Source organism: Cyprinodon tularosa, unplaced genomic scaffold (genome assembly GCF_016077235.1).
Source record: "Cyprinodon tularosa strain WSP-4 unplaced genomic scaffold, ASM1607723v1 ctg540, whole genome shotgun sequence".
Classification (NCBI taxonomy): Eukaryota; Metazoa; Chordata; class Actinopteri; order Cyprinodontiformes; family Cyprinodontidae; genus Cyprinodon; species Cyprinodon tularosa.
The window spans coordinates 1055415-1183763 of NW_024039275.1; the positions used below are offsets into that span (position 1 = coordinate 1055415).

Genomic DNA, 128349 nt, shown 5'->3' on the forward strand with positions numbered 1-128349 from the left:
AGTAGTACAAGACAGCAAACATTTGAACAAGGACACCCTGCTCAGATGAGACTCTAAGACTGTACATCCTGTTGAACATACAGTGAACATGTTTATCCGTGGTGGTAGCTACATTTTGTTCTTCAGGTGAGACAGGAAAGCAGATAGATGGAGATAAATCACAACAGAAATCACAAAAGAAAACTATTTTGTGACAGATCATTACCCTAGAAGTGCAACACGCCAGTGCTTTAAAACTCTGCCTTTCTCAAATTATTCATGACTTATTTGTTCTAAAAATTAATCTTCATCAGTGATCTTCATCAGTGATCCATTTATCCTTTTACCCTTTTAGGGTAAATGGATCACAAAATTTATATCATACAACTTGCCATATGACATCTACATAATATCCCCAGTAACTCTAAATATAAAAACAAAATCTCTCCCCTATTATTAGGACCGTTTTATAGATGTCTCAAGATTATTCATGGCTTGTCAACAACCAGACACTGTGTAGAAGAAGAAAACAATCACATCTTTTTTTAAAGACCATGTAATATTGAAATTTATTGAAAGACATCAGATGATGATGTCTTTCAATAAACAGAAAAGATAAAGCAAAACGTTCCCCACCAGCTGTTAAGCATGGTGGTGGAGAATCAGCCACATATTATAGTAGTTGAGCTGACATCAACTTTTCTGTAAATACTTTTAGAACTAAGAATGAATATGTCTGACAGCTGAAGCTTGGCTTGGATAACAAATAATGCTACCCAGAAACAATCACAACCACAGCCTGGCTTCCTCGAACAACTGGAAATGAAATAGAAAAAGGTGCTTCTACCAACAACAAGTGAGAAACCGTTATGATAAGCAGAGAGGTTGTTTGTCCATACATATACGGACAAACAAGCACTGCTGTCATCAGCAGTAAACAGCTCTGCAGTAAAGCGGCCCTGCAGACTGCGGAAATTCAAAACGGCCTTTAGCTGGGGACTCTCAGGCAGGATTTCCATGAGAACAAGGAGAAACAAAGGTAAGTTACACAAAGAGAACTGTCACATGAAACTAGGTAACATCATTACCCATCAGGCAGATAATGACGGTCTGCCATTTCTTTATAACCAGAGGAGTGATTGAGAGGTCCATCTAACGCCTTGCAGGTGCAGCTACACCCACTGCAGGTAACACCACAAATAAATGAATTTATTTATGGTGTTAATTCACCGCCTATAAATTCTTGAGATTTTCAAGTCATCAGTTCAAAACCTGCAGCTCGGACGCACTTGGCCTGTGCAGTAAAACAAAGATGTGAATAACAAAAGAGGTTTTGGTATGGCCTAGTCAAAGTCCTACCTTAGATCCGACTTTGACAAGATGATTTTTTTTGTGACCTGAAACGGTTTGTTCCTTGAAAACACACCAGATAGGCTATATTACAAATGTCTGACAATATTAAGGATGCTTTTGTTGCACCAGCATTTATATTTTTATAAAACGTTGGATTAAAAAAGATGGTGTTAAATGATGCTCTCATTTTTTTTATCTGGGTATGCAGCTGGTCTGCTCTCTGCCAAAGAATATGCATGTTGCCCCCCCCCCTTCCATAAAGCAGACCACGGTATGGTGAAACTGTGACATATCCCAGTGGTGAAATTCAGAGTTGAAAACCAGGTCAGACTCTGCTCCACTTGGCTGTAAAATCTCAGCCGTTCTCTGGTGTCACCAGTCATTCAAAATGTCACTGCCTATTTCTGGCTTTTTGCAATGTGACACAGTATTGGACACGTCAATAAATTGGACTGCAATTAAAAAAAAAATAGTCCTGATGGCAATCGGATGAACTACACCATCAAAAATTTTAATCTCAATCAGCAACTTTTATTTATTTTTTTGCTTAAAATAAGTGCTTTTTTTCTTGAATTAAGGAGTCAATTTGCCAATGGAACAAGACAAAAATAAGAAAAAAAAAACAATTTATTGTCTTATTTCAAGTGCATAATATCTAGGTATCTTATTTTAAGAGTAAAAATTCTCATTCCTTTGGCAGGTCATCTTATTTATCTGCTCAAATTAAGGGTAAATCCACTTAATTAAAGTTATTTTTACTCATTTTTAGATTTCTTTTTTTCTTTTTTTTGCAGTGTATGAATAACCTGTAAAAAAACATTTTTTTCCCCCCTGAGCTCTAATGGATTAAGAAAAAAAAGAAAAAAAAAGACCAGGCGCACTTTCTACGCTCCGTGTCAGTCACTCTGCGAGGCAGGAAAGTATAGAGGGAGGCATCCATAATACAAATACATCAGCAGCGGCTGCAGTGCAAGAAGTGGCAGGATGGGAACTGCTGCCAGACACATTACAAGGAGCTCTAATGAGGGAGCTTACACTCTCAGCCCCTCCTCCTCCTCCTCTCCGCCACCGAGGAGGAACGCTAGACGGGAATTAATTGTGAGGGCGATGGTGGCGAGCGAGCTGAGGAGCAGGTCATTACTGCGCGCCTCCTCCTAAAGCGCCGCGGGCAGAGCATGGAGCGCCACGCTGCTCCCACAATTCCCATGATCCCACAGGAGGAGGAGATTGGGGGAGGATGGATATCGGGGGAATGAAGGGGACAGAGAGAAAGGGTGGGGAGGAAAAACATCCTGCATGGATGGGGAGAAAGAGAGCATCCTCTTTGTTGGAACCAAAACCTGCATAAAAAAATACATATATAAGAATTTATCTTTCATTCTTATTATTCTAATTGTTTTATATCGTTCTAATTTTGCACAGTGATTTGTTCCCTTTTTCATTTTTTACCTTATAATAAAGCGAAACCCACACAAAAAAACATTAAAAGTTGTAAATACACGTGGTTCAGATTGAGGGCAGGTGTGGAAAGATAATAGCATTTTGTGATTCCTGTTTTTATCGAGGTAACCATCACAAAGGTCTGCACATGGTGTAATAGGCTAGCTGGCTCTTTGTGAGGACTGTCGCCAAAGCTGTGAGATTAAAATGAACCCATTGGGCACATTGCCCTCTAGTGGCTGTTTCGATCTCTGCGGCTTCAGTTGCAAGATGTAATCCCACCAGTTGATATTAGAGAGTAAAACAAATATATTTTTGAAATGTCTAGTATATTTTTATAGGTACAGATTGGGACTTTTTTTTAAAAAGCCAATACCGCAAAATTAAAGCAACATATTTCGAGACATTGTTCAAATAAAGTCTTGCAAATGTGATGTGCATTTTCAGTCAGCTTATTTTCTCTGATACATTCAGTGGTGTCAAAAGTACACACATGTGTTACTTTAGTAGAAGTTCAGATACTACAGTTTAAAAACTTCAACTTGACCTCTTTACTCAAGTAAAAGTGAAAAAGTATGTGCGCCGAAAACTACTTAAAGTATAAAAGTATAAAGTAACCTTTAAAAAAAAACAGTCAGGTGCCACTATATGAACTGAAAGCTCAATTTTTCATTTCGAAAATTTCTTTGAGATAGGGTCAAGGATGAGGTCTTGTTGGTCTCCATCTTCAGATACGCTCTCGCCTGTGTCCGACCTTTCAGACATTTCAACATCTTTTTCTGAATCCAACATTGTAGCATGGCATAGTCAATTCAGGTTTGCAGTTTGAAGAACCCCTGCTTGCTTCTGATGATTTCCTTTAGCTAACCAATGAGTGTTTGCGTTATATGACACATCCAGTTACACTGGTTTTCACTAGATGTGGATGGTGCCAATGATCTGCATTGGATGGCGCACCTGACGTGAAATTAATATTTATAAACATTAAACCGAAGCCAAGAGTAACGAGTAATGTTAGTTTTAAAAATGTAAGGAAAGGAAAGTACAGATAATTGTGTGAAAATGTAATGAGTAAAAGTCAGAAGTAGGAGGAAAAATAAGTAACGGAGTAAAGTATAGATACTTAAAAAGTGTACTTAATTAGAGTAAGGAAGTATTTGTACTTCATCACTTGACACCTCTGGATACATTTAATAAGATCCATGACAAACGGCTGCCTCAGATGTCACCTTTGCATTTAAAAACAGCTGATTTTGTGGAGGCATTAGAGCTCTGTTAGAAGAACCAGACAGGTCAAGGGTAGAAAACAGAAAAAGAGTGAAGTAGGATCAGCTTAAAAGGTTCTGAGAAACGCTCATTAACATTTCGAAATAAAAAAGAAAAAGCCTTGAGGTGGCAAGTAGCAGGTTGTGTGTTTGATTCTGCCTTCGATATGAAGACGTGGTTGAAGAAGCCTGAATGATTGGCTGCAAGTTTGAACATTTGCTAGACTGAATGAATGAGTGTTGGAATAAAATACATCCTGTTTTACAATCTGTTAACCTTTGGTGGCTGACCGCCAAAGAGGAAACCTGCAGCATATTTTGCAGACTTTAAAAATATGGTAAACCAATTTGTTAACCTGGCAAGGCAAAGAAATGGAGAAGCTTAGTTATACTGTGACATTAATACACAGGGCAACTCAAAAGGCTTTCAAAAAAAAAGTAAAGGGAAATATTGAGCAAGAAATCTTTCATTTGTGAAAACATAAACAAATACGAAACCATACTTTTCATCCTTAATCTCATCCTTTAGTCATTCCTCGATCAAGCAAACTTGGATCAACTGGAGAAACCTTTTGCATTGTATCTTTTACTTCTACTTAAGTTAAAATATGATAACGTATCACTGCTCTTACTTGAGTAAAATTTCTGACTACTCCATCCATTGTAGGTAACTTTGCTTAATGAACAAGTGTGTCTAAAACAAATATGCACCATCGAGAGAGACACTGTCTTCTTTCTTATTGGTTAAATATTATTTTTAATCTGGCGAGTCTGCCTTAGACAAACTTTATTGTCATTTTGTATACACCAAGTGTATACAAAACAAAATGACGTTGCTTACAGCTTCCAACAGTGAAATGAAGTGAATGCAGTGATCATCATGTAAACAGTACAGGAGAAGGAAAACCACTAAAAAAAAATAAAAAATAATAATGGTGCAAAAGGGCATTAATATGGAGAGTTTAGCCCAGTGCAAAATAAATATGGTGCAAAATGCAGTATAGTATGAGTTGTGTCCTATTTAAAAGGATTATAAAAGTTTCAAGGTAAAAAAAACAAACAATATATACCAGGTTTCCAGCTTAGACTTTGGCTCAAGATGCTATGGTCAGTCTTTGAAACAGTGTTATTACTTTTATTTCTTAAAATTAAAAATAGCATCTAATAGGTGCCGTTCTTATGGTTGCCATGCAAAAGGCACACAAACCAAGAAATAATAGTAGACAAACAATGAAAAACATTTAAAAAATGTACCCATCATCTAATTTGAAGGTCTGTTTTACTTGATTGTGTTTTGAGAGTCTCTCAAATAATACTTCATGATATATATTAAATAATTGGTTGTTGTTGTTGGCACTTTAACAAATAAATCACCTTGATTTTTTATTTCCTCCCAACATACTGAAACAACCATGACAGTATCTAGTGTGGACTTGATGGCAGCAAAAAGCCAGTTTAAACACCTGCGTTATGAAATGCAATTAAAAAACAGCAGATGGCGCTATGTACTCACCTCTAGTACTGATGCAAGCATGAGTACTACAGTAGATATGCCATGAGTTTGCTTAGAACAGGGGTGGGCAATTCCAGTTTCTGAGGGTCAGTATCCTGCAACTTTTAAATCCACCCTGAATCAAATGGCTGAGTTACCTCCTCAGCATGCAGTTAGTTGCTCCAGAGTCCTAGTAATCATTTAATTACCAGATTCAGGTGTGTCCAACCAAAGGCACATCTAAAAGTTGCAGGATACCGGCCCTCTAGAATTGCCCATAGATAGATAGATAGATAGATAGAGAGAGAGAGAGAGAGAGAGAGAGAGAGAGAGAGAGAGAGAGACACCCTAATCACAATCCTCATCGCCATCCAGGGGACCAATGCATCTCACCTGGTCAGCCATACCAAAAATGACCCTAACGACTCCCCATTACTAAGGGGTTGACCGATTTTTTCTGTTCAATTTTCAAGCCATAACAAGGCTTTGTTGGGCTACTCTATAAAGCTTGGAACTCAACGCTAATCCGCACATTTCTAATTAAAAAAGCTTCCTGAGGTTTCTGGATACAGAATAAATAAAAACAAATCTTCTATTCTTTTAATGAATGTAAATGAAAGAACCAACCCATCTTCAGATGTCTTGGAGTTTAAAATATTTAACGATTTTAAATATTTAGGGGTAAAAATTTTCTCAGATCTTGATCAGGTTGTTGCGACCAACTATAAACATATATTGAACGAAGAAGATAGTTCATTTGAAAGATGGATGCCACTACCAGTATCTATGATTGGAAGAATAAATATAATAAAAATTGAATATATTGCCAAAGGTACTTTATGTATTTAAGAATGTTGCTCTTCCACCTCCTCCTGAATTCTTCCCACAAATTAAGAAAAAGATTTTACATTTCTTATGGAACAATAAGAAGTCCAGACTCCGTTTGTCTCTACTATATCTCCCTTTTGACCAAGGAGGCCTGAAGTGCCCGAATTTCCACTTGTATTACTATGCTGTGCAGTTGAGGTCTATGATGTTCTATTACAGTAATCATTCTACACATTGGATTGATATGGAAACTCAAGATTTAAATTTAACTCTCCCTTCATATCTCTATTCAAATTCAATATCAAAGCTTCTTAAATATACTAAAAATCAATTTCTTAAAAATATAATAAGAGTATGGAGAGATGTAAAAAGACTTTTAAATTAAACAAATTGTCTGTCTTTGTTCACCTGTTTGAATCTATTTGGAACTCCTTCATTAATTATGTTAAGACTCTGAATATCTCATAAAAAGGTGCAAATGATTGAAGAACAAGTGAACCGCAGTTCCCAAAGACAATTTAATTTTCATTATAGGAGCCTAAGCATGAAATGTGATCAGTCGCATTGGAATAAATGTGTGAGGTAATTTGTTTTCTGTATTTTATTTTGAATTGAACAGTAATGTAACTATGCTGGGATTATATTCTGTATATTGTTCAAGATGTTTGTTTAAATTGCTAAAATTTAAATAAATATATTTTGGGGGGGGGGGGGGGGGGGGGGGGGGGGGGGGGGGGAAGATTCCTGGATGGGAAACGAAACATCTTCAACCTTGGAAAATAAAGTCCAGTGGTTTTTTTTTTTTCTTTTTCAACCTTTGTTTGGATTGACCAGTAAGACAGGTATTGACAGGCCTATTGATGTCTGCATCATTTATATATGGGGATTTAATTGCATGGTTGTGCCATAGAAAACAGCAGAGAAGTTTTAAAATGCCCCACAACATCCCCCCCAGGCAGGTTAGAGTCTGTGCTATCAGGGCATCTCAGCTGCAAAAGTCCAGATAAGCTAACTGAAAGGCAGTTGCTGTTTCTGTTGAACAGTTGGGCAACAAGCTAATTTCCTCCAAAACTGACATGTTGCAAAAAAAAAAAAAACAACAGCTTTTTCATGCCCTTTCAACAAACTTCAGTCTACGGGTATTAAAAATTATTATTTACAAATACAAAATTAAATAATTTGCTATAGTTTGGTATTCATATTTCAAAATTAATGAGTTGTAGAACCATAGTTTGACACAGTAAGGACATTTACGGTATTGCTCTACTAGTTTTGCATACCTAGAGTCTGAAAATACAGCATATTTTTATTTGCTAACTGAAATCCAAAACATTCCATTGTAGCCCTGACTATAAGAGTGTATTGTTTCCCCTCCTGAAAGATTACTAGTTATTTCTTCAGCCTCAAATTCTCATATGTCTTCCTCCAGAACTCTCCTGTATTTAGCCAAAATTCTCTGCTTTCCATCAACTACAACCTTCCCTTCCTATGAGAAAAGCCTCTCCTCAAGCATTGTGTTGTTGCACATCGGAAGCTTCACATTTAACAAAACTTTGCAATGTTAACCTTCAGTGCAGAGGTTGCATTTTGGCATTTGTTATTTAGTACAATGTAAAGAAGGACTTGACCATCTGGTGATGTTGAGGCCAACAGAAAGGTGGAAAAATCTTTAGGACTATATGGAAATTTGTGTATTCTTCTAAGCTGGACATCAAAATGTCCACTTTTATAACATAATCTAGCAAAGTCTTGATGGATACATTCCCTTCCATTAGTCACCTGGAAGGATCCAGGACACAATTTAAACCTAATACTGTCTAGCATAAAAAAGAGAGTGGCAAGAGTTATGGAGGAAAAATTCATATCTGCTAAATGTTGTTCAACAGCAGTCTGTTGAAAATTACTTTCCAGAACATGGATTTAGCAGAAATGTTCTCTGAATTCAGGTTTCTTCTTAGCCAAGTTAATCAAAGCAATGTAGAAGTTTCAGTTCTTTGCTTTGAGCTCGCCTAAAATCCCTCGTTATTTATTACAGCCAGGTGCAGAAGATTAAAATACATAACCCAGAAGCTTAGCTTTGCTAATGAAGCTCCTCCTGACTTTACAATAGAACATAACATATTTCCATTTTTTGTACATAATTAAGTAATGTGCCATTAAGGTTTACAAAACTCTTTTGATATTTGTTTTTATTTCTGATTTCTGATTAGGAAATGGTAATAGCTGAAGAAAATAATTGCAAGAATTAAAGTAAATATGACTTTTGTTTTCTATTTACAGAATCATATTGTTGAAAGGGTTTGGCCAGATGTCAATAACAGGGTAAACTACCCCCTGAAAAGTGCTCTTATTGACCTTGTGGACCAGGAGGAACTTGACATGGAAGACAACTTGACGAAATACTGTGTGTCTACACTTACATGTCAGGTTGCAGATATTGGACTCAGCCGGATGGTGCAATCCTGGAATGCACACAGGATCCAAGGTTAGCGTAATGGATTGAACACTTCCTTTCAAGCCTCCATGTATATGTGTGAATTATATACGTAAATATTTAAATTCTTTCTGTCTGATAGGAGGGATTTATATTCCTAATGGTATTTAACAAAAACTTATCACTTGTTGATTTGTCTTTCTGTTAAATTATTTTAGGCAAGGGTATTCCAAATCATCTTGCCCTTGGTGGATGCGCAAAGAAACTATCAGCAGATTTTTTTGCCAGAGGCCGCTGAAGCTGCTGAAGATTACTATCAGGAAGTGGGGTCATCACTGACACAAGTCTCCCATTTCGGGAGAAATCCTTTCTCCACAATTCAGCAACAAACATCAGCTGAAAATGAATTTGCACAGCAATACCCAGACATTTCTGAACTCTTTGACAACGCTGTGAACAACGAACCAATCCGTTTTAAAAACGGAATTAGGGACCTCATTAATATTGTGAGAAGGTATATGTAGGAAGCTCTGTGTGATCTGTTCCAGCTGAAGATTAAGCTCCTGTAAAACATTTATGTTCTAGATCTTGCTTGCTCACTTGTTATACAAATATATTTTTTGTTATCTATTATTATTTATGTTTTTGGAGGTTTGTTGTTTTGGTCTTGTTTTGCCTTGTTGTGCAACTTGTGACAGCTTTGCAGTGTTAAAGGTAGTTATTTGTCACCAGGTTCTGTTCTTATTTTACCTTTATGTCTAGCCTCTTCAAGACCATGCTAAATTTCAAATATGTGACAACACAATTTTAATTTAAAATATGACATTCTACAGCTTGAGTATTTGTTGTGCACAGGAATGTAATTACTGTGCACAAATAACTAACTAGTGTGCACAAGAAAGTACTTTTTTTTTCTCTCCAATGTTCTTTTAGGGGCTCAAAATCGAATTGTAAGTTTTTTTAAATAAAAATGTGGAAAGAAAAGCAGTGGCCTTGTTATAACACACCAAACCTCCTTGAGTTGTATATATACAGTATATATATATGTAATCAGTACAGACCAGGAGTTTGAACACACCTGCTCATTTAAAGAGTTTTCTTTATTTTCATGATTATAAGGATTTTAGATTCACACTGGAGGCATCACAACTATTAATTAACACATGTGGAATTATATACTTAAGAATAAAGAAAGAAACATCTGAATATATGTGTTATACTCTAGGTTCTTCAAAGTAGTCACATTTTGCTCTGATTACTGCTTTGAAGACAGTCTGCATTCTCTTGATGAGCTTCAAGATGTAGTCACCTGAAATGGTTTTCACTTCACAGGTGTCCACTGTCAGGTTTAATAAGTGGATTTCTTGCCTTATAAATGGGTTGGGACCCTCAGTTGTGTTGTGCAGAAGTCAGGTGGATACAGAGCTGATAGTTCTACTGAATAGACTGTTAGCTGCTTTTTTTATTGTCATAATACAAATTCTAAGTAAATAAAAAAAATTGGCCATCATTACTTTAAGAAATTAAGGCCAGTCAGTCTGAAAAATTGGGAAAACTTTGAAAGTGTCCACAAGTACAGTGGCAAAAACCATGAAGCACTACAAAGAAACTGGCTGACATGAGGACCGCCCCAGGAAAGGAAGACCTAGAGTCACCTCTGCTGCGGAGCATAAGTTCATCAGAGTCACCAGCTTCAGAAATCACAGGTAAACAGCACCTCAGATTAGAGAGCAGGTCAACGCCACACAGAGTTCTAGCAGCACATACATCTCTAGAATAACTGTTAAGAGGAGACTGTGTGAATCAGGCCTTCATGGTAAAATAGCTGCTAGGAAACCACTGCTAAGGACAGCCAACAAGCAGAAGAGACTTGATTAGGCTAAAGAACACAATGAATGGACATTAAACCTGAGGAAATCTGTGCTTTGGTCCGATGAGTCCAAATTTGAAATCTTTGGTTCCAACCATCGTGTCTTTTTATGACGGAGAAAAGGTGAACGGATGGAATCTACATGCCTGGTTCCCACCGTGAAGCAAGGAGGAGGAGGTGTGGGGGTGCTTTGCTGAGTTAGGGGATTTATTCAAACTTAAAGGCATACTGAACCAGCATGGCTACCACAGCATCTTGCAGCTACATGCTATTCAATCCGATTTGGTTTAGTTGGACCATCATTTATTTTTCAACAGAGTGATAGGGGGCTGCACCAGATGATCTGGCCTCCACAATCACCGGAACTGAACCCAATCAGGATGCTTTGGGGTGAGCTGGACCGCAGAGTGAAAGCAAAAGGTCAAACTAGTACATCTTGAAGCTCATCAAGAGAATGCAGAGTGTGTGCAAATCAGAATTTAGAGCAGAAAGTGGCTACTTTGAAGAACCTAGAATATAAGATATATTTGCAGTTTCGCACTTTTTTGATAATTATATAATTCCACATGTGTTAAAGCACAGTGAATTCAACATTCAAAGTGAAAAAAAATAAAATAAATATATATATATATATATATATATATATATATATATATATATATATATATATATATATATATATATATATATATATATATATTTATAGAGAGAGAGAGAGAGAGAGAGAGAGAGAGAGAGAGAGAGAGAGAGAGAGAGAGAGAGAGAGAGAGAGATCTATAATTTTTTCTACCTCACTCCTGTTTGTATTGGCTGTTTTCCCAGATATATCTCTAAAAAAATTCCAGATTTTTTACCGCCACAAAAATGAAGTTCCTCACACAGCACTCCGTTTCATAAATGTTCCATTTATTGACTATGAGTTTGTAAAATACGCTTGATACGCTGTGCAGATGATGCACAGCGACATCTGCTGGTCATTTAAAATACCTGTCGTGAGTGTCAAATTTACCATGTCTGTTCTCTCGCAGTTAAATCTCTCTGATGACTTTATTGCGAGTAAACCCTGTAGCTATAAAAAATATATATATTACATCTAAATATATGTATATATTTATATATGTATAAGACCTGCTTTAATTTCGAACACAAGCAAAAGCTACGATGAGGGCAGGAAATACAACGAAAGTTTCTCCATGCCATGCCTTTATTTTGAAGGGCACCGGACCGGCGGGCTTGAAAGCCACGCCCATTTCTGAAACCGAAAATTGACTGGTAACCTGTCGGTGAGCTCAAGTTTTTACTGATTTATACAAAACCAGCTAAGTTGCATAAAGGTACATTTGTGGTGAGAACTCGGTGATGAAAATATGTTTTAATTTTTGATGTCCCAGTAACCGTCTGTATCAGTTAGCTGTAGCTGTTAGCTGTAGCAGTTAAACAAATAATGGGATATTGCATTGCTAGGGTGGAAACAAGATTTTTTAAAAACTGTTAAAAAATTAAGACACAATAAACAGATATATTTACTTTACTCGTATATGTAATAAGACAAAACATTTTCCTGTTTTTGGTTAATTAGAATTGCTAAAATGATATAAATTTGCTGAATGCAGAATACTGCCACCATTTTTACATAAAAGTTGCTAATAATAGCTATTTAAAGTCTTATTTTTGGATTGGTTTAATGACATCATTGCTTTCTAAGTTAATTTTTAAGCTAATTTAGTAACTTTGGATGTTAGGAAATTGTTTAAAGGGGAAAATAAAACTCACTGCCTCACTGGGTAATAGAAAATAGCAGGTCAGACAATACTTGATGATGTTAAAAGATATTAATAAAAAGTTATACACACTTATAAACAAGAAGGCAATGGGGTCAGGTGTTTCAGATGTTGAACAGTTTTCTGAGCAAAATGTTTTTTTATAAAATCTCAGTCCCATAGAAACATTGGAAAAGTGTGAAAAGATGTGTGCTACTAATGTGGTCCAGTTCCAACAAATCATTGTGAGAGTCTTTTGAAGATATTTAAAAACTTAACTTTGCTTTTGAGCAAAATGTGAATATTTCTCACCTTTTTAAACAATAGATACTGATGAGTTTTCTGCACCATTAAAAATAGTTTATATTTTATTACACATGCACCTAAATGTAACAGACAGAAATTGGATTTTACAATTGGATATACACTAAAAATGTATTGTGTCAACAGACACAAGACAACATGTTCTGTATAATTTATTCTATCTTTTTTTTAATTTTTTTTATGCATTTTCAGAGTTAAACGGACAAGACAAAAAAGAGAAAAAATAAAATAAAATACAGCAAAACAAGTATAACAAAAACAAAAAAACGACAAAACAGTGTCAGCAAACTGAAGAACTGATAAGAGAATAATTATATTATTATTATATTAATAGAGCACATTAAAGCACGAGGCAGAGTCAGAGAGGACAACAAATAATTCTGCAGACATTGTATCAAGCAGATCAACATAAAACATGGGATATCAATAAAAACAGTACAATAAAGGATGACAGTATTGAGATAATAAATAATAAAAAAAGAATAAAAAAAAGAAAAGAGGTCCAGAAAAGAGTCATTTTAACCCATTATTTTGAATATGTCTATTAAAAGGACCCCACACATCTAGAAACTTATCTTGATTGTCTGACAAAGAGTATTGATTTTCTTCGAGATAGATACAGGACACCATATCATTGAGCCATTTTTTAAAGCATGGAGGTATAGAGGATTTCCATTCCCTCAGAATAACCCGTTTTGCAACCACCAAACCAAACATTAGAGCCTGCTGCAGAGACATAACCTGACAACAGCCAGATGCATGCTGGGCGGAGCGAGACATGCATCTGGCTGTTGTCAGGTTAGCAGAGACATGGGAAGAGTAACAGAGAATTTAGAGCAACCCAGAATTATCAAATGGTTTTCCGGATATAGAGCTTTGCCATAAGCGTTACTATAAAATTTGAATATTCTGTACCAAAAGTCCATAAGCGTAGGGCAAGAGCAAAACATATGACCTAAAGTCCCATTGTCTGATTTACATTTGTCACATATAGGAGAGACACTAGGAAACAGCTTATTAAGTTTGGTTTTAGAAAAGTGCAAACGATGGATAACCTTGAATTGAATAAGTTGCAATCTGGAGTTTAATATATTCTATCTTTTATCATATTTGCACCATATATATTTAATGCTCTGAACTTCCATATCAACACGCTTTTGCACCATGTTGTTTTTTTCCCCCTGTTCGTTTCACTGCTAAGCTGCTGCTCATACACCGTCTTAAAGCGGTACAACACTAAATTTTGACAAAATGACAATAAAAGTTATCTAAGTATTTAACAGCTGCGCATGTGTTGTTGCTTAATTATTGCCACCTAGTAGAGGAAAGGGAAGCTTTCAGAACCAGAAAACTTTACGTAAGGCTTTCTAAAGCTGCTATCTCGGTAGCCCTGCGACAGAGAGAGATACAGTAGTGTTATGTACGCTAGCTGCTGCAACAGTGTGTAATACAGGAACAGTTGGCAGGCAGATAGGGAGGGGGGGGGTCCAGAAGCCACCTGTGTGATGATGGTGAATCGAGGTGTTGTTAGAAGCAACCAAGGCTTCTGTTGTGTTGTTTAAAATGAACAGTCTCAAATGTTGCATACCAGCTGTCTAAGCATGGAGCGGCTGTATCTCACATTTGTTCTTTCACAGAGACACAAATCACATCTGTGGTGGAAGATGAAGTTACTTACTGCGGCTGCAAAGTGGTACGCCATCATTTATTTCAGCCAGTAAGTGGAAAGAGGATGCCCAAATTGAGTTAAAAGGTTATATTCATGCATTAACGAAGAAAAGCTGTAAATTTCTAAACAATTATAGATTTATTAAAACATGTTTTACTCACTGTTGTTTAAAATGTTAAATCATAGTTGATGAGGAGATTTAGAGTTATGCAGTTGGTTATTTACTTCCAATAATAGCCTAGTCTGGATCCATAAGCAGGAAATTTTTAATTAATTATTCAACTTTCATCTTTTACAAACCAGTCATTGCTTCACAACTGCTTGATTCTGATGTCTGCAACAAATACAAAGATTTATTCATTAGAGTAGGTCATGCAGGTACATGGTATTTAAACAGTGGTTGTCTAATTATAATTAAATATTTATATCAAGTAGAAATGTTAGGAAATGGAGATTAAAAGTATCTTGCTGACAGGGTCTAAGGAGACTGTATATATTTTCTTTAAAAAAGGAAAAGTGAAAGTTCTCTGTTAGTTCTTTGGGCTATATTAAAATATTCTTCTTACTGAATTGGGGTTAAACAGTTTATAATAAATGGACCTATACTATATAGTTTAAGTGTAGTTTTTCGACTGTGTCATAGTGCTATTTCTTCATCAAAAGCATTAGTAAAGTGGATTTTGCTTTATTTAATGCATGTCTGTGTATTTTTTTTAATGCTACTCTGAACAGCAGCAGCCCCTTCATGTCTGGGAAAGCGTGAGGTCACCCACTGTCCTGCATTGATCATGGGAGACGTTGCATCGCAATGAAGGCAAGTGTATTTCTAAATATCATGATAAATACAATCCCACCCCTACTAACAATCTTGGGAATGTTTCTCAGACCGATCTCTGAGAAGGGACAGAGCTTAAGTGAAATTAGCCGTGAATGTGTTTATCGAAATGCTACCAAAGCTATTTGAGCCTCAGGGGTTCAACAGGCAGTGGAAAAGCCCCCTAATCTTCCTGTCTGGGAAATCAGTGGCTCAGGCACATTATAACTTAATGGCACTTTTTTTTTAAGCATTGGTTGCATGTACGAATGTAAATGTCTCTGAGTTACAAAGAACATGCTAACTTTTAGTGGTGATTTTTAACATATGTAGTAAAGTCCTGAGTATTTGGAAAAACAGTCCAAGTTTGGATGGAGGGTTGTCAAACAGAGCCTGAGGCAAAAGTTAACCTTCAACAGGGATACACTAAACATGCTCTCAGAACTTCAGTAAAGCTGTTTAGATTAAAGCAGATCCATATGCTAAAACTAAATCCAATTGAGAATTTGTGGTAGAATAAAATAAATGCAATTTTTAATAGAGACAAAGGAAGCATCGAAGGTTTTGCCTCTTACTATTAATTAGTCAATTAGTTCACACTTGTGAGTGCCAGCAAATTGCTGATAAGATAGCAAACCTACAACTAACAGTTATTTTAAGAAGTTTATCACTCAGCACTCTTTTACTTTAAGGTTGGTTCAAAACTTTTTTTATTTTTATTCTTTCAGAGGAAGTAGGGTGGGTTACCATTCTCTGCCAGCAGGGGGTGTCCTCACCACCAGGCGCAGATTTTGTGGGATCACTTCAGGACTGTTTCTGAGGTATTGAAAGCTAAAATAGTGAAGTTAAAATGGCTTTAAATCGCTTTATTTATTTATTTTTGTTCTGGTGAGGTCATGGCAGGTGCAAAGTATTTCCAGTAGTGATACAGTTTATATTATCTTGTTTATCTTCCTAATCAAACTTTGGGATGATCAAAGAGCTTTTAACACGTTCACTTTTTTCCATGAAAATATGTTAAATGAGTTAAGTGAATGGAAATGGACCTCAGCCTGGATTAATGCTAGAGGAGGACAGACACATCCAGGAATCCAAATACCGGAACTAATCTTTACATCTTCTTTGGCATGTAACAACAGTAGGACATGATTAGCCTGGTCCAACCCTGCTGTGCAAAGAGGAGGAACTATGTCAATTACTAAAACTTCACTCAGACATGCCCACAGAAAGAGATTTTAAAGTAGGAGAAAAATTGAACAAACAAGGTGACCTAAAGAATGTGATTTCACTTAACATTTCAGTTTTTAAGCTATCACTACTGCTGTGTTGGATATGAATTGATTTGTGTTCACCCTGCTCCCCTATCTCTACCGCCCTGCATCGAAACCCCCGCTGGGGCCTGAACAAGTGGGCTGTGTGAGACCCCCACTAACGACTCTCCCTCTTCTTTTCAGATAACTGCAGGAGGAGGGGTAGCATCCAGTTGGTAGAAGCGGGGCTGGTCACTAATGTTGTGTATTGGCTCCAGCAGATTATACCTAGTTAGTACCCCACGTAAAGCTCTGTATGTGCAGATTGCCCCAGGTGAGATGTGTGCTGAGCCGTGAGTGATTGTGAGAGGGTGACGCTTTTCTCAGCTTCACGATGAGCCCTGCTGGCTCTTTTGGTAAGACCTCAAAAAACTTTCAGCCGGAGGTGTATCTAGTTGTAAATCAATCAATCACAAATCTGTCATCAGTGAAAGTCTCTACCTCATTAGAGCCAAATGATTCATGTCAAATCAAAGAGCTATTCAGTAAATGTTCATATTAATGTCATGAAGCTTATATACAATCAAAATGTTACATTTTATAGTCAGATAATATTGATCTTCTTTAAATTTAAGTAGAATTCACTGCTTTTAAAGTGTACTTAAAAGTAAATGAAGCATAATACAACTTATTTTTTATCAATTGTCTTTCACAGCTCTTTTAAAGTAAAAAGAAAGAACCTTTTTTTTTTAAGAGATTGAAGGAACACAGTAAGCTATTAAGAATGTATTAATCCAAAGATCCCCCAAACCTGAAGCCCAGAGTGTAACCTTGCCTACTGTAAATCAAACAGTGAGAACAGCTAACACGTCTAAGCATTTTAGGTGAGAAATCAGCCAAGTGACAAGTGTGCCTAAATTTTGATTGCCCTGGGTCACTGTGAGGTCAGCGCTCTGTGTTTACACATGAGGTGACGGCACACGCCTGCATTCCTTTGAAATGTGACAGGCTGAAGGCAAAGACAAGATTTACAAATTACAGTAGCTGTCAGAGGAAGCAGCCCATCAAGAAGCACTAATGCTTGTGTGACAAAAAGCTGTAATAACTATTAATTCTGGAGTGCTTCATACTGGATGACCTACAAAATTTGACTCTTATGATGTGTTGTAAGCAGGCAGTTAAACATCCATTTTAATGAACTTATTTTGAAAATAGGGATTCAGCGATCTTTTTGATTCCTGTTGGTGATGTAATCGTTGTAGACTGACCGTGATCCCGCTCCAATTTAGAGTACAGTGGAGGATCTTCGCGAATTTTGAAAGTTTACTTTCCAAAAGCAAATTGGCTATTTTTATACTATGTCAGACTGAAGTGAATATGATCAGAAGATCAGAATGATTGACAATTAGGAGGACCACTTATTTTGATGATCCACCCGGAAAAGAGAACATCCTCCACTTTACCTTTAATTACAATCAGGTGAAAGGTGCCAGATTGCTTTTTTTTTTCGCGTGCCACATTGTAAATTCTCTCAATGATCAGCATGGTGGCATATTTATTACAGAAGTCACACTGCAGCATGTTTATGTTTCATAGAAACACAACCATCTGAAATTCAACTTTTAATCATGGCTCATATGTAAATAATCGTTTGTAGTTGCGCTTATGACAACGGAGGAGGCAGGGAAAAAGTTCAAAGGTTTATTAGAATAAGCTGAACTGATTACTGCTGCTGGCTGGACTACAGGGAGGATGGAGGCGTCAGACTGACCCACCGGAGAAGGAGCAGAAGTGTCAGGCTGAACCACCGAAGAAGATGTGGCTCTCTTACCCCGGCGGCGATTCCTACGCCCGGAGGAGGCAGAAGGCAAAGGCGGACCAGCAGCTGCAGCAGATGGAGAATCAGGTCCGGAGGTAGGTGGAGAAAGTTTGAATGGTAGTTTTGAAAAAGCGTCCTGAATATTCCAGCTGATTAGGTTGACATATACGGCTTATTGTTATTGTTGATGTCTGGATATTTCTTGAGTTCGGTGGTAATTATATCAGCTGCAGATATCCGTTCACGGGGTGGTGTAATGGTGGAAAGATCATCTATGGACTGTTTGAAGAACCGGAGAATACGATTGAAGGAGTCTGAGGGTGTTTCCGCGGGGCTAGCTTGTTTGCCGCAGTGTTCTGTCATGATGGGTCGTGTTACTAGCCCAAATGCAGAACACACACGAAGGAGGCAGGGAAAAAGTTCAAAGGTTTATTAGAATAAGCTGATCAGAATGTCATCAGGTCCAGGGCTGGTCTAAGCTGGGTTCCTGCCTGGAGCTGAGTAGAGCAGCAGAGGAGATAGTCCAAGGAGGATTCTGAGGCTGGTGACTGACTAGGGGCTTGAGGCTTGAGGTTAGCAGGCCGTAGGAGGGAACCAGGAGGGTTTGGAGGCCGGCGGCAGGCTGAGGTCTGAGGCTTGAAGTTAGCAGCAGCAGCGTCTAGCTTCTGGCTAGTGAGCCTCAAACGTGCGTTTGGTTCCTAGCTCTTCCCTGAGAGCTGAGGGAGGAATCCAGACTGAGATCTTCAGGTTCAACTTCCTAGCTCTCCCCTGAGAGCTGAAGGAGGAATCCAGACTAAGACCTTCAGGTTTGGCTTCCTTGGGCAGGCAGGCAGGTTTCCAGACAAAGCTCATCCAGAGCTTCAGACTTCGATCAGGTTTCCTGTGAGCAAGAAGACAGAGGCAGGTTAGAATCTGGTTTCTCTCTTGAGAACTACTAAGATTCTTTCAAGTAACAGAGGCTCAGGTTCGCTAACCAAACTTAGTCAACACTGCGGCGTTGAAGACAGGTCTGGTCGCTGCTTAAGTAGGAAAGGTCTCCTGATGGGCTGACGAGCTTCAGGTGTGCTGGAGGGCTCCAGCCCAGGAGACCCACAGCGCACTCTGCTGGAGACAGATGGTAACTCTTCAGATCCCAACAGTAACCCCAGTCCTAACAGAAAAACAACATGAAACAGAGGAGGATCCTCGGCGCCCTCTGGTGGCAAGCCTGAGGATCCCAACAGAATGTTCTGGCCTGCACTAGTTTATTGAATTTAAAGATAGGTGCAACAGACGTTATTTATTATCTTATGGATCAATGTTGTTATGTGACAGGAAATACTGACTGAACATATTGTTGTTTTTCAGTTGTAGCCTGAGGAAACAGGGAGATGGAAGAAACTTACCAGCCGAGGCAACCAGTGGAAGTCCTGCAGCGGGGATGAGAGGTACTGTCACAAAGCACATATAGCGGTGGCAGGGGCAGCTTTACTCACCTGCGGAAGGAACTTAGACTCAAATTTGTTTTCTTACGACAGAAGCTCTGGCTCAAAAACAAAAACACTTTTTACACAGTTATAACCATATATTTACTAATTATGTGTAAAAATGAACCTTTTCCTCTCTGACATTTAATCAGATGAACTGTTTCCTTTTTTTTTAGGTCATTTAGGATTAACATATGTGTTTTCTTGCAGGTTAAAATGCCAATAAAGATCATATTAAACTATCTTCAGATTCAGAGGTTTACATTACTTTCTACTATTTGGTAGAATTACCTTTTAAACTGTTTAAATTAGCTTTAACATTTAGGTTTTTTTCTCTTCACTGGCATTAGTTTGGGCTGGTGTTGCTGAGTCGGGTTTATGTGATGCATTTCTTGCCCACACTGTTTCTGTTCAGCCCACACTTTTTTTTTTTAGAAGACCTGAGATCAGGGCTCTGTGACAATCACTCCAGAACATTTGATTTGTTGTCCCCAAGTCACTTTGGAATGTATTTTCCTTTATGCTCAGTGTCATTATCTATTAGGGAAATCCATTTGTGACCAAGATTCACATTTCTGGCTGATGTCTTAAGTTGTTGCTGTATAAATTATACTAAGCTGCTTGTATTGGCAGCTACTTATATAACATTTGGGACGAATGATACAACTAAATATATCCATATTCCTTATGTTAAACCAAAGATAAAGAGTTATTACATCATTATATAGCAGATAAAGCCACTGAACCATTATTTAATGTTTAATATCAAGTAGAACTTGTAAAATTACACTGTGCCTTGAACGTATATTAAAATAAAACAATATTTCAATCTTCTTATTTTATATAAATATAACAAATGTGTGATGATTGTGTGAAAATTAAGATTTGGAAGAGGACATATTTTGGTATTTCTAACACCCCTAAAACAGGAAGTGTTTCATCCGGTTTTAATGTCAGATGTAAAAAAAAAAAAAAAAGAGTCTTGTGAGTGTTTTGATAAACTCTAGGTAAATAACTGGATTTAACTGTATCTCCACCTCTGCTGGGACTCTTCTGGATCTATTAGACATTTCTGTCCTGTTTTAATGGGGTGTTTAATTAGTGAACTAGCTTCATTATTGGGATGGCATAAAACAGCTTGTTTTTAACAGAGATATCTCATGATCTGAGCTCAACCCTATTTTTGTATGAGTAATAATCAGCAGTCCAAAGAGGAAGTGTTCATTCCATCTGTGCAGGATCTGTGCTGGAGTCCAGACTTGACTCCTCCTTCCTCTCTGCCTCTCACCCTCCCCCATCCTGTGTAAAAACAAATCTCCTTTTCTGCTCTGAAAGTATTGAGTCAACAAATGTCACCACAGCTAGACGGGGGCTTCTGAGTAGGAGGAGGGGTCTCCTTTTCTTAAGACCGAAGCACGGCAAAAAGTGGATCATTTCCAGAGAAGACACACCTGTTAGTTTGGATTCTAATGGTTAAATTAAAGTGTTATTTAGCCATTTTGGGGTCAAATGTGTGATAACCTTCAGCTCTAAGTGAAACCTGACACATCTTTATAGATATAGAAAAGCTATGCGTAAAGGTTCAGTTGATGCATGCTTGAAGGAGATATATATCTCTCTCAAGCCCACGTGGCCGGTGTCAACAGGAGGAGGAAGATCTTCAGCAGAGGAATGAGGTAAACTGTGCTTCTTGCACATAAGCAGCAGAGTTTCTCTAAAAATGAGCCAACGGTGTTCCAAAATAAGATGGCTATTTTTGATCATAACTTTAAAACAGGTCTTTTACACAAAATGGAAAGTCTCTAAACCTAACTGAAAAAAGAAAAGGACCAAATTTCAAAATAGGCATTGAGAAAGGGAGGGAAAACCCCTGAGTCACCCTGAGTTAACTTCCTGTCTTATTAAAAGGAAGAGGTGGTGGCAGCTTCTGCTCTGCCTCAGTCAGACAGTTGGGACCCATGCAATATTGAACACAAAGTACACTAGTTAGGGTAGTGGAGTCCTGCCTTCTGCACAGAAATCCACTCCAGTGCTTCAGGGTAGCCATCATAGTGTTCACTATTGTGTACGGCTGAGGGAGGAAGAAAAAAAGAGGGAGCTGAGGGGGGGGGGGACCTGTCTCTTTGTGTGAGAAGGACTCAGCAGGAAAGTGTTTTTTTTTATGAATTTGTCTTTTTGGAGGTTGTTTCTACAGGGAGGCTATTCCCCTTGAGCTGCAGCAGGATCTTCTCCACTTTTATCCGTGCCTAAGCTGCCTTACTCTAGACTGACCCACAAGTATGCTCCTCCGGCCGGCAAAACAGCAACACCCGGACTTCTCCTGATGATGAGAGCCAACGTCAGACTTGTTTCCATGAATATTGATGTGGAGCAGAAACTGTTTCATAGAACAGAAGAAGGCAAGATGGCTGCCCTTTAGGATTTGTTAAAGAGGCAATCCAGACGATTTGCTGGAATCTCTACAAAGTGGAGGGACATAAAAAGAAGGTAAGAACAGGCTCAGTTTGTTACTCCTCTGTTGGCCCTTTTACCTCTCAAACCTCATAAGTACTTTTCTTTCATGCTTTGGGCAGGTGAGACAGAGCAGATGTCCCCCAGTGTAAAAAAAAAGAAAAAAAAGAAAAAGCCAACATAATAAGGGGATATTAGATAAAGCTACTTTAACATGGCTGACAATTTTCTTTCTGGTTTTGCTAGTTGAACAAAAGAACTCCTGTCTTTTTTTCCTTGCTGTGCTTATTTTAAATGGTTCATACAAATGCTGTGCAGCTTGTTAAGGAGTTTTCCCTTCAGGCATAATTTAAATACCACTGCTATGTCCTTGCCTTCTCATCATGTCTAATACATTTTAAAAAAAAGAATTATTGTTTGTAAATATTAGAATTTTTAGAATAGATTCAGCATTAGATTTTGAAATATTTAAGATTATACAGATTAAAGATTGATTTTATTATATCATCTATCTAAATACTGGTTCATATTTGCTGCTGTGTGTTCAGTAGCATTATGAATAGTAAAGTATGAGTCCAACCTGGACTCATCCAGCACTGGAGGGGTAGCGTCTGCAGCAGAGCCCAAATAGCTCCTGGCTTTGTGTGTGTGAGTGTGTGTGTGTGTCTCTGGGTGATTCAGCTTTGGTTGCTTTCACCACCTAATGACACACACACATTCACACAAAGGCAAATCCCAAGGAGAGGAAAAAACAGAGGAGAAATGTGGTGGTAGGCAGGAGAACATGGTCAGAAAGCTCAGAATAAAATTAAACTCAAACTTTCAACAGAATCAACTGAAGCTGAACACCAATGTTCTGTTTGGAGCATGTTTGTTCTAGGGCTACAACTAAAGATTAATTTGCTAATTGATTAATCTTTCTTATTATTTTTTCAATTAATCGATAATAATCTGAAAGCCAAAGGTTCCTTAAAGAAGTCTTTTTGCTAAATTCAACCAGGTGAGACTAAAAGTTATCCCACTTTAGTACTTCTGGATAGAGAATATTGACAGATGAAAAAGATTTTTATTTAAAATGCAAAATGTTCACATATGTATTTTACAATCTCGGTATAATTACTGTTCTAAGTGGGTTGCTCTGTCAGCTAAAGGAACGTTTCACAGTATCTATGCTCCAGTTATCCATTAATCGATGTCTAAATTTGTTGACAATATTTTAATAATCGATTAATCCGATTAATTGGTTCAGCCCTAGCTTGTACAAAAAACAATTTTTTCAAAAGAAAATGAAAAGCAAGAACTACACCTTAAATACATCAATGCTGAATAAAATGGAAGGCATTTGTGCAAAAAGGCCAGTACTATGGGTTATTAAATAGGAACATGACTGTTGGTTTATTTGAGTTGTAACGATAAATGAAAATAGCAATCACTGAGCCAATCGTCTGCATTTACTAAAACCAAGCAAAACACCACTCAGTCTTGTTATTATGGGAAAGATTTGAACAAAATAGTGTGGTGCTTTTAATGTTAGAATAACCGATGGATCCCATTATTGCACTTCGGTAAGAATGTAGAAACCTTAGAAAAATATATTGTTTTTTAACCATAAATTGTTCACATTATACAGTAATAAGAATTAGTGTTTATTCAATATCAGGTAGATGGGGGAAGCCCTTTCTTCTGTACTTAAGTGTAGATCTGATATTATAGTACGTAAATAATTTGTTTTTTTGTTATCTTTTTCTAATATGAATATTATACTGGAGAAACACAGACATTTTGATAATGGTATTACATAGTGATGCACAATATATATCTACATTTACATCCGTAGTGGCTAATGTTGGTCATTTTTTTGTAGCCTATATTGGTATTGGTCCCATAAGTAACATTTGTAACAGCCGATATATATATATATATTTTATATATATATATATATATATATATATATATATATATATATATATATATATATATATATATATATATATATATATATATATGTATATATATATATATATATATACATATATATATATATATATATATATATATATATATATATATATGTATATATATATATATATATATATATATATATTATATTAATTCAGCAGGGGTAGGGTACCAGTCATTCAGCATTTGCTTAATCATACGACAGTGATCTGGATGCAGCAAAGGATTGTGGGTGTTTATCTGAAGCAGAGAAGCAATATCAGTGCTGTAGTCAGCTTTAGGATATAATATCCGTAATCACCTGCCATAACAGCAACGTTATTATCATTATCGGCCCACATTTTTATCAGTTCATTTATCAGTTAATTTATGTAATGAACAAATGTCATGAAGATATGATCAGTACAATAACAATGGCCTATCCACTAGAATCAATACACAATAGGGATGGGACGATTTATGAAAACCGTCAGAACCGTTCGGTTCGACTGTCTCGGTTGGGTTCGCGTGTGTTTCGTTCGGTTCATGTGCTGCTCCTTTTTCTCATAGGCAAAGCGTTTACACTCCAGAGCAGAAGGTGGCGGTACTGCGACCAAAGCCAACCACCAGTAGTAAACAAGAAGAAGAAGAAGCGAAGCAGCTTAGCCGGCTGTAGCAGGGAAAAAAATCAGTTGTTGTGGAGAATTGTGTCGGAATGGCGAGTTGGAAAGAACAGGAGTTGGAAGACGCGCCAGCAGCACTTTATAGGTCTGCTGTATGGGAGCGCTTTGCATTTAGAGTGACCTACGATGGCGGCGGAAAGAAAGTTGTGGATAAAAGTGCAACACGTTTTGTTTACGCTAACAGCAACATGGCTTGCATAGGTTTCAAAAGACTCTACAGAATGGCTTTTTAAATGTATGTATCAAGTAAAGGAAGATAATAATTGACAAAAATCTTATGGTTATTGAGGTTATTATTTACTTTTATTGCCACACTTTCCCAGTTCTTTAAGTATCCCATGTCTCCTTGTTAGTAAATATCTAATTGGTTGTTAGTTTAGTCTTTCAGATTCAAAAACAGCTTCTTTAAGATTAACATCTAATTGGGTCATTTGAATAAAAATGGTCTCCTAATGGGTTTGTATATTGGGCTTGTGTATTCTACTGCTTGCAGTCGTAATTTAGCTGCAGTTCAGCCTTAGGTCACAAAGACAACAAAAAACACGTCTGTAAGGTGGATGACCTTTAATGTAACCCAACAGCACAGGCTCTCTGTGGGAGCAGCAGAGTACTTCCCATCTGTATTTTGTACGGTTTTCCATGAAAGATCTTTGAGATGCTCTTGGATTTGAAGAAGAGGAAAGGGCATTGAGTTCAAAACGGCGTCAGCTGCTTATTGTTTCTAAACTTTTATGAGAGCAGTTGATAACATTGTATTACCTCTTCTCTTCATGTGCCCTTTGCCTCTTAAATCCTTTTCTGTTGCTATCAAAGCAAAAAAATAAAAAATAAATAAATGTACCATATACCACAAAAGTATAACGGTGAGCAAGTGCTCCTCTTGTGCACATTCTTTTTGGTGAATCTCACCAAATCCAGAGAGCAGGCTATGTTTTTACTAAGCAGACATGGTGATGTAATTGACTACTATTCTTAAGTGAGTTCAGATGATGTGTTTTTGTACCTAAGTACACAATAAAACAACAATGCTCCCCTCTTATCCCATAACAATATTACAGATGATGTCTCTTCGAAGAGTCCAACAATGGTTCTTATCTGCCACATTGTTGGAAAACAGCAGCATCAGTAATTGTAATTTTCCGGTTTTCAGCTGGACTGAACGTGCAGTTTACAAATGCCAATCATGACTTAAAAAACATTTGAACTGGAATTTTTACAACAGGAATTTTCATTGGTCTCTGCACGCCTGCTTTGACATAAATAGCTGAGAGGGCAGCGCCATTAATAGGGTTACAGGGGGCTGAGTGGGGGAAGGGCCACATAGATCAATCACATGCACAGAGCTTCTCTCATCTATCCACACCTACAGATAAAGCCGCGCGGTTGGATAGCTTCTTCGTCATGGCAGTAAGCCCCATTTAAGTCACTCCTGGGGCAAAGACAATATCACCTTTGGGGAAGAATGTCCAGTTGCCATAGCGCAGTACAACAATGCTGTTTGCCTACAATACCCAAGCCTTTGCCCAAGCCCTCACCTCTGACCTTGTTCCGTCCAGCCCACGTATCATTTTTCCTTCCTGGGGAGGGGGCAGTGGTTAAAGCACAAACTACAGAAACATGCCTGGTTTTGGAGGGTTAGACATTTTGAAAAGCACTGCTTATAGATGGTAAGACAAAATGGCGATTACAAAGAGTTGTATTGATTGCTGCAATATTGATTTCTCAGTTGTCTGCTAGTGGAGGGTTTGTTTTCCATGGATAGCAAGAGAATAACAGGAAACTACAATCTCTCCTCTTTAGACCTTTGCACAAAATTGAACATAAACAGTGCAGAGATGTAGGGCAGTCTGAGTCTCTACAAACTAAACTAGAAAAAAAGGCTTTCTCTGACCACCCTGTGCCTCAGATATACCCTTAGAATAAAAAAATAACCTAATATACTTGTTGTTCCATAGAGATACAAGTCGCTGCAGTTTCATTAATATACCATAGGGTTAAGGATATGTCAAAATATCTCCAACCCATATTTAAGAAAAGGTTTAACTTCTGCCTGGCATTAATCTACCTTTTTAAAGCAGCAGCAATGCAGCAGGTCTTTAACTCTGTCCATAAGAACAGATACTAAAGGCTAGCCTGTAATTGTCGCACCACATGACTCATGAATATACACTATGTTCTTCCTCTTCTATAATGTCCTGCGCTGCTAGCTTAGCCAAAGCGTAAATATGGGGCGAGAATGATAATGCCCTGTTTTGGGAGTTCGTGGGCAGCAGGGAGTGTTGCTGGCCCTGTGAGCGTGTATTGATGTCAGGGTTTACCTCAGGGGTGAGACAGCCCGGGCAGCGACTCAAATCCCTCTGCCACGTGAGGATACGCACATGGCTTTTCTGTTTACTAACAGTATCCTTGGCATTCCGCTGAGAGGGAAGCAAGCGAGGTGTTACGTAATCGCAATAAAGCAAATAGCATCCCTTCCTGCTTCTCGCCAAACCAATCCTCCTGTGCTTAAAATCAGCTTCGGCTGCTGCTTTCGCCGCTTTAAGCCACGAAAAGCTAAGACCCGCAGTTACAGCCAACAGGTCTCTTCTCACATCCCACATGGGTGCCACTCAAGGCCTTATTAACAGCAGCAGTTTAGGAGCTTAATAAGCCCCTTCCTATGTTGTTATAGATTTATTCTGAAGGATGATTTTTTTTTTTTTTTTATCAAAACTATAATTTCAGGCCAAAATAAGAGAAAGCAGTTGGCCATAAGACGTTTTTCCCTCATGATACCCTGTTTTACCTTAATTATCAGTCTATTAAGAAAGTTTGCTTGTATTGGCTCTTTAGGGATATTTACAAATTTTATAAAGAATAAAAGATGGATCAATAAATTGGAATAGACCTAAAAGTCTCCTGACATTTTAAACAAGTTCCCCATGAGTTGTAGTTATTATTGTAAGTGGATTAGCATAACAATGTTAAAAAATGTCTCCCCTTTATCAATTCTTTGGTAAGACTTGATATCATGAGATGAATCACCTCATATCAGGGCTGAAACTAAATCTTAGAAGCCACTTTTTATTTAATTTACATTTCTATGCAAAATGTGATAACGTAACATAATCTTACTTAGTTCTTTAAAAGTAAAAACAAAAAAAGAATATATTTTGTTCCTAATCGCTTCCATTTTTTACCCAACAATTAAATATCTATTTGTCTTGATAGCTTCATGGAGTTAAAAATTAGTTAAAATCCCACTTAATTCCATTTTGTTTTTCTGAAACCTTTTTATTCTGTTTCCACAGAATGTATTCTGAGCTGCATTTTGGCCATTTGTCTCTTTAAACTCCAGCAAGGAGAAAACACCAGCAACTCTTAGACTATTAGGAAGAAACTTTATTAGCAGGCCAACGTGTTTCAGCTTGTGGCCGTTGGCCAGAAATGTTGGTTTCAGAAGAAAACTGTTCCTAATAATTCAAAAGTTGCTGAGATTTTCAATTAATCAGTTCATTGACCCTTTTTGTTCATCTTTAGAGTTGGTAAAATTGTGCTATAATGTTTTTGAACTCTTAAATACATTATAACCAAAGTAACTAAAGATTACCTGCTACTGGTATATATTCATTATTGGAGTCACACAACATTTCCTGACAGTAGGCTACACATAGATAACAAATGCATTAAATCATTATTCTGCCATTTGCGTGTCATTTCCTTCAATTTTGTTAATGAAAAAAACACATATCTTACCCATTATAAGCATTGCATATTAGTTAACTTCTCTGATTAGTTATTCTTTTCATTGCATGTTAACTATTTTTTTTTGTTGTTTTTGTTTTAAAACCTTCCAGTTTATTTTGAGTTGGACCTTTTAACATACCAGTTATGTCTGACAAACTAGGAACTATAGCAAACTAAAAAAAACTCAAAGTGACGTCTACCATTTCTCATAAAAAACTTGGAGCGCAATCTAAACTTCATGTTTCTCCTTTGCTTGCAAAAGTTTGGTGATTTCATCATCAGCTTTACAATTGGAACACCAGAGTCCTTTGCTATTGAGTTTACTGCAGTCTAGCCAAAGTTTAGGCTCAATGCTGCCCCCAATGGATCAGTTGTAGACAATGAAAGCTGCTTGGCTCAAATTTCAAATTGCACTACTGTGGCTGGTAAATTGAGGATTGTTTTGCCATCAAATTTCAGATGCACCTGTATTGATTTAAGTAGCTGGGGCTGATTTCAACATCAGCTTTAAAAAATTTTCCACCCAAAAAAACTTTGAAAGCATTAAAAGTTTGATCCATAAGGTTTCTTAGCTTTTTACTGAATGGTGATGATTGGTGTACTGCATAATAAAATGGTTTAATGGTATAAATAATTTGTTGGTAGACATTGTGGCTTAAAGCCCCCCTACAGCAGGAGCCCAGACAGCTGGTCTAAAATGTCCTTTAAAAGCGTAACTTACCAGACGCCTTGAATGACATCACCAGCCACCTCTTAGGACTTTGCTATAAGGTTTCATTATGTGCAAGTGGGGCAGCTGCTGCCTTTCTCTACACCTGCAGGTGGAACAGAGATGGGGCTGTATTGGTGTGTATAATATGATGGTGTGTGATAGCAAATAAATACTGCTGTACTCAGGGTCTAACAGCCCTCATACTTACATCCTCAATCACAATAACAACCGTCACTCAGAGGATTTGTGATTTCTGTTCAATGAGAGTCACGTGTCTCTTGCTGACTGGAGGAAAAGATGGGGGCTTAGCAACAGCAGCTTAGGTTGGGTTGCTTAGATGCCAATGGCAGAAACATGGCTGCGCTCTTATCACACATAAACACGTAGTGATGCACATTTTTGTAACACTTATTTCATTTATTTTACAACTGCACACTTAAACCCCAACTTCTTCTGCAGAAAGTTAAAATGCGAGGGGCAAGAGCAAATTTAGCTTTATGAGTTTGCTGCACTACCGGCAAGGTCAATGCAGAAAGCACATGTGCACACAACCTATTCCTGCAGTTAGCCTGGGCAGCGTAATGTTTAGACCAGATGGGCTTTGAAGTGCTCATAAGGTATAAGGTTGCCGCGGCCACCGTGCATTCAGAAAGGAATTAACTTTACCCAGTGCACAGCTCATCAAGATGGTCAGATATATTGACTTTTGTGTAGACAAAAGGGTGTTTCGGGGGAGGGGTAATGCAGTTTGGAGGGAAAAGCTGAGCACTGCGAGTGACTGGGGTCAGGGCAGTGGGTTTGTACGCTCAGGAGCTCATTTCTTAAGTCTCCATGTGATGCAGCTTGAAGGCACAAAGAGGGTTTAGAGTCTCTGTGTGAGCTTCACTCCAGGAGTCTCCATACCAGGCAGGTTGCACTCTCAGATTGTAGCAACAGAACAGGAGAAAGACCCAAAGGTTTAAATTAAAGATGAACTGCACTCATTCCATCCTGTTAAACATTTGAAATACTTTTGAAACAAAGGTAAAGGGTTAGAAAAACTATTCTGCTTATGCTCAATTTAAAAAATCTTGCCAAAAAAAGATATACCAAGACAATTATACCACTACATATCTATTAATAAACATAAATATCTAGTTTATACAGTTTGTAATCTGGATTTGAGTTCTTTGTTACGCTGAGTCCATCAGAGAATTTTTAGCAAACACACACACACAGCTGCACATAACCAGCGTGACGTTTTGCAAACAAGTCATAGTTTTCTTGGAAAACTGGTTAAACACGTTGCGTCAGAAATGTACAGAGGTGGGGTTTATCCCCAGCAGAGGCAGAGAAACAGTTGGGTTACTCACAGCGGAGAACACTTAGACATGTTTTTTTCTTCTGTTAGACGCTGGTTTTGAAATGTTGCACAACACTAAGTGAGTCATCTGGCTAAAAACCGAGATTTGACACATTTATTTAAGAGGTATATGTCATACTGGCAAACTTTGTGATATTTGCAGAAATTTGACTGAGTTCTCAGAAGTTGATATGCATTTAGGTTAGGTGCCAACAGCAAAAAAAGTGTTATCACATCCACCTTGCACTTCAAAAAGCAGCAAAACTGTTCAAAGCCAGCCGCAAATCCCTCGCCTGTTATCTAAAAGAGCTCTGTGGTTTTTTATGGGTAAATATATTAATAGTAAGGGAACACAGTTTTACCACAACCCTTTGAGTAATACACTAATATGTACATTATAAAATAAAGTGTTGGACAACACAACAAAGCCTGCTTTCATCATGATTGTAATAGTTATATATTTTTTAATTCTTTTACAAATTGAATTTGACCCTAAAAGGCATTCCAACCATCAATCAACACGCTCTACCCTTTTTAACTATTGATTTGAACCCAGTGCTCTACCCCATGTTTGTCCCGGTGCTGGACAACATGTACAGGAGTTTGTTGTTGTAATGGATTGTTCTGATAGCAGTGAGTGTAATCTATACACTGAAACTCTTTTGATTCTTTCATGAGCTCCAGAAGTCACGTGCTGGTTTAGATTAGGAGGAAATGCCTTTCCAATCTCCTTTTTACTAAACATCTGCTTTTACAAAATAACTATTAAGGCAGTGAAGAGACACAAACTTTAATATTTAGTCCTTAAAGTCGATATTAGACAATTCAGCTGAAGACAATAAAATAAACAACACATACAAAATCAACTAAAGACTAGAACTACTTAATGTAATAACATTATCCTTTAAAAGTCAGGTAATAGATGCTTTTGAATTAGTTCTTAGTTGCCTTAAATGTTTCTTTGCTAATATTTGTCTTATTGGCTTCTTTATTTCTTTTATCTGAGAAATGCAAAAATCTTTAGTTTCTCACATCAACAGGAAACATTAACTTCGTCGACAAAACCATTGGTCTTGTTGATAGCATCACCCGTAATTTAACTCGTAGTTAGGTGAGGCTTTTGTAAAGTTTACAGTTTGCAAGCTAGGAGTAGGAACAGTGGTGATTTCTCATTGAATACTAGGGAGGCTAAACTACTTCCCCTATAAATTTCATAAAGTTATCTGTAAAATATGCATTATTAAACTTCATAAATGTAGTATTTAAAATGAATTAAATGTGCGCTAAAATGCACCTGATTTCATGAGTATGTTAGCATTAATAAGCTGTTGAACCCCCTCTCGGATACAATCTCCCCTCCGCTCTGGAGTCTCTATGCAGAATCCTTGTTGAGAATTGAGAATCGGTCTATTGAGGTAAGCAGCAAGAAAATAGAAACCTGATTGGATAAAATGCCAAAATAAATAACTTCCAAGGAGGCTAAACCTTTTAGGGGGCTTATAGAGCAGTGCAAGCTCGTGAAGCCGGCTGCTTGATGCTGATTGGCCAACATAGTTAAGGATTTCCTACTGAGAGTGGCCGGACAGCGAGAAGGTTTTCCTCATGAGTCAAGAGGGAAAAGGGATCGTGCAGTCATCACAGTCATCTTGTTCAGAACTCTCACCTTGTTTTCTGGAGTTTAGGACAACAGGACAAATAAGTAAATGAGCACAACATCCATGTTTTTTTTTAACTGTGCTGTTTAGATTAAACTGTTGGGTTGGGTTGGGTAGTTATTACTCTCTCATTACAAGAGTCCAAGAAAAACTGCAGGGAACAAATTTCTTTTGTCATCTTTTATGTTAGTTTACTGATGTAAACTAAATAAGTGGTGTATTTTTTGTCAGTTTAAGGTTAGTATACTAACCATTTGGGTGTTAAACCAGTTAGGACATCCCAATAGAGCAGGGGAACTGCTTGTTCCGGTGGTTGTGAATTACATCGTCCTGAGAGCAACAAGTCACCTGGTAGGGTAAATAATTGGCGAGAGTGTTGCCATGGCCATGCCCTGTCTCTGCCCAAGCCCATGCAATCTTTTTTATTTATTTAGGGGGTTTCTGTTACACTGCATAGAGGCTCCCAGCATATGTCCCTTCTGTATGGGACTTTGCTGCACTTTTCACTTCTGTCCCATTGCCCTACAAATTGAAACAGGGGTCAAATTTTGAAATGTGAGACAAATAAATTCAACAGGAGAGCAGGGCTGCAGCCATTGTCGCTGCGGAAGCCATTAGTTAAAGGAATAGTACACCCAAAACATGATTAGCATTCATTTTCTACTCACCCCCATGCTGAACAACACTCTGGAGTACTTTTTTGATATCTCAAATGCATCTGGAGATCTGGGAGGCTTCTTGCTGTCTGCTGACATTCAAATAATGGAGGTCTATGGTGCCCGAGACAGAAAGGTCCATACAAGTCCACAAAAAACGTGTCAATATTCCTCCATACTGCTCGTCCAATGTATTCCAAGTGTCATGAGTGGGTAGCAACGAAAGAAAAATGTCTGAGGACTTCAGTGTTGAGGAAGAGCATGAGTTCTTTGCCAAACTGAATGCGCACTTTCATCTGGTTTGGTCTGCCGCGGTTTCCGTAGCGTCGTGAACGCGCTTTCAGGAAATCCTATACACTACTGTTTATGCTCTAAAAACATTCTAAATGACTTCGTTTCGAGTAAATTCTGGATGCTACCCACTCAGGACACCTGGAATACATTGGACGAGCAGTATGGAGGAATATTGAAACGTTTTTTGTGGACTTTTATGGACCTTTCTGCCTCGGGCGCTGGGCACCTCCATTATTTGAATGTCAGCAGACAGCAAGAAGCCTCCCAGATCTCCAGTTGCATTTGAGATATCAAAAAAGTACTCCAGAGTGTTGTTCAGCATGGGGGTGAGTAGAAAATGAAGGCTAATCATGTTTTGGGTGTACTATTCCTTTAAATACAAACCTGTGCACGATGCTGTTAAAACAAGTAAAGGATTTTAATATCTACCAAATAGGATGGAAACTACGTCTAAAGAAAAGAAAACACAGCCACAACAAAGACGGTTTATAACTGGGTGAGGCCAATGAAATGTGATTGTCAAAAAGCATTTACAGAGTGGAGAGCGATAAGCAACACATATCTCACATTGTCCCTCGTAAGTATCCTTGGTGTTCTAAATTTATTTTATTTTTGAAAGATCTCAATTTCACCTTGTTTTATGTTCTGCTAAACCTGCCACCAAATTATTGCATAAGTCCAAGGGCAGGGATCTACCTCGGTCGGACCTAAGCAAGCAAGTTGCAGGGAATCATATCTACAGTAAGTACTGTGACTTGATACAATTAACATTTTCTCTCAGATGGGACGCCTGGTGTGTTCAGACCTTATATAGCAAATGAAAATGATAAAATTCAGTAGATAATTTTTTACTTTAATAATGAACGTATTATTTTAGCATCAGTTGGAATGGTGTAATAAGAGCTGGATTGTTCCTTATATTTTGTATTTTTAAAAATGGTGGCATCTTGACCCTATTTGTTTTTATTAAGCTTAGCTTTCTATCCTGAAGGTCATGTCATATTTTTTGCAACTTGATCTATTTATGATAGACTGTGTATTTCGTCATTGTAGTCTATATTGGCTGAGCACTCTGTGTAGATTGTATGAAAGCTTTTCGTATGAAAAGTGACAAAGAGCTGCAGGAGCTCTGGGACTGCAGGAGGAACCTCCCCATTTTGGCCACATCTGTGTTGCATTACACATAAGGAACAATGTCAATTGTAAAGGATCCCTTCCTCATATGGAGGGGCAGGAGGCTCTCCAGGGAAGAAATTGCAAACAGAAGTTTATGTCCTCTTTGTCTCTGCCAGAGTCTATGACTTGTTGTCAGACTCGAATAAAAGAAGCACTATGAAACCGTTCTTTACTTTGAACATGGTCATCATTTTTTTTAAACATGTTACTTGCCCATCTTAGGTTGGTTTTTAAGGAAGTTAAATCTAACTGCAGAGCTTGCCTAGTTTTGGTCAGCTATTTAGTTTGGGGAAGACAGAACAGGAAGGACATACAGGTCTGTTGCTCCTGGCTAACAAGTGCAGCAACTATGGTTTATGTCACCATCCACGGTTTAGGGCACATACTGCCTCAAAAGATAACCGAGGTGCACTACAGAGAACTGCCCCTGATTCTTGTGCAATCCAAAGACAGACCCATCCCCCACATAGCAAGCTTTGCAGCAGCCTCTGTTGTTATTAATGGAAGTCACGTGTGTAACTGAACATCCAGCTTCTGAAGTCCAGGCAATAACCTTTACATGCATCTGCTTCTGAGTGGAAACAAACACAAAAAAGCTCAATTCTAGAGGGAAAAAAAACAGCATAAATTTAACATTAAAACATGTGTTGTAGTTGTAAATCAGGAGACATATGCAACAAAAATCTTTTTAGCAATAAATGCTTTCATATGGATAGTCTAAAATTCCTGCATCTGCTATCCCATTAACTTCATTAAACACCAAATGCACATTTGTAAAAACAAGGGTTTCACATCATTGTCTATCATTAAGAACCAATCTACAAGCCAGCAAATGAGTAAAAGATGATATTTGTTTAATCACTACAACATTTAACATATAAACCAAACCATAGGGTTCTCCCTGCTGAACTGTTTCTGGCTTGTAGCATGCAAAAGAAAAGAATATTTTTCTTTGACCCAGCACCTAACTGAAGTGTTCTTGCTCCTTGAATGCTTTAAGACTTTTTCTTCAGACCTTGATGGGATTTTATGTTGCAAACCAACAGATAAATGGAAAACAATTCACAAACAAAAGTCACAGTTGTTTTATGGTCATTTTTATTCAGTGTCCTCTGAGTCTGTTCTTTGTTTAAACCACCTTTTACTGCAAACTAGTGCTTTAAGAGTCAGGGCAGTTCTTAATCAGTTTTACACTTCTACTGAAGAAAGTTTCAGTCTGTTATGCTTTGCTGTGTAACTCAAGGTGTGTCAGATTTGCACAGAGCCTTTTTGATGATTCTCAATGGAATTCATGTCTGGACTTTGACTGGACCATTCTAACTCATGAATATGTACTGATCTAAACCAGCCCACTATACCCCTGGTTTTGCTCTTGTTTACTCAATCATGTTTTTTGGTGAGAACAGAAGTTTTTTTCTACAGTTGGTCAACAGAGCATCTTAAAACAAAACCATTTGAAAAACCAGTTCCTGAGTGTACCATTTATTAAACAGCTCAGTCTCTGTTTTCCTCTAAAATAAAGAACCAGATTTGTGTATTTGGAAGCCTTGGCAAATGTAATGCAATCAGTAGAAAGTAAGCAGGAACAGTTTGAATGGATTCACATGTTGTTGAGGTTCAAAAAGCATACCAACTAGTCCTGCGGTAGGGAAATTACATTTTTAAACTTTTATACTAATGTCTTTGCATGGAGATCATATTAAAATGTCATGTCGGTGTGTTAGCAGAAACAATCAATGGATCACTCTCCTTAAAGTCCTACTGAGGCTACCGTATCAAGCCTTTTGCACCTTCAAACCTGTTTTTTTTTTTATCCAGGATGACTTTATAATCTATACTTATTTTCCCACTAACACTGCAGAATGACCAGAATGCCCCCAATTTTCTTTAATCCCCCAAACAAATCCTAATTTATTTCAAGTTTTTACTGACCTGTTTGAAGTTTCTTTTGGCCTTTGTGATGCAGTTTATTCGCCAATGCTCTCTAACAAACACCTGCTGGGTTTATGCTGAAAATAAATAATTGTTGCCTAGACTAGTCTTAGGCCCCGTCCACACGAAGTCAAAACAAACACGAAACGCTAATATTTTCCAGAACGTTTGTCGTAAAGACGGAGACGTAAAATAAATGTGATCGTCCACACGAATGTATGAAAACGCTGCAAAATGTATGCCAGGCCTGTAAGCGGTGCTGTGGTGCCAAAGCAAAAATAGGCGACGAAATGTTGGGCATGCGCACTAATATTTATACACGGTTGCCCTGCGGGTCCATTTTCGTGGTTAAGTCAAATTTAGGTGCTGAACTATGTCGTCGATATTGCTCTGTTCTTCCTGGAGATATTCCAGAAGAAGAAGATTCTGTTGTAAGCCCGACAGCAGGGTGAGTAGCATTAGCAGCAACCATTCAACACAGTACGGCGCCATTGTTGTTGTGATACTGTGTCGCGCATGCGTGTTTAGAGGCGACGCTATGACGCATGCGTGTAAAAAAAAAAATGCGGTTAGAGCTTAAAGATGGAAACGCAAAAACGGCGTATCAAAATCTTCCCACTCTGAAGGCTGAATAAAAAAAAGATCGTTTACAGACCCCCGAAACGCCGGCTTTGTATGGATGAGAGGCTGGTTTGGTGAAAAAACTGTGCGTTTAGGCCAGGGTTTGACTTTGTGTGGACGGGGCCTAAGTTGTGTTTCAGTAGACTTTTTAGGAAAATCAAACATTCAGAAGAAATGCTTAAATTACTTTTGTGGTCACCATCACATTAAAATTAATCACATTGCCTTTGTCATTTTTCCACAAAAACTGATCTAATTTTACTTTCACAAAGCATTCCAGGAATTAAACACGAACCAAAATAAATGATCCTGTTTAGAGTTTTTTTTTTCTTTTACAAATTGTGTCCCAGTTTCTTCAATGACTTTTCAGAAATTCATTTTTCACCTTATAGGTCAGCTTTGCTTAAAGAATAACTGAAGTGTAGCACCATCCCAGTCCAAAGGGGACTTGCGCACACAGGAATCTTTTGTGTCTTCCCCAGGGCGTCATATGGTGTGAGTAGTAGAGAATAACAGGAGACAGCAGATGTAAAACCAGGCTTGTGAGGGGCACACAGCATGTGTGCCATGTGACATGAATCACAAGTGTAAGTTGCCTGATCAAAAGACCCTGTGTACTGTATAAACCATAAAAGGACAAATGTCCAATCCAGCCTGGTAAGCATTGACCATCAGTAACAAAACAGTCTGTTAGCATGTTGGTTTAAGCTACGCTGTTTGAAATTCTCCATTGGTTTTTAATGGATCCTCTTCTTCTAAAACCTCCTCCTAGTGCGGTCAGACTCCCCCCCTTTGTGCACAACTAAGCTATACATCATGAGCTGTCATCTTACAATCTGCCTACCATGCAATAATCAAGTGCTTCATTAAAACAGGCACAAAGAGTTCTCCTTTCTTTGGCAATATTTTAGACTACGATCATTTGTTCCGATCTTTGCCCACATCTTTGCAAACCAAGAACTAATCAGGCTGATCTTAATCTTAAAATCAAGAAAGATTGTCTGGAGTTTATCTGCTTTTTTTTTTTTTTGAAACAGTCGACTAGATTGTAGGATGGTAGCAATTCTGTCAGAGGTCATTAGGTTTATGGAGCAGCAGCTAGAGCTCACTGTTTACCACACGGACACTAAAGCACTGCTCTCTGAGTCAGCTGACCTAATTACACAAGCAAAGAGCTGCTGAGGATTAAATATCACTACTATCTCTATCAAAAGTAAAAATAAAAGAGGAATTTTTGGCTTAATATTATAAAAATGTGCTCACTTTTCTCATGTTTTTTTCTTATGATTATTTACATCATTGTCATTACCTTTCACAAGCCTAATTATTGTTTGCTGATGTAATGTTTTAAAATAATTTTAATTTTTTAGGTAAATGATAGTATTTTATCATTTGAATTTAGTGTGTATTTGCAGATGAAATCACTAGAGTTTTAAACAAGCCTTTTTTTTACACAAGAAATTTTACAGGTTTAAAAACGTCTAATACACTAAGCACTTAGCGATATGTAGTCTTTAGACTTTGTGCGTGTTTCATTTTCCTTATCTCTTAAACAGGAAAATACAACCAGGCCCTCTCACCAAAGGAAATGTGTACTTAACATTATGGCCTATTCTTAGCACTATTGAGCAAAACACTTGTGAGTTGGCCAGTATGCATTTGATTTACAAGTGTGCCCAACGCCTCCCTTTCTCTCTGTCTGCTGCAGCAAAATTTGTTTTCTATTTCTTACCTTGGAGGAAGGGTTTTAATCAATACCTGTGAGTATGGTGTGATCGAAATACATATTATTTTGTACTCCATGATGAAAGACTAAAAGATGGAAGGGAAAATAGAAAAAACTGAAAAATATATAATTTCCACCTTAAACAGACATAATCAGCTGTATCAGGATATTTTGTGTTTTACATGTTATTTGCTGAACTATTATAGAGTTGGCATCATCTCTTTAAAAGCTTCAGACCCCAAATTTGCATGAAAAATTAATATCTTTTTTGTTTTTGTTAACATTTCTTCCATTTTTTGATATATCCAAAAAGTCTCTCTTCTTTGCTGTAAAAATATCTTAAATATGGCTGCCTAAAGGTCTGAACTTGAATATGCAGAGACCTGAGACTCCAAGCAGCTGTTGTGGTGATGAATGTCACATGGGGCTGCCAAGTCACAGCAAACAGTTTACATTCGCTGTGTCGGCTCTCAAATTTCCCAAGCTCTTTTCCTGGGAGGATAATTATTTAATTCCAAGGAAAATTGAACAGCAGAAATGAGAATTAATGTGAAAATTATAAAATGTTACTGCACATATTGGGTAATGTAATTAATAAAAAACAGGAAATTTGTTTTTTTTTATATAGCTGACTACTAACAAGACAAGTCAGTGCTGTACATGTACATAAAAAAAGAAGCATAGTAGGAAAAGAACATCACATAAATGTACATAAATGTAAATGTATTTAAAGTAACTTGGGGTTTCAGCTCTTTTAGAGTTTTCTGAGAGTTCCAGATTAGTGGAGCATATTTTCCAAAATTATTTTAAATCTTAATAATGAAAAATTTTAACTAATTGATTGAATTGATTATTTGCCAAGTTTTATGCTGAGATATTAGTTCTTTAATCCTGCAGATGGTCTTTAGTTGATAGCTGGCTGACATTGTTAGTGCCTTTATGTGTCTCTGGAGGAGGAGTCCATCACTAGACCATGATTTTAAGCATGATTGGTGGATTCTAGCTGTATTTGCTTAAGCTGTGTGCTAGATCTTAACGGTCTTCTTTTGGTCCAAAATTATAAAATTATAACTACAGCTTTGTCAAGATTTAGTGGAAGGATATTTTGGCACATATTGATTTGTTTCTAAGCATTTGCCCAGGGCAGGAATGGGTTTATAGTCATTAACTTATATCAAAATGCATAGCTGTGTGTTGTCTGCATGTTGATGTTGAATCAGAGTGACTCTTATACCCTTTTTCCACTGACAGAAAAACCCATTTAAACCCGGGAATAATTATCACTTTAGTTTGATGCACAGTTCTTATATAATAGAGGGCAGTGTTAGTTGAAAATCAACGTTTCCTTTTCTTGTGTTTTGTCTTTAGTACAATAACTCTGGACTATTTGAGTCTGATGCAGAAGCTGTCAATAGTCACTGCTGTCACCCTCTGGTTTAATTGGGAATTGCTTGTTCAGCAAAATATCCGTATCTCACAACATTTGAGAATCTTTCAAATATTCTTGTATCCATATCATGATCTAGATTATAACAAAAATTAAATGGATGTTCCTTAACACAAGGGACACCTGCTTTTGCGCGTGCTGTTGTGTAAATGAAATAGACAAGAGATGGTAATTATTGGCAATTAGTAAGAGACACTCAATAAAGGAGTGGTTCTGCAGGTACGGACTTGAGACCACTTCCCAGTACCTATGCTTTCTGGCTGATATTTTGGGCCCTTTTGAATGTTGGTGGTGCTTTTGCACTCATTGTAGCATGAGACTGACTAAAACCCACACAAGTGGCTCATGTAGTGCAGCTCATCCAGGATGGCACAAAGCTTTGGCAAGAACGTTTGCTGTGTTGGTCAGCGCAGTTTCCAAAAGCTGAAGGCACTACCAGGAGACAGGCTATTACATCAGGAGGCGTGGAGGAGGCAACAGACACAGACACAATAATGGAAAATAAAGAAATATATACAAGTCACTACCTGTGTCTTGAGAACAGCAACAATTGATGATTCGTAGAAAAACACTGAGCAAGAAACTTAGTTGGCACAAAAAATCACTTAGTGAGCAGATAACAGCATAATAATTTCAACCTTTATTCGTGGGACTTTCAAATTATAAGAGGGTGAAATTATAAGCTTGTAAGCTGTTTGAAAGTGATGTTCTAAAAAGCTAAAACCTTTCAAACAGCTACAAGTTTGGAAACTCTTCCCCACTAGCTTTGAGTTAAAAAGGCAAACTCAAAAACTGAATTTATTTGTTTTTGCAAGCTTTTTTTTCTTAGAGTTGCCCTTTCCTAGATGACTGAGAATCTTTGACCATCACTGTGCTGTGTGACTGTTGCTACGGCTTTAAAAAACCTGAAACAGCTTATAGCATGGTTGATTATTGTCTAGGTTAGATATTAGACTGAAAGGGAGGAAAGAAATTACTGGCAGCATAAGTAGAGAAAACCCTTAGGTGTAATTATAGGGTGGAGGTAAAGTCAGTGGGAGAGGGAGAGAAAAACAATGGCATAGTAACAAAGAAACTGAGTTCTGGAGCTGGAATGAGTTCAGTTTTAGAGTCATAGTTCAAAATGCAGCTTAGTTTTTATTGCTTCTCAACTATTAGAAAACCAAAATAGATCAAAGCACATATGACCTTTAGGAAGCATCCACTGCTGTCACTTCAGCATTAAATCTCCAGCTCAGTTTACTACACTACTAGTGAAAAAAATAGTCTGTCAGTTCTGGACATATGAAGCACTGCCATAAATTTAGGTTTAAATCACTGCATGATTGCTGTCTGTGTTTGTATATCTGTATAGAGTGGGACAGACGCACACACAGCTGGGATTTCTTGGCTTTGTTCTGGGTTTGCAAAGATTTCTTTTTTTTTTTTTTTTTTTTTTGCTCTATGGGTGTATCCAAGTGTGACGAGCTGCTTGGGCTTTGGTTTTTAGTAAACTATGGTGCGTCCTGGGGAACGGAGCTGCAGCATTCACATCCTAGCAGAGTTGCTGATTAACAGACTGAAAACAAAGGGAGATTCACACGGGGCTGGGAAGCAGAATCCTTTTAAATCTGCACTCCAGTAGATGCTGTTTATAAAACAGTATTTTTATTCATTTTTTTCATTTGATGTTGTTTACATAATGCAAAGTAAATTATTGTAAGGGGTTATCTAATTAGTTACATCCCAGAATGTTGTTTTAAATCCACAATTGCACTGTTGTGTTTTATTTATTAATGAGGCTTTGTAGTGCTGCTAACAGGCAGCCTACTCACCCTCTGATGACAACTGTGGGAGCTCTTCAGATCCTCTTGTAACAGCTTGTCTAGTTGGAGGAAGATTTAGCACTCAGACTCCAGAGGTCCTGATAGCTGCTAATGTCCTGGAGGAGTGATTGACACAGAGGAGCAGATCATCATGTCGACTAGTTGGCCATTCCTGCTGCAGCTTGTTCTGATGTACTTTTACTGTTCTAGTATAGGTGGTATAGCAGGCCAAAACTCCTGTTTAGTAAGTTCCTCCATTCTAATTCCCAACCAAGTTGGCACAGTTGTATATTGTGGTGTATTAAATACAGGAACATGTTGCTAGGTTTTACTTCTATATGTCAGTGAGAAATTATATTTTAAATGTTTTTGTTTTGCTATCCAATATGCTTTCGAAATGTTGCACTGTGAACCTTTTGAAGTGTTTAGTCTAGACTTAAGATGGTTTATTCATAATGTATCAGGGTTCTTCAAAGACTAAGTGTAGTCTGGTAGAAGAATCAGGTTTAATTTCAGCCTCATCATGTCCGTAAAAGCATGGGGAAAAACAGTTTGCAAAAATGTAATTTTTTTGTTGCTGTTTTCTCTTTAGGATTGTTCACATTCTTCCTTTCCTCTGATAACCCTAGTCTTCTGTTCTTCTTTCTTTCTCTACATCCTTTTTCCCCCACGTGTTAATTTTGCTTTTGTTAGTTTTCCTTTGTCTTCTTCATTAACTTATTTCCTTTCGTGTTCTTCCTTTGATTTTGACTTATTTTAAAAGCATGAACACATTACTGAGAATAACATGCTCTACTAAACACAGGATTAAATTATCTGTTTGACCAATGAGAAACCTTTAGTTACTTCACCGAACTATTTAGTTAGAAGTTTTACAGTTTTATCCTCTGCTTAGTGGCTTATTAGTTCGGTGTCACAAGCAAGACTTCTTCTCAAAATAGGTTTTTTGTGGAAACAAGTGATATCTATACAAAAGCTGTAGTGAATATTATTTGCTTCGCTTGAATATGGCCAAATATATTCCAAAATAACCTTTTCATAATTTTTTGTATCTACCCTGCAGGTGGGACAGAGGGCAGGCTGGTGTATGGGCTCTGAGAAGGCCAGATGGAAACAGAAGAGGCCAAACATGAGGCGGAAGAAAGTCTGATGCTTGGACCATTGGGAACACCTCATCATCGTTCTCGCAAATTCCAGAATGGAGCCCGGTGTTCACAGGAGGAGTCTCTGCAGTTCGGCAATGGTGAGAGCTGGATGACCGGCGTGGTGCACTACGAGCCCAGCAAAGCAGCTGGCTCCATGAAGAGATACAGGGAGAACTGCAACGCTCCTGCCTCCGAACAAGCACCCTTCCCCTCCGGGTTCTACAAGATGAACGGAGATCTAATGAACAGAGACTTGAAGCGTGGATTTCCTGAGCAGTCCTCGCCGGTCCACCAGCTGAAGAAAATGAAAACAGATGTTGAAATGAAAGAAAACGGTGACTCAACCTATAATTTGGTGAAAACTGAGTCAAAGAAAACTGAAATAGAACACAGTTCTGGTCAGACTAATATTAATTTTGATATTAGGAACTGTCACATATCTAATGGAGATATTTTTAGTCTACAACGTAATAAGCCTGGTCCAAATGGTGCTGTATCTAATTCCTCAACCATAGAAAGCACTCCAGGTGATCTGTTGGAGAAAACCCTGTCTCAGTATTATCCTGAGCAAGTGTCCATCGCACCGCAAGCATCTGGATCACAGCTGGATACTGTCAATGACTCATTAGCCACACACTCGGATGATGAAGGTGCCCAACCCCCTCCTCTAACCTCTGGCTTGTCAGAGTCGCAGCAGCCGCTGGAAGCATCTGCAGAGGGCAGGAATAGCTACAACTCTGGCAACTATTTAGTAAATGGATCTTCCAATGACTTTGGACTTAACCATCATCAGCAACAGCCTTCATCCTGCCCTGGTCAGGAAATGGCTCTGGGGGCACAACAACATCCCAATGGGGGACAGTGTTTTCAAGATATTGCAAACCTTCAGGGTACATACACAAAAACCCAACAGGTGTACAACCCAAGGTCTTTTCTGAACCACAGTCATTCCTTGCAGACATCAGAGTCAGGCGGATACGGATCCCATCTTAACTCTAGTGTAGACGAGAACAGACAGAGTGAAAAACTTGGAGCCGGTCTGCATCATGACACCAGCATGGGATTCCAGTACGGGACTCCAAATCAGAACTTCCAAGATAATACTGGGCAGCAGCATAGACCTGATAGCCACATGGGAACTGACCTCCAACAGCAAAATCATATGGGGTCATTAAACAGTATGAAGAACACACACCAACAGGGAGCCAATGTTTCGTGTTCCACACCCAGCCAAACAAATTGGATGGAAAGCAATCTCTCACATTCCCGTCAGCAGCTGACACAACGCCCGCCATCCGAAGCAAAAGAGCAAGGAATATGGAGGGACTTCCCTGCTAAGTCTCAGTCAGAACAGCAAACCGCCAGCCCCCAGGTTTATAACCAGACAGATGAGCCAGACCCAGCACAAAGATACAGGGACACACAGACACAAAGATTTTTCACAGATGGCAGCCAAGGGCCTAACAACTCCCAGCAAAGCCAGGACAACTGCCTACCTGCTCGAATGCAATGTGCTTCAGCTCAGCACAATGCTTCCCCGGAGTGGCAGCAGTCCAACTCAAAAGCGCCTCAGATGCAGCAACATCTTCTCCCGGAATCGTCTGAGAAGAAAACCTTTCCTCAGAATCAGCAATCCAACTGCTACCTCTCCCCAATGAAATCAGAGCACTTAAAGGAAGACAATGACTTGCAGGAGATCCTCTCTTCAGAGTTTGTGACAACACAGCAACAGCACTGTCATCTTCAACGCCCGCTGTCCCACCCACCACAGTTTGAAGCCCAGCAGCTAAAGTCCCCCACTTATAGACCTCGCAGCCAACCTCCATCAGGTCAGCACCAGCGTCAACCAAACCAGCCTTTCAGTAATAACCTTCAACACACTGACCAATCAGCATTTACCTTTAGTAACACTGAGATGCAACAACCGCAACATCAAAGACCTTGTCTCGTAAACTCAGGCAGCCAAAACCTCAAACACTTTCAATCACAGCAGCCTAACAACCACTGCAGTGAGCCCAACCAGGTGGACTTAGCCCAGACCTCCACACACTCACAACCTCACCTCCCACAGGCTCCGTTTAACCAGCAATCAGCAACACGGTTGTATCCCAAAGCTGAAGAGCAGGTGAGGGCTTCTTGTACTCAGTTTCAAACAGGACCTCGACTACCTCTGGGACCGCCGAGTCCCCATGTTGACTTTCAGAGCCATGCGGCCCTGCGTATGCATATATTACAAAAGCAGAAACGCCATGGCCCTCCTCACCACTCTCAAAACTCAGTCGATAACAAACAAAACCTGAGAGCCGTAAAAATAGAAAACGGGCCCAGGTTCGAGCTGGCTGCCTCACGGCAGCAAGAACGGCTGTTCCAGATCCGTGACGCACGGATCGGTGGGGTTGAAATCAAGCAGGAAAACGAACAAACCCTGTGTGTTCAAAATAAGAAGGGAGGGAGCATTCTCGCCTCGATGGAACAAAGTTTGATGCAGTACGAGCCCTCGAATCTCTTTGAAAAGAAGCCCCTTGTTGTCGGTTCATCAAATAACGTCAAGGTGGAATCGTCAGGTCCCGTCACCATCCTATCGACCAGCACGGATATGACCGGGGCAGACTTGTCAGCCACAGCGGCTTCATCCAATTCAGCACTGAAAAAAACATTGGACTCAACTCCCAAGAAGGACCAACTCCTGAAAAGTTTCATAGATTCCCCCATGAAGTTGTTAGACACCCCGGTAAAGAATCTTCTGGATACACCCATGAAAACCCAATACGAGATCCCATCATGTCACTGTGTTGGTGAGTCTTCTACTGTGGGGCATGAAATGTGCTCAATGGTTCAGGGTCTAAATCCTAACATATTATGCTTTATTGAATTTAGATCAAATCATTGAGAAGGATGAGGGCCCCTACTACACTCATTTGGGATCAGCACCTACTGTCGCTGGAATACGGGAGTTGATGGAGAAAAGGTGAAAGTTAAAGAATAGTTCAGTGTTTTAAAACTTCTGTTTGTTTGTATATTTATGTCTCAATTGTGTTTTGAAGGTCTGGTCTCGCTAGCCCAGCCATCAGGATCGAGAAAGTCATTTACACCGGCAAGGAGGGGAAAAGTACACAAGGATGCCCAATAGCAAAATGGGTCAGAACAGTTTTTATATTTCTTGGATGTTATTTACACTGAGAGAAATAAGCTGCCCTAAAGTAATTTAATATCACAGTAGTACTATAATCCCCCGTGTGGTTGTTCTGTTTCAGGTGATTCGACGATCCAGTGTAGAGGAAAAGGTACTGGTTCTGGTCCGTGAACGTACCGGTCACAGATGCGACACTGCCTGCATTATAATTGTAATCCTGGTCTGGGAGGGCATCCAGCCCAGTTTGGCTGACCACCTCTACCTCGAGCTGCGTGAAACTTTAATGAAACACGGAGCTCACACACAGAGACGCTGTGCTTTTAACGAGGAGTAAGTTACAGTTTGTTCCCAGAACTGCCTTACCGTTAAATTGTTGTAGTTTAAAAAATATATATGTTAAAAGGAAAACTGATATTTATAGACTGTAAAAAGAGGGGTATATTTTAAGCATTTATGTATGCTTCTGCTTACATCTAGAAAATCAAGTTTCTCAAGTAGGGACGATAATCCATAAGAACAATGACTTTTAATGCAGATATGTTATGCACTACATTATTGTTATTTGGCAGACTACTGACCGCTGTCCATGAGTCACACATCCTCTACAAAAGGTCAAATGTCAATAAGCTGGGTGCAAAAAGATGCAGGGATATTTACAACTTGAGAGGATTGTGATTAGAGGCTGGGAGTTTTAAAAACAGGTGGACTGAGCTGCTCACAACGGCATCCACAACATGGGCTGCAAATACTGTATTTCATCATCATTAATACTTTACCTAAGAAACTGGTTTGTTGGGCAATGTTCCATAGAACAGCAAGCCTTTTCTTTGCAAGTCAAGGTCCCAGAGTGTAGGAAGAGAGACGAGATGCAGAATCCATGTTTCTTGAGTTCCAGTGTGAGGATTTCACAGGCAGAGATGATTTGTGGAGCCAAATCATTTGTGTCCACCGTCAGCAAAAGTAAGCTAAGGAGTCCACCTGCTGCCGACAGGCTTTATGCAGATTGTGATTTTACTTTACGGCTAGAATAATCACACTGACAAATGTTTTTAAAAATTTGATAACCACTGTGGCTGACCGAAGCCCCACAAAGAAGCTATGGGGGATCATCAGGAGGATGAGCTAAAAGTCCACAGACTGGTTCAGCCGAGGGAAATATGTTTATTGAATGTTATGGGATATTCTGATCTATCGCATTTTTAGCTTTTTCATTGAAAAAAATAATAAATACCACTCACTTTTTGGTTGCTAAAAAAGCCTGTAAAACATAAATACCACGAATAGAGCTTGCTTAAGATGTACTCCCATCGTTTTGTTATTTTCTTGACTTTCACCAGCTTCTTTAACACAGACATGTGTTCCCTTTATGCTCTCAGGAGGACCTGCGCATGCCAGGGCTTTAACCCTGAAGCCAGTGGTGCGTCCTTCTCTTTTGGTTGCTCTTGGAGCATGTACTATAATGGCTGCAAGTTTGCCCGGAGCAAAATCCCAAGGAAGTTTAAGCTCCTAGGAGATGACGTCAGAGAGGTAGTTGATGCAAATTACACTGCCAGTCATGATTACTACCAGCCAAATGCAGCGGGTTTTAGATTGATGGTAAACTGCCTGTTTCTAGGAAGAAAACCTTGAGAAGAATTTTCAAAATCTGGCAACATTGCTGGCTCCGCTGTATAAAACGATGGCACCTGAGGCCTATGGAAACCAGGTGAGTATATGCCAGCCTCAAGAAACCTCAACACATCAATAACTTCCTATCTACTATGATGCTAATGCTATGATGCTGATATTATAACATATTATATTTGATTCTCAGATTAAATCAAGAGTATGCAGGATTGTTTTTATTTAAGACTATAATTTTTAAGTAATGATCCCAGTCATTCAGACGATTAACAAGCATTGTTAATGGAGATTTTGTAAAATGAAGGGATTTTTCAGAAATCTTTTTTTCTTCCTGTCTTTAGGTTGAACATGAGCACAGAGCTCCAGATTGTCGTTTGGGGCTGAAGGAGGGTCGGCCCTTCTCCGGAGTTACTGCATGTTTGGATTTTTGTGCCCACGCTCACAGAGACCTCCACAATATGCCGGGTGGAAGCACTGTGGTAAACAGAACCTAAGACACATCTTTATCTGTTTCCTGCTAAAGTATTCACACCCCTTTAATCATTTTTGTTATCACCACAAACCTTAATGGGAATTCCCTCAATGGGGGCTGGTCAGCAACGGACCAATCACTGACTGCAATTTGTCTCCAATTGAAACAGTTGGTACTTTGTGATAAATCTTTGCAAAAACTAAAAAAAGTTAACATTAGTGTTATGGGTGTTTAGTAGGTTAAATGCAGCTTTTATTGTTCCCAAAACTTGAAAGGAGTTTTTTAAAATATAGAGTCTTTTAATGTGATATCTACAGGACTGCGTGTCCATCTGTATGAAGGTAACTGCAAGCAAATCTTCAATTTTCTGTATTAATTACACAATAGACTTAATGGTGAGATTAGTTAATGCTATAGCTAGCTGTGCTTTGCGCTTGCAAATATATATGTTAAGCCTTTGTCCGCTTTGAATCAAAGCCAGCGTGACTTACCGATCATCATCCTGTCTTTGACAACAGAAGACTTTGAATTTAATGTTGATTTGTACCAAAAAGATCTAGAAAAAGTTTTAAAATAAAATGTATCAGAAATAAGTAGTCTAACTGCATTAAATCCTTTCTGGCATGTGCCTTTTTGTTTCCCTAGGTGTGTACCTTAACGAGGGAGGATAATCGAGAGATTGGAAAGATACCAGATGATGAGCAGCTTCATGTCTTGCCTCTTTATAAGGCTTCTAACACGGATGAGTTCGGCAGCGAGGAGGGCCAGCAGGAAAAAATGAAATCAGGGGCCATTCAAGTCCTCAGTGCCTTCCGTCGCCAGGTGCGCATGCTGGCAGAGCCTGCCAAGTCTTGTCGGCAGAAGAAGCTGGAAGCGAAAAGGGCAGCCGCCAACAAGAATGCCACGTTGGAAAGCTCCAATGATAAAGCTGAAAAGGCCCTTCTGGCCAAATCAAAGGCCAGCACTTATGAGAGTACTGGTCAGAGCGCTCCATTTACAGGTACTCATAATTGTTATAATTTAATCCAACAGGATAAGGATATTTTCACCAGTCCAAAGCAAGTTTGGTCAGTGTGGAAGGACTCCCCTTCTACCCTTTCAAAATAACCAGTATTTTGAAGGAAAAAAGGCCAATCCAGTGGCCAATAATCTGAAACATAATGTGACCAATGGGAACTGATCAGAGAACATTATCAAAAGAAGACAAGTAGAATATGAAGGCAATGTATGGACCGAGTATGGAGGCTTTAGACCAATGTTCCAGTATGATAGATGATGTGCCTTTTAAACATTTTGTAAGTTATACATACACTATATTGCCAAAAGTATTTGCTCACCTGCCTTGACTCACATATGAGCTTAAGTGACATCCCGTTCCTAATCCATAGGGTTCAATATGACGTCGGTCCACCCTTTGCAGCTAGAACAGCTTCAACTCTTCTGGGAAGGCTGTCCACAAGGTTTAGGAGTGTGTTTATGGGAATTTTTGACCATTCTTCCAGAAGCGCATTTGTGAGGTCGCACACTGATGTTGGACGAGAAGGCCTGGCTCTCAGTCTCCGCTCTAATTCATCCCAAAGGTGTTCTATCGGGTTGAGGTCAGGACTCTGTGCAGGCCAGTCAAGTTCATCCACACCAGACTCTGTCATCCATGTCTTTATGGACCTTGCTTTGTGCACTGGTGCACAGTCATGTTGGAAGAGGAAGGGGCCAGCTCCAAACTGTTCCCACAAAGTTGGGAGCATGGAATTGTCCAAAATGTCTTGGTATGCTGAAGCATTCAGAGTTCCTTTCACTGGAACTAAGGGGCCAAGCCCAGCTCCTGAAAAACAACCTCACACCATAATCCCCCCTCCACCAAACTTTACACTTGGCACAATGCAGTCAGACAAGTACCGTTCTCCTGGCAACCGCCAAACCCAGACCCGTCCATCAGATTGCCAGATGGAGAAGCGCGATTCGTCACTCCAGAGAACGCGTCTCCACTGCTCTAGAGTCCAGTGGCGGCGTGCTTTACACCACCGCATCCGACGCTTTGCATTGCACTTGGTGATGTATGGCTTGGATGCAGCTGCTCGACCATGGAAACCCATTCCATGAAGCTCTCTGCGCACTGTTCTTGAGCTAATCTGAAGGCCACATGAAGTTTGGAGGTCTGTAGTGATTGACTCTGCAGAAAGTTGGCGACCTCTTCGCACTATGCGCGTCAGCATCCGCTGACCCCGCTCCGTCAGTTTACGTGGCCTACCACTTCGTGGCTGAGTTGCTGTCGTTCCCAAACACTTCCATTTTCTTATAATACAGCTGACAGTTGACTGTGGAATATTTAGGAGCGAGGAAATTTCACGACTGGATTTGTTGCACAGGTGGCATCCTATCACAGTTCCACGCTGGAATTCACTGAGCTCCTGAGAGCGACCCATTCTTTCACAAATGTTTGTAAAAACAGTCTGCATGCCTAGGTGCTTGAATTTATACACCTGTGGCCATGGAAGTGATTGGAACACCTGATTCCAATAATTTGGATGGGTGAGCAAATACTTTTGGCAATATAGTGTATATATCTATATATATACATTTAACCAGAGATGGCAAAAGTACTCACTTTCCGTACTTGAGTAAAAGTACAGATACTTTTGTTAAAAAATACTCTGGTAAAAGTGGAAGTACTGATTAAACTTCTTTACTCAAGTAAAAGTAACAAAGTACAGGCTTGTAAATTTACTTAAAGTATAAAACTAAAAGTAGAAACCACTTTTTTCATGCCGTTGCCTACATTTTAAATGGATGTCTGCCAATAGGACTAGATCTCCGTTGTGTTCATTTTCCATCACCTCGTCGTCCATACTACTATGCTAACGCCACCGCCACCAAGCTGCAATGATTTGCCGCCAATGAATACCGCCGAATCTGTCGATTCATCTTGTAGTGGTGCGTCAAATGCAACGTAGATTCCCATCCAATTAGATTGAATTTGGTATTGATGACGTGAAAAATAATAACGGTAACTCCATTGAAATGATTCAAAACTAAAGTAACGAGCAAATTTTTAAAAATGTAAGGAGTAGAAAGTACAGATATTTGTGTAAAAACATAAGGAGTAGAAGTAAAAAGTTGCTATAAAAATAAGTAGTAAAGTAAAAATATCAGAAAAATCTACTTGAGTACAGTAACGAAGTATTTGTACTTCGTTACTTCCCATCTCTGCATTTAACACAATCAGAGCCTTATAATGACTGTTGATAGAAAACTGACAGGTTGGAGTACTAAGATCAAAGGAAAATCTGAAAGATGACAAGTAGTTCAACCTCTTACCTTAAACAATGATTTTCTTTAAGCCTTTATACAACTGAAGGCAGCTTCTCATGTCCCTGTCAGGGAGCCTCCTACACGTTTATCTTCTGTTCCCTTTTTCTCTTTAAGTCAGATAATTTCGGAGTGATGCGTTCAGTAGCAATATGGGCTTCAGATAAATATATGAATAAAGAAAGATTTATATGCAAATTTAAAATTATTTTATGGCTTATATTTCTAAAAGAAAATGAGCTATTTACATTCAACCGTATGTTTTGAAACTCAATTTGAGGTCTGATTACTATTTGGCCTGGTTTAAAAAAAAACAAAACAACAGAAAAAAAAACACTTAAAACACGTAAATTAACCTTAAATACTTCAAAAGGTTAAATGAAAACCAACAAAAGTCATTGATGTCTGTCTGAGAGTTGGTACAAGATTTCAAAGACTTTGAATCTCCATCAAACCCTAGAGGAATTCCCAAAGGTGAAAATAACATGGAATTTTGGTCAAATTTCCTAGAACAAAACTATTTCAAGCGTGAATCCAGACCTCATCCATTAGCATAGGTGTGCATCTATAATCCTGCTGCTTTCGCTCGGGGTCTCTGCCAAATTTGCAAAAACATTTAGTTCATCTTCTTAAACGTTTGGAGAAATATTCTCAATACTGACATTACTTAAAAAAATCAGTATGACAGTGATCAATAGCAAAACAAAAAATAAAAGGTTTATGAAGTGGCTTGGTCAAAGGCCCACTTAAATAATGCTGTGGCACCTCAAGAGATCATTAATGCTCTGAGTTAAAACAATTCTGTAATGATTAGTGGGACCAACTACCTACTTGTTTAAAAGACTTCTTATTCCTTCTTAACATAGGACCAGATTTATTCAGTTGTATTAAGAATTAACATTTTAAACTACTCTTTGCTATTTACTCTAGCTATGGATTTCAAACATTGATATCTTGTTGCAATAAAAAAAAAAACAGAAGTAGTTATAGGAACTTAAAGAAAATAATATGAAACAGATTTATTTCCCCACTGTAAAGTAGTTTTTAAAAATCTTTTTCTGGTCTTGTTTTTTAGGCATTGTCGGAGCCCCGCTTCAGTCAGGTCACCCATCATATCCCCTCGGTGCCATGCCTCAGCAAATTCAGCAGCCGCACCAGGGTGTGTTCCCCCCTTACCCTGCTTCGCCTAATACAGCTCTCCAAAGGTTCCCCAACAGTCCAGGATCTTTTCCAGGTTCTCCAAAGCCCAGGAGCATGTACTCTCCTCAGTCGTCAACCCCAGCCATGCCTTACCCTCCTTCATTTCCAAACTCTTACATGAACGGGCCTAATCGCCTACAGCCAGGTCCCCAATGTAATGGAGGAATGCCTGTCGAGGGTTTCCATCCGTTCTATCGCCAACAACAGCCAGCCATTTTCCCTGAGCAGCAGTGTGGTGCACAGCAACGCTTTGAGCTCAATTATCCAGCGAGGTACGGTCAGCCAGGCTTCCAGGTCAATGGTTACAGCACCATGCAACACCCTCAACCCATGAGACATTACGGTCCTTTTGGCCATAACAGAACCTCAGATGGCCGGTTTGACCCGCTATCAGGAGCTGCCTCTGTTAATGGTGCCGTGGATTATGCACTTGCTGTAGGGAAAGGAAACCCGTTTGGAGAATACCCAAATCCATACCTCCCTCAGAGCCCACACATCCCAGGCCAGGATTCCTTCCGTATGCAAATGCAGACAGAGATGGGCATGCCTAAACCACAAGTGCTTCCAGCTCAGCTCAGTGGCGGCTGTTTAAATGGCGAAGCACACATCAAGCAGGAGCCCGGAATGCCGCAGACACCCACGACCCCCAAAAAACCAGAGATGTGGTCGGACAACGAGCACAACTTTTTGGATCCAGAGATTGGTGGTGTGGCCGTAGCTCCCAGTCATGGCTCTGTCCTCATCGAGTGTGCGAAGCGGGAGCTGCACGCCACAACGCCGCTCAAAAATCCTGATCGTAACCACCCAACGCGGATCTCCTTGGTTTTCTACCAGCACAAGAACCTGAATGAGGCAAAGCACGGGCTGGCGATGTGGGAAGCTAAGATGGCAGAAAAGGCTCGAGAGAAGGAGGAGGAGGCTGAGAGGAACGGCGGGGAAGGAACTCCAAGCAAGAGCAGCAAGAAGGGCGGGAAGCGGGAGCATCTAGAGTCTTCAGAGACCACTGGGGAACCTCCATACAAACGCTTCATAAAGGCACTAATGGAAGGATCGTCATCATCATTCACAACCAATACTCACGTAATGACTACTCCGTATGCATTTACCAAGGTCACGGGACCTTACAGTCAGTTTGTGTAGAAGACAACGTCCAGGGAAGTTGAAGGTGCTAAAACACAATTCACACGGATCAAATCACTAACGGAAGCCTTGTGATGAATAAAAACACACTGTTTTTCTCAGTTCTTACAAAACCAAGCTTTACTAGGTGATCCTTGGGAGGACGTGGTAACTCTTGCAATATACCTGAAAAATCTGTGGTGCTTCAAGTCTAACACACAAGGATCTCTTTTCTGCTGGAAACAAAGTTTCATTTATGCTGGCTTTATTTTTCTTACAGAGTTTCTAATCTTTGCATAAAACACTGACTTTGTAAAGTCCAGAACTCCAGGGGCTGATAAGTCTACTAATCACCACTTTTTTTATTCAGATGCCTTCACACTAAAACCAGAATGCACTCTACAAGATATCCCCACGAACATCTCCATCATTTCTAGGAAGTCTGTGTTTCTTGGAGCACTTTTTTTTTAATCATTTGAATCTAATGTTTCAGACATCAGTACATAGAAAGATACCCTGGATATGCTCTATAAAAATATGTATAAAGGTGTAAATGAGAATATCATGAAAAATTTGATAAATTTTGTGTTTCAATGCAATTAAGGGAAGCCTATTTTAATCGATCTGTAACTTAAAGTAGGGTGCCATCAAAATGGTTCAACTGTAACTTAATAAATGCTGTCAGTAAGGAAGAACATAGGAAAAAGAAGCTGAATGCTACCATCATAGTTCCTTTAGCATAGGGAGCCCATGTTGAAAACATTATTTCCTCTTGTCTTTTGGTTTGTGTAATAGAGCTTCATCCACTCGTTAACTTTAACTTGTATTTTTTGTAGTTCTTTTTGGAAGGCTGGACTCGCATATCTGATGGGCATCATTCTTGTGTATTTCAGCTGCGTAATGATGCACATAAGGCGGAAGTCTGTCCAGATTCTGCACCCCCGGCCGTACTGCCTTTCCTAACCATGATAGAGTTCTTACTGTTAACCACAAAAAAAAAAAGGTGAAGGAATGAGAGCTAGGGGCTATTATTGGAATAATTCAGACAGAGCCTAATTGTTTATCTGTTAGTTTCAATGATCAAAGTTCACAGCTAATGACGCTCAGTCTCTTAAAACTACATGAAAAACAATATATAATTTTACACCCAAATCTGGGGCTTATTAAAAGTGGTTTGTTTGGGGTTCGATTAAATTATCTATGGTTGTTTGATTTTATCACAGCCTTCATTAGAACAGGTATTGGTACATTTGGCTGTGTGGAAAATAGCAACTCTATAAAGCTTGTCAGCATAGAGAAGAGTGCTGATGGCTGAGCTGAAGATAACATGGCTCTCAAATCACTGCTGCTCATGTTTACTTGTGAAGTATGATCTGATGAATGCCATATTACATAGTATTACATAGAACATCATTCTTTTTCTGCTCCCAAAGCCACAACGAAAGGTCTTTTTTTTTTTTTTTTTTTTTTTAGACATGCTTGAGGAAACTGGGGAACAATCAACGTATAAAACTCTGATTTATCTCATTGCATTTCAACTTTTACACCATCAAGTCAGAGATTAGAGGACAATCCAGTTACTGTGTGCATGTAACCAGGCTCACCGAAACTTTTTACTGCAGATACACGGATTCTGAAGGACGCATTTGTCCTTGTTATTAAACGAGCATCTGTTTTTATACTGTACTATTTCTTCCACTAAACTTTACATCAAAAATCTAAGATAAAATACTTCGGGAACCGTGCCAGTTAGAGATGGGTCAGTTATGTAATTTAAAAACTGATTTTAAATTATTTACTCTTAGGTTTGATTCTGGTAAAACCCTAAAAATGAATTGCAATGAGGTTTATTAGTGGGCTTATGCGATCTGCATAAAGTTTTATCCTTAGATAAACATTTGGGTTAGTGAGGCTTTTCATATATGCATTGATACAGTTATAGCCAGTATATGGCCAAACGACACAAAAATTATTTTTCAAATAGGTTTTATTCAGTAAAATATCAGCATTAGGTTTTAATGTTAATTTTATTTTTACAGTAACTAAACCCAAAATCCATCATACCTGGAGGTAATAAGCTGCTGTCACTATTTTACACCATGATGTGTACACCAGATTATATCCTATATTTCTTTAAGCAATCTCGTTTTATTGGTCTCAAGAGGGTGAATTTTATTTTTTAATGTTTGTCATCTCTAATAATTTTATATTTCATGAACACAAAAAAAATGCTTGAGCTATATCGCCTTTTGATTTATTCTATAGGGGTTTCACATCTTGAATAATTGAAATTAATTTGATTTTCCAACGATATTTGAATTCACAGAGATGCATCTGTAGCGAAATGTTGAACAGGTCATCCTATTGGTGCTTTTATCACTCTGATGTCACATACTGTATAACTTAGCCATTCATGTGATGCATTTTAAACAAAAAAAAAAAGTTAGAGGGTTAGCAGGTTTATTTTGTTGTTCATTGTGAGCGTTTTTTTATAATTGTTCCTTACTGTAGGTTCACCGAACATCCTGGTTTGTGAATATTGTAGTTTTTATGTCTGTGGTGCTCAGTAAATGTGCTTTTTATAATACACTGAGGAACACAAACAGGGTAGGCTCAGTGTCAGAGTGCAGCTGGCTTGCTGCTGGGATAGAACTAAGATTAAAAGGTGAAATTTGTACAGTAAATTAATTACCCATGTTGGATTTTTTTTTTTTTTTTTTTTTTTAGATATATGTTGTAAATTGTGCTGAGCGTCATTGTGTTTCTTTAGGTTCAACAAGGTGCTATTCGAACTGGTAGAAATGTACAATGTGAAATTTTTGGACGTAATGAGGAGGCTTTTAAATAATGTACAGTATAAACCTGTCATATACCTCAAAACTAGCTTGGCAATAGGATTATGACATATCTTTCATCATTTGTGGGCTACTGTTCACACTATGTGGAGACAAAAAGGCAAAACAAAGCTCCATAGTTTCTACTTTCAGTATGTTTTTAAAGTATTAGCCGAAGCTTAACATTACTGCAAATCAGGGACATTTTAAGTAATTATTTGAGCAGCATCAAGCCTTTTTTAACAGTAGGGGACTCTACAGCATTGTTTTTTTCTTGTGTGTGTAATAGATTTTACACAAATTTAAACGAAAAAGCATATCGTGCTAAAGGTTTTCTAAATTAACATATATGCACTGAATTGAAAAAAGGGAATATTGACGCAACATGTTTGCTTTTGCTCTCAAGCAAAACCAGAGCAGTGATTAAAGCTCCTGCATGGTTGTTAATTTAACCCCTTAATTATTTCTTCAACTTAATTGAAGATTGGTCGTGTTTTAGCTAAAACTCTCCCCATTTTTTTTTTGTATTGATTTCTTTTTAAGCACTTCATTTACTTTTCAGGAAAAGAAGTATGTAGTTAAAAAAAATGAAATGTTTTATTTAAACAAATTGTACATGTTTGAAAAAAATAAATTATGTTACATTGTACATAGCAAGAATTTGTATTGCAGGAGTACAACTCATTGAGATTCATGTAAGGCTCTTTTTGTTCTGTAAACTGACCCATGGCTCATCTTATATGAACTTTAAAATAAAATAAAAAAAATAAATAAATAAACTGGGGCCTTTCCAGGTGAATAAAATAATGGATTTCCCAGGAAGTTGTTTTTTTTTTTGTAAATACTTTAACAGCAGTGTTTACAGTCATAGAATAAGTATAGCTCAGTTGTTTAGATGCTCTAGTTTTCAATTGTTTTGTTTAATAAAATCATTCAATTTAAGTAAAATAAATAAAAATAGAAACATTGATTATCCTTGTACAGGACCCAGCTACAGTAGCAGGTTTTCGAGGAGAAAGCCGAGGCACCAGAAGCGGGTTTAAAGCATAGCCATACTTGAAGATGCTTCAGAGTGTTTCTGAGTGAGTCAACTTTACTTGAATGACTTTCCTGATTTAACCTGTTCATTTCATGTGCTGAACTCAGACAGGTTAAGACAGCAGTTTGTACACTCTTGGTCTTTCTGCATTTAGACACTAAAAAAAAAAAGAAAAAGAAAAAAAAGTGCTTTAAGTTCTTGTTAAGTTTGGTATGCTAAAAAAAATGAAATAAGGTTGGCTTGTTAATACTGTAAGTATTGTAATGTACTGGATGCAGTTTAATTGAAAGCTGTTAATTGTATCATTCCTGATGTTGCCGACATGTGGGTGTTTCTTTTTTTTTTTAATAAAACATATTTATTTAAAAGAACTGGATTAATTCCCCACACACACATAATGAAGGCCAATTTTAACAGAAGTACACCGAGGTCAGGTTTAGACATTTTTTTTATTTATCCAAAATTAGAAATGTGTTTTACTGTATACACAATGTCTGTAGCTGAAAAAGAAACCCAATATCTGTTGATTGTTGTCAGATCAAAGCATACATTAAATCAAAACAATCAAGTGCATAACCAACTTAGTGTACTGCTTAAAATATAAAAATCATTTGGCTCTGAAACATGACTGTCTTTGTTGGACCATATGTTCCCTTTTGATAATCTTAAATTAATTTGTCACATTATTCCGCTGCTGAAATGTATAAAAAAAATATATCCACCTGTTTGCATAATTAGTGGCAGGATTACTTAATTTCAACCAAGACTTTCCGATGTTTCCCACGATAAATTAAGGAGGTCATACGAAATGCCACTTGTCCACTGCCGGAGATACAGAGAGATTTAGGATCAAATCAGAAATTTAATGAGTTTAATAAATAAAACAAAGTTATACTTTGCTCACCTTCTGCAGAGACAGGATGTGCATTACCAAATGCAGGAGCCTGAAAAGGAAACCATGCTTATTAATTGTCTAAAGGCAGCTTAATATTCCACCAAGTTACATACAGATGTTATAAAAAAATATATGATTTAATCATCTTTTCAATGTTGGTGTACAAGTTTGTATTTTGTGGAATCCACATAGTAAAATAAATCATACAGGCATAAACAAACATAAACCTCGATAAATATCCCTCAGCAAGCTGCCTGCTGGATGTTGTCCATTTTTCCCACTAGAATGGTTTGAGTTTCCTGGTACCGACCAGACTCCTTTACTTTTCTTCTTAGATTTTCTATGGAATTAAGGTCAGGATCTTAATTCCATAATGTACCAATCTGTCCAAAACGATCACAATTAAAACAACAAAAACCGCTACAATTTTCAAATACAATACAGGAACCACAAAAGGAGGCTCAAAGCTTTCAAAATGGAAAAATGCTGCAACACCAGTGTTATTCTTCCCAGTGAAATTCTTTTTTTTAACCATCTTCCGCTTTATCCAGGACAGGGTCTTGGGGGCAGCAGTCTCAGCAGAGACTCCCAGACTTTGCTCTCCCCCAGCAGAGGCATTCCCAGGCTATTAGAGACATAGTCCCTCCAGCTTGTCTTGGGATGTCCCCGGATTCTCCTCCCACTGGGAGGTGCCTGAGGCGTCAAGGGGAATCTGAAAAAGATGTTCTAGCCACCTCAACTGACTCCTCTCGAGGAGAAGCAGCTTTACTCTGAGCTACTCCCAAATAACAGCTCCTAACCCAACTCTAAGGAAAGCCAATTTCATTTGCTTCTATCCAGGATCTTGTTCTTTCTGTCATGATCCAGATTTCATAACCATCAGTGAGGGTAGGAACATAGACCAACCGGTTTGATCGAGAGCTTCACCTTTTTGCTGAGCTCTCTTCACCACAGCCGACCATTAAAGCAGCAGCCACACCGATCCATCTATCAATCTCCCCTCACTCATGAACAGGACTAGAGCTGGGCGATATAGCTTAAAAATAAAATCTCAGTCTTTTTTCTTTTGTCATCTTGGAAGATTACGATTTTAATCAATCTTAATTTAAGTATTAAAAACTATGTGCCTGAATTTTAAACTAAATAAAATTAGTGTAAAAAAAGGAAACTTAAATATGCATAACATAAATCTTGTGCAAGTAACACAGTTGCTCACCCAACAAAATTTTTTGATTTTTTAATCAGTAATCAGGTGACAGAGGACAGCCCAGGCGGAGTCCAACATGCACTGAGAAAAGATTCAAATTAATGCCGAACCCTAGTAAAGGGCCCTCAACTCTGTACTCGTGGAGCACCCTTCCAGAGGGCACTGTGAGGGTCGCTGTTGTACGCTTTCTCCACGTTCACAAAACACATCTGGACCATCTAGGTGCACTCCCATGAAGTCTGCAGAGGGTGTGGAGCTGGTCCACTGTTCCACAGAAAACCACACTGCTCCTCCTGAAGCTGAGCCTCTCCACTACCCTGGCATAGACCTTCCTGGGGAGACTAAGAAATGTGATCCCTCTATAGCTGGAACACATTCTCCAATCTACCTTCTTGGGAGGGACACCGCCCCTCCAGTTTCCCAGTCCAGTGGCACTGTGCCCAACCACAAACTAATGTTGAAGATGCATGTCAGCCATGATAGCCCAACAACATCTACAGAGATAAAGTACTCAGGGTGGACCTCATCCATCTCCAAAGCCTTGACACTGTGGATTTCTTCTACCTCACCAACTTCAGTCTGGGTGAAGAACAAGTCCAGCTCCGAGCACCAGATGGAGGAAATCCTCAAAGTATTACTTCCACCGTCTGCCAATGTTCTCAGTCAAGGTTAGAACCCGCACTAAAAACTGTTAGCGAAGCACTGCTTCCCCCTCCAGCTGAAACCTGGAAACAGTTCCCTGCTCCAACAGAACAATGACCCCAAAACACAAACTGTTTGAATCGAACTGACAATAGACCCCTGCAACATCCCCAAACTCATATGATGACACCTATCAAAATAAAAAGAAAAACTTCTGTTTTTGGCAAATGGAGACCCATATAGTTTTTCTACAGCATGTAAGAAACATTTAGACCGATAATATTACAGAAGCGGATGTAAAGGTGTGTGTAATTCATTCAAGAGAATTGAACACGTGTTGTTTAATTATTCTCCCCTAGAAAAGAACTAATTAAAATGAGTAAAGCTTAAAATGATTTCTAACAGCTGCGGTAAGAAGGCTGAATGTAAGTTTTAAAGCCAAACAATCTGTGCAAAAAAAAATGAAGAAGTGGATTCTAGATCCTCACCGACTGAACGACAGCTCTGGCTTCTTCAGCGCTGAACTGGAAAGGGCTGCCACAGCAGGACATGTTCTTACTGGGGGAAAAAAAACACAGCAAAATGGCTCTAGACTGAAGTTCAGCTTTCCCACCCGCCTGATGGATGTACACATCGTCTGCGTTACCATTCGATCCCTCCAGCGTGCGTTTGCTTGTGCACAAGTGCCCTCCAGTGCTCATGGGTGGACTCGATTATCTCGACTGCAAAATCCTGTCACAAGGAGAAATCCATTTAAGCACATTCAGTTTGAGCTGATCTACCAGCTGTGCTCCATTTATTCAAATGAATTAATAACCTTGTCTTTGAATTCTTCATTAAATCCAAACTGGTTTTCAGGCTTTCCGTCGGGCACCTTGTATTTCCTAAACCACTCAACAGTAGCCTCCAAATGACCTGGTCGGCTCCGGCGAACGTCTTCTATACCTGAGTGGAGGAGAGAAAACATTTTCACATTTAGAAGCCAGGCGCTACCTTGGTTTCCATGAAACATAAGACTCGTCTGTCTATGTTTGAGATCAAACCTGTAAAGATTTCTAAGAATTAGCCTCGTGGAAAAAACAAACAAAAGCTCTTAACATCCACACCTTATGTTTAAAGAGTGCAGAATATCAACAAACCCATGTTGACGATAAAAACTAGAGGGGTAAAATCTAGTGAGATAATTAGGAAGAGTCACTAAAGCGGCAACTGACTATTTACAACTCAATATAAAACATACATAAAAATCCATACAAATAGATTAGAATATCACCAAAAATATAACTTCAGAAGGTTTGTTCAAAAGGTGACAGTTGTATATTTTAATTCAAGTATTAATTACTGATAACTAAAATCTTTCATTAGACCAATATAAATGATTATTACTACAGATTTATGTTTTTCCCTGAATGTTAATGCTGCATAACTGTGAGTGGTCAAGCAGACAGTTACTGACACCAAAGTTACTGCTGACTTATAGGACTGCTTCGAGTGCTGAAGCCAAGCATAAAGGGCAGAGACTTCTGCAACCGCACACATCAAATGTTGCTTGGGTCTGGTCGCGAACCAGTTGTGCTGGTTTGCTTCTGCACCATCTCTCCGGAATGTCTAGGGACGCACAGCAGTTTTTCCACCAAAGCGCAAGGGGGAGCCTATTCAAGAACTCGCAAGAACTTCGGGGGATAGTCAAGAGATCTTTGGCTGCGCCGGCAGGAGTGTTTATCTTCTAAAACAACAATGGCACTTCTGCAAGATATGACGGTCATGGAGATGGATCTGGAGTTGCTAGACATCGAAGAGGAACAGGTTCTGTTAATGGAGTTGGCAAAAAGATCGATTAACCTTTTGTCGTTTTGGTCCACTGTAGTTGTTCCTCGGTCTTTAAAAAAAGGCGCGCCCCGGCACCAAATCGAGAAGGACGGCCACACAGACAGCCGGAAAGGCATACCACCGACCAATCACAGCTGCTTTTTGACTGCGCACTTCCACTTGAGGTCTGTGTGGGTTTGCGACCGTCTGACACGTAGTCGGGATTTTTTTTTTGAGGTGCGCGACGACGGTTGCAGAACCTCTGCGCGGGGGGCGTGGTCGCACACAGAGACAGATTTGATGGCAGATGATAGAGGCTATGCATCAGAAGCATAAATTGGCCTTAACAATGAACATTTTAGTGAAAGGAAAAGAAATGTGGTAAGAATAATGTGCACAAGCAAATGTGATACCTTCAGCTCTGTAAGAGAACTTGTGAGGCAAAGCCTAAAAAATAGTTTGGGGGAGATTCACAGGGAATGAGCCTATTCTGGACTGAAAACTTAAAAAAGTCAGTGCTGACAAATAACTGATCAATCTTAATTAACCTAAAGATCTCAAAGAAACTATGAAGAATCATCAAGCTTAAGATGAGAGACACTAAACCCAACAACAAAGATGATCTGGAAGCTTCTATCAAAGCTGCTTGAGCTTCCTTTCAACATCATCTTTATGTTAGGCTGTTTACATGAAGTCATTCATGGTAAAGGACAACCAGCCAAGTACTGAGTACACCTACCTTACATCCAAACACTGTTCAGTACATTCACATCTCTACATTAGAAGTTGTTTTCTTATTTACACTATATTGCCAAAAGTATTTGCTCACCTGCCTTGACTCACATATGAGCTTAAGTGACATCCCGTTCCTAATCCATAGGGTTCAATATGACGTCGGTCCACCCTTTGCAGCTAGAACAGCTTCAACTCTTCTGGGAAGGCTGTCCACAAGGTTTAGGAGTGTGTTTATGGGAATTTTTGACCATTCTTCCAGAAGCGCATTTGTGAGGTCGCACACTGATGTTGGACGAGAAGGCCTGGCTCTCAGTCTCCGCTCTAATTCATCCCAAAGGTGTTCTATCGGGTTGAGGTCAGGACTCTGTGCAGGCCAGTCAAGTTCATCCACACCAGACTCTGTCATCCATGTCTTTATGGACCTTGCTTTGTGCACTGGTGCACAGTCATGTTGGAAGAGGAAGGGGCCAGCTCCAAACTGTTCCCACAAAGTTGGGAGCATGGAATTGTCCAAAATGTCTTGGTATGCTGAAGCATTCAGAGTTCCTTTCACTGGAACTAAGGGGCCAAGCCCAGCTCCTGAAAAACAACCTCACACCATAATCCCCCCTCCACCAAACTTTACACTTGGCACAATGCAGTCAGACAAGTACCGTTCTCCTGGCAACCGCCAAACCCAGACCCGTCCATCAGATTGCCAGATGGAGAAGCGCGATTCGTCACTCCAGAGAACGCGTCTCCACTGCTCTAGAGTCCAGTGGCGGCGTGCTTTACACCACCGCATCCGACGCTTTGCATTGCACTTGGTGATGTATGGCTTGGATGCAGCTGCTCGACCATGGAAACCCATTCCATGAAGCTCTCTGCGCACTGTTCTTGAGCTAATCTGAAGGCCACATGAAGTTTGGAGGTCTGTAGTGATTGACTCTGCAGAAAGTTGGCGACCTCTTCGCACTATGCGCGTCAGCATCCGCTGACCCCGCTCCGTCAGTTTACGTGGCCTACCACTTCGTGGCTGAGTTGCTGTCGTTCCCAAACACTTCCATTTTCTTATAATACAGCTGACAGTTGACTGTGGAATATTTAGGAGCGAGGAAATTTCACGACTGGATTTGTTGCACAGGTGGCATCCTATCACAGTTCCACGCTGGAATTCACTGAGCTCCTGAGAGCGACCCATTCTTTCACAAATGTTTGTAAAAACAGTCTGCATGCCTAGGTGCTTGAATTTATACACCTGTGGCCATGGAAGTGATTGGAACACCTGATTCCAATAATTTGGATGGGTGAGCAAATACTTTTGGCAATATAGTGTATCTTTAGTTTTCAACTGTTAAAACTAATTGGGTTTTTATTAGCTCCAAGCCATTAATAACAGAATAGTTTTCATTTCCTAAATGCTGCAAGACTCCAGTAAGTTTTCCTGTAAAGGTCAGAACACACCAGTTAAGGACTTTTTAATCTCCAAACCAATTTTTTGTCAAACTGACTGTGTATAGAGAGGCTCCAACTAGGCAGGATGGGCAGTTCGTACAGATCATTTTCACTCCCGCCTCTGTACTATACACAAATTACAACAATTTCCCACATCTCACTTGGACAGATTAAAAAAATAAAAAAACACCAGTGCATTCTATAAAGCAAAGCCCCAATTTGAGTCTGTGCAGTATCTCGAACCAGAGAAGATAGGGAATGTTCATATATTAAAAACATAATGAGATCTATGTCTAAGAAAAACAAAGCAATAAACTCTGTGGCATGGTTTATATGCAGACTGAGGCAGTGAAGTGATTCTCAGAGAGAGATCTGGGAAGTTTATCTTATTTTTTTTCATTAAAAGGTGAGAGAGATACACCTCACTTACCTGCTCTGTCTGCTGCTCGTTATTTGTTTTTCTGTGACGCTCATAGAGGATCGCTATTTTACTATATCTATTTTTTTCCTGCCCCCCCAAGGAGATTGATTAAGTATGGTTTCTGCCCATCTTTGTTTTTGTAAGACTTAAAGAGGAACACTATTTTATCCTCCTGAATTCCTATCATGGGTAAAGTATTGTATTTGTTAATGTTTCATTCATTGTTTTTGCATGAGTCCGCCCCGCTTGCTGTGTATGCTCTGTGCAACTCCAAAACTGACTGTTTCCCATGCGATTAACAGATTTGACTTTGAACACATTTATTTAAGGATTGCGGTGAAGGTTGTTGCTAACATATGTTTACGACACTCACAGTTGAGCTTCTCAGCATCTGGGTCGTTGGCATTGATGGCGATCACCTTCCAGTCCATCTCTCCCTCGTCTATCATTGCCAGGATGCCCAGAACCTTTACTTGGATCACCTGACCTGGAGAGCACACCTGAAGAACAGTTCAACGGGTTAGCGGTAGACATACAATCCAAATAACACACACGTCTTTGCATTTGTAAGTATTAACATCGACTACAGAGTAAACAGACATCTGCTTACCTGCGTGCCGATGTCACAGACATCAATGGGATCGTTGTCACCGCAGCAGTTTGTTTCTTTGTCCTTGTGGTTTGGGTCCTCCCAGGTCTTTATGGAAGAAGAATCCAAACACAAGTATGAACCCAGATGTTCTGACAATTATCAACAGCTAACAAAATACACAATGCTATGCAAAACAGCACCACGAAGTCAGCCACTATTACAACAAATATGTAAGAGATGGTTAAGGATGCAAATATCAGCAAATATCAGATAAAGAGAACATTTTGGACACCCAACATAAGTAAACAGAAGCATCCTTGAGTCTGCAGCCCTCCATGTGATTCTCCTGACCTGGGGGAGCGCTCCATAGTTCCAGATGTATCCTTTATGAGGAAATATGTTGGCAACATATCTGAGCTTTCCCTTCTTCACATCTTGTTTGATCGGATTCAGTGGCTCCTTCGTTGCAATCTGGAAAATAAGTTAATAATAAATATCTATAGTAATTAAATTCTTATTAGCGCTGCGCAAATAGTTTTAAACCTGATTACAAGATCAGTGTCTGCAATATATTGTGGTCAAAAAAATAAAATAACTGCTTAGAGGAAATATGTTTAGACTATAATACTGTTATAATAGTATAATCCAAAACTTGAATGGACTCTATACCAACAAGTTAGACAGATTAGAGTCAGTTTTTCACAGAAGATGGAGCAAAAACCAGGCTTTAATCTCTGGTAATCTACCCATGTCCAGATTTATAAATCCTGAAATGAGCATAAAAAGGACTTGTTTTGATTCAATAAATAAGAACTCCAAAAGAACCTATATGTTTACAATTTTTCTTTAAAAAAATTTCCATTGGGGCATTGACAAATTTGAAGGATATGATTAAATGCTGTTACTACAAGACGTTTAGTGTTATACAATTATATTTTTTTTATGGAGCTGGTTCCTGAGGAAGCCTAATTTAAATAAGTTTATTTTTCAGGAGTATTATTTGTGATTGTGGGGCTCTGATTGCTGTGGTAAGCAGAGCAGAGCCAAAGAGTTTACTGAGAAAGACAGCGAAGAAGTATTGTTTTTATTTTTAATCATCACTTTTATCATTATCTCGATAATATTACCCAATATGGTGATAGGATTTCAATGCATACTGCCCAGCCCAGGTGTTATGTACTATTAATGAAGTTAACGCCATAAAATATTCTGCTTTATTACGCTTTCTGTTCCCTTAATAAGAGGCAAAACAATCTGTGATCAAAGTAAGTATTATTCACTTTTATAACAATACAATAAAAAACCTCCATGCAAATGAACAAGGCAGCTTGTCACTTACTTCCATTTTAGCGTTCGACCACCGAGGCACCTCAACCACCATGTTGTACAGCACCTGGAAGTGAACAAGGCATGCTGAGGCATAGAATGCATGTATGCATAAAATGGCCATAGTGTATTTAGACCTGACAATACCTTCATCTCACTCTTAGGTTTTTTAGCCGGAACATCGTTATCCTATAGGAAGGAAACAATCTGTTTAAATGTTTGTTCTCAGCAGAAACTAAAAAAAAAAAAAAAACAGCTGTTAACCAGTTACCTTCTCTGACTCAGCTTTAAGAGGAATATCATGGAACGGTGAAATGTATTTCCCATCAGAGGTTTCTAGGAGGTGAGAAACACGTGTTGACCATCAGAAAAGGAAATCAGGGTACAGAAGTTGAATAAATAAAGATCAGCACAGCAAAGACGTAGTTAACAAAATAAAACATGTTTGGTGATTGTATGCTAGCTATTTTTTCCTCACAGATCTCGCAAAAAAACAGATAAACAGAAATCAAAACTTAAGGGACAGATTCAGCTAATAAAAGTGTATTTATTTCAATTCCTACACTTACATGTAGTCCACAGCAACATGCATAGCAGCATCAGTGAAACAGTCTTTTTCTGACTTTAATTATAGGTGGCAGTTTTCACAATTTCTGTCAATGAAACTAAAACACTGAGATTGACAGCTTTAATTTTCATTTAAAAATTGCTGTTCATTTTTTAATGCCGTTAGTAACATAGAAGGCACTTTTTTCCACCTAAAGAGTTAGAAACTTAGCGTCTCACTCGTGTTGAATGCTATGTAACTAAAAGTCAAGTTCCTCTATTTGGAAATAGCAGTTTTCAAAGTAGATGTTATAATGAAAATACAGTTAAAGGTACAGACTGGATATAGACAGTCAACCTTGTATTATAAGTCGACAAAGGAACCAAATAATTAATTTAAATGGCAATCTCTATGAGCAAGCAGATGATGTGTTGGCTTGGTGTTATTCAGTTAAATAAATGTGAAACATCTGTTTATTTCAAATCAAACTGACAAACGTATGGAAGAACAGTGATTGTTTTGTCTGTTTTTTATCAGTCTGACTGAAGAACTAGTTTTAGGTCGATACAATGTCAGAGTTTTTCGTCAGTTTTCATTACTAATCAGCGTTAATAAACATCCTGTTAAAACGTTTAATGAACATTTATTTATAGCTACCTATTCATTTTTAGCTACTTTATAAAAGCTTTTTAAAATGTTTTGCAGCACATCTCCTTGATAGGAAATCAAATATGTACTATATAGGCAAATGGATTTGTAGAAACGTTTTATAGCAATCTAATGAACAAGGTTTGAACTTTTAAATATTTGTACCTGATATAGATACTCAGTAGGTGAAGGTCAATAAGAGACAGTGTGGAATGTTCAGCACAGCCAATAAGATTATTAGGACAGAGCAAAGGAAGCTGGGAGATTTGTTTAGAAAAGGTACACAAAAAAATAAGGCCCAGACATTGTGGATCACCCAGTTCAAATCTTTGGTGGATTATTTAAGCTCTATATCGCCCTCTAGAGGGGGATATAGAGCAAATTTAAGAAATCTTTTTTACCAAACCACAACATTATTGTTTTGTTGTTTAATTCATTTTATTTTCTAACCCCTATGTAAGGTCAAATGAAATTTTTACATATGTGGACTATCAATATTATCACTAATTATCAGCATTTTTGATTAGCTACATCTCAGCTTATTTAAATTCAGGGGCAGAGCTAGATGGGGGCCAGAGGTGGCCATGACCACCTTTAGCCAGTCATTGGCCATCCCTACCATTTTACTCTCAGGGGGAATGTTCAGACTTATTAAACATTTACATTTTATATATATTAAAATTTACTAGACAACTAATACGCTGTGGTTAATTATGCACATCAAAATACTAACTTTTAAGTTTATATATTCAGAATTCATGCTCACTTCAGAACTAAATTTTGTGTTATATGTGGTAAAGAGAAAATGTTCTGCAAGTCATCTAGGAGTCTTCAGTGAAATCATAGATAAATAACTACTTTAATCATCCATCCATCCATCCATCCATTATCTGACACGCTTGTCCCAATTGGGGTCGTGAGGGGTGCTGGTGCCTATCTCCAGCTGTCAATGGGCGAGAGGCGGGGTACACCCTGGACAGGACGCCAAATACTTTAATCATTTAAAAATCCATTTAATTTAGATATTAGTACACGTAAATATTATTCTTATGCAGAACAATTTTTGATAAAACTATGTAAATAATGAAAATGGGAACAATGTTCGCCCCAGAAATTTTGTCCACTACCTTTTATTTAGACAGCACGGATGTTTAAATATATGCGTCTATTTGATAGCAAAGGCTGTAGGAAGGTAAAGCTTGTCTTTATTTAGAAAACATGAATGTTGTGCTTGTTCCTGTTGGAACAGTGTAGAATGACCCTAAGGTTCTGGTGCCTATCTGCTTTCTGCCACCCCTTAGTGTACATTGGTTTTTGACTGGCCACCCCTATTAAAATTTTCTGGCTACGCCTCTGTTTAAATGCGATATTTTCTCAGCATCCCGTCCAAATCTGCACAGGTGCCATTCGTTTATTAACTGCATGGTCATTAGAATACAGCCATAGGCAAAATAAAGTAAGAATAAGGAAATTAACGCTCAACATGAACCATTTGATATATTTTTCTGTTTGGTAGTTAGCAATTAAAATGCTTTAAATTATGCTTCTTAGTTTTACACACTCAGCTCTAAAGCTAAACGCCCACAAAGCACCATACCAGCGCCTGGAACATGTTCTAGTAACCATGGCGACCCAACAGACCAGGGCCGTTATGTATCCCCACTCTCTCTAAATATGCTGTTACTCATGGCTTCATTCATCATGGCGGAGGTGAAACTTACTAAAATAAATGCGGTAGTCTGGAGAATTTGGGTGTCCTCTCTCCTCCGTTTGATAGTGCATCATTTTTCTGGAATAATATAAACTGGTTACAGCCGCTGCTGTTCGTGTGACTCCTTTGTTGGTACAGGAAGCGGGAAAAGGGGAGAGAAGAGTCACCAAGCAGCCGAGCGAGGAGCGGAGCAGCTGTGGTCTCATTATAACCTGAACACTTTGCTTTGCTCTGTCGGTTCCGGTTTCCGCTTCTGCTCTTCCTCCCGGCAAGGAAACAAGATACCACTCCCGGTTGGATTTTCAAAGTAAAAAAAACAAGTTGCAAAAAATATATTTATATTTTCCTTTAAAATCACATTATTCGCCTCATTATTGGGTACACATGCCCAATTTCTTGTGATATAGTTCAGTGTATTAGGGTTGGGTTGTCCAAAATGTCTGATCGGAAATTGTTCCTTTAAGGACTCTACAAATAAAGCAATCTTACACATAGGATAATATTTTATGTCTAACTATTCCATTTAGAAATGCCATTTGTTAAGTCTATTGTTATTTATCCACAAACTTTTTTTTTCAAGCTTTTATTGCCATTACATTCCCACAAGAACAGAGCAATGAAATGAAATCTCTGCATTTAACCCATCTCCTTGGGGAGCAGTGGGCTGCCACAGGCAGCATCTCTGGGGAGCAGTGTGGGGTTAAGGGTCTTTTTTTGAGGGACCCAGAGTGGCACTCTGTGGGAGTGGGGCACAAACTCAGAACCACTGGATTCCCAGTACCCAGGGGTGCCTAAGTCCAGCCAAGAGCTACCATCCTGTACCTTTTAGATGCATCTCTTCTCTAGCACACCTATTTCTACAGCCTCAGACCCCACATTTAGCTTAGCAGAGGTGTGGTAACGTAGCCACTCATTTGATTCAGGTGTGTTAAAAATGGTTGCATTAAAAAATGCAGGATAGTAGCTCTTAAAGATTGGACTCGAGTACCCCTTCCCTAACCACCAGGCTGCTGTATTTTTTTTATACTGTTGAAAAACACTAAGCATCTGTTTTTTTTTAAGTATGTTTGGGCTAAGGTGTTGTAAGTTGATGTTTTTGACTAGTTATTCCCTGAAATTCCCTCTCTCATAGTGTTCTCTGTCAGAACCAAGATATATCACTGAAAAACTAAACGTTCCATTTTAAACTTAAAGTATAAATCAAGGCAATTTGAAATCAATTTTGAAAAGCATTTTCTAATCGCATGTTCTAGATTGAATTTTTTTAAGAGTACTTGTAAATAGTATGTATCAATCCACTATTAAATAATGGAACTTCAAAAGCTATCTTCAAATCCCATTTTTAAATTGAAATATTTTTTTTAATAAATCTGATTAGACACATTCCCTAATCATACATTAATCTAATCAAATGTTCTTCCATCCATCCATCCATCCATCCATCCATCCATCCATCCATCCATCCATCCATCCATCCATCCATCCATCCATCCATCCATCCATCCATCCATCCATCCATCCATCCATCTCCTTATACTTCCCAAAAAATCAAAGCGTAAATGTTAAAACAAGCATTAAGACAAGCTGCAAGTAGCATTAACTAAATGCTCCTTGATGTTTGGAACACATTTGCCTATCCATAACATGATCTGAACTCTCTTTGTATGTTAATAATGTTCAGTGCTTTAGCTGATTTTTATTTTCTGTTTCACATTTAGAGGACATTATATATGTTCACAAATATCGGAACATTCAAAATATTAACATTGAAACTGATCTTCATTCATCCTGCCTTGCCCAAAGGTTCTGTGGAGGTTAAATCATTAAGGAACCCTTCAAAAGACAAAGTTTCCTTTTTAAATTCTATGCAGCTAAATTTGCATTTAGGTGACCACTGAAGCCTCACCTCCATAAGACCTTTTTTGATTCTCAGCTTGACAAACAGCTTAAATTTTTCCTTCTGTGCTAATTTTAAACTCATGTTTTCTGACACAAATCTGCATTATAAATAATTTACATATCCAGCTTTTAAAAGCAATGCTTTGTTTTACTGCCATCTAGCTGTCACCTTTGCTACATTTACCATCCCAGAAGTAGAGTGTCTTTAAAAGCTCTAGTCTTGTTGAAAAATATATGGTTAAGGCATAATGTTTAACTTTACATTCTGTCTTACATATTTTCTTATTTTTACTGAATGTCAGGTTTAGTCTTGATGGTTTTGTCATCTTCTGGATTTTCTTTAGGTTTTAAATGTCATACTGGTCATCTGCACCAAGGATATTTTTTTTCTGTTTCTTATTTTAGTAAAAATATGTGAGTAAAAACAGATTTCACTGTCTTGCCCTGTTCCCTTAAAATCCGTCAATCTATAATTCCTGCCAATCAGCCTAGATTGCAGCTGTGTCCGTGTTATTTCCCCTTATACTGTTTTGATTTTATTGTCTTTCTATATGGCTGCATTTAGTTCTCTAGTAGTTAAATCATCTGGGCCTCTACCAACAGAAAATATATATAATGGTGTATTGCTGATATTCTTATTACTTACATCACTTTGAGTTTAATAAAGCCAATGGTGTAACAATGTGTTGAATTAAAGTTATTATTTACATTTGCTCAAATATGTCATCAAAAATATTAAAGTAACTTAAAAACATGATGACCGCAGCCAAAGATGCAATGATATTTAAAAGAGAAAGAGAACGTTGATCATGTGACCTGTATGTGTTGGCTTAGTGTGAACAAACTCAGCAGAATACATATTTATATCATTGGATTTACTGCATCTAAAATATCCTAATTATTATGTTTTGTTAGTTGTTAACTTGTTGCTTCCTGTTCTACATCTACACTTTGAAATCAACTGAAACAAAAACAGGCACAGAAAATGTAAAATCCAACATTAAGTCTTTTGTTGGGTCACAATCTAGATGAAGGATTTTATTAAGATGTGTAAATCTTTGCATATTGATCCACATCAAAGTATCCAACATCTAACTGAGCGACAATTTATGATCCCATAGGAACTTCAACAAAGATTCTGCTCCTGCCTTAATCGCCACCAAACCTACCCTTTTGTTCTTTGTTTCTTTTTGAGTGTTAATCTCCACAATACATCATGATCAAAGTCCACACATATATATACCTTGAACAAACACCCAACCCACTCACCTTGATGTGCCTCCTTTATAGTTGGTCTCTCTTCAAACAAATGACGAACACAGCTGCCAAATGTACCTCCCATAAAAGCTGTTGCATTAATATCTTCAGATGTATTTTAAAATGTCACCAATAGAGCTTTGACATATACCTGTGGATGAAGGTCACACACAGTCTACACTGGGCTAAAAGCTTAATAAGTCTGAAATATTTTTTCTTTAAACTATATGGTCAACTAAGAAACACAGTTTTTGTTTCCTGCAGTTGAATCACATGGTTTTTACAGTTTAACCAAGTTCAAGGAATATGCCACGTCTTCCAGCAAGTACAGCCAACTGCACTAAACAACAAGATGCTCTCCTAGCTCCCTCAGCACAAAGCAATTATTCTCTGCAAACAGATTATGCTGTATCCTCTCCTGCACGCTTCTTTACAGCGTCTGCATGGTTTATCTATACTAGTCCTTCCTGGAAACACAATACTACTCATGTTTCTTACTATTGTATTTGATTTGTCTGTGCTTTCCAAAGGTACAGAGGAGACATAAATCTTAACAGTTCATTGGTTATCTCTGCCAATGCTGAGTCACCCAAAATCAAAACTTAAGTGGATTAGACAAATTGGGCAGTGTTGATAATAACTCAGTCAGTTTCGCCAATCTCTCATAAACGTTATTGCATATCTGTCCTTTTTGTGTCAGCAGTGCATGAAGATAGGCTGCCTGTGGTCAATGCTGCTTTACCTTCACTTTACAACATGCCAGATACTGTAGAATTTAATAGTTTGATCTCCAAATTAACTCAAGATTTTTTTTGTTTTGCATTTGAGTCTGTTAAATTTAGAATATGAGACATTCATGTTTTAAAGAAATAGACACTAATTCAAAGTAACTATAATCTTGGGTGTTAACCAATATGATGATAAAATTTGGAAGAACAGAACCAGGGTAAATACAACAAGCTGCTTTTAAATTAATGCTTAATTATGAAAAAAAAAAAGTCCTATGTGGTAAAATAATTGCTACCTACCCTAATAAGGCTTTATTCTATTAGTGCTCCAAAACTTCTCTTTTTGGGGGTGGGGGTGTGTGTTTAGGGGTGGGGGAGTTGCATAGTTTCCTTTTTGTTACATCCCTGCAGGGCTGGATCAACCCTCAATAGATTCCTAAGGTGAATTTTATTTTTGGGGCCGTCTATTTCTGCCAGTAATATTGATTATTGCCATCACCAGTGCCAAAGTCAAAGTATGATTATTATTCTCCCTAAAATAAGATTCTCTTTGGGCATATATCAGATTTATAACACATCTACTACAACCCCATTACAGCTCCTAAAGGACTTTTTACGCTACCCTATTTGTATAAATAATTTACTGCTACTAAAAGTCACAAAATAAACTAGTATGCATATTATTTATAGTAAAAGTTTCTTGTGGTTTAGGCATTTTGGTTCCAACTTGAACAGGATTATACAAATTTAACCTTTCTCATTGGTAAATCATAATTCTTTTTCTAACTGCATTGTGACTCAGGTTATCAATTGGAGGTAATGAAATTTGTTCGGTTTTATTTAACATTAACTGTGGTAAAAAAGCAAAGCAAATGTTAGGTAGGGCGTGTGGTTTTTTCAAAGCACAGCAAAATAGGTTTGGTTGTTACTAGGGAGAAATCAACAGTAATGCTCTTTGGAGGGTGGGAATAAGGCATCACAAAGTGACAGGAAGTAATCTTTACCATCATTTGAGTCTTTAATGAGCTAAGTTCCAAACGGATAACTCAATAAGATTGCAAGATCGGCAGACATCTTGTATTTGGATGGCTTCCTAATTCAGCATACATTCAGGCCCTGGAAAGTTAAAGCAGAAAGATGCTGATAATATGTCGATGTTTAGGTAAAAAGGCAATAGGGATGCCACTTTAGATTTAATCATTGCTCACCGTTCAAGAAAGATATTCAACCAGAGTAGATTTATTAACAAAAGGTAGAAAGGTGAAGTTCCTTCAAGAGTCATTCTCATATTCATTTTGTCAAGAGATAAGTGGGGATAAGTGTTTTTTCAGATTAAAGAAAAGTGTGCATTCCATTTACCTCAGAGTGTAACAGAACATTTCAGTGCACTTTATGCTTACCACTACTGGCAAAACATGTGGAAATCCTGATTTTTTTTTTTTTATATTCCAGCAGGACTGCCTACACTGGCAAAAGTACCAATACCCAATATAGTCACCATGGTAACAGTGTACACAATATATTAGTAGCTGACCCAACCTGAACCTCATAGGGAACATGTGGAGTATTGTCAGAAAGAAGATAATAAAACAGATGAGCTAAAAGCCACTATCGAGGCAATCTGGACATCCATTACATTGCAGCAGAGCTACAGACTGACCACCTGCATGCTATGCTGCATTGATGCAGTACCTCATGGGAACCCCACAGCAAGTTATGAGGGCATGTAGAAAGTATGTAGTAAATGGTAATAATTTTTAACAGTGTATCATTTCTGTAAAAAAAAATCCTTTTATATTATATTTAGATAATCTAAGAAACTAAATGTATTCATGTGATTCCTACAGGTTTTTAACTGGTTTTGAAGCTGAATTCATCAAGTTTAACAGGAAAAAAATTATATTAAAGCATATCACTTTTCATATACCAAATCCTTGTTTCACAGTTTGAATGAAAATATTTGAGAAATAAACTTTGGAATGATGTTTGAACTTAGAGAGATGCTGTTTACAGTTAAAAGCAGAAAATGCTCTCCATTGTTGTTTAAATATGAAGCAGAATTTCATAATGTTTTATAGGCAGGTCATTTGCATGACTACCTTATTTAACTTCCTTATCAGTAGTTAGCTCCTTGTCAATAAGTGAGAGGTATTTATTTCGGTTCATTTTATTTTAGTGTAGGAGTGAGGAGATTACTGCTACAGTTTTTTTTTTCAAACCTTTTAAGTAAAGACAAAGTACATGATGTCCTTTTGGTGGGTAGATGCGATGGTCTAAAGGGAGGAAAGCCTAGCACAGTAAGGGCAGAGGTGTGGCCCTCATAGCAGGTAGGTGGGGAGGGAGGAGCTGTGCTACCTGTGTAGAGCAGACAGGCAGGACACTGAGAACAGTACACCTGTTGCACTTCCCAGGCAGGCTCTCTATTTAGCTGTTATCCTTTACCTACCTGAGGAAAGAGCAACCTGACAGGCTCACCATGGATCCCAGGGAGGCCGGAGGGGGTGAGAAGGACAAGGAAAGGGTGCAAAAGAGAAGAAACCGGCCTGTGTTCCTGCGGTACCTGGAGAGGAGGAAGACGGACACTATAGTGGCTGATGACACAGCCAAAGGTGATATCAACCTGGGGACACTGGTGAGGAGGAGTCAGTCTGACAAGACGGAGTACAACGCTAAACTTAAAGGTACAGCTGCTAATAATGTTCCCAGGTGACAAAACTATAGCAACTAAAGTGTCTCAGTGCAAACTTATAGCTGAAGAGATCATTTATACACAAAGAACAGGCTGTAAATGCAGCATCCATGGCTTAAGGTGGTTGAATTTCAGCACTGAAGGAGCCAATAAGAGTGCTCCACTCTGTACTGGGCACCTGTTGTGTTACTATGCTGAGAAAGATACTCCCTCAGGGATGAAGCCACATATGCAAACTGTGCCCCATTCCCGGGCACAGAGGAGTGGCTTTCCAAGTGTTCCGGACTGGCACACAAACAACACATTAGATTAGGACACTGGAAAAAAGAACATTTTGTTATTAATATAGTTTTAAACCATTAGGAGAGACATTCCCCAAGTGTTTTTTCTGCAAATTATAAAGAATACGATAAGGTTTCAAGGGAATTAAACTTTAAAAAGTGAAAAAAAGACTTGTTTGATTATATATATAATAATGATAATGGCATTACAACTGGTGAGAGGGGTCATTCATGGTGACATATATTTACACCTTAGCAAAAGAAAAAAAGGGAAAAGAAAAACTTGCTCCACCTGTCCTAGAGTGCAGTCAGCCGCTGGGAATGCTGCACTTCAGGCAAAATAACATCAGCTGTCAGCAGGGCTACAATCACACTGAATGAGCGCAGTGTGATTCTATGTGGGCTTTCCTGCCGCACTTGTTCCTCTGTTTCCTCTTCTGTGAACAATGCACACCACTAGACATTATATTCACTTACCATGTGTTTGAAAAAGGAAGGAAAAACTCTCCCTTCCTGAACAGATCATTTACACACACATTATGTCCCACAGGATATTTTCTATTAATTGCTATGAAATGACCCAGACCCTAAACCCTGTTAACACTTAACCTTAAGTCTAACTTTAATTCACACCTTAGTCCTAAATCATTCCCAACCCAAGAAAAGAACCCTTCCTTATGGGGAACAGGCCTTACAACAGATAACCCCCCCTAACACGAATATGCTGGCCTTATCAGCAGCAACTCTGTTTACCTGAAATAGACCCAACTTTCCTCTCCTTTTGCACCATTATCTGGTCTGCTTAATAGTTGGCAAGGTTGTCAAAAAAACACAGAGATGTTTTCAGTAACCATTAACCCGCCCTGTCAGATCCAGCTGATGTGCAGTATTACATATTGACAGGGGTATTACCAATGCAAATATTGACAGAACGATGACCTCACTAAAAGAGGAAACATGTGAGCTGCTGCTCTTAAAGTCCTTTCTCATGTGCCTGTCAAACAGGTTTGTCACCAGCAGCCATGGAGACATTACATCAGCGAGTCTAATCAGATACCGTCTCTGATATGAGCGATAGGACTCACCACTCAGGGTGGCATTACATGTTGGGGTGGCATGAATGTACAGAAAGGGAGGAACTATTAAATAGAAGTTGCATTCCAAACAGAAAAGCACATTTTCTCATAGTTATTTGTGTTTAATGTGTATTTATCTAAAAATAAGTGCTTAGGTATTCTGTCCAAAATCAGTTAATGTCTGATTTGTAAAATCCACCCCTACATTACAGGGCTGTTCCTCCATCTCTAAATATTTTGAATATCATTTCAACATTTGAAGTAAAAAACTCTGACACACCTGTAGATATAAAGCTTTATTTAATTTTGTTCATTTATACCTTTATGTGATCTTTTAGCTTTATTCTGCATGTCTTTCTGGTTCGCTTGGGTAGAAGCATGGTATGTTAATGAGGCCTATATCCTTAGCATCTCTTTAAAATGCCATGATATTCAAATAAAGTAGATCTTAATAAATCAATAGAGTTTCAAGAAAAAAACTGTGTTATTAAAGTGCTGGACTGATTTTAGTCGTTCATAATGTAAATAAAGGAGTATTTCTAATTAATTAATTTGATGTATGTTTTTACAATAAATAAATTAAAGATTAGTAGAATCAGTGTTTGAATAAAAGCCTCAAAATATTTTTTCGACTGCAAAAGTATATGAGACACAAAATGTGACCCCTTTTTATCTCTTAACCCTCCTCCGTCCACCTTTTGCCTGACTCGCCACCAAGATCACAAAATTGAGCAGGAGCGGGAGATGCCACTTTATTTACACCCCATCAAAAATTTAAAATGGCCCTCAAAACTGCAAGGAGAGTGCAGAAAATCTCAGAGAAAAAAAAAGCATTTTAAAAGTGGAAGCAGCTAAATGTCCCAACTTAGTATAACTGATTTGTGCAACAAGGGCGACTGAAGCAATACAAGGAAGTAGAAATACAGGAGGATGCAGATGAGGAGGTTATCATCTAGTGTTAGTGCAACATTGCTTTGCCAAAATGAGCTTTATAATAGGCAGAAGTATTATTACAATTAAATGTTATATCTACTTAAGTAACATTTTGAAAGAAAACAAAACGCCATTTATCAATATCATCTCTGGATTAAAAACCCAAGAAGGTTTATATATAGACGTTTACATTAAAAAGATATTGCCAAAAGTGTTGCTAGTCTTAGTTAAATATTTTTAGGCTACTTGACTCACCAATATTTAAACCAAAAATTCTACAGAGAGACAAAACTACATTGTTTTTTAAAATTTTGAATAATTTCTGTGGCTTTTTATTGTAATAGAAAAAGATTTTGCAGTGAGGAAGCACTGCTAATCATGAAATCAGTCAAGGGGGAAAAAAATGCAGAAGCCAATTTTTGGCAGTGACAGTGACCAATTTTTGGTCACTGTACAGCTCTGTGTTAGATATAGCAACAACAAAAAAAGCCCATACATACATATATATATATATATATATATATATATATATATATATATATATATATATATATATATATATATATATATATATATATATATATATATATATATATATATATATATATATATATATACGGTCAGGGGACTGATTTAATACAAATAAGTCTGGATGAGGACCGAGTTTTTTCAGCTAAAAAACAACTTTCATAATCTTACTGGTAAATAGATGGGCCTTTATCCTTTAAAAATACAACTTTAAAGTGTAACTCACTGAATGTGTAATAATCCCTTTTTTTAAGTCAATTTTAGCATTTTTTGTTTTCTTATTTTATTACTACGATTCAAAATCATAGGTTTCCTTTTGGTTTGTGGCAAAGACCTACATATCAATTTTCCTGCCAGTGCAACACAATACTCAGTGTTTTTTGTGTTCTTTCCGGACCATTCCATTGGATCCCTTTCTCCGCACCGTACAGTGAAAACCTCTGTCTACACTTTCATGGGGACTTCTGTGCTGGAAATCACACCAAACAGAGAAATACTCTTTTTAAAGGATGAATTTATAATGTCAGCAAAATCAATGAGTGTTTAACTTCTGTAGCATAAAAGTGAAGTTTAAATGGTCCCTTTTTTATCTGTTGTAAAACTGAACAGCCATATTTTACTTCCTTTCTCACAGATGCAGGTTTCCAGTTATGGGATCTTTTTCACAGACTGACACATGATACTTCTCAGGACTGTTGTAGAACTAGTTACTCAGTATGAGTTTGAGACCCAGATAGTTTAATCCAATCCAAGTCCAGTCAAAGAAATGTACATTTGGCCAATGAGAGTATATATAGAATATATGAGAGTAGTATATACACTTTTTTTTATTTTAAATAAATCTATGTAATGACAAAAAGTATGGGCAGAAACCTGTGCTATCACTAACTAAATTTACAAAATTTAACCCTGACCGAATCTATATTAATCTGTATTTGAAATAAAATTCGATTAATTTACATTTTAAATTGTATGTGAAAGTATATGCATTAATTGGACCATGAATTTCTTTAAATTGAGTTTCATTGTTTGAAATGGAATTAATTTGCTTTAAAAATATATTTTGTTTTGTCTATTTTTACTGTCAGCACTATAATTTAAATTGAGTTAAAAATTCTATTTTTTTGTATCACCTATCAGCAGCCTGTGTGTCCTACATTAGCTTACAAATCACAGAAGAGACTCAAAGCAGCTTTCCTTTTCATAAAGCCATGATTTTCATCTAAACCAGCAAACTGGGTAGAAGATCAAATGTTTTGTTAAAACTAGTCATCCTCTGTTTTAGTAGCAATATAAATCCAGCATTTATCTAAACTAAAATGAATCAGCTATTCTGTGCAACTGCAAATGACAGAGGAATTCAATTATTTCTGATTGACACCAGACAGAAAAAAAGGCTGAGAGTAATTCAGAACAGTGGAAGTAACACCAGCCACTGGCATATGGAGGACCAACTCTGCCATATTTAAAAATAAATACAAAAAAAGCTTAAGTTGCCCCCAACAATACAACAAACAAATACATGTCAGTAGAAGTGTGAATTACTTTTCCCCCACTAAACGAAAAAATTATTGAGGAGAAAAGCAGCTTCAGACCAGCCGAGCGTGTGGTAACGTGATCAGTACGCTTCTGTTCCAATTGACCCAGATTTATGCTGCGTGCTCCTGTTCTCCCCGAGTCCACACTTTCTTACTCGCGTTCTTATGAATTGAAAAAGGCCACTGACTTCAGACTCTCCTCTCCTCCTGTAGATTCGACCGATTCAGTAAAATGCTAACCAACCAACAGGCAGAAGTTGAACCTCTAAGACACACCCTTACTCATTTGCATAATTAGGCAGAAATGCATACAGAAATACAAAGGAAGAATAAAAATATTATCACATGCACGTAAATAAATACTTATAAAAAAAATTGGTTATAAATAAAGTTGAAGATTATAAAGGACAATAAATAAAGAAGGTTATTATTCCGAAGATGAATAAATAAAGAAGCTAATTAAAAGAGATATATACATTTATGTCTCACTGTATAATTTATTTCTATCCACATTTATTTTTTTATTGTGTTTTTGGGGGCAATTAATTGTATGCTTACCGGTATTTATTTACTGAGCATTTATTTATTTATGTATTTATTTTTAAATATGACAGAGTTGGTCCTCCATACTGGCATACCAAGTAAACCAAAAGAAAAATGCAGCTCACTGGATTGCAACATCCAAAAAAGGTGTTGTTTAAGCTATAAAAAAGTAGACCTTGGATGTAGCACTGGCCTATTTATTTAGAAATGGGACATACAGGAGAACCTAACGATCAGATATAACAATACAAAAATAAACAGATGTTAAAAAAAATCAGAAACGGGGGTTAACAAAAGCACATCTCAACTGTGGTGCCTTCTGGATCAAACCAAAACCTAATGTTTGTGACTGCAATGAGCAAAGGTGTGTTTGGAGAACATCCATCCAACTGATAAAGGCAATGGTGGATAGTTTACAATGTTAGGAGTGTGTCGCAGGGAATATATCTCTCAGAAGAAGGACTCCTTAAAAATATCTGCTTTTAGAAATTTAAAAAAAATCTGCCGGATTTAAAAGGAAAAACAGTTACAAGAGTATCGGCTTCGTCAAGAAAATTCCCAACCTCAAAATCAACGGTGGATACTTCAGCAGGTACAAGCTTAAAGTTTAGTTCTGATCCTTGCAACCAGTCTTCAAAAAATCACTTAACAAAAGAACTGCAGACTTCCTAAATAATAAAAAAAAGAAGAAAAAAAAGCACTTTTATTCGAGCCAAACTGCTAATATCAGTTATACAAATTTTTGTATTAAGCTGTACATGTACCCCAAAAATATTAACATCTGTATCCAGGTTTTGTTTTTACTTTTATTAAACATTAAGTTATTCATAGTTTTCCTGTAATGTTCCTACTTTATATGTTCTTGCTTAGTTAACGCTTAAAGCTTCTCTGTCTTTCAATTTTAATCTCATCAAGTAAATAAATGAATAAAGGCTTATTGTTTTTTTTTATTACAAGACAAGCATTCAAATATGGTGTGAAATAGCAGCACTTACATTTCGTGATATATGTCAAACTTTGGATGTGTAATGTCAAAGAGTTAACATGGCACAGTATAATGTAGTGTTAGATCAGATCTTTGTCTCTGCCATGCTTGCATTCATTACCTGGTGCTGCCTACTGGGTGCAACCTCATTATCCATCCTACTTTACACCAGCAGCCGGTCAAATAGGTCACTTGTGTCACATACTTTTCACTTTAAATAAGTGGAAATTCCAACACTTTAGATAATTAATTCAAATATTGATCGTTCTACACATCTGAACACTTTTTTGCGGAGTATGTACTAGTGTTACCTCATACAGTAGTAAGGCAGCCACACATGCATTATGAAAAGTGAATTATAACTGAAATCCATGATCAAATGTTACCAGCTGGTTGATATATGCAGAATAATTTTTTTTTAAAGCGTATTGGATTCTTCCAAAACTTAAAGAAGTTATTGGTAAAACTTTTTGCCGCTATGTGCCGTTAAAGACAAAAAGGGGTAATGTTGTGCACTCATGAGGGTTTGTGTGCTTGCACATTCAGGTTCACTTGGTGGGTTTTATTACTTTTTGTGGATTGTTATTTCAAACAATTTGAGAGGTGTGAGCAGATGGGATGTCTGAGATGTGCCAGGCAGCATTGCATCAGCAGGCTGATTAGTTTCGTAATCTGACACGATCCCTGCAGCCTGCTGTTTCCCTGCCTTTGCTGCTCTTCCCCTCTGAAGGAGGAAGCATCGATTTAGCAGTGAGGAAGCATCACTCTTCCTTAAGCAGACGTCCCTGCCTACCATGCAAAGTACAGAACAGCCTCAGACTGTGTAGGCAGCAGAGTTTCCTAACAAGAAATGTGTAATGAGTTTGACTGGTAGGTTTGAGTGAGACTCTGGTTTCCATTTGAAAAGAATTAAATCACAGTGAATGTTTTCACTCATGTGTCCAAATACTGGTTAAAATTCACAGGGTAATTTGAAGTTTTTGATTAAAGTAAAAGCGTTCTTGAAATTTCGAAATGACTAAAGGTACAAAATGGCAGTTTTGAATACACATCTGGTTCTCCTCAGCATATATCTCACATATTGATCTCACATTGGAGAAATTTACCTCTGCATTCAACCCATCCCCTTGCTGCCATCGAGGGACCCTGGGAGCAATCGGAGGTTAAGGGTTTTGCTCAGAAACCCAGAGTGGCAGTCTGTGGGAGAGGGGCTCAAACTCACAAGCTCAGGATTCCAAGCTCTATGCCCTAACCACAAGGCCATCACTCCCCATCATTTGTTTCATCCTGAGCTGATGTCATCTGAAATATCGTTGTGAAAACAATTTTTTTTTCCCCCTGCAGAGAAACTGATGCCACATAACCTGTCAGCTCTCCCCTCTCCGGTGCTGGACATTGAAGAGCTTAGGTCAAGGAAGATGAGCCGCAGGGAGAAAGTGATAAAGGAACTTGTGCAAACTGAAAAGGACTATCTCACCGACTTGGAGCTTTGCATCAGAGAAGTTGTCCAGCCTCTACGACTGTTACAGGTGAAATCAATGAAAATTTAATTTATATCTGATTTTTACGACAGTGATTATACCAAATAGTTTGTTAGCAAGTTGTTTTAACAAAAAAGAAATATACATATATGCCCATTACATTATACTGGATGCCCCCCTTTAAAATGTTTGTTATAAACAATGTTTAATATTTACCATGTGTAACATTTCTCAACCATACACCTTGGCCAGTAAAATAATATGCAGGTTTAGAATGATTGAAGGGATTTTACCAGAACCTTTTCTGATGTCTTCTGGGAAAGTTCTGTCATTTTTCCCCAGGAATCTTCCAATTAAAGACACAACACATGTTTAGTTCCCGCTATCATGTATACTGTTCTTTACACCACACTAATTTAATAATAATAATAAGAGTATTGTACAGATCAGGCTCTTTAATCTAATTCAACATGGGCTAACAGGATTAAAGCTCCTCTGACGTTCTTAAAACACTAGCAGGAAATGTTATGGTAACATCTGAGGGACAAAAAGAACTGCATCACTTTATAAAATCAGGTGTTTCTCATGTAATTTTTTCATGTGTGGCAGTTAATAAGGCTGACATTAACCTGTTTATTCACATTTTTTCATACAATTTGCTGGTTATTCTGTTCATTGATTGTTAAAACACAGTTACACCTGATTTATTATATCAGGAAAATGAATGCACATTAATTGAAACATAGATCTGAAAGCTGTACCCATGACAATATCAGTGTTTCCCAACCTTTTTGACTTGTGTACCCCTTTGGGCATGTTTTTTTTACGATGAGTATCCCTCTTAGTCAAATGTATTAATGATTGTCCAAAAGCGGAACATACATTTACTGTAATAAAGAAAATTTTAATTAATCTTTTAATTGGAGCATTTCATTTGTATAATTTTATATTTATATTTAAATATGTTCCCTGGAAGTTAGTAAGGAATCAAAATAAATACAAAAAAAAAACACATTATAAACCTGTATTTATAAAACTGGAGCTCCTCTGATTAACTCCTTTATAATCACATTTAAACTTGGTTAATTGAGAACAAAAATTACAGCCAGACTGACTTAATTAGTTTTACTTTGTCTTTATCAAAACACCTGAGCTGCTTTGATGAGCTGCGATACCTTATTGTGAGAAACAGCTGATCCTAGGCTGTTCTCTACATCCAGTCTGTTCCTCTGCTTGGTTTGAAGGTTTGTAAAAGCTGAAGGTGAACTCAAACATAAAAGCTGACTTTTTGGTTAATAAAAGCTTGTTTATTTTTTTTTATTGGGCCCCAGAACCCAAAATAGGTCCAAGCCTTTTTTGAAATAAAATATATTCATATATCCCTTGCAATGCACTAGAGGTATGCATACCCCTAGTGGGAAACACTAGAGTAGATCATTGGTAGCTAAAATTTCAAAAGGGAGCTGAATGTCTCTGCATGCTGCTGGCATATAATCAATGTTTGCAAATTCCCTACTTTAGTACCATTTGTAAGTATGAGTCATTTTAAAATTTGACCTTTCTGCAGAATACTGCAGCTCTGAATAATGTCATTACATTCCCATGTTGTTTGTCAGGTTGTGGATGTAGACAGACTCTTCACCAACATGGAAACGGTGTGTGAGGTGTCTGCAGCTCTTCTGCACAGACTACACGGGGCCATGTCTGACCCGGATCCAGAAGCAGTGGTCATAGGTGCCGTTATTATGGTCTATTATGGTTCCTTTTTTCATTTATTGTTAACTGTCGATGTAGTGGTAAAAGGAAAGTCTTTTTTTTTTCCTCTTTGCTTTAGGTGAAGTGTTTATCCAGGCAAAGGGAGCATTAGAGGATGTGTATAAGATTTACTGTTACCACCATGATGATGCCAATGTGTCACTGAAAGCCTACGAGAAGGAGGAACAAATAAAGCAACATTTTACTACATGTGTCTTAGCGCTGAAGTAAGGTTTTTTCTTTGTATTCAACAAATGATTTACATGGTAAAATAAAAAAATTTAATAAAATCAAACTTTAATCTGTAATCTTTCTATTTTTATTGCAGAAAAATCTATGACCAAGAGTAAGTTTTGTATTTCAGAAACGATTTCTAACCATCTTCCCTCTTCCGTCATTTGATGACCATTGATCCATAAACGCCTCTATGTTTCCACAGAGGAAAACCCAATTTGCTGGACATGGGCTCACTGCTGATCAAACCAGTCCAGAGGATCATGAAGTACCCATTGCTTCTGGGAGAACTATGGCAAGCCACTCCTGAAGACCACATCGACTACCTGCCTCTGCAGGAGGCGCTCACCGCCACCAAGATCATAAATGTTAACATCAACGAGTTCCGGAGGCGCAAAGACATAGGTGGGATTTTACTCACAACTGATTCATTATTTGCTTCCATTTCCTGTCTGTATAAAACACATTTTATTTTCCTGTCATACTTCAGTTATGAAATACAAGAGGTTAGAAAATGATGAAGGCACACTGAGGGGAAAACTAAACAAGATAAACATTCACTCCCTCCGTAAGAAAGGGGACAGGTTTGCCGGCTACCTCAAGATTCTTACTGGAGTGGAGCCACAGGTAACGAATCAATGCATTAATGAGAGATGATCAGGGTTAAGGGCTGAAGAAAGCAGAATATTTATTCACCTGGGACTTGTGTTTGCAGGTGAGAGATGAAGTGTTTGATAAGGAGGAGAAACTTTTCAGGAGTCTGGAGAAAGCTGTGAGGCAACTGGCCAAGAATGTGAACTGCTATGTGCAATATACTCAGGTGAGCACTGATCTGTGGAGAGTCCTTATTGAACGTGCTAGCCATAGTTATTTACACCCCATTATTTTTTTCTAAAAGCCTTAAACTACTAAATAACTCTGCAGCAGCATCTTACACTTGCTATAGGAGAGAAATCCAATATTATGATGTTGCATTTTTTTAAGCTTTAAGAATTTCAACCTCAATTATTTTTTTCTTTTGCTGGGATAAGAATATATGGCTAAACAAAACTCTAATTGGTTTATTCACTAAATTGAATGAGGTCCATTGTTTATATTGCTTCCACATAAAGTCAGGGAAGTGAAAAGATTGCAAAAGAAAACCTCCAAAGAGCCACTTTTTATCTTAGATAGGAGTTACATCTTGGGGATGAATACGTCTACATAGCAATGATTTCATGCTGTATGAATGCCAGCTGGACGGTTATGAGCAAGGCCAGCATGCTTTTTTGTACCATCACAAATAAACCAACATGCTACACTCTTCTGGCAATTTAACCTAATGAGAAACAAACCCCAGATAGTGTTTATTAGCACTCCTGCTGGGTTTGGAGTAAAACTAAAAACCACTCATTACTCTTTTTCAGTGATGCATTGAGCCTGTTTTACGATAAAAGACCCTGGAAAGCCTGGTAGATTGCATCAGGCATTCTAAAATACCTTAACTTTATTTACGTACAGTAAATAAATTTGGTCAACCAGAAAATTGAAGATTGGTTATTTTGTGTGTGTTCTGTAATTACAAAACTACTCAGATGTAGTTGACCAGTCACATAAACCAACGTGTTCCTCTGTCAGAGCTAAAGATACCAGAGCAGAGTTTAACTATCAAAGATGCATAATTCTTTTCACTAAAGCCCAGAGGGTTTTAGGAGCAAATTCCAGCTGAAGTTACAAATGTGAGTTAAAGCAAGTGCAGCTCCTAAACTATAAATTGGAAATACAATTGTTTTCATTTGTATGGCAGAAAGGCATTGATGAATATTTTTCAGGTGGAACCACTATTGTAAATGTCACCAAGTCTGATGTATAGGTGATTAAACAGAGAAAAAGTATTTAGCCTGGACATTTTTTTTTCAAAATAAACACTGAAAAACCCCATAAAACCCCATTTGAAACTCAGGATAAACCCTCAGACTTATAGATCCAAATCTTGACTAGAACTCAGGCATAGAAAGAAAGAAGAAAAAAGGTCCCTTCTAAAATATCTTCTATACAGTAAATGCTAGCCTTGATATTGACATATTTCTGTGGTCATGACATGATTTAAATATCCAATCAATGCCCTGACAGCATCTGCACATCTCTGCAGGAAATGGTGTCTGTAGCTGCCCAGAATGTGAAGGACATGGAAAACATCATAAAGGATCCGAGCAAAGCAGACACGAATGGCTTGTCACACAAGAATGGCAACGACCCTTATAAGCACTTTGTAAGTACGCCGTTTGTTGCCGTTTGCAAATGTGTGCTTTGTGGTTCCACTTTTATTCCCAAACTTCCCATTTGTGACCAGATCATGGCTTATAGTTCTCTTTTAGCTTTCTATCCTCTTTGCATCATACAGTTTACTCTCCCTGGCCCCAAATAGTTTGTCCGTCTCAATACTGTCCCTTAAAATGAGTTTACTTCTTTATTAAACAGTTGATCAAGCAGTCGGCAAAACGTTAATACTAACTAAATCTAAAAAAAGAAAAGCAACAGAATTATTAATTTGTGTGTTGGTATGTTTTATTATTGTTTTGTCCGCATACCAATCATATTATTTCAGATCTCTTTGTCCTGAGAACATTTTAGACATATTTCTGTATGTTCATATTGTGCTTTGGAAGCACAGCATAAAACAATCTATCACAATCATACAGTTTCTTGGTTTTTACATTGTGGAAAAGCTCCCTAAACAGAGCAGAAGGAGACTCAATGTTTATACTGTATATACAGCTGAAGTCAGAAGTTTACTGTATATACACTCATTGTTGGCACGAATATCACACCAACTGAGCTTTTATTGTTTTATTTGAACCGTTCATTTTTCCAGAGGGGAATGGTTATACAACACACCTGCAAGGATTTTATGAAAAACATAACATCTGGAATTTGTTGTTGTCATTAAGCCTCCACTCTTCCTGGCAAAAATGTCCTTCCTTGAACCGTTCCGAAAATGGCTTCAATACTGTTTATAATTATGAACAATTTATTGAATATGCTTATTTAAAGGGAACATAGAGGCCATTTTTACTACTAGTACTAATTATTATCCAACACAAATTATGCAATGCCATGGTACCTGGCGGCCCCACAGCCTGATTCTGCCACACTATTATGCTTGACACAGGATTGTTAAAATCAAAGGTCAAACAAAGACACCTCCAAACAAATCTTCTTGTTTTTTTCTACTGGACAGTTAAATCTTTCTCTTCTGACCATTATTGTTTCTGATATTGTATATAGTCTGTCTGTGCACAGCTGCTAGCTCAGGTTGAAGATGCCAATTTTTAGAGCAAGTGCTTCTTTCCACCTCAGAAGCGTCTCATTTCACTGGATGATAATTTTGCTTCACTTTAGACAGTGACTTCTAAACCATTTTCCTTTTAAGTTTTAGACTTTTGCTAGGTAGAAACACGTTTGAAAAGCTTGAATATTTGCCTGTAATAGTTTGAACTGCTGATGTAGGTGTTGGAACACCCAGAGCTGTGTAGAAATTGTAGTGAAATCCTTTTTCAAAGTGTTTTAAACACAAACCTCCTTTTTTTACTTTTCTCTTTGACTTTGTCAGTGTTTGGAAAATTGTTCAATCTAACAAGATTGAATTTTTTTTTTTTTTGTCTAATGAAGATCAAATGTCAGGAGCATCAGATCCTGATGTCTAACTTGAAATTTATAGACATTTGGGTTTTAAATTTAAAAGACACTCTAGAAAGGTCTTAATTATTATTGAAATTAGGAGGATACCTATTATTATGTCAGGCTCAGAACAAAAGGACCCAGTCTTCGAGGCGGAGACATAGTTAGGTTTAACAAAATGTTTATTTAAGATGGAACTGCAGTGAACTGTGTCCGTGTCTAAGGCAGAAACCTCTGCAGGGAGAGAACACAGGTTCGTGACCACGTTTATCTGGCGGAGGATGATAATAAATGTGTGAGTCAGTAAGTCCGAGCCCGGAGGATGAGGTTGGTTACATCCAGTCGGCTGCCAACTTGACGCAGCGGGTGCCGCCCAGAGACTCCCAGTCGCTGATGTCACGGAGGTTGGAGAACAGACAGGAGATCAGAAAAAAACGGACAATAGTAGGCAGGATAATCCAGAGGGCAAAGCCAAAGCCGGTGTCGAGAACATGCTTGGGAGTCAGATCCAGGAGTTCAGAAGTCCAAAGAGGAACCGAAGGGGAATCCAGGACAGTTTCAGGAATCAGCTCCAAGTTCGGTACAAAGGCAGAAATCCAGCAGGAGTCCGAGGCAAACAGATCAGAACAGAATCAGGCAATCAGAAACACGCGGGTACGCTAGAGAACTCTCACCACGGGTTCGAATAATCTGACACTGATGACTGGTGTGAAGGCTGGTTAAATAGAGACTGAAGCAGGTGGAACAGATAAAAGGTAATGAGTAACTGGGCAGAGCTAGGTAGGTGAATGAAATGAGTAATCAGGGCAGTCATCAGCGCCAAGATCATCACACATTATGCACCTCTAAGACCCTCGCATTAAAAAGAAAGACTGAAGTAACTTGAAATGTTTTGTACACAGTTTATCTTTCAAATCAGTGCAGCTGGTGTGATTTCACTTTGCTTTAGAAAAGAAAAGCTTAGATAAACCATTACATCATGTAAATGAATTAAACTTTGCGATGAATATGATTTAACAAAAAAATAAACATGTCAAGAAAATGTTCCCACTGATGTTACACTTTCTTTCCTAATTTCCCTCCCCCTTTAGAAAGGCCAACTGGAGCGATTGGTCCTGGCCCCCCTCACCTCCCTGCAGGGTATGTTCACAGCACCTCAGAAGCTCATCCAGAAGCGTTATGACAAACTGCTGGATTACTGCTGCCGCCTGGAGCGCTCCTCCTCTGTCTCGTCCTCTTCCTCATCGTCCACCTCTTCACCAGCATCAGATCCCCCTCCTGGTCCCGCCAAGAGGGACTATGAAGCCATCAATGCCTTACTAGTGGAGGAGCTGCAGAGGTTCAACATGGCAGCTTATATCATCTTGACAAACTGTGTGGTGTGTCTGGCAGCCCTGCTCAGAGGCCTGATGGGTAACGCGTTGGTTGGGGCTCCGGCTGTTCACCAGCTTCCTGTGAGAATAGCACACATCACACATATTATCTTATACAGTTTCAATCATTGAAAATCGATCCAAGCTTCTTTTTTCTGTTTTCTCCAGCCTCCACTGTCAAACATCACTGAAGTGCAGAACAGCATCATGGATGAACTGAACAATCTGATGTTTGTAAAGGACAATGCACAGAAGTTAATGGAGAGAAAAGTCAGCTTTGAGAGGCAACGAGACAAGAAAACAATGGTAAGACTGTAGAAATAACCGTATATTATTTTAAATATGTCATTTGTCTGTGCTGCCGATGAGCAGCTGGCCAATCAATTTAAGGCAGACACGTGTAATAGCTCCATTCTGTTACCTTGTACTACACTACTCTAAGAGCATTTCTCTTCTGAAACATGAGCAGGTTTAGGTGAGCATATTAAAAAGTCATTGAGGGAAAATTTCATATTAGCTTTAGTGGGGTTTATTTCTAAATTATACACACCAGCTTGAATAAATACACACACATGGGCTGAAACTTGTGCCGCTTCCTTCAGAAAGTTGGATCTGGGCGGATGTCTGACCTTTCATCTTATCAAAACTGACAGTTTATCTAATGTAATAGTCTCTTCAAGAAGCTGGCTTTGATACAAAGTCAATGCACTAAGGTCAGAGTTGTGGTTTAGACTTTGGGCAGGTGTGTTTTATCAACTCCAAACCTGTTTGATCCGTGTTGTTTGACCTCTGTTGGGGCATCAAACTGTGTTCAAAGAAAAAAAAAGATCAAGCTCTTCCTTTAAGGCTATGTCAAAGAATTTGGAGTTAGCCTTTTGTCTTATTTTGTACAGAATCACTGAATTGGCAGCATGATGCAACCACCACCACCATGTCTAGCAGTTGAAGACTTTCAGACATTTTGCTTTAGTGGGAACCCTCTTAAGTCCATGTTGAAGTAACACTTATATCAATGTGGGAATTGACAGGGATGTTCTGGCAGTTTTCAGGGTAGAGTAGATTTTACGGTGTAATGTATGATGTGGAAAACAGGTCATACATTTCAAAACAGATGCCTGATGTCATAATGAACTGGGATTAGCACGGTTCATAAATCAAACTCTTGAAAACCATGTTGGATCTTCAGCAGAGTTGAGCCTCTCCAATAAGAAAGTAGACCCCAAATATACCTGAAAACATTATTTTATTAGATAATTCAGGCTAATATTACGATTTTAAAAGCCCTTGACCTCAACCTTTGCCAAAAACATGGTGTGTTCTTAAAAGTCAGCTCTGTGCATGGAAACCAGAACTTTATGATGAATGAACTACAGCCTCATGTAGAAAACATCATAGTGCATTTAGACATGTTTATCTAGTTCTTAGTGGTTTGTGGTCCAAACATTTAATTGTTCCAAACCTGAAAAAAGAGCCTAGACCTCTTAATTCTTTCAACTATGTCAGGTATTAACTATCTGAAACACTCATTAAAACCGCCTAGACCTTTTTAAAGATAATATAATACAAACACATCTGGATTCGAACACTATGTGCCAGATATGACACATGATAATCAATAAAGTCGAGATATTGGAGTTATACCATATTTTTTTCAAAATCCTGTAATACCAGTTATCACATTATTCTTAGGAGCTTAACACTTTCAAAATATTAAGTGAGATGTTCGCTCATGATAAGTAGAAAAAAAGCATCAAATAGTTCACTCGGTAGCTCAGTGGCTCACATCTGATAGCATCTGATAGGAGTCAATTCAATTTCTTAAATTTGGCTGAAAATATATAAGCTTTTTTGTAAAAGTACTTTTAGATATAAGTTTTTTTTTTTTTATGTTTTGCCACATTAGAAACACAGACATTGATGACCAAAGTCTCCAATGCAATTATATTTTAGCTTCTATTATTTTGAAACCTCTTTATATAATCCAGTATAGCAAACTGTATGTAGAGGTCACCTTATTGATAAAGGAGATTAGAGAGTCGAAATGAGGTTTAAACTTTAACACAAGAGTGTGTGTTCAAAACTTCCACAAACAGATAAACATATCCTCCAAATAAGTCTTAGAATCTGAGGATCAGGAAGACATGTTGAAAAAGAAAAGGATTTTACTTGAATGAAACATAACCCAGGAAGAAAAAATGAACAGCAAATGAATATTCATACATAATCCGCCCAAATCAATTATAGGTAATTGATTTGGGGTCGGCCATGAGCGTATGAAAAGTTCAAACAGCTTCCCCCAGTTTAATTCTCCCTCATTCCCTGATTACTGAAAACACTGTGACGTATCACCATGCTACAAATACCCACCACAAATATTTACACCAGCACCTCTGTACTGTCTTCCAGGTGATGGAGGTGCAGCATCAAACAGAGGAACAGCGTGCCTGGCTTCTGGCAGAGTACCCGGCCAACCGCCTCTACCAGCTGAAGAGGAAGTGTAATGGCTGCCAGGAACAGGACCTGAGCCTGCTTGAGGGAGAGCTGGTGGCCCTGCTGGAGGATACAGACCCTTTAGGAAGCAGCAGCCGTTGGTTGGTCCACACCGGAGGCAAGTGTCTGCATACCAGGGAGAGGATTCTTGCTACAGAGACAACTCTATTAAAAAAAGAAAACAAAACAAAAAAACAGGTTGTGGTTTGTAAAGGTCTGGAATTTTTCTAGATGACAGAGGCTCTTTACTTTCTGACAAGTCAGCACACTAGAATTAGTCCCAGGAGCTGCTGCGGTGTCATGGTTCCTGGTGCCTCTAGAGCTGGTTACCTCACAACACAGCCAACTGCATAGCTTGTCTCCTCTTTCTGTCTCGCAGAATCAGCTGAGATCCCAGCAACTGGTTGGAACAAACTAAACAGCAGACTGCGTATAGTTAAAGCATTTCCCTCTGGGAATCACATGAGGCCTTATGGACTCCACCCTTATGCTCCTGTTCCCGTCTCTGCTGAACATATATTTATATAGCCATATGTATAGAAGAACATATCTTTATTACCCAGAAAAATTTACAATCTATCCAGGTTGGTGTTTTTCCTGTGGGAAAGGCTGTATTCATGGGAAGTTGTTGTTCTTTCTGTTAATACCAGCACTGACTCATATTTACACAAAGTACAAATGAGAATCGGACTGCAAGCAACACCTCTACAATATGCAAGCTGCCAACAGCCTCTAAGTCACACACAGAGCCTTGCTGAACTCTTCATTTCCATTTTTCCCTGTTCCTCACCCTATAACCCCTGGTTTCAACATATTTGATTGACATTTTATGCTAAAGGCCAACGCAGCATTGTGCTTAGCTGTGAATTAGGGTAGGAAAATGATTAAAGGTTTTTTAAACAATTTTCCTGTGGCTTCTATAAACACCCTTTAGTTTTAGTGGTAATACTTTTCAATAACCATAATTTATGAAAAAATGAAAATACAATTTATTAATGATAAACAGTTTATTAATGTTTGATAATCATTTACCTAAAAATTTATAAAAAGTATATTGATTATTTTTCTGTGCTGTGCCAGCTTAGCCCTACATCTAACATCAGTGGGCTTAATACCTAAATAAGTGATATATTTGACCTTTTATAAATGGTTTGGATGCAGTTTATAAATGAATCAAACATTAATTAACTATCTGTTAATCGTTAATAAATGGTCTCTTTTCATCTATAAATTATGGTTATAATGGTTAGAGGAGCAGATTTTCACTTGGATTTAGATTTGGACTTTGATTGGTCTACTTTATTATAGGAATTTGCTTTTTTCTAAACCAACCCAACTGTAGCGCTGGCTGTGCTGCCTGTTGCAGGTTTTCTTCTGTGATACACCTCATGCAGCTTGTTCCTCTTTCCCAGTAAGAAGAAACTAGTGTGACGAACCCAATGCTGGGCAAAGCAAACTTTTCCCTCTTAGCTGTCTCCTCTATGAATTCTTATGGTTTTCTTCTTACCATTGCTCTGTAACACACCTGATTCCTGCAATGCACAACTCATTGTTCTGAGCTGTGGATATTTGCAACTCCTACAGAGATACTACTGCCTTCATGGCTGCCTTTATGAATAATGTCCTCCAAGGCAGTTTGGATAGACGTCTTTAAGATAGATATTTTTTTATATTGAGATGAATTTATCAGCGTTACATGAGATCTTCAAAATTTGGAAGGTTGTTTTATAACCTAACCGTGCTTTAAAGTTTCATAAAGACCAGTGTTTCTTGGTCTTTGTGAAGCAACTTTTAATTATTTATATTGGTCTTCACATTTGTTATGCTGGGATTAAATTAAATGTAGATGGACTTTGTTTTATTAATAAAGGAACATTAAGAGGTAATTGTTTGAGTTGGATGATATTTAGGGTTATTTGAGTAAGGGAAGACAAATACAACTATAGATAACATTTTTCAGATTTTGTGCCGTACATAAAAATGCAATAAATACAGACACGTTTATGTTTATAACATAACATAACATGCAGAGAAAAGTTGTAGTGGTATGAAACTTAAGAGGTGGCTGGAATAAGATTGTTTACAATCCCAGTAATGGCCAATTAATTATAAGTGTATTTGTAGTTCATAGTTCATTAAAACATGTATCAACAGAGAAAAAACTAGTCAAAAAGAAATGACAGAAGTTTAAATCCTTTTTCTCCACCTCAATCAGGGGACCAGGGCTATGTCTACTCCACCTTCCTGAAGCAATACAACCCTCTGAGGGACTCCCAGCGGGCAAACCAGAAGGCCAAAGAGCAGCAGCAGCCCCTTGTCATTGCAGATGAAGACTTTGACGACCTCAGCCTGTTTGTGTCACCCAGCAGCAGCAGCAGCCTGCGCAGCATCAGCCTGAACACCATGGACAGCAACTCCACCCTCTCAGGTCTGCAGGGAGAGCTGGAGAACACTGAGGAACTGGAGGAGTCAGTGGATGATGACACCCAACAGGTGTGTGTCGTATCCAGGACGCATCTATTGTTATTTTTAATTCATAGCATGAATGTAAATGTTAGGATACCATAATTTTTAAATAATAATATTTAAACATCAACTTAGAAAACCAAGTAAAAGTTATTGGTTAGTCTGTGCAGAAAACTAATAAACAGTGCCACCTTCTGATTTGAAACTAGAATACACTGCCTTATTCCTGTTCAGAGTGAATGAGGAAACTGTGTCCTAAAAGCAGAGATGTTGTTTGCATTAAATAATGTCTAAACTACGTTTCTCTCCACAGTATTATGCCGTGTATGCATTTCAAGCCCGATGTGAACAGGAGCTTTCCCTGCAGGAGTACCAGCACGTCCGCATACTCCAGTTTTGTGACGTGGGAGGAAACAAACAGTGGTGGTTGGCTGAGTCCAATGGACAGAAGGGTTATGTCCCTGCTAACTACCTTGGAAGGATGTCCTATGCATGAATCTAGAAGGCCTTGTTTCAAATACAGTTTTATAAGAAAAAATAACGGGGGGAAAAAAAACATATACCCCTTATTTCTTACTAAAAGCTGATTAATATAGTTAGGATTTCATTTCAAACTTCTGCAGTAACATTGATCTGGAAAATTATGAATATTCATCTATTTTGAGTTTAATATCGAGGCCTTTTGTAAAATATGGTCTTCAAGAAGAAATTTGTTGCTCTAATGCATCAGATTTTAATGAATACATAATTTTTTATGTATTTAAGAAGAGGCCTAATTAGTGAGCCATCGTTTGGCAGTAATGGTTTCTTTATTTCAGCAAGTTGGCTCAGGCACCCCTATAATTTTAGATGTTCGTCATAATCTGTAGCCAGAACATGATACTTTCATTATTTTCAAAAATAATTTCCTACTCTAAATTGCTTATGCACAAAGGTCTCGTATGCGCCAGTCTATATTATCAAAGACACCTGTCTGTTTTTGTTGTTTTTTTTTTTAATGTTGGATATGATTCTTTTAAACACGATGGCCTGTATAATTATTGGCAGTGCAGGTAAAGATGCGTTTAAAAGAGCTAAAATAAAAGGCTGATGGATGGACCACAGATGGATGGGTGTCAATAGTTGCTCTACTAAGTAGGGGTGCACCGATTGTTCAGCCGGATGATTGATTGGTGTCGATGTCCTTAATTTTCCAAGATCTGCTATCAGACGATACTTAGATATGAAGCCAATCTTATCCACCGCTGTAGAAGTCTCAAAATTACCAAATGTTTTTGCTGTAGACCTTGATCTATATTTGAAAGCAGACGTTTTTATTTTTTTCACGGTACTGATGAATGTTTTTCAATAAGATAAGATTAAAATATTGAAGGTACATTAATGTCTGATTACAAAAGTGAAAATCGGAATGAGTATGTCGGGCTTTGTAAAGATCAGGAATGAGTGATCGGCCAGAAACCTGCCATCTGTGCACACCTAATACTGAGCCAAGTTTTGCAGATTGTTTTTGTTCATCAGCCTCCTCACTGTGAATTGATGAAATGAGGTACTCATCTCTTCTTTTTCCTCACTCTTCCAGTTATTTTATCATTGATCTGACTGTAGATATGGGCAGGTTAAGGCAGCTAGCTATATTAATATACATTTAAAGATCATGATACATTTGTCTAATTTTCATAGGGTGTTCACTTTCATTCTGAAGAGAGGATAAGATAAACGTCTCCAGTGTCAGATCATTATTATAGCAGAGGAAACAGCCACTTGAAGGTTAAGAATTAAAATATAAAACCTCCTGGTCTAGTTAATAATCTCCAGGAATTTCTAGAGACGCCATTGAGAGCAGGGCTATTTTTCAAAAAGGATTTGTTCCCTACAGAATGAACTCAAACTGAAAGGTTTTAATTTTCAGATTCATATCAAACTGCTGCAAAAACAATACACTTGTTTGGATTGTTTATTTTTTAAGTACTGGTATACATTTTCTACTGGTGTAGAAAGCACTACAGGTTTACGTTTTCAGTTTAACGGGAGTGCTTTTATTTAAATAAAACATGATTCCCCACGATGTGTTGCTATCTAAAATCCTTCAGTCATATTGTTTATGTTAGGTACAATACATCCACACTATTACAGCAGCATAAATGAAAATCACAAATTCCTCTCAAATACAGTGTATACTTTATCATAGTGGTTTTTTAATGTTTTGTAAGAAGAAAAAGCTCTATAAACATAAATATGTTGACGTTCTGCTTTGTGAATGCTTAAACTGCACCTTTGTAATGTAGACATGTTTTTGCCGCCTTGTTTAACTGCTCTTTGATATGAATGTAGCGCATGAACTCACCGTTGGTATTTATCCTGTCATTTGGGTTGGGATATGAGGTGAGATGTGTAATCAGATGGAACTGCAGTGCACTTTGCTGAGCACTTTTTGTACCTCAGTGTTGTTTATATTGATGAAGTGACATAATCATGAAGTAAATTTAATATGTCAACTGATTTAGAAGTGATTTATATAAATGAAGTAGACTATGAAGAATATTTTTATGATCTATCCAAGATGTTTTATGACTTGTATCGTTATTTTTTCTGAATATATGGATTCATATTTAATAAATAAAAAGAAATTTCAGACTTCCAGACTCCAATTTTTCCAATCTTTATTCTAAAATAGGAATATTTTCAATTATTTTAGCGCATGTACACTGCAAAAACTATCTACAAATAAGTAAAAAAAAAAAAATCTTAGATTAAGTGTATTTACCCTTACTTTGAGTAAGTAAATAAAATGATTTGCAAATGGAATGAGTATTTTTTACTCTTAAAATAAGATAATTAGATACTATCCTCTTGAAATAAGAGAATGCAATCTTTTTTTCTTATTTTAAATGTAAATTGTCCTGTTCCATTGGCAAAGTGTCTCACTTACCCTCTTAATTCAAGAAGAAATGCACTTATTTTAAGAAAAAATAGCTTATTTTGATATTTTTTTTGCAGTGTACTAACAGGGGACAGTCTTTGAATATGGAAGATATAAAAAATGCAAAGAGAAAGAACAAGATGAAGGACAGAAGGAAGGAAATGAAGCTATAAGCTTAAGAAGGAAATGTAACAAAAACTTTAGATAGAACCACATAAAGATAAGCGGTAGGATGCAATGAAGGAATTAGATTAAAGGAAGGAAGGAAAGGTCTAAGATGCAAGGAAAAAAAGAAATGATAAAGCACAGGAGGAAGGAAGCAACTAAATAATGAAGAAAGGAATGTGAGAGTGAAATGAAATAATTAAGGAAAAAAACAATAAAGGCAGCCAAATGGAGGAAAGAAAGGCTAGAGGGAAGAAGGAAGTACAAAAGGAAAGAGGGAAAGGGATTAAATAATGCATTTAAAAACATGAACAGCCACAACTTAAGAGTACAAATAAAGGAAGAAAAAAGGTTGAAGGTCACAAGGTTGAAGAAAGAAAATGCAACAGATGAAAGACAAGAAGAAAATGGAAAGGGAGGGTGATAAATGAGGAAAGTAAAAAAAGTAAAAGAGAAAAGAAAGGATTTAAAATAAACAAAAGGACAACATGAAGGTAGACCATAATAGAGTAAGAGAGGAGAGACATAATAAAGGAGGAGAGAACATAATGAGGAAGGATTTAAAGATCTTAAGAGCCTAGAAACAGGAAGAAGGAAGTAAAAACCCTAAACAAAGAGACGGATGGAGTCAGTTTGAGAGAAGAGTTGATTTATTTACCGGGTTGTTAAAAAGTGACACTTTACTCATTGGTTAGCTTTGCTAGGAGAGAGGAGGCACGTGTCATATCCAGCTGCTTTAAGGTAAAGTTCAAGTATGTAGCTGGATGGTGGTTTCTCCTTATGCAGAAGCTTTTGAAGTGCAAACACAAAGCTGCAGCATCACCTTTACTCTCTGTTACCTCATATATCCCTCTGTATGCGTTTCTCTAAACCTTGACTCATTTCTTCAGTTTCTTCTGAGCTGCTTTCTTCTTAAAGATCTGCAAGCGTTTCATGGCGTTAAGCTGGGACTCCTGAGAGGTCGGCGCGCCCTTTGAGCCGTTCCCATTGTTCCCGTTCCCTCCTCCGTTATTCCCCCCATTCCCCCCAGTCGGCGCCTGGGAGCTGCTCGGTGAGCTGGCTCCGGATGAAGCGGAGCCTTTCCCTTGGCTCTCATTGCTGGATGAGCGGTTCAGTGCCTGCTTTCCCAGAGTTAGAGGCGGAGGAGTTTTCAGAGCTGCTTGGCTGGAGCCGTTTCCATTGCTGCTCCCAGTGACCTTCGCTCCCCCAAGTCCTGATTTGGCTCCTGCTAGTCCTGACAAACCCACCGGTTTCTGACCAGAAGGAGCCGTCACAGTCTTGCTGCTACCGCTTGTACCTGAAGAGGCCAGTTTGGAGGTAGCAGGAACAGACGGGCTTGTTTTGGCACCAAAGGCGGCCCAGCCTGTGAGACCGCTGCCTGGGGAGGAGGAGCTGCTGCTGGTAGGGTTGGCTAATGTGGCCGGAGTCTGCAGGAAAAAATAGGGAGCAACAGGAAAAACGATTAGGGATAAACATGGGAAATTATTATACATCTGTATAACAAGACATTATTTATAGACATTATTTATTTTTTTGATTAATTGATTAAGAATTGGATAGCCAAATATTCTTTAAAGAAGATTTTTTAATCAAATTAAACCAGCTAAACCAACTAAAACTTATCAAATTGAGAAGTTCTGGATAGAGTGTATTGGTAGACAAAAATATTTCTTTTTATCTTAAATGCAGAATGTTTATATATTTTTTTACCATTCGGATATATTTATAGCTGTAAATGGGTTGCTCTGTTAGCTAAAGGCATGTTTTACTGTCTCTATACTCCAGTTAACGATTCATCGATTACTAAATAGTTGACGATTAATTCCATAATCGCTTAATCACGAGTAATCTGCTTATTAAGCCCCAATCAGAGTACTAACAAAAAGGAAAAAATCCTATCAAAACTACCATCACCACTTCTTGTTATTTTTTGATTAATACCTTTAACATTCTTTTTCTTATATTAATTTCTTAATGACTAAAATTTTATAAGTTGTAAATATATTTATATTTATGATTAATTAGTAAAATAAAATTAACAGAAGGAATAATACCATAATATAATATTTAATCTGAAATACAAACCCATTATAACCACAATAGTAAAAATATAATTTTAACAATCATAAGAAACATTTTTTTTTTACAAAAATAGCTTCATATTTGCGGTTTTTGAACATGTATTCTATAAATTTTTGTACCGTTCATTTAATCATAGAATCTCGACTAAACAAAACATGCATTGTGTGCTCAAATGTACCATTATACATCACAGAAGGATTACAAAGAAATTAAGAAACCTGTGAGGTTAATTTTCAATTTATTCAAGTTTATTCAGGTAGAAAGGGAATCCTATCACAGTGATGATAAGCTAAGGAGGTAATTCAGCTATTTGACTCAGATAAATCTACATGCACCCCATGCCCATTGTTAAACACAGTGAGGGATGTATGATGGTGAGGGGTTTTTCTCTGCTAATGGCCTGTGGAACATCGAGTTTATAAATAAAAATCTTTCAACTGAATAATTATCCAAGTCATTGGGTGAAACAGGCTGAATGAGGTTCCTCAAAGCACAGCAGAGAGAAAAATGTTGTGTCGATATGTGCCGTTGTACTGATCTGATACCTGATTGAGATATTGGCTCCAATGTTTACTAATAAGCTGGATTGAATATCAGTGATTTAATATCAGATATCTGAGATCCAATCCAATGTATTTTACAAGGAACTATTATTTTCTTTCCATTAAAAGAACGTATCCGTTCTTTTAACAATGTTTCATTCAATTAACAGTCGAATGGGATCAAAATAGGACATCGGCTGAATCGCTAAAGCTCAGGTATCGGAACGGGATTGGATCCAAAAAAACTGGATTGGTGCATCTCTTAAAAAGGACTGCTTCTGGATGAACCACATACCTTCACTTCTGTTCTCTTGAAAGCCTGGAAGGTGCTGGCCGTATCCGTTTTTAGTTTGGGGTCCGCCTTCTTCACCACAGTGTCCTTAACAACAGGCGCGGATGACGCAGAGACGGGGGACGGTTTTTGTGGAGGTTTCTGGGCCTTAACAACAACATAGATATGAATTAGTCACAGATGCATCACCAGACGCTCTGAATACCAGAAAGGATCCCAACATGGAAGGCTGTTTTTTTTTTTTCCTCACCATGCGTTTCATTTGCCTGGTACAGCGGGCGCAGTACCACACGAGGCGGGGGTCGTTAACCTCTTTATCCGTCACTTGTGGTCTATGACACTCTTGGTGGTAGAGATTATGACACTCCTGGCACTCCACCAATTGGTTTCCCATGGTCACTGTCATTTGTCTGTTTTAAAAGTAAAAACACAAGATGAACACGATTATTGTCTGGACAGCAATAATGTCCTTTAAATATCCTGATATAAGTTAGAGAATATTTCTAAGAAGAATGCTTACCTGCAAACCACACAAGCAAGGCCCATCTCCATGGCAAAGTCATCAGCATTAGTCTCATCATAGTCACTTATGTTTGGGAGCAGGTCTTTGCTGGTCTGGACAGTGATGGGAGAGGACCGGCTCTCCTGTTTCTCCAAACGAGGCTTTTTTGGGGGGTCCACTTCAGAGAGGTCCACCCTGACCTGCTTTCCAATTCAAGAAAAAAGAAAATAACAAGACAGGTATTTATGATTAAGACAAATTCGGACTTCTACACTTGTCATGCAAAATGGGAACATACGTGCCTGTTGCACTTTATTCAATTACTCAATTAATACATTTTCTAAAGCTAAAATATTTACTATTTCCTCAACACGTCACAATTAAACATATTATAGCATACTACTTAAATACTCTGGCTGAGCATTTAGGGAACACAATCTTTATGTTTAATCATTTAATCTAATCCTCCAAAATCAGATTGATTTTTTTCTTCCTTATGTTTCAAAATAAAAGTGTCAAATAACATAAATCACTTTCAGAACACAGCTGTTAATTCAATCTTCCCCTTTGGGAGGTGAGCTTAATTTAAAGGGCAACAAAATTCAAGCTATGAAAATGCTAATAAATCACTGTTTTACAACAAACAATGAAAATAAAACAAACTAAATGTTTACATCTAGTATTAGACAGTGAGCTGGTTTATCAGTTGTAAAAAAGTGATGAGCTGATGTCACTCTGAGCAATGGATGCCCCACAAGGGAATTGTTGAAAAAAAAAAAAAAAAAAAAAAAAAAAGAAATCTTCATAAAGTATAGTTGTTTTTTTAATTAAACTTTTTTTTTTTAATGTTTTTTAAATTGATTTTCCTGATTAATTGCCCAACCCTACAACGCTACTTTTGTTTTCTCATTTATAAAAAACGTGGCTCCACCAAAGTTAGGTCATTATCACCCCATAACCAAACTTTCTACTTAAGCTAAGATTCACATTAACTTTATTAATCCATTCGGTTGGTACCTCTAGGAATGCATGTTTCTAGAAACAACAACACAGCACCAACAGACACAATCACTCGTATAGCATAATAAATAAACGAAGAGCAAGAAAACAAGGAAATAAAGGAACAATGAAGAAACTAATGAAAACCTTAAACTAAAATTTCCTGCAAATGGAACTAAAGCAGCACCTGGATGAAAATCCCACCTTAAGCTGGACTTCAAGCAGGCTCAGAAGCTACTTTTTTAATTGAACACAGCTTTTCCAGATCAGTTGTTTAGAGATTTGACTAAATTAATGCCCTGTTTTATTTTCCACTTTAAATAACATCATTAGTAAGAATAATATTCATAGCTTTTATGTTTATTATCAGAAATTATTTCATGACTTTTAAACATGATCAAGAATGAATATCTCTATACAGGATCAGCATATTTCTTTACGGTTATCTAAGATTTGCTGTAAAGCCAAACTTTCCTGTTCTAACAATGGAAAATGTCTCCTGTACCTTCTCTGATGGCCTCTTCTCCACCTCTTTCTTACTCTTCTCAGAGCTGGATTTGCTGCTTCCGCCGCTGATAGCCACAGAGGAACCCGACGACTTGGAGTCTTGTTTACTTTTTGACACGGAAACCTTTGACACTTCCACCTCCTGAGGATTAAACAAGGAAAGCACAGGCGATTAGCTGTCAACATGGTGCATGCTGAGCAAACGCAGAGAGGACATCACAGTGTAAACTGGGACTTCACTGATGTATTTCTTACTTTCTGCAGGGAGCGGTAGGAGGAGTCACTTCCTCTTGCGAGGGACTCGTCAAGCAGAGCTTTGAGTTTCTCAGCCGAGTCTTTACTCTTTGAGTGTAGGTAACTGAGTCCCTTCAGAAAGATGGGATCCAGCTCCAAGCTCACAGGTCCAGCCATGGCTGTGAAAATGGGAATAATGAAAAGTGCTCAGCATCCAGTTTTACAACTTAAACAGGACTGTGCCGCTGGGTTTTTTTTTTTTTTTTTTTTTTTTTAATAACACTGATTTCCTGTTATTTTTCCTGATTTATTGTTCCTTCCCTCTATACAAAACTTCCACACAATTCCACAAAAAAAGAGAAAATACAAATGCAATGATCGGCAGCAGATTCATTATTTTTTAATATGAACAACAGATGTTTTAATCTGGCCCCTATGAGAGAAAGAGAAAAAGAAAGGCATTGCCACAAGCATGATGCAACTAAAAGTCTGAATTGTGGGGTGGGTCTATGGTGTGGAGCTAGAACTTCAAATGAACCTGGGCGTGTCTTTTCAACAATGACACATAGCATACTTCTTTTTTTTAAACACTTTTTACATAGACTAAAATATATATAGCCTATATAATTTTTTATTAGGAAGCAATGCACATTACAGTAGAGATGTGTGTCCATGTGCACATCCTTTTCACACTGGGTAAGAGTTCTTAACAATATATATATAAAATATTGTGCAACTGGAATAGTTGAGAACAAGGATCTAATTAAACTATGATTACTATAAATTAGTATAAATAAAGCCACCCAAGAAATCAATAAAAAATTATATATAATAGAAGAAACAAAATAAAAAACAGGGGGAGGGAGGGGTCATAGACCTGATCATCAATGCTGAAAGTCGCATTTTAATTAGAAAAACTGTCAATTCAAAAAAAAATAATGAGAGGAAATATATATTTTAGCAAGACTTGGATGTACACATTAAAACCACGTGATATTAGATTATTAAACTAGCATTACTAACCCCTCCTTTTTCGTTGCCAAAGATCTCTCAAAACTCAGCCAGTTGTCTTTGTTTCTACAGCTTATATTTGTTGTGTGACGCTGAAAAGAGCGCAGGAACCCTGAGAGCTAAAGTTACCTTCATTATTAAAACGACGCTCAAACAAACCTTTCTGATTTCAGCATAATTGTCTTTAAACAGCCTTACCTGACCCTAATGTGCTTCTCTTTAATGTGATCGGAACGCTTTCAGTTTGAGAACAACGGAAGATGAGCGGCGTTTCCTCCACCGCAGCAAGCAACTATCGTTTTGGTGCAACTGTCTAATATGTCCGGAGTACACATGGTCGGAACCATATGTGACAGTTTATGGTAAAAGTTGTTCTCCCTTAGTAAAACAATTTGCAAATAAATATACAAGATATTTTGGACAAACTTTCTACTTCTACGTCACTATTCTTATTTTATTAATTACCTTAAGAAAAAGAAATTGATAGAAAGAATATAAGATTAATTTATATATAGCAGCCCGACCCACACTCCCTTCCAGTAGGTGGCGGTAATGCACATCAATAAGGAGAATTTAAAACCACATTAACAGCAGCAATGCAAGTAGAAATGGGAGAAATGCCATAAAAAAATTGGATTTAAGAAGAACAAAACTAGAAATAAATTATTGGTTAATTCTACAAGGTAATAACTCTGATCATCCAACTTGGGAAATTTTAAACCCATGTTGGGAAAAAGAAAAGAAAGAAATTAGAAGTTTTGGATGGAAAATTGAAAAAAATAAAATAAAATTATTTAAAATGACTAATTTAGAAATTACTCAAACTACACCAATATGAGTTATACCACCATGGATTCTACCAGAAGCAATAGTAGAAGTGTCACTAATGGAAAAGAAACAAGATACATTGTACACGGTAGATACACTGCAAAAACGATCTAGAAAAAAGTAAAAATGTCTTAAATTAAGTGTATTAACCCTTAATTTGGATAGGTAAATGAGATAGTTTGCCAATGGAATGAGTAATTTTACTCTTAAAATAAGATAATTAGATAAAATGCACTTGAAATAAGTCAATGCAATTGTGTTTTTTTTTTTTATTTTAAGTGTAAATTGTCTTGTTCCATTGGCAAAATGTCTCTTTTACCTCCTCAATTCAAGAACAAATGCACTTATTTTAAGAAAATGTGACTTATCTAGATTTAGATTTTTTGCAGTGTATCAGTTTAGTACAGTTACATTTAGACAATTATTATCAATATATTTAAATTTATACAGATGCATCAAAAGTAACAAGGAAAATAGGAATAGCTTTTGTAATACCAGAATTCAATATAAAAATAGGAAAAAAACAATTTCAGATGGATTATCAGTATAAACAAGGGAAATGTTGGCAATATTATTAGCTTTACAATGGGTAGAAGACATAAAACCATTAAAAAAAGTAATTTGTTCAGATTCAACCTCTGCGTTATTAAGTTTAAAATATAATCAGCCAGATAGCAGGATGGACATTCTATTAGAAATATTTAATAATTTATTCAGAATAAAAAATATGGGTTTGATTGTTGTATTTGTGTGGGTTCCAGCACATATTGGAGTAGAAGGAAACGAGAGGGCAGATAAAATGACAAAGAGGGCAATTCAAAATCCTATTAGTTTTACAGTTAAGACAAGTAAATCGGAGGGAAAGAGTATTATTATAGAAAAACTGATGGAAAAATGGCAAAAAAAAAAAAAAAAAAAAGGTGGGATGAAGAAAAAACAGGAAGATGGTTTTATAAAATTCAGAAGATGGTAGGAAAAAGAAGAAATGGAAGACGAAATAGAGAGGATGAGAGAGTGATAATAAGGTTACGATTTGGGTAAACAGGGCTAAATTATACACTTTTCAAAATTCAAAAGTATACTACTGGCAAATGTGATATGAAAAAAATAGAACATGTTATACTGGAATGTCATAAATACGAAAGCCAGAGAAGATATATGAGGAGTTTGAATTTATTCAGGAAAAGATTAATTTATTAGACATTTTGAGGAAGAATTTGGGGAGTAAAAATATACAGATAATTATTAGATTTTTAAAGAAAATGAAATTATTTCATAGAAATTGATTGTAAAAAGGGTGAATGTGTGTTTGATATAGACGGGTAGAATACAAAGTTATGTATAAGTATATAGTTTTTTGTTGTTTTTTGTTTTCTTTTTTTCCTTAGAAATTATATATATGTTTATTAAGTAGATAGTCCATCACGAACTACACTCCATACCAGTAAGTGGCGGAAATGCTACTAAATGTTTGTTGCCAACCGCCAGAAGTTCTCACTTATTGGTTATAGTAAAATGATTATGTTAAAACTTCAGGAGTATTTTTATTTTTAGAACTTTTACTTATGATAATTTTAATGATTATAGATTTAGTTTATGAGAAAACTAAATTTAGTTGCTCAAGCAATTCTGGAAAAACTCGATCGATTTTAAACCTTTCAAAAAGGTCAAAATAAATACATTTTATTTCAAAGAAACTCTTGAATATGAAAACTCATGAAACAGAGCGTGAAAAGAATTCAAGGCTTTATTTCATTTAATGTTGGTGATTGTGGTTAGTGTAAGAGAGCTGGAGTTTGCATCTGAGCAAAAAATGTTTAACACTGATTCCTGTCACATTTTAATGCAAACTGCAGCCAGCAGATGGCTCTCTAGAGTAATTTCAGGTGTGCCCAGAGGAGGAAGAAGAAGAAGCAACTGTAAACAGCCATGTGTTTCTAGTGTTTGTAAGTAATACGGATGCCATGTGAATACAGTCTGCTATTTTGGTTCACAAATTACATTTTATTAATTCCAATTATCTTTCATGTTACTCCTCAGTGTTTCCTCTTTTTAAAATGAAACACTCTGTAGCAGAGCAGCAGCGTTCGTGTCTCTATTTGGAGGTTTGCTCCCATGAGGAGCCTCATCTGCCCATGCACACCTCCATTGCCCTCTTCCTGCTGTCTTACTGCGAGACCAAGTCTTTTAAAGTTTTCCTTGTGCGCAGCGACAGCCGCAACAAAGGCTGCTCCGAGTCTCTCAAGGCTCAGCTCCCAGGGTCTCTCAGTGGGTCAGAACTCCTCACCCCGGAGCATCTGCCTCGGCTGGTGAGGAGCTGCCGCCTCCCGGCTTCCGTAGATGAGAGTGGACGGCTCTGCAGAGCTGGGCTGGCAGTGGTCCTCAGGAACATCATCACTAGAACCATCGAGGATGACCCCTGCAGGAATGACGTGCAGGCTCTGCTGGGGTTCAAGAAAACCTGCCTGAAGGCATGTGCAGAGGTGAGCAGTAAAACAAAATCACAGATTGATCAGGATAAAGTAGATAAGTCACTGACATCTAAAGACATCTCAGTGCGCGTTTTGTTCAAAAGGCAACAAAAATACATTTTGCATGTGTCATACTTTGTCCATCTATTGTGTCATGTAGCATTTGTGGTTGAAGAGTTTCATCAGCTCTTATATCTGTTGACCAACACACCTCATTTAAAAGAAGCTGAATCTGCTGAGCCATTTGATTCCCACAGGATGAAGAGCATCTGAAACATGCAGGGACAGCCTCTCTGGAAGACTGGGATCGACATATAGATGCTTTTGCTTTAATTATATGTTTATTTTCATATATAGTGGGGCCAAAAAGTATTTAGTCAGCCACTGATTGTGCAAGTTCTCCTACTTAGACTAATGAGAGGGGTCTGTAATTTTCATCATAGGTACACTTCAACTAAGAGAGACGAAATGAGGAAAAAAAAAATCCAAGAAATCAAATTGTAGGATAAAAAAAAAAAAAAAAAGATATTTGTAAATCATGTAAGGTTGTGAAATAATTTTAAAACTTCTTTTATAGAATCATAATATTTAAAATGTGGCTTGTAATTCCAGGAAATATGAAGCATCAGGAGGATTTTATTGTTTTTAACTGGTCGTATTCCTTTAAAGTTTAAGGTGATAAGGTGAGTAAAATAAGTATTTGAACACCCTGCCAATTTGCAAGTTCTCCCACTTAAAAATAATGGAGGGGTCTGAATTTGTGGTGAACAGAATGACCATAGCCTTCTTCCCTTAGTTAGAGCATTGAAGATGGGTACAGGCTCAGTCTTCCAACATAAGGATGACCTAAAGCGCACAGCCAAGATAACCGAGGAGGGGTTCTGGAAGAAGCATATCAAGGTTCTGGCGTGACCCAGCCAGTCTCCAGACCTAATCCCAATAGAGAATCTTTGGAGGGAGCTCGAACTCCTTGTTTCTCAGCTACCGCCCAGAAACCTGACTGATCTAGAGAAGATCTGTGTGGAGGAGTGGGCCAAAATCCCTCCTGCAGTGTGTGCAAACCTGGTGAAAAACTACAGGAAACATTTAACCTCTGTAATTGCAAACAAAGGCTACTGTAAGCAAATAGTAACATTGATTTTGTCAGGTGATCAAATACTAGTTCAAAATCATACTCATACATTGTAATATCTGGATTTTATTTTAATGTCTCTCACAGTGAAGATATTCCTACGGTGAAAATTTCAGACCCCTCCATGATTTCTAATTGGGATAACTTGCAAAATATGTTCAAATACTTATTTTCCTCACTGTAGTTTTACTGTACATATTGTATTTCGTTTCTTATTTCATGGCTTTAGACTGAGACAGATTTATTTTGTCATTTTGTATAGACAAGTGTTAACAAAAAGAAATTTCATTTAGAACAGCTCTCTAGACAATTTCATTTTTATAAAGTGCAGCCTTGAAAAACAACAAACAGTAATATAAAGAAATGACTATATTTACAGTTCTAATGTTTCATTTTATCTATTTATTTTTGTCTATTATAAATCAGTCAGGCACTTTAGTCTCTTGGTGTGTCAGTTACTCTATGAATAATATTTTATTGACCGTTGACGTGATCTTCCTCTCAGGTGAGCAAATGGACCAGGCTGTGTGAACTGGGAATCCCGTCTGCAGTCGAGGAGCACCTCCTGAATCCCACTAAGCAGGCCCAGCAGCTGCCTCCTGCTATCCTCACCCTGGAGCAACAACTTGCTGAGCCCGTCAAAGTTCACAATGACGACAAAATCCGCAGACAGAAACTTCAAGAGCAAAAGCGGATGGAAGAGAACAGCCAAGAGAAACCTGAGTTGGACTCGTCTCAGGTCTCTGAAGGACTGGAGCTCAGGGCGGCTCTGGCCAAACTGGCTGTGGATTCAGTTCCAGCAGGAGCCACTAGAGAGAACTCTGAGATCAGGAAAGTGAAGACGACAGATCTTCCTGAACTTGAGCATGTGTTTGCTGAGGGACTCTACTTCACCCTGACTGATGTGGTGCTGCTGCCCTGCATTCATCACTATCTGGTAAGGCCTTCCTGCAGGATGAAATAAATGATTTATTACTGCCGTGAGCAATTCTAATTTATTAATAAGGGCTTTATTTAGATAATTGCATATTGTAGTTCAATAAATACATATGATAAGCTAAGTTCATACTATTGTTACTGCAATTAACCAACTAGCTTTAATGTAATAACAGACTTTGTTTAGTGGCGGTTTAGTTGGAGCAACACCTTTTATTTGAGTTTATAATCCACACTTGTCATGCTTTAAAATCATTTCTCATTCACCCCTTTTACACAGACACACACAATATTTCCTATTACATTTGCCACAAAACATCCACTGCTTTCAGCCAGAACTCATGTTGTCGTTTACATATTGCCACGTGCGCCACATTTAAAGTCTCTCTGACATCTTTATGGTGATGAGTAGTGGAAGAACGGTGGACATTTGGTTTTTGACGCTGCGGTTAGGGTCAGCAGCTTCCTCTCAGACACATTCAGGTTGAAGAAGTTGACTCAAGGTGACTCACTGCCTTAGACCTGCCACATTTTGGCTTTAACAGTTGGTCCTGGCCCACCTGGAAGAAAGTGATAACGCCGTATGGGAGGGATTCTATTCAAATGCAGGAGGCTGGAAAGCATTTCTTCTGAGAGCATATTTCTCTCCTCGACAGATCCTCTTAGCAGGTTCTTATGCTGGCCCCAAAACTTCAAACGCAATCAGAACGTCGAGACCTGAAGCTCACAAATGCTGAATATTCATTATCCCGTAATGATCTCCTCTTCATAGTTTGCATTTAAAGTAATTGAAACAGGGGTTGATTTTACTTCCAAAGCATGCACAGAATTCTGAGAAGCTTTATGTATTTCAGTAGTAGTGCTGCACAATATATCTAAAGAACCACATTATCATTATGTGTACAAGTGCAATGGCATAAGAGCATTTCTATATTAGATAGGATGCCATGCATGCTAATTCTGCATGCATATAGCATTTTTATGCACATCTGATGAGAGTTTCAGCAGAACTGATGCCCACGCTTGAGTCACAGTTTATTGGCTGAGATCCAAAATCTCAGGAAGAGTACCTGTTACATTAGATCAGGAAAAATTAATGGATAAAAAAAAAATATGGAAAATGTGAGTTATTCATAATTTATATCGCCATAATAATACAAAAATAATAAATAGCAATGTTTTAGTCACAGTATCATCTTCCATTGCAAATAGGATTGGGTGGCAGTCAGAGGCGGAGGCCACCCAGTCCGCGGTGGCTGAGATTGGCTTTGGGGATGTGGAATATTAGAGCCTGAGCTTGTGGGAGGTGGAGGGATACCGGCATAGCATAGCGTGGGCTCTGGAATCCAGCTACATGAGAGACGCTTGACTCTCTGCTACTCTGGAGTGGCCCGCTGGGAGAGACAGAGGGTGGGGGTGGAACTGCTTTCATCCCCCGAGCTTGGCTGTCTCGCGTTGGAGTTTAGCCCGGGGTTTGAGAGGGTCGCATCCTTTCGCTTCTGGGTAGTGTGTAGGTCTATGGCTGTTTTTTTGTTTTTTTGGCATAGCATTACGGAGTAACAGTCTTTCTTAGTGTCCCTGGGGGTGTTTGTTGGATAGTACCCCTCCTGGGAATTCCATCATTTTGCTGGGGGGCTGGTCTATGAGTGCCTCAGGCTTCCCCCGGCAGAACTGGAGGAGGGTTCTGCTGAGACTGCTGGCCCGGTCCCATATGAAGCAGGAGCTGACGAGTGCGAATATGACAATTTAATGTTTTGATATAAACCATTTGAAACCGCTTTGATTAAACCCCCCAAGTTATTCTATAATCTCTGATATCCAAGACGGACGTGTTGGATGTGCCGTGCAAAAGGACCCATAACTCTGCAAATCCCAGAGCACAAACTTTAATTCAGTTCAATTCAGTTCATTTTAGTGGTGGGCATAGATTTTTATCAATCTCACTATAATATTTGAATTTATCTACATTAAAATTCTAGATTTTAAAAATTAAAAAAATGTATCTTATGAAACTATAGCTCTAGAAATGATATAGGTAAAATAAATAGCACAGAAGCTACAATTTCAAAAACCGTCCCACTTTACCTGCATTCACCAAAGCAATCATCAAAAAGCAAACGTAATGTTTAGGTAATTGTTCCTGGCGTCGTGGTAAAATGAAATTTTAAATTCCATAACATAGCCTACCTAAAGTGAACTTCTCATCTTCTTCTTCTGCATTGGCTAAGAGATGCTTTGGTTTAGGTGGTACTTGAGACTGGAAGAACTCCTGCAGTAAACTAATTATGCATTGCACAAGGAGCTTTAGTTTGTAGAGTTTTTCATTTATTTAAAAATAAATGTTCCATTAAGCAAACCTGGGGGTTTATAGCTGAATACATATAGGAACGTCACGTTCAATGTGGTAATTTCACAGTACGCCTACAGGTTGGAAGACTGATTTGTTCTTGCAGATATACATACATCCGCACTAAAATATTAAGGTGAAAATCATCATAGTTTACTTAGTATAGACCTAGCTTCCAACCAAACTTTGAGAAAAGTTTAACGGCAATGTTTTTTATATTGCCGATAATGGCCAACCACTAGTTTATTTATAAAACTCCAATTTACGTATGATTTCATCTCTGGGCACTTTACAGAACTATTCAATCAGATTGGTTAGATTTGTATAAAACCAGTTGAAAGTAATAGAGTCATTGACTTGGAAGACTCGCTCCTCCTGGTAAAGTTAGCAGCACCGATTAAAAATGTTTAGCCCACTCTTTGTAAAACGGCTCCACCTCAGTTGTTTGTGGTCCTGTGTTTAGCTCCATTTATCAACTTTGACTGGTTTTCTTCTTTTCTTTGGGTAAAAAACAAACATTTCTCACAACATGAGGCTCTTGCTGCTTTATTTTGCAGTAGAACTGTATGTTTAGTCTGATGGGTTTTTGCTGAGCATAATGTTTTTAGATGTAGGGATAAAATAAATAATTCAGTTTAGATCTCTGTCACCATCTAAACATCTATGTTAATATAGAATCCTGTGGAGGCTGTTAGTTGCACTATATGTCGTTTAGGGTGCAAATTCAGGCCACACTTTTCAGATTTGTATTTGCCTAGTAAAGTTGCACCCATTTTCAATTCAAAATGATGTATCACTTTGCTCTGTCAGATCAACCTAACATAGTCATTTTTATCAGTTGCAGGATTTCCTGCTGTTGTTTAAACTTTTTTTGCTTACTGCTATTTTGTCATTTTTACAAAAGTATAAAGTTCTAACTTCTCAGACATTCAGAATTTCCTGCTCATTGTTTGGCAGTGCCAGACGGGACATTTTAATTAATAATGTTGCTGTCAGGCAGAAAACTTAGTCCAAACCTTTGTGTTTTGACACCTCAGCTGTCTCCAACTGTCCGTCTGGTGTGGGAACCAGCTGAAGTCCTCACCTCGAGGCTTTTAGCAGTCAGCTGTGCTCCACTGGTTTCCAGTTTCACACTCAGCGGAGCGTGTCTCCTTTTAACGACCGTCTCTGCCCACAAAGCACGCTGTCCCCGCCGGCTCCTTCTCACTCGTCCTGTGTCCCCTGTGTCATCTGTCTGTCACACACAGTCAACTGCAGCCTCTGTTATCATGTCTCTCTCAGTTTGTGTCTTTGGCCTACCCCCCCTCTGAGTTTGTTTGTTTGTACAGAGGTGTGATGAGTGACTTCTAGTGGAACCGGACCTCTCGCCTCAATAGACACGACGGATCAGTCGATTCATTCAATCAATATCTCTTCTTTTTTTCTTTTTTAATAGTGTTCCATCCAGGCCCATGCACCAGACACTCTACATCACCTCCCCCGTCTGCTGCGCTGGTACAGCCGTGTTCAGGAAGTACCCGGGGTCCATCGAGGTGCCAAGGATTGTGGACTCCTTCTGTCTCAGGTCCAGGTTCCCTCATCCAGTCCCCCCAGGGTGTCACAACAGAAGCACCTTGATGATCTGCAGCCTGCAGAGGAGAACCAGGAGGCGACGCCGGACTGTCACTTCGTCGGTGGTCCAAGGCCAACAATGACTAAACTCAAAGTAAATAATTACCTTTTCTACGCTGAACATCTGCGGGCTTTGCTTCTGCAACTCCAAAATGTTTTGACTTTTACGCCTGACAGGATGTTTAAGTGGCTCACTCCCCCCATTTCCCTCTCAGGACACCGAGAAATTATTTGCAGGCTCACTTGGTGGTTGTTAAATAGCATCAGATGATTCATGGCTGCTCTTTGTGTCAGTTGTTGCACCTCACAGAGTGATAATATTTAAGCAGTGGGACGATATACATTTCTAACATTTGAGTCTTTCCATTCCTTTACAGTAACAACATAAGAACTTATTGTACCAGCTAAATTGTTTATCTTACCTACAGGCAGAGCGCGGAGGCTCGTGCGGGAGGTACAAAATAAAATAAAATAAAAATCTTTAAAGCTTCCAGTTGGAGAACTGCAGAAAAACCATGTTAGGATCACAAAGTTTCCAAAAAGTGCAAGTAGATTCTATCTGTGCTGTGACCTGTTAGTATAAAGGCATGCTTTGAAAGAAGTCCCTGAAAACATAAATAGCGGGTGAACTCTGCTAATTTTAATAACAGGTGTTTCATTTGGTCAGATTGAGCATCATTTGGGGAAGATTGAGCTTATTTAGCATCAAGCTCTCTATAAAAACTGATACTGACACAAAAAAGAAAATTACCTCATGCCCACAACCACAATAAATAAACTAAATAAATAATAAACTAAACAATGAGCACCCCCCCCCCCCATGTATATTATTGGTTTAAAGATTAAAAGCCTGAAAATCTGCAGAGATTAAGTGTTTTTTTTTTTTTTTTGCAATCTCAGTTTTTGACACACTTGAACCTGAATGCACCTCGCTCTGTATCTTCCTCCCAGTTCTCACCTGCTACATATTTCAACAAGCTTTTCCTGCAGGAGATAAGCAGATCTGTTGCCCCCCCTCAACCCCCCCAAATTCTCCTCAGTGAGCTGTTAGTCTCTTCATCCTCCTGCTGCCACCTCCCAGCGCCGCTCTAGCCGATTTGTCTGGAGATATTTCTTAGACTTCCTGTTGGGTCTGGTTTACTAAAACTGTGACTTTTTTTTTCTTTTTTTTGAGTGACAGGAGCTGGGAGGGTAGAAAAAAATAAGTAGAAATGTGTTAGTGTGTGGGACAGGGGGGTTGGATGAGGCTGAGTGCGCTGGGTGGTCAGGATGGAGTGCTTCTCTAAATTGCAATGTCGGTGGATGAAATTTAAGTCAGGCCCAGATGTGAACAAATGAATTTTTATTCCGAGTTGAGATCAGACTTTAAAACTGAGAGGAATGTCTGCATGCATAGACACAATATCCACCATTCACTCTCTGCTTAGAGGGATTAGAACGATGGCTACGTGTCGCCACTGTTTTGTCTGGAGTGCAGCTGTTGTGCTTTCTTGGCCAATGCATGTGGATCCTGTGACTGTGTGGAGGAAATAAGGTTTGGCAATCGATCTCTCTCTCTCTCTTTCTCTCTCTGTTATCCACATAACAAATGGCTCATAAACTCTGTCAATTTCTGCTTTTCTCATATGAGTTAACACCAACCGATGCGCATCAGTCAAACTGGCCGCAATGAGGTGCAAAGAAACACAAAACACAGACAAACCCAGAAAGCAGAGTGTTCACTTTCCACTAAGATCTAACAGAAGGCTTAAATGCAAGAACTGGAATTATCCAGAAAACAATTTTAAACCAGTAAAAGGAGCTGGCTGATTTAAACACTGCGGAAATGTTATTTCAGTAGTAATTGGTCCCAAAGGGAAGCTGTTGTTCAAAAACAGGGATTACAGAGGCAGGCGGTGTGTTTCAGCGGACACGTGGAGAAACTTACTTTCTTTGCCTAAAATAGTGATTTGGTAGCAAGTTTTCTTTAAAAATGGCTTCAAAGTCTTTTTAAACTTTTTCTGTTTTAGGATCGCAAGAAAGGAGAGATATATATTATTAAACACCAGAAGACAGTTATTTAGATTTTTCTGATAAAGAATTTTACCTTCATCTGGATGTTATTTAGTTTAATTACATATCACATCCCATTGACTTTGGGGCTGTTCTTTCCGACAGAACTGGTCTAACCGAATCAGGTTGATTGGTAACCTTTGAGTTTTGACTGTATTTAAAAAGTTGTGGTGTATAATTTAAACATTAGATTAGATTAGATGAGCTTTATTGATCTCACAGCGGAGAAATTTCCTGGTCACATATTGGCATAGTAATTAAAGAACAAACAAGGAGGAAAAAGGTGCATTAAAAATAATCAATATATATACAGTATATCAAGGTATATACAGTATATCAAGATAAATAAAGATTAAGGTGCAAGTGTACATGTATGAAAAACTAAATAAAACTAATAAATAAAAAAATTAAAAATACAAGGGAGTAACACAGAGATTTGCGGTGTCATATGTATAATCAGGATGGCTTATATACAGGTGGATTGTCTTTTACATTAAAGTGTAGGAGGTAAGGAACAACGTTAAGGTAGTGGTATAACTATTATATTCACATATATACACTATATGATGGATTGTACCAAATAACCCTAAAAAAACATACTGGATCACATATGATTGAACACAAAAGACAAGTGTTTTAATTTGTGTAGCAATAAGAACTGCATGACTTGTAATGGGCCACGCTGACCATGTCAGATGAAGGTCAAAGTCGCTCAGACCCATGGAGAAATCTGAGGGAAGGTCATGAGTAGTAGAGTAAAGCACATCCAATTTGGGAAAATTAATCTAATAAGGTGTAAAGTGGTGAGATAAAAAGAACAGTTTCGATAACACTAATGAAACTGAGATCTTATTAGAACCGAAATTGAAGTTGGAGTTTTGTGTCTGCTCACAGACTGCTTTGTGTTTATAAATCTGGCTGTTAGTTTTTCTGAGGATTATTAGTACGGGTTCTGGTATAAACACTCTTGAGTCTGGTGGTCCACCATCAGATCAGTTGTAGCCATGTTGTTTTCTGAAGAAATATTCCTGGAGCTTGTGGAGATTCCCATTTGCAGTTCATTGGCAGGTCAAGAAAAGACCTAGAAAAGAAATCCTAAGAAAAGAAAAGGAATTGAAAAAGGATTTAAGCTCTAAAACATTTTCAGCACCAATAATAACTTCTTGAATCTGACAGAGGCCAGGTCTTGGTCTTAGTCTGTCTGACAGGAAGTAAGACACAATGGAAAAGTAAAGCAGTCACACTGCTTTTTCAACTCCAAAACATTGACTAAAATGATCAGACCTCTTTTTATCAGATAAAATCCTTTTCTTAGCCATTCACCAATTGTTCTAGTAATCCTCTAAAATTCTTATGTGCAGGACTCCAGTGTTATATTTTTGATCGGATCGGGACAGCTGAAGTATTTATGACTACATTATCGTTAAACTTATTACTATTGCCTATTTTCAATAGTAATTGTAGATAAATATGTTGGCATGATATTATTATTATTATTAGTAAAAAGGATTTTCAGTCAAATGTGTAGCACAACGTTGCTCTTGTTTTCCAGCTCAGTAGGATAACTTTCTGAAAGCTGATGCAAAAAATGCTCCAGAGAGCAGAGGAGTGCTGCTAATGGGTTGGAGCAGCACGGTAGCTGGGAGGGTAATGTGGTAAATGGTTGCCTGAAGAGTTAAACCAGTACTTCCAGCCCGAGAGCCTATAAGTACGCAGGTGTCCTTAAAACTCCCCTTTGCTTTAATTATACTGCCACTGTTGAAGCTGCTGTTTTGTGCTAATGCTGCCATTCTGTGTTGGCCCACATTAATCTGCTAATGCTCCAAAGAGCTTCCTGTTATTTTTGGGATGTTTTTGTTTTTGCTTTTACCAAAAAAAAAAAAAAAGAGTTCTTTTAGAAAGCTTTGAGGCATGTTTGAGCTCATTAACCAGCTCCGATTTCCCAGTCATGCAAACTGTGGAGTGCATCTAAAAAGGGTTGCTCAGTCTATTACTCTATTTCAATGATTTCTTCCTCTTTAATCATTAGTGATTTATTTTATGATAGATATGACATCCTATTTACTTGAGTTATAATATTTATATTCCGCATTCAAACCAAAAAGGCAGTAAAAAGGTCTATTTCTCAATAGTTCAAATATAGGTTCTGCATCCTCGGGTGTTTTTAGAAATAATTTATTTTCAACTACTGGCAGAAAGCTAAGGCATTGAAGCAGCGACTAATACATTTGATCCATTAGTTTTTAGAGCACATTTATGTATCAGCAACTTCAACCAAGCAGTTTCAGTACGGGCTTATCGAGAAAATTTCCACCTTTCTTTCTACAAAGAAGAGATTTGCAGACATTTATTGTCCAACTTCTTATATTCTCATTTCAATTACTTTCTTACAGCTGCTGTGTTTGGGATCAGTACTTTGGTGTCATAGTTTAAATTAACCTCTAACCACTGGACAGAGCATTTATGGTGTACCCAAGTTTGAAATGTATGCATATCCTCTGGCTGCAGAATTAGCTCAGATAATTTCACTTTGGATTTTTCTATTAAAAAAAGAATTGTTCCCCTCCTATTGGTTTGTAGCGACACAGCTATAACAGCTTAAACCTACCATCTTAAAAAGGGAAATCTCTTGTTTGAGATTTCTTTATTTTTGTCCTTACAATCTAGATTTTATTCTACAGATTATTGGGGAACTGTATTCTGCTCTTTGCTTGAACTTGGTATGCCCACTCCTGGGAATTGGGCTAGAGTGGTAAATATTTTCCACTTGTCAGTAGCCTTATCTTGCTGCAGAAAGAAGGACTGCACATTGTCTGGGCTTGGCTTTAAAGTCGGCAGATTGATGGACAGCAGCAGTTGTTATTCTCTGGGATCACTGCTGCTGTCTCTCCTCTCTGCATGGTTTTAACACACACCTGAAAGCTCCAAACTTCCTCTACAGAAAAGCTCTAACTTGGTTGTTATCAGGTAATCAATGTGGGTGCATCTCAGTAAATTATAATATCATTGAGTAATTAATTCATTTGAGCGATGCAATCCAACACATTTAATTCCTATAGATCCAATAGATGCATGTCTGTGGTGTATTATAGACACACGATGAGAAAAACCTGAGCAAAGAACCTTCTTTACTATGCAGTCACAAACACCAGTAACACCACATTAAAGCTGTAGTTCATGGGCAACTTTTAAGCTATAAATGCATTTAAATATTTAAATAATTGATATGTGTTATGTAATTTTTAAAATGTTAAGGATAAGTTTCTTTTTGTGTAATTTCTGATTTGTTCAAAGGTTCAAATCATCTGTGTAAATGAGCTGGATCTAGTCCATGCACTAAGTGACTCATTACTTTCTCACTTCAGTTTAAGTGAACTGGGTGGGAGGGAAAATTCTGTGACTCGCACAACAGCATCTGTCACTCCAAACTAACAGCTAAAGTTGGCTTTAAATTGAATTTTTTTTCTCTTAAAAATGAACTAAATAAGATTTCTATTAAGCAATTATATTTAACATATAAAAAGTGAGGGGGGCAGCAGGAAGGAGTCGCTACAGACACAACGATGTTTTTATTTTTTCATATGGATTTAGTTTTAAACAGAGAAAACATTTAACTCAAAACAATAAATGGGAGCTGTTGAAAGAAACTATTAAATGGGTCAAATAGTACAGTATTTACCTTTAATCATATGTATATCTACATGCTACTTACACACTATATAATTGCATTTATAAATGAAACAATATATGTAATCTAGGGTTAAAACAATTAATCAGATTAATCGATTATTGCAATAATCAACTAATTTAGTAATTGTTAACTGGAATTTAGAGACTGTAAAACACAATTTTAGTTTTCAGAGCAACCCACGTAGAACAGTAATTATACCAAAATTGTAAAAAAAGAAAAGAAAACATTTTTCATTTAAGATACCGGTAAGCTTTTTTTGTCTGTCAATATGCTGTATTCAGCCTCCTTAAGTAAAAACAATCGACAGATTGATCAGTTTGCAAATTAATCATTAGTTGGGGCCCTAATGTGATCTGCATTATAAACACGACTTAGATTCTTCAATTTAATTTGAGAACAAAGCAAATCTAAGATGTTAAAAATAAAACCCAATTGAAAAAACTGCAAGACTATAATTTTAATGTACTTATGAAATGTGCAGCTGTTATTTTCCAGTGGTACGGGACACTTTCACTTTCTCTGAGCATTTATTCCCTACAAGTGCTGTATTATTGACCTAAGTAATTATTTCATGTCTCAAATAAAGCTAATACATTTTCATATTTTAGACGATGCTGCTTGAACATAATTTTGAATTGTGATCAGGGGCCCCTTAAATTTTTTCAAGGGCTGCAAATTGCCCCCAAAGCACACATTGGACACCCTTTATTCTATTAATTCTGTTCCCATCATTATCATAAATATGTGCAAAGCCATTTTTGGGGTGTGACCTAAATCATTTCTTCTCTTTTTAAACAAAGTCTGGTGGGTATGTAGTGTACTGCCCCCTGTCCTTATTAAATAAGGACAGGGGGCAGTGTACGAGCATGTATGAGCCAATTTCTCCTTGTGCATGCTCTGTTTAAAAGTTGCTGTTTGCATCACTCATACAAGCTTACTTTCCAAAAGATTTGCAATTTGAGAATGACTGACAATTAGGAGGACCACTTATTTTGATGATTCATCCGGAAAAAGAATGTCCTCCACTATACCTTTAAGGCTGCACACGTATTGTTATTACTACAATATCAGTATTTATTTGCTAGCCTACTGTCATGATGTTGTGGTCCATTCACCTTTACTTCCAACTTGCTGTATTAATACCCACCTTAGTATCCAGTAGGGACTTTTAAGTTTTCTGTATTGAAGTCAAGGCAATGAGTCTTAAATGTATGAAGCAATAAAATAATTTCAGAGATTAATGCTTGAAACAACAATGTATAGCAATGCAAAGTAAATCATGAATGTTGATTAACATTTTTATTAACACCGATTTTATGGAGCTTCTCCACAGAGCTGTTTGGACCACATACATTTTTAATGATATTTTGTCTCCGTGTATATTTCTTGCAGGAAAATGGCATCGAGGCAGTCTTCTCTCCTCATCCTCGCCCTGCTTGGACCCTCCCATGGGAGAGCTTACCAGCAGCTATCAACCCCACTGAAGGTATAGCTAAATTTTGACCTCCAAGCTGCTGCTTCATCTGGTTTCTCTCTGCTGTTGCCTCCCCTGAATTTTAAAGCAGCAACGATGATACTATTTATAACAAGAGAAATGTCTGTCAATGATTTCTACCATGCTTACCATACTTTATTGGAAATTTTCAGTCAACCTTTACATTGAAATACTAGGAGGCTTCATTATTTACTACTGAATAACTTCCAATGGGATCATTAGGCATTATTTTCTTCATTATGACCTAATTTCCTGGCCAGCCTTCAGCAGGGGACTTTCATCAGGGTGTTGCTGGAAAGGTTTACAGACATCGGATATGAAGACATTTATCTATCTGTCATCAGATAAGAGATTTTCCTTCCAATACTCTTGCAGGAACATTCAAATGAATAAAGCGACCATACAAGCTCTGAAATACTGTAGATATTTCCAAATGGGTGGAAACTGTAGCACTTTTCTGGGCTTTTTTTATGTCTGTAGACAGGATTTGGTGTCATGTTTAAGCCAAACAGAATCCTTCTAGACTTTTTGGCTACTTTTGGTTGGAAACCTAATAGAACTGTGTCGATGCAGTTTCTATTACTGCATGAACACATGTAGGTTATCCATTTCATGGTGAAATATGCACACTAGTGTATCAGTTTGCCTTAATGATGCCTAGACACCACAGTTGTTGAAAATCAAATTGTGTTTTCTTTTGACCAGACGGTGAAAAACTCAATAATCCTGTTGATCAGCAAAAACACTCTGAAATATTGCGAGTTTGCAGTAACTGCATCACTCTCTGGTGAAGCTGAGAGATAAAGTTAACTGTTTGTTTTTAGAAATGTGCATGAGACTAAAACACAGAGACGTAAGAAGCTATTTAAAAGTAGAAATGTTTCTTATTATGTCCAGATGTCTGCATTTCATCCAGATTGTGAGAGAGAAAAACGGAACAGCCTTTGATGGCCTTGATGGCAGCAAGTCTTACTGTAGGGGGACAAAGATTATTTTATCTTTTCTCCAAACGGTCCTTATACTGTAGGAGCAGTCCCTAATTGATTGATCTAGCTTGCCAGGTTAAGGGAGGGAGGATACATTGAGACTGCTTTTACTAACTTTTACTAAATAAAATGAAATGTTAAAGTTGGCATAAGGTGTAAACTTTAAATCACTTGCTCTTTGTTTTGAGTATGAGAAAAAAAAATCTGCCTTACATTGTATGATTATGATGTAACTTATACTTTTTTATGAACAATTAAGTAAACATTTGCAACAGAAGTTCTAAAAAAAAAAAGAATAATTATCTTAAAGAAATTCAAGCTATAGAAATTGGAATTGTCTAAAACTGGTATGTGCAGTTCAGAGGTTTACAAATAATAAAGATTATAACTGATTGGTGAGGGAAAATAAAATGACAGCAGCCTTAATGTGTAGCAGATTTAGTCCTTGGATATTTATAATGGCTGAGGTTAAGATGAATAGACATATACGTTTTATTTTATTTTATTATTTTTATTTTGTTTCATGTAACGACTAATGGCAGTCAAACACCCATTATGTATTCTTGAAGTTGATTTCTTTTTTTTTTTTTTTTTTTTTTTATAGTTTGGCTTCTCTGTTTTTATGAACTCACCTACCTTACTTTTTCCTCTAAGGATATATGTTTGACTTTTTTTCCCTGTGTTGAAATGTTGGCAGATAACCTATTGTAATCAAAGTGATTGCAGTATATCTGCTTTTGAATCATGGAAGTCTGTGCCAAAGATCCTGGCAGTTCATGAACTTAAAGAAAGGTATTTGGCAAAAATTCAAAGAAAAGTCTGTAGAGGATTAGTTTTGGAAACATGATACATAATAATTCCAAAAAGTTTAAACATAAAAAAATCTCTTGACACACACTCGTATATCTATATGTATTAATACACACACACACACACACACACACACACACACACACACACACACACACACACACACACACACACACACACACACACACACACACACGGGCAAACTGTGAAAACACTGCCAGGAAAACTGGAACCACCAAGGATCTACAGAGAGGAAGGTAAAGGATAATCTATGCTTCGATGCATAGCCTCTGCAACCGTCGAATCTGTCTCTGTGCATGACCACTCCCCCCCGTACAGAGGTTCTGCAACCGTCGTTGCGCACCTCCAGAAAATCCTGACTATGCGTTGGACGGTCCAAAACCCGCGCAGACCTCAAGCGGAAGTCTGCAGACAAAAAGCAGCTGTAATTGGTCCTTGGTAGCCTTTCCGACTGTCTCTGTGGTTGTCCTTCTTGATTTGGTGCCGGGGCGCGCCATTTTTAAAAACCGAGGAACAATGGACAACTACGACGAAAGGTTAAACAAGGAGGTTTGGAAGTACAACCATTTGTACGATGCCTCAGACAAATTCTATAAATAAATATATCCTCTTCAACGTCTAGCAACTCTAGATCCATCTCTGTGACCGTGATATCTTGCAGAGGCGCCATTGTTGTTTTGGAAAATAAACACTCCCGCCGGCGCCACTGAAGTTCTTGTGACTATCCGCCGAAGTTCTCTAATGGGCTCCCCCTTGCGCTTTGGCGGTAAACTGCTGTGCGTCCCTAGAATTCCAGACCGACGGTGCAGAAGCATGCAAGCCAAACTGGTTCTGTACCAGACCCAAGCGACATTTGATGTGTGCGGTTGCAGAAGTCTAATCCTCCCTTAAGTCCTAAAGAAATAGCTGAATGGCAAGAACAAGATTTTGGCAATCAACACCTATGCCCTGCCAGTCATCAGAAATACTGCCGGGATAATAAGCTAGTCAAAGGAATAGATGGACACCACTGATGTCAAGTAAAGAAAGCTTCTTTCCATGCATGGAGTGTTGTCCTTTCAACAGAAGGCAGTTTGGCCAGACACCACAGCGGTGTCCGCATCAAGCTTCTTAATTTTGCATGCCAAACAGGGAAAGCCCTTAGTTATACAAAAAAAGGTCCTGTTTAATTTCAGAATACAATCAATATAGCAACTGACTAAATACTGATTGGTAAATATATTTTAAAGCTTAAAAATTTTCAACCTAAACATTTCGTTTAACAAACACAAGGCCGTCTTATCTAGTTGTTGGTTTCTCCATCCAAATCCAATGGATCTTTAATCATCTAAAACATGAGTTCTTCATAGTTTGGTTTTGCATTTTAACAAATTGTTTCATAGCTCAAGGCTTGGATTATTTCAGTTATATTGCATCTGACATTTTCATCTAAACAAGGGAACTTATAAATCTAAAAGGTTTGTGGCCTTATGTAACATGCTTCTTCACAAAACAGATATATGGCAGGGTTCACAGAGGTGTCATTGTGTAAAGCAGCCAGCATATTGTCTCCAGCTTTTTGTTTAATACGTGGGAGTATGGGAGGTAAAACATTATGGAGGGAGATGGAGATAAGAGTGAGCTACCAGAGTTATCAGGGAAGCGAAGCAGAGGAAGAAAGGTGAGAGCGACAATGAGGCGTGAAGAAGGACTCGAAGTAAGGGAATCGCATAGCTGTTATGCTTAAGACATGAAGGCTTTTTGTCCTTCAAGGTTAATTTGGTAGGAGTAAATGGGTTTTTTTTCTATGACAAAGAAACCTAAGCTGATAGAGATGGAGATTTCACTCTGTGCGTCGTTTGTTTTGAATTTAGCAGAGATGGTGTGATCATTTTTTTATTATTTCTCAACTGGCAGATTTAACAGTGTTTTTTTATCGTAAAATATAGTAAGGTAAGAAAAAGTCCTTAATGAAAAAGTTTAACAGATATATTTTCATAGAGTTCACAGATTTTACAGCATTGTCTAGCCACTCAGGGGAAGCTGCGTGTTTTATGCCATCATTCTCTTCACCAAGTAAAACTCGAGTGCTTTTCTGCATCACTGTACAGATCTGATTAGGTGAGCTAAAGATCCATCATGTTTTCATCCAATCACCTATCAAATGCATGACATGGAGATTGGAAAATAAATCCAATGTCAGCTCACTGCTTTTTTTTTTCATTTTTATCCGTGTTCTCCATATGGCACCGTTTAAATCCAATTATTTCAGAGGCTTCATTTAGCCCAATTTGTTCGTCTGGAACATTGGTTTCTTCTCTCCACAATTTCTTTTCCAGCTTACTGGTTTTCCCTGCAGCACACTACCTTACAATGACTTAAGTTTAATCGTCTATGTAGATTAAAATGTATGACTTTCAGAGACCAGGTTTAGTCTGTGCCTCCAGAGCATAGGATATATCTCAGTGGGACGTTACAGTGGATAAATAAATTTGGCAACAAACTTGTCTTGTACCTCTCATGACATACACCACTGTGACAAATAGGATAATGTCTCACTAAATCTAAGATATGCGAGTAGCATCAGTATGTATATTAAAAACATCATAAAGGCTTTAATAAATAAAGGATAGGATAGGATTTTTAGTAGCAGTCTAACTACCTAAAGTTAGGGCTGTGTTATATGGCAGAAAGATAAATCGCTATATAATCCTTTCAAATCAATCTATCAATAATTATTCTTGTTAACTTATTAAAAATAAGGACCAGAGGAAAACAGACACTGTTCAAAAGAATACTGGAGGATTTTCATAAATTTTTTAAAAGAACCCCCCCTCCACTTTAAAAATAAAAATGCACATGCACAACCATGTACCCGCTCCCGAGAAGGAACGCCTTTTAAACTCCTATTAGATTCGCAGTTTTTCCACTATGTAAGATTCACCAACGGTGAGTGAATATGAGGATGAGCATGTAGAAAGGTGTCATTTGGTACCGGGCCGCACAGAATTATTTATCGACGATCAGAGTCTGAGTGATGTTTTATTTTGAAAAATATAAAAAATTGAGTTATTCTCTCCAAATTACATCAGTCGGTGCATCTGTGCCTCTTGACACAGGTTAAGACTCATCCTATCTATAACATCCTATCTTTGTGAAGAGGGATTTTCTGCGGTTACAGCGACCAAAACAAAGCTACGGAGCAGACTGGACATCAGGAGCACACTTCGTGTGTCATTGTCTCCGATTACGCCTCGATGGGACCGGCTTGTTTTTTTTTTTATGCTGTTTGTATTTGATTTTATGCCAGTCGTATCATTTTACTTGATTGTATTTACACAATTTCTAGTAATGATTCTGCCGAACCTCAACATCTGTTGTTGTTTCCTTTGTCTGTAAGCATTGATTAGACTCTCGTTTTTTGTAGCACTTCCAAAAAGACAACTCTGTCAAATACATTCACCTAAGGCTGCTTCGCCCGACGCTCTGCAAACAACAAAATATCACAATTATAACCAAACCTTACTGAATATTACCTGGCGGCCATGTTGATTTGCTTGTTTACCTCTAGAGAGTAGTAGAGCCCTGAATTGTCACTAGGAGGCGAGGTGTGTAAGCGTTTGTAAGTAATCGAGCTCTGCACGGTTAACTGCTTGGTCCGAACTTGGCACGGATCAGTTTTCAGAGGGTAGTGTAAATGGGGCTATAACCTTAACCTTTAAATATAAGACGGCCCTAATACCAACCTTGCTTGGCTTAACTTCGAGTTTGCATACATCTCCCAGAGTGCCATGCGGTTCTCTGTTCACCGGAATTCTATGAGGTATGTTTTTTAGATATTGATGAAGTGTCTATCACGGTACATATGTATTTATACAGTTTTATTACCCTGTCCTAATGTTAAAGGTAAACTCCCTTACCTGAGCTCTCAGGAAAACCTAAACTACAAAGTGTGGAAGGAACAAAAGGATATTATGATGAAAATAAATTTAGACTGGTATAATATATATATATTTTATATATATTTTTTTTTTATATATATATATATATATTATATTTTATATATATATATAGATTAATATTATATATATAAATATATATATATATATATATATATATATATATATATATATATATATATATATATATATATATTTTTTTTTTTTTTTTTTTTTTTTTCTATGTAAGTGGAATCAATAACATCTTGTAACAGTAAGAGTCAATAATTCAACTTTTAGTAATTATCAAGACCTAGAAATGCATTCTTAGTTGGAGATTGATGATCAGATTAGGCCTGTCACTATAACACATTTTGTTGGATGAGAAATTGTTTCAGAATTCCGATAAACAATATTATCATCCTGTTTGTATCCAAAGGGCTCCAATGCTGCAGCTGTTGTCTGGATTGTACACCAATTTCTCTTTGTTTTTTTTCCAAATTCCACCTATTGTCTCTCCGACTTGATAGTCCTCTCTCGTGAGGCTCTAATGCTGCACTGGCAGTGATAAGGAAATGATAAGGGGAGGGCTGAGATGAGATTAATTCCCCTGAGTCAAACCTTTTGTCATTCTGACCCTTTAGTACAAAGGAAATGAGACCTGAGGATGCAAAAGTAAATTATTGGGCTTATTTAAATCCATCATACAATGATTTTTATCATGCCATTATTTGATTTGTTGTTGTAGACATTTAACTTATCTCTGGGATAGGAATAGACTGTAAAAGGCCTTGAGCATCTCCAGGAGGGTGCCTTTTATTACATTATTTTTTTGAGAAAAAGCCACTCATGGAGGTGGTCTGTTACCATCCTCTCTCACATAGAAAGTAATCCTAGATCAGTGCTTCTGTGCTCTTTTTGTGTGTCTGCTCTGTCTTCTCAAAATCCCAGTGTGACAGAGGGCCACTAACACTGACCCTGCAGGCTTCTTCCTTTTAAAAATAAGTTTATTAGGCCCGAGCAGCAAAGCGCTGCGAAGGCCTATTGTATTTCGAAAGTTTCTTATTAGGCCCGAGCAGCGAAGGCTGCAAGAGCCTATTGTATTTCGAAAGTTCTT

The 128349-nt window shown here is 37.9% G+C and overlaps 5 protein-coding genes across 10 annotated transcripts; 3 read left to right on the plus strand and 2 right to left on the minus strand.

The window, feature by feature from the left end:
• Window positions 1-21122: 21122 nt before the first annotated feature.
• Window positions 21123-54472, plus strand: tet2 (tet methylcytosine dioxygenase 2). 4 transcript variants are annotated; one of them, XM_038304737.1, is made up of 11 exons: window positions 21123-21439; window positions 21945-22250; window positions 42991-45867; window positions 45950-46040; window positions 46117-46210; window positions 46327-46535; window positions 47582-47732; window positions 47821-47910; window positions 48170-48307; window positions 48946-49304; window positions 52686-54472. In XM_038304737.1, the coding sequence occupies exons 3-11, from the start codon at window positions 43035-43037 to the stop codon at window positions 53944-53946; spliced, it is 5226 nt and encodes a 1741-aa protein (XP_038160665.1). In that variant the 5' UTR covers window positions 21123-21439; window positions 21945-22250; window positions 42991-43034; the 3' UTR covers window positions 53947-54472. The 4 variants fall into 4 exon arrangements, with proteins under 4 accessions (XP_038160665.1, XP_038160667.1, XP_038160668.1 ...); XM_038304739.1 differs by having other exon boundaries at window positions 21958-22250; XM_038304740.1 differs by lacking the exon at window positions 21123-21439 and having other exon boundaries at window positions 21453-22250; window positions 48946-49300; window positions 52682-54472.
• Window positions 54473-58228: 3756 nt separating this feature from the next.
• ppa2 (inorganic pyrophosphatase 2) lies at window positions 58229-70018 on the minus strand. The gene is made up of 12 exons (XM_038304741.1): window positions 69776-70018; window positions 67131-67195; window positions 67007-67048; window positions 66873-66926; window positions 65885-66004; window positions 65552-65638; window positions 65315-65441; window positions 61360-61487; window positions 61189-61274; window positions 61031-61100; window positions 58703-58742; window positions 58229-58620 (listed from the first exon to the last, which is right to left on the minus strand). The coding sequence occupies exons 1-12, from the start codon at window positions 69969-69971 to the stop codon at window positions 58598-58600; spliced, it is 1038 nt and encodes a 345-aa protein (XP_038160669.1). The 5' UTR covers window positions 69972-70018; the 3' UTR covers window positions 58229-58597.
• A 5983-nt stretch (window positions 70019-76001) lies between these two features.
• On the plus strand, window positions 76002-98313 carry arhgef38 (Rho guanine nucleotide exchange factor (GEF) 38). Its single transcript, XM_038304710.1, has 14 exons — window positions 76002-76330; window positions 83567-83751; window positions 85320-85437; window positions 85538-85685; window positions 85787-85804; window positions 85898-86097; window positions 86183-86319; window positions 86408-86512; window positions 87824-87943; window positions 90444-90806; window positions 90894-91031; window positions 93132-93333; window positions 95431-95708; window positions 95995-98313. Exons 1-14 carry the CDS (start codon window positions 76126-76128, stop codon window positions 96175-96177), a joined length of 2400 nt encoding a protein of 799 aa, XP_038160638.1. The 5' UTR covers window positions 76002-76125; the 3' UTR covers window positions 96178-98313.
• Window positions 98314-99398: 1085 nt separating this feature from the next.
• Window positions 99399-105266, minus strand: ints12 (integrator complex subunit 12). 3 transcript variants are annotated; one of them, XM_038304722.1, is made up of 7 exons: window positions 105134-105266; window positions 103946-104103; window positions 103689-103832; window positions 102203-102384; window positions 101933-102092; window positions 101686-101829; window positions 99399-100193 (listed from the first exon to the last, which is right to left on the minus strand). In XM_038304722.1, exons 2-7 carry the CDS (start codon window positions 104099-104101, stop codon window positions 99645-99647), a joined length of 1335 nt encoding a protein of 444 aa, XP_038160650.1. In that variant the 5' UTR covers window positions 104102-104103; window positions 105134-105266; the 3' UTR covers window positions 99399-99644. The 3 variants fall into 3 exon arrangements, with proteins under 3 accessions (XP_038160650.1, XP_038160648.1, XP_038160649.1); XM_038304720.1 differs by having other exon boundaries at window positions 102203-102387; XM_038304721.1 differs by lacking the exon at window positions 105134-105266 and adding an exon at window positions 104948-105085 and having other exon boundaries at window positions 102203-102387.
• Window positions 105267-107645: 2379 nt separating this feature from the next.
• On the plus strand, window positions 107646-121550 carry LOC119796256 (glutathione S-transferase C-terminal domain-containing protein-like). Its single transcript, XM_038304733.1, has 5 exons — window positions 107646-107709; window positions 107804-108246; window positions 109872-110303; window positions 114085-114354; window positions 121396-121550. The coding sequence occupies exons 2-5, from the start codon at window positions 107821-107823 to the stop codon at window positions 121504-121506; spliced, it is 1239 nt and encodes a 412-aa protein (XP_038160661.1). The 5' UTR covers window positions 107646-107709; window positions 107804-107820; the 3' UTR covers window positions 121507-121550.
• The last annotated feature ends 6799 nt before the right edge of the window (window positions 121551-128349 follow it).

Excerpts from the sequence above, each read along its gene's own strand:
- arhgef38 (XM_038304710.1), top strand. The coding sequence starts at position 76,126 with ATGGATCCCAGGGAGGCCGGAGGGGGTGAGAAGGACAAGGAAAGGGTG. Across the intron at positions 76,331-83,566 it reads GTACAACGCTAAACTTAAAG|AGAAACTGATGCCACATAAC; the intron begins GTACAGCTGCTA and ends TTCCCCCTGCAG. Across the intron at positions 86,320-86,407 it reads TTACTGGAGTGGAGCCACAG|GTGAGAGATGAAGTGTTTGA; the intron begins GTAACGAATCAA and ends TTGTGTTTGCAG.
- LOC119796256 (XM_038304733.1), top strand. The coding sequence starts at position 107,821 with ATGAAACACTCTGTAGCAGAGCAGCAGCGTTCGTGTCTCTATTTGGAG. Across the intron at positions 108,247-109,871 it reads GCCTGAAGGCATGTGCAGAG|GTGAGCAAATGGACCAGGCT; the intron begins GTGAGCAGTAAA and ends TCTTCCTCTCAG. Across the intron at positions 114,355-121,395 it reads CAACAATGACTAAACTCAAA|GAAAATGGCATCGAGGCAGT; the intron begins GTAAATAATTAC and ends TATTTCTTGCAG.
- ints12 (XM_038304720.1), bottom strand. The coding sequence starts at position 104,101 with ATGGCTGGACCTGTGAGCTTGGAGCTGGATCCCATCTTTCTGAAGGGA. Across the intron at positions 102,093-102,202 it reads CTTGCTTGTGTGGTTTGCAG|ACAAATGACAGTGACCATGG; the intron begins GTAAGCATTCTT and ends CTTTTAAAACAG. Across the intron at positions 100,194-101,685 it reads TCAAGAGAACAGAAGTGAAG|ACTCCGGCCACATTAGCCAA; the intron begins GTATGTGGTTCA and ends TTTTTCCTGCAG.
- ppa2 (XM_038304741.1), bottom strand. The coding sequence starts at position 69,971 with ATGAGACCACAGCTGCTCCGCTCCTCGCTCGGCTGCTTGGTGACTCTT. Across the intron at positions 65,442-65,551 it reads TCTGTGACATCGGCACGCAG|GTGTGCTCTCCAGGTCAGGT; the intron begins GTAAGCAGATGT and ends ACTGTTCTTCAG. Across the intron at positions 61,101-61,188 it reads CACGCTGGAGGGATCGAATG|TAAGAACATGTCCTGCTGTG; the intron begins GTAACGCAGACG and ends TTTTTCCCCCAG.
- tet2 (XM_038304737.1), top strand. The coding sequence starts at position 43,035 with ATGGAAACAGAAGAGGCCAAACATGAGGCGGAAGAAAGTCTGATGCTT. Across the intron at positions 46,041-46,116 it reads CGGGAGTTGATGGAGAAAAG|GTCTGGTCTCGCTAGCCCAG; the intron begins GTGAAAGTTAAA and ends TGTGTTTTGAAG. Across the intron at positions 47,911-48,169 it reads CTGAGGCCTATGGAAACCAG|GTTGAACATGAGCACAGAGC; the intron begins GTGAGTATATGC and ends TCCTGTCTTTAG.